This window comes from Rhinolophus sinicus, linkage group LG07 (assembly GCF_036562045.2).
Source record: "Rhinolophus sinicus isolate RSC01 linkage group LG07, ASM3656204v1, whole genome shotgun sequence".
In the NCBI taxonomy this organism is placed as follows: Eukaryota; Metazoa; Chordata; class Mammalia; order Chiroptera; family Rhinolophidae; genus Rhinolophus; species Rhinolophus sinicus.
This window is the reverse complement of record NC_133757.1, coordinates 66274450-66398772: the sequence shown is the minus strand read 5'-3', so window position 1 is coordinate 66398772 and position 124323 is coordinate 66274450. Positions and strand designations below refer to the sequence as shown.

The 124323-nt window shown below is 41.6% G+C and overlaps 1 protein-coding gene across 7 annotated transcripts; it reads right to left on the bottom strand.

Annotated features, from left to right (window-relative positions):
* Positions 1 to 41988: 41988 nt before the first annotated feature.
* Positions 41989 to 104566, bottom strand: ZNF32 (zinc finger protein 32). Of its 7 annotated transcripts, none has more exons than XM_074337302.1 (3): positions 72684 to 72732; positions 71762 to 71800; positions 41989 to 49042 (listed from the first exon to the last, which is right to left on the bottom strand). In XM_074337302.1, exon 3 carries the CDS (start codon positions 48945 to 48947, stop codon positions 47562 to 47564), a length of 1386 nt encoding a protein of 461 aa, XP_074193403.1. In that variant the 5' UTR covers positions 48948 to 49042; positions 71762 to 71800; positions 72684 to 72732; the 3' UTR covers positions 41989 to 47561. The 7 variants fall into 7 exon arrangements, with proteins under 7 accessions (XP_074193403.1, XP_019573991.2, XP_019569814.2 ...); XM_019714255.2 differs by lacking the exons at positions 41989 to 49042; positions 71762 to 71800; positions 72684 to 72732 and adding exons at positions 99874 to 100787; positions 102007 to 102146; positions 104266 to 104566; XM_019714254.2 differs by lacking the exons at positions 41989 to 49042; positions 71762 to 71800; positions 72684 to 72732 and adding exons at positions 99874 to 100787; positions 102007 to 102146; positions 104212 to 104547.
* Positions 104567 to 124323: the final 19757 nt, after the last annotated feature.

Below are 124323 nucleotides of genomic sequence, written 5' to 3'. Positions count from 1 at the left end.
TACCCTGAAGGGAAATTCCCAACAAAATGAAAAGACAACCTAGACTTGTAGGTCTATTCATGTTGTTACAAATGGTAAGATTTCATTTTTTATGGCTGAGTAATATTCCTTTGTGTATATGTAACTACATCTTTGTTATTCACTCATCTGTCAATGGACACTTAGGTTGCTTCCATATCTTGGCTATTGTAACTAATACTGCAATGAACAGAGGGGTGCATATATCTTTTCTTTTTTTTAAATTTATTGGGGTGACAATTGTTAGTAAAATTACATAGATTTCAGGTGTACAATTCTGTATTACATCATCTATAAATCCCATTGTGTGTTCATCACCCAGAGTCAGTTCTCCTTCCATCACCATATATTCGATCTCCCTTACCCTCATCTCCCACCCCCACCCCCCACCCCCCTTACCCTCTGGCAACCACTAAACTATTATCTGTGTCTATAAGTTTCTGTTTCTCATTTGTTTGTCTTGTTCTTTTGTTGTTTTTGGTTTATATACCACATATCAGTGAAATCACATGGTTCTCTGCTTTTTCTGTCTGACTTGTTTCGCTCAGCATTACTCTCAAGATCCATCCATGTTGTCACAAATGTTCCTATATCATCTTTTCTTACTGCTGAATAGTATTCCATTGTGTATATATACCACAACTTCTTTATCCATTCATCTATCGAAGGACATTTTGGTTGTTTCCATGTCTTGGCCACCGTAAACAAAGCTGCAATGAACATTGGAGCACACGTGTCTTTATCTCTAAATGTTTTCAGATTTTTTGGGTAGATACCCAGGAGAGGGATTGCTGGGTCATATGGCAATTCTATTCGTAATTTTTTGAGGAACCTCCACACTGCCTTCCATAACGGCTGCACCAGTCTGCATTCCCACCAACAGTGTATGAGGGTTCCTTTTTCTCCACAGCCTCTCCAACATTTGTTACTATTTGTCTTGTTGATGATAGCCATTCTGACTGGGGTGAGGTGATATCTCATTGTGGTTTTGATTTGCATTTCTCTGATGATTAGTGATGTTGAGCATTTTTTCATATGTCTATTTGCCATTTGTATGTCCTCTTTGGAGAAATGTCTCTTCAAGTCCTCTGCCCATTTTTCAATTGGGTTGTTTGTTTTTTTGTTGTTGAGTTGCATGAGTTCCTTGTATATTCTGGATACTAGCCCCTTATCGGAGGCACTGTTTGCAAAAATCTTCTCCCATTCAGTTGGTGGCCTCTTTATTTTGTCAATGGTTTCTTTTGCTGTGCAGAAGCTTTTAAGTTTCATATAGTCCCATTCGTTTATTTTAGCTTTTACTTCCATTGCCTTTGGAGTCAAGTTCATAAAATGCTCTTTGAACCCAAGGTCCATAAGTTTAGTACCTATGTTTTCTTCTATGCAGTTTATTGTGTCAGGTCTTATGCTTAAGTCTTTGATCCATTTTGAATTAACTTTGGTACATGGTGACAAATAGCAGTCCAGTTTCATTCTTTTGCACGTGGCTATCCAATTCTCCCAGCACCATTTATTGAAGAGGCTGTCTTTGCTCCATTGTATGTTTTAGCTTCTTTGTCAAAAATTATCTGTCCATATTTATGTGGTTTTATTTCTGGGTTCTCAATTCTATTCCATTGGTCTATGTGTCTGTTTTTCTGCCAATACCATGCTGTTTTGATTATTGTAGCCCTGTAGTACAAGCCAAAGTCAGGAAGTGTGATACCTCCATTATTGTTCTTTTTCTTAAGATTGCTTTGGCTATTCGGGGTCTTTTGTGGTTCCAAACAAATCTGATGATTTTTGTTCTATTTCTTTAAAATATGCCATTGGGATTTTGATGGGGATTGCATTGAATCTGTATATTGCTTTGGGTAATATGGCCATTTTAACTATGTTGATTCTTCCAATCCATGAGCACGGAATGTCTTTCCATTTCTTTGTGTCTTCTTCAATTTCTTTCAAAAATGTCTTATAGTTTTCAGCATATAGGTCTTTCACATCCTTGGTTAAGTTTATTCCTAGGTATTTTATTCTGTTTGCTGCAATTGCAAAAGGAATTGTTTTTTGTATTTCTTTTTCTGAGATTTCATTGTTAGTATATAGGAAGGCAATGGACTTTTGTGCGTTGATTTTGTAGCCAGCAACTTTACTGTATTCGTTGATTGTTTCTAATAGCTTTTTGGTGGAGTCTTTAGGGTTTTCTATATATAGCATCATGTCATCTGCAAAGAGTGATAATTTAACTTCTTCATTCCCAATTTGGATGCCTTTTATTTCTTTCTCTTGCCTGATTGCTCTGGCAAGGACTTCCAACACTATGTTGAAAAGCAGAGGTGATAGGGGACATCCTGTCGTGTTCCTGAACGTAGAGCAAAGGGCTTCAGTTTTCTCCATTAATTATGAGATTAGCAGAGGGCTTGTCATATATGGCCTTTATTATGTTAAGGTATTTTCCTTCTATACCCATTTTATTAAGTGTTTTAATCATAAATGGATGTTGTATCTTGTCAAATGCTTTTCTGCATCAATTGATATAATCATATGATTTTTGTCCTTTATTTTGTTTATGTGATGTATCACATTGATGGATTTGATGTTGAACCATCCTTGTGCCCCGGGATGAACCCCACTTGGTCGTGATGAATAATCTTTTTAATGCATTGTTGTATTCGATTTGCTAGAATTTTATTTAGGATTTTTGCATCGGTATTCATCAGAGATATTGGTCTGTAGTTTTCTTTTTTGTGCTGTCCTTACCAGGTTTTGGTATCAGGGTAATGTTGGCCTCATAAAATGAGTTAGGGAGTACTGTCTCTTCTTCAATTTATTGGAAGAGTTTGTGCAGAATTGGTATTAGATCCTCTTTGAAGGTTTGGTAGAATTCACTAGTGAAGCCATCTGGTCCCGGACTTTTGCTTTTGGGAAGGTTTTGGATGACTGATTCAATTTCGTTACTGGTGATCGGTCTGTTTAGATTTTCCAGTTCTTCATGGTTCAGCCTTGGAAGGCTATATGTTTCTAAGAACTTGTCCATTTCTTCTAGGTTGTTGAATTTGGTGGCATATAGTCCTTCATAGTATTCTTGGATGATCCTTTGTATTTCTGTGGTGTCCGTGATAACTTCCCCTTTTACGTTTCTGATTTTGTTAATCAGTGTCTTCTCTTTTTATCTTAGTAAGTCTAGCCAAGGGTTTGTCAATTTTGTTAATCTTTTCAAAGAACCAGCTCTTTGTCACATTAATTTTTTTCTATTGTCTTTTTGTTCTCTATTTCATTTAGTTCTGCTCTAATTTTTGTTATTTCCTTTCTTCTGCTGACCTTGGGTTTTACTTGTTCTTCTTTTTCTAGTTCTTTAAGGTGTAACATGAGGTTATTTATTTGGGAGTTTTCTTGTTTCTTGAGATAGGCCTGTAATGAGATAAACTTCCCTCTTAAAACTGCTTTCGCTGCATCCAAAAAATTTTGGTAGGATGTATTTTCATTCTTCTTTGTTTCTATGTATCTTTTGATCTCTCCTCTAACTTTTTCTTTGACCCAGTTCTTCTTTAAAAGTATGTTGTTTAATGTCCATGTATTTGTGTTTTTTTCCGCTTTCTTTTTACAGTTGATATCCAATTTCAAAGTCTTGTGATCACAGAATATGCATGGTATGATTTCAATCTTCTTAAATTTGTTGAGACTGATTTTATGTCCCAATATATGGTCTATCCTTGAGAATGTTCCGTGTACACTAGAAAAGAATGTATAGTCTGATGTTTTAGGATGAAGTGCTCTATAAATGTCAATTATGTCCATTTCATCTAATGTGTCATTTAGGGCTACTATTTCGTTATTTATTTTCTGTTTGGATGATCTATCCATAGCTGTCAATGATGTATTTAAGTCCCCTAGTATAATTGTGTTTTGGTCAATTTCTCCCTTTAGTTCTGTTAGTAGTTGCTTGGTGTATTTGTGCTCCCTGATTGGGGGCATAAATATTGATGACTGTTATGTCTTCTTGTTGTACAGTCCCCTTCACCATTATGAAATGTCCATCTTTGTCTCTAGTTATCTTTTTCACCTTGAAGTCTGTTTCATCTGATATCATTATGGCTACACCTGATTTTCTCTGGGTACCATTTGCTTGGAGTGTCAATTTCCACCCTTTCACTTTGAGTCTATGCTTGTCCTTGTAGCTGAGATGTGTCTCTTGGAGACAGCATATGGTTGGGTTTAGTTTTTTGATCCAATCTGCTACTCTGTGCCTTTTTATTGGTGAGTTCAGTCCATTTACATTTAGGGTGATTATTGATATGTGAGGATTTCCTGTCATTCTATCTTTAGTTTTCTGGTAAGGCTGTGTCTCCATTGTTTCTTTGCCTTTTGTTGTTGTCTATTATTTCTGTGTGGTGGTATTCTATGATGTTTCCCTCTGTTTCTTCTTTTATTTCAGTATATATTTCAATTCTGGATTTATTTTGAGTGGTTACCCTTAAGTTTATGTAAAAGAAAGTTTGATATTTAGAGTATTCCATTTTCTTCAGCACACTTACTTTCTCCATTCCCATATTCTGGTTCAGGCCTTTACTCTCCCCATTTTTTGAGTTTTGGTTGCCACAAATTGTCCCTGTTGATGGTGGTCGAATAGCCTCCTTTAGTATTTCTTGTAGTGCAGGTCGTGTATTAGAAAATTCCCTCAGCTTCTGTATGTCTGGAAAGGTCTTTATTCCTCCTTCATATCTAAAGGATATCTTTGCTGGATATATTATTCTTGGCTCATGATTTCTCTCTTTCAATAGTTTGAATATTTGGTTCCACTCCCTCCTGGCTTGTAGAGTTTCTGCTGAAAAATCTGATGATAATCTAATGGGCTTTCCTTTGTAAGTTACCGTCTTCTTTTCCCTGGCTGCCTTGAGGATTCTTTCTTTGTCGTTGATTTTAGACAGCTTCAATACAATGTGCCTTGGAGAAGGCCTGTTGGGATTGAGGTAACTAGGTGTTCTATTTGCTTCTTGGATTCGAGGGTCCAGTTCTGTCCACAAATTTGGGAAGTTCTCATCGACAATTTGTTTGAATATATTCTCTGTTCCTTCTCTCTTTCTTCTCCTTCTGGTATGCCCATTATTCTTATATTGCTCTTTCTGATGGAGTCAGAAAGTTCTTGTAGAGTTCTTTCATTTCTTTTAAGTCTCAAGTCTCTTTCTTCTTCTATCTGTGTCATTTCCAGGTTTCTATCTTCGATGTCACTGATTCTTTCCTCCATCTGGTCAACTCTACTACCTAAGCTGGTTATTTCATTCTTAATTTCTTCTATTGAGTTCTTAATCTCCAGAAATTCTATTTGGTTCTTTTTTAAAATTTCAATCTCTTTCGTAAAATGCGCATGCTGTTCTTTGATTGAGTTTCTGAGTTCATTTAACTGCCTATCTGTGTTTTCTTGTATCTCGTTGAGTTTTTTCAGAACTGCAATCTTGAATTCTCTGTCACTTAAGTCACATATTTCTGTATCTTTAAGTGCCTTTTCTGGAGATTTTTCACTTTCTTTCTGAGCTATCTTGTTGCCTTGGTTATTCATGGCGATTACTGGTTTACTGTTTCTCTTCCTAGACATCTACAGGAGTGACTTCTGCAACAAGTTGATAGGAAGAGGTCTTTCTTTTGTTTTCCAGTACTTGTTGGTAGAATGTCTTATTATTTCTCCAACTGCAATTTGTTTTTCTTCTCCCACACGGTAGTGCTGTTTTCTCTGCACTATTCTTGCTTCTCATACAATGGGGGGATTCCCTGGGAGACGGGCTTCTCCTCTGTTAATAGTTCGTCTAGGTCACAGGGCGCAGTGTCCCGGTGGGTATGCGGAGAGCTTTTGATGTTCCAAAGCTCTTCCAGCTCCTGATTCAGGGCCCGTATGTTTCAGCAGTTCTGTTTACTCCTGCAGGGATCCGCCCAGATAGGTGGGGTCAGGGGCGGGGTAGGTTGTGAGAGGTGGCCCAGAGCAATGGCGGCGACCACCACCACAGCCGGTCCTGCTTCCACCGCTCCCTCCCCTCTGCCGGAACTAGTTGGGCTGTGAATCTGTGTCCGCGGCCCACAGTTCTCAAAACAGCAAATTTTCTGTTGTTTTGATCTGACACTGCTACTGTTTCGCTTCTAGCACCGGGCAGGTGGGGGCGGGGCGAGCTCTGGGAGGGATGGGAGGGGGCGGCTAGTCTCAGTGCCTAAGGCTCCGTTCTCTGCTCGGCAGTGCGGGCTTAAACCACCGTTTTCAGCCTTTTTCCCTCAGTCTTTTCTCCGAGGTCTCTGCCGTGAGCGTTGGGTTCAGCCATGTTATATGCTGTCCCCTCAGCCCTGTGGGCCACAAGCGGAGCCCTAGCAGTCCGAGTTCTTCCCTCTCCCGCAGCTGCGGTAGTTCCGGGAAGCAGCGAGCTCGGCGCACTGAGCTAGGTCTGCGTCCCGCGCCCGCGAGGCTCCGTCTCCGCGCACTTCTCCCTTTCCTCCTCCCTCCACTCGCGCGAGTCTCCCATCTGTAGGTGATTTCAGTCCGTAGTGGGCCTCTTCGTCTTGCCTGTCTGCTGTGCAGGGAGTCCTTTGTGGAGTTTTTGTTGTTTGATTCGTTGTAAATTCCAGGGGAGCTTTACAGAGGCTCACCTCATGCCGCCATTTTTCTGGAAGTTCTGCATATATCTTTTCGAATTAGTGTTTTGGATTTCATTGGATAAATACCCAGAGGTGGGATTGCTGGGTCATATGATAGATGTATATTTAATATTTTGAGGAGTCTCCATACTGTTTTCCATAGTGGCTGCACCAATTTGCAGTCCCACCAACAGTGCACGAAGGTTCCCTTTTCTCTACAACCTTGCCAACACTTTTGTTCATTGATTTATTGATGATAGTTACTCTGACAGGAGTGAGGTGTTATCTCATTGTGGTTTTTATTTGTATTTCTCTGATGATTGGTGATGTCAAGCATTTTTTTCTGTGTCTATTGGCCCTCTGTATGTTCTCTTTGGAGAACATTCAGGTCCTCTGCCCACTTTTTAATGAGATTGTTTGTCTTTTTGGTGTTAAGTTGTGTGAGTTTTTAATATATATTAGGTATTAACCCCTTACCGGATGTGTCATTGGCAAATATCTTCTCCCATTCGTAGGTTGTCTTCATTTTGTTGGGGATTTCCCTTGCTGTGCAAACACTTTTTAGTTTGATGTAGTCCCGTTTGTTTGTTTTTTCTTTTGTTTCCCTTGCCCAACGAGACATTTCCAAAAAAATATTACTAAGAGCTGCTGTTTTCTTCTACGAGTTTAATGATTTAGGGTTTTACATTTAAGTCTTTAATTCATTTTGAGTTTATTCTTATGTATGGTGTAAGGTTTTCCAGTTTCATTTTTTTCCATGTATTTGTCCAGTTTTCCCAACATCATTTATTGAAGAAACCTATCTTTACCCAATTGTATAGTCTTGCCTCCTCTGTCATAGATTAATTGATCATAGGGGTAAGTTTATATTTGGGCTCTTTGTTCTTTCCCGTTGATCTGTGTGTCTGTTTTTATGCCAGTACCATTCTATTTTGATTACTCTAGGCTTGTAGTATAGTTTGAGATCAGATAGTGTGATCTGATCTCGAACTTTGTTTTCCAACTTTGTTCTTCTTTCTCAAGATTGTTTTGGCTATTTGGAGTCTTTTGTGGTTTCATGTAAATGTTAAGATTATTTGTTCAAGTTCTGTGAAAAATGTCATTGGTGTTTTGATAGGGATTGCATTGAATCTATAGATTGCTTTGGGTAGTATGGACGTTTTAACCATGTTAATTCTTCCTATACATGAGCATGGTATTTGCTTCCATTTATTTGTACTTCTTCAATATCTTATAATTTTCTGAGTACAGGTGTTTTACATCCTTGGTTAAATTTATTCCTAGGTATTTTATATTTGTGATGCAATTGAAAATGGGATTGTTTTCTTAATTTCTATTTCTGATAATTTGTTAATGCAACTGATTTCTGAATATTAATTTTATATCCTGCTACTTTCCTAAATTCATATACTTGTTCTAATAGGTTTTTTTTTTTACGGTTCTCTCTATATAGAATCATGTCACCTGCAAATAATGACAGTTTTACTTCTTTTCCAGTTTGGATGACTTTTATATTTCTTTCTTGTCTGATTGCTGTGGCTAGGATTTCCAATACTACGTTGAACAGAGGCAGTGAAAGTGGACATCCGTATCTTGTTTCTGATCTTAAGGAAAATGCTTTCAGTTTTTCACCATTTAGTCTGATGTGAACTGTGGGTTTGATATACATGGCCTTTATTATGTTCAGCTTCAAGTTGTTGATAAGTGTTCCCTCTATTTCCACTATATAAATTGATTCTGGATTTTGTCAAATGCTGTTTCTGCATCTATTGACGTGATCATATGATTTTTCCCCTTCATTTTGTTTATCACATTAATTGGTTTGTGGATATTGAACCAAGCTTGCATGTTGTAGAAATATCAATTGAATACATCTGGTCTTGTTTCATGGAAGCCTTCTGTTTCTTTGTTGATTTTGTGTTTGGATGTCACTGGGGTGTTAAAGACCCCTACTATGACTGTATTATTATTGTTGATTTCTCCCTTTATATCCATCAATATTTGCTGTATATATTTGGGTGCTCCTAGGTTGGGTGTGTAAATGTTTACAAGGATTATATTTTCTTGTTGCATTAATCACTTTATTATGCAAAGACCTTCTTTATCTTTTGTTGTAGCCTTTGTTTTAAAACCTTTTATACTGGATATAAGTATTGCTACTGTAGATTTTTTTGTTCATTTGTTTCCATTTGCATAAAATATCTTTTTCCATTCCTTAATTTCTGTCTGTGCATGTCTTTTGATCTGAAGAGGGTCTGTTGTAGGCAGCATATGTATGGACCTTGTTTTGTTATCCATTCAGCCACCCTATTTCTTTAGATTGGAACATTTAATCCATTTCATTTAAAGTAATTATTGATTCAGTTCCTCCCTGTAAGTCCCTAGTGCCTGTTGAGCTGCTGCCCCAGAACTGGAACTCAGAGTGAGTGATTCTCTCAGTAAGTAAGTCCATGTGTGGGCTCTTTAAGAGGAATGCTTGGGACTCCAGCAACCCTCTGTCTCATCCGGACAGAATACATGCTGATTTCATAGCCAGATATTGTGGGGACTCCTCTTCCCGTCACTGGTGATCCAAACTGGGGAGCCTAGTGTGGGGCTGGGGACCCTGCTTCCAGATGGTGTGACCTCTGCAACCCTGCTATCCCTCTCTATTAACCAACAAACTTGGGTGTGGGACCAGCCCTTTTGTGTCTCCTTCCCTCTTACCAGTTTTGATGTGCCTTCTTTATATCTTTAGTTATAGGATTCCATTCAGCTAGCCTTCAGGTTTTCAAAGGTGGTGTGTCTATAATTTAGATGTAATTTTGATGTGTCATGGAGGATGGAGCATAGCGTTTACCCACTCTGCCATCTTGACCGGAATTCCCCATCATTGGTATTTCTTTCTGTCTTCTCCATGGAGTGTTTTTCCTCTTCTTGCCTCTTATTTTTGCTTCTCTCAAAGTGTCCATTTTTGATCTCCTATTGTCTTCACTCTCCTGGTCTTGCTTACTGATCTCTCCGGGAATCTGCCATTTAGTAGGATGCTTGAATCTGGCTCTCAAGCTCAGACTTCTCCTCTTCCTTAGACTTTGTGGCCACCTCTCTGCTGTACATGTCTGTACAGGTCTTCTACAGGCCCTTCAAACTCTGAAGACCCAAAAGGAAAAGCTGTTATTAACAGCCCACACCCTTCTTTATTTCCCATCAAATGTCATCACCAGGAGTCCATCATCCAGGTGACAAACATGGCATTTATTCCTTTTTTAAAAAAATCTGTAAATACTGTACACATTTTAATAGCTTGTATATACACCTATGGGGGCTAAAAATTAATACTTTTCCTCCCACCTTCAAAGTTCTTCTAGCTGGGCTAATCAAGTTAACAGAGACAGACTAACAGGAAAAAATCAAATTTTAATACATGTGCATGTGGAATTCACATATGCATGAAAATTCCTAAGACAATGAGGCAACATTGGATATGTATGACATTTGGCCAAGGAGAAAAGGTGGGCATGGGGTCTTAGATTTCAGAAGTAAGGATGGGTGATTTACAAGTAGTTGAGGAACACACATGGCAGGAAAATTCTTTCTGGGCAACCCAGAAACAATGGGACACAATGGATGTCTAGCTAATAGCCTGAAGTCCTCCTATTTACCATACTTAATTCAAATTAGAGTAAGGTGAATATCCTAAGATTTCCTTCTTAAAGCTGGTTTTTCTGTCTGACCCTCTTGGGCAGGAAAAGAGGGAGGCTCAAAGGTTCTTTCTGAGTCTTTTGTTTCTTAACAAACCACTTAAAATCAATATCCCAAAAAGGCAGTTTCAGGTGGCAAAACTTTGGTTCCCTCCACAGCCAAATAAAAACTTACATTAACAATTGATGGAGCTGCTGTCATAGTGTGCCAGGCTCCTTTTTCTTGCTCAGGCTCTAGTAGACGTGAGACTGGCCTGGAACCTCCTGGAGTAAGGATTTATTTATAGAAGCCAGTACTGTCCTTGGGCACATTGTTGATTATTAAACTATTAGGAAGATGTACCCATATTACATATGAAGAAACTGAGCCCCTAAAATGTTAAGTACCATCCCTCTGACCCCTTTTAGGTCAGAGAGTAGGGGAGTCAGGCTCTGAACTCTTCTCTTAGCCAGTCCGATGCTGAGATGGTGGTGAGAACTCAGGCCTTTGGCCCTTGTGACAAATGGGGCAAGTGTGAAAGTTCAGTGGCTGTGGGTGGGATGGGATGGCAGGGGCAAAAAGGCCAGCATCTTCCTGCCTGCAAAGCAGGCGGCATTGATAACAGGTCAGCAAGCTGGGAAGGACGGCCCTATGCTGGGCTACCAGGAGCGCCCAAGCAGTCCCTTGTGGGCAGACCAGCTAAAGCTCATCACTTGGCTTCCCGGAGCTGGAAACCCATTCAGGCCCAACTCTGGTCTGGAATGGAACAGAGGGGACTGGGCCTTCTACCTCTCCATCGGTAGAAAGAAAGCCCAGGGGCTGACACGGTACTCTGTGCCCCTGTGCCCGGCACTTCACTTGGAACTGAAGACTTCCAGGACCCGTGTCTGAATCGTCCGTTCTCTGGTCTCCATAGCCTCCAAGCAGGTCTGGCTTAAAGCAAGGGCTTGGGAATGTCTGCAGCAGTGAGGGTCTGAGGGCCAAGGAAGGAATGTGCCCAAGGGGTTTGTTCTGTGCTCCCCTCCCCTAAACTGGGTTGGGCTATTGCTTGCTCCAGAGGGATAGTTAACAACCTCCAGAATTTGAATAGCTGATCCCAGGAAGGGAAAGCAGGAACAGGCCAAAGTCTGGGGCAGAAGGGGACAGCAACTAATGCTCCCTACTAGCTTTGCTGTTTCTGGTGGGTCTCTAAAGTTAGACAGCCCTCCTCCAGTGCTGTCACCTATGCAGAGGGTCCCATTTTCCCCTTTATGCAAACGAGGCCTGCCCCAAAGACATTTAGCCCTCACTAGATCCTGCATAAGCCCTTAGCTCTGGTCTAGTTGCCCCAACGCCCACCTCCCTCCTCCTGGGACACCCTGGACTCCCGTCTGTGGGGGACACCGTCACGCAGGCTGCTCACCTGCGCCTCAGATGCCCTTTTCTAGGAGCCAGGCTTTGAGATGCTGGTCAGAGTAGCCCTTGACCTACAGGGTACCTTTCCCCTTACTGACCTGAGTGACAGGTGGCTTCCCAGCTGTGCGCTCAGAAAATCTTCCACGTCCTGCAGGGCCCAGATGTCCCGCTCCGCATCGTGACCAGTGATCTGGTGGGTGCCATGTGTGATGTCCTTGTAGACAGGGATGACATGTACATCCGAGAGTGCCACACAGAGTGGGCAGGAGGGTGGCGCATCTCTGGGGGGGCTCCAGCCCCTAGGAATGGAATAATGGTCATGTTTTGGGGGCTTTGGGGTGCTGGTGGGGGGTGACAGGCACTCCAGAAACTGGTATTCATCCACAGATTCCACAAAGCTGGGGACATCAGGAGGCCCTTGGGTGTGGCTCAGCCATCATTACCCGCAGCTTGGCTGTTGTTGGTTTCCCAGCTCCTCAGCTCCGCCTGGAACAGGGTCATTGCCGTCTTGAACTCCCTCGTACACAGCCTTCTGCCACGGCATTTATTCCAAGTGCTGTCCTTTGCTGCCCAGACATTCAGTCAGTGATCAAATCTTCCAAGTTGTTAATATTTCCTTTGTTTTTTGCAATTGGAGTAAAGTGCACTAATCCTAAGGTTACAATTTGATGAATTTTCCATGTGCTCTGCATCTGGATAGCTTCACTGAACAAAATAAGGTGAAGGCCCTTATCCTGCCCCGTAGAAGGCTTCTTTGTGTTCTTTCCAAAATTGTACTTGCCCACTCTCACTCAAAGGTAACTATTATTTTGACTTCTATTATCATATATTAGTTTTGTCTCATTTTAAACTTCATATGAAAAGAATTTTGCAATATACATTCTTTTGTATCTGAGTTCTTTTACTCAATGTCGTGTCTGTGAGCTCATCCGTGGGATGATCTCAATAGCTTGCCTTTTCCCATTGTAAGAATGAGTACACCACAGTCATCCATTCTGCTCTGGACAGAGATATGGGCTGTTGCTAATTCTGGCTGTTGTGCATGTCTTTTGGTGTACATGTGCACTTGACTGTGAGGATGCAATCCTGGGAGTGGAACTGATGCATCATAACACCTACATGTTTGCTTGGATAGACTCTTTTAAATGTTTTGACAAAGTAGCTGCATACTTGATACTCCCAGTAGCTTTATGTGAGAGGTCCTGCTGCTCTTCTCAGCATTTGCTATTGTTTGTGAGGTTTTCCTTTATTTTATTTTTTAGTATTTTGTGGGTGAATGTACTGACATCTCATTGTGGTTTTAATTTGCACTTCTCTGATGACTGATGATGTCTTGAGCTTCTTTTCATGTTTCTTAACTATTTTTATATCTTTTTTAAAGTGTGTGTTTCGGTCTTTTTATATGATTTGCCTATAATGGACATTTCATACAAATATATAAATATTTTACGTACAATATGTGCCTTTTGTGTCTGGCTTCTTTCACTTAGCATAGTGTTTTCAAAATTCACCCATGCTGTGGCTTACTTGTATGTCAGTACATCATTTTTTTGTGTGTGGTCAAATATTTCATCATATGGATATGTCACATTTTATTTATCCAATCATCAGTTGATGGACATTTGGCTTTTCTGCTTTTTTTGGCTATTAGCAATAATGCTGCTATGTACAAGATTTTGTGTAGACATGTATTTTCAGTTCTGATGTATACCTACACCTGCAATTGCGGGGTCTTACCGTAAATCTATCCTTAGCATTTTGGAGAATGGTGGAACAGTTTCCCACAGTGACTGCACTTTTACATTCCTGTCAGCAGAGGGCTCCAATTTCTCTATATCCTGGTAACCATTTACTATCTCTACTTTATTTATTTATTTATTTTTTTGTTTCAGGTGTACAAAACAATGTAATAGTAAGATATTTACACCCTTCACAACCCCCCACCCCCAACCTACGACCCCTACTGCATCGCACGTAGCCGCCATAGTTCCACTGACCCCATACCCTGTGCTGCACTCCACATCCCGTGTCTCTCTCTCTATATATACATATATATATACACATATATACACACACATATATACATATTAACATATATACATATATACATATACACATACACACACACACACACACACACACACACACACACACACATATATTAAACCATAGTCGCCACCCATCACTATTGAGCTTCAGGTGCACACGCCACAGCTGTCGGGCACCTACACCATCCATGAAGTGGTCTCCCCAGTAAGACTACTATCCATTAGATACCCTATAAAATCTTTACAACATTACTCATTCACCAAACTGTCCTTCGTATCCCCATGGAAATTTTGTGTTTACCGATTGTGCTTTCTAATCCCCTCACCCTCTCCCCCATCCCCACACCTCTTCCATCTAGCAACGCTCAGCTTTTTTTCTCTATAGCTCTGAGACTGTTTCTGATTAGTTTGTTCATTTATTCTATTCTTCAGATTCCACATATAAGTGAGCTCATATTGTATTTGTCTTTCTCCGTCTGACTTATTGCACTTAGCATAATGTTCTCTAGGTCCATCCATATCATTGCAAATGGTAAGATTTCATTCTTCTTTATGGCCAAGTAATACTCCATTGTATAAATGTACCACAGTTTCTTGACCAGTCCTCTACTGATGGGCATTTCTTTTGTTTCATGTGTTGGCTATTGTGAATAGCTGCATTAAACATAGGGGTGCATAAATTTTTTTGAATTAGTGTTTTGGATTTCTCCAGAAAGATACCTAGGAGTGAAATTGCTGGATCATAAGGCAATTCCATTTCCAGTTTTTTGAGATACCTCCATACTGATTTCCATAGTGACTGTACCAATCTGCAATCCCAACAGCAGTGCACCAGGGTTCCCTTTCTCCACATCCTCACCAGCACTTGTTTGTTGATTTATTGATGATACCCATTTTGACTGGGGTGAGGTGGTATCTCATTGTAGTTTTTATTTGCATTTCTCTAATGATTAGTGAGGTTGATCATTTTTTCATATGTCTGTTTGCCATCTGTATGTCCTCTTCAGAAAAATGTCTCTTCATGTCCTCTGCGCATTTTTTAATTGGGTTGTTTGTTTTTTTGGTGTTGAGTTGAATGATTTTTTAAAAAAAATAAATTTTGGGTATTAACCCCTTATCAGATGTATCATTGACAAATATCTTCTCCCATTCAGTAGGATGCCTTTTTGTTTTATTGATGGTTTCCTTTGCTGTGAAAAAACTTTTTAGTTTGATGTAATCCCATATGTTTATTTTTGCTCTTATTTCCCTTGCCTGAGGAGATACATCAGTAAAAATATTACTAAGGGTAATGTCTGAAAATTTTCTTCCTATATTTTCTTCTAGGAGTTTTATGGTTTCAGATCTTATATTTAAGGCTTCAATCCATTTTGAATTTATTCTTCTATAGGAGGTGGTCCAGCTTCATTTTTTTGCATGTGTTTGTCCAGGTTTCCCAGCACCATTTATTGAATAGACTGTCTTTACCCCACTGTAAATTCTTGCTTCCATTGTTGTAGCTTAAATGACCATATAGGCATGGATTTATTTCTGGGCTCTCTATTCTGTTCTATTGATCTATGTGTCTGTTTTTATGCTAGTACCATGCTGTTTAGATTACTATAGCTTTGTAGTATAATTTGCTGTTAGGCATTGTGATAGACCACTAATGTGGTCTATCATGTTAATTGATTTGTGGATGTTGAGCAATGTTCTTATTGCTCAAGATTACCATGGTACCCGGGGTCTTTTATGGTTCCATATAAATTTCAGGATTATATGTTCTATTTCTGTGAAAAATGTCCTTGGTAGTTTGATAGGAATTGCATTGAATCTGTCAATTGCCTTAGGCACTATGGACATTTTAATTCTTCCTATCCATGAGCATGGTCTGTGTTTTCATCTATTTGTATCTTCTTTACTTTCTCTCTTCAGTGTTTTATAATTTTCTGAGTACAGGTCTTTTATTTCTTTGGTTAAAGTTATTCCTAAATATTTTATAGTCTTTGAAGCAACTGCAAATAAGACTGTTTTCTTAATTTCTCCTTCTGATAGTTTATTATTGGTATATAAAAATGCAACTGATTTCTGAATATTAATTTGTATCCTGCTACTTTACTGAATTCATTTATCAGTTCTAATAGTTTTTAGGTGGCATCTTTGGGATTCTCTCTATATAGTGTCATGTAATCTGCATTAAATGACAATTTTACTTCTTACCAATTTGGATGCCTTTTATTTCTTTTTCTTGTCTGATTGCTGTGGCTAGAACTTCCAGTACTATGTTGAATAAAAGTGGAGAAAGTGGGCAACATTACTTTGTTCCTATCTTAAGGGAAATGGTTATAGCTTTTCCCCATTGAGTGTGATGTTAGCTGTGAGTTTATCATAAATGGCCTTTATTATGTTGAGATATGGTTCCTATATTCCCACTTTCTAAAGAGTTTTTATCATAAATGGCTGCTGGATTTTGTCAAATGCTTTTTCTGCACCTATTGATATGATCATATGAGTTTTTCATTTTGTGATCTATCACGTTAATTGATTTGTGGATATTGAACCACCCTGGCATACCAGGAATGAATCCTATCTGATTGTGGTATATGATATTTTAAATGTATTGCTGAGTTCTGTTTGCTAATATTTTGTTGAAGATTTTTGCATCTATGTTCATTAGGGATATTGGCCTGTAGTTTTCTTTTTTTGTAATGTCTTTGTCTGATTTTGGGATCAGGGTGATAATGGCCTCATAAAAAGAGTTTGGGAGCCTTCCCTCTTTCTGGATTTTTGGAATAGTTTGAGAAGAATAGATGATAATTCTTTTTTGAATGTTTTGTAAAATTCACCTGTAAAACCATCTGGCCCAGGGCTTTTGTTTGTTGGGAGCCTAGTGATTAGTGAATCAATTTCCTTGGTAGTAATCAGTCTATTCAGATTTTCCATTTCTTCTTGAGTTAGTGTTGGAAGATTGTATGCTCCTAGAAAATTATCCATTTCTTCCAGATCGTCTAATTTGTTGGCATATATTTGCTCATAGTAATTTCTTAAAATTGTTTGTATTTCTTTGGTGTCTCTTGTCACTTCTCCTCTTTCATTTCTGATTTTATTAATTTGGGTCCTCTCTCTTTTTTTTGATGAGTCTAGCTAATGGTTTGTCGATTTTGTTTATCTTCTCAAAAAACCAGCTCTTGGTTTCATTGATCTTTTGTATTTTTTTTGTATTGTCTATTTCATTTATTTCTGCTCTGGTCTTTATTATCTCCTTCCTTGTACTCTCTTTGGGCTTATTTTGCTGTTCTTTTTCCAGATCCCTTAAGTGTAAGGATAAACTGTTGATTTGAGATTTTCTTGTTTCTTTAGGTAGGCATGCATTGCTATGAATTTCCCTCTTAGGACTGCTTTCACTACATCCCATAGATTTTTGGATCATTGTGTTTTCATTTTTGTTTGTCTCGAGATATCTTTTGATTTCTTCCTCGATGTCATTGTTGACCCATTCATTTAGTATCATGTTATTCAGCCTCCATGTATTTGTATGTCTTCCAGTTTTTTCTTGTAATTGATTTCTAATTTCATAGCACTGTGGTTGGAGAAGACACTTGATATGATTTCAGTTTTCTTAAATTTATTGAGACTTGTTTTGTGGCCTAACATGTCATCTGTCTTGGAAAATGTTCCATGTGTGCTCGAGAAGAATGTATATTCTGCATCTTTGGGGTGAAATGCTCTAAAAGTATTGATTAAATCCAACTGGTCCAATATGTCATTTAAGGCTGCTGTTTCCATATTGATTTTCTGTCTGGAGGATCTGTCCTTGTTGTCAGTGGTTTGTTGAAGTCCCCTACTATGATAGTGTTACTGTTGATCTCTGTCTTTATGTCAGTCAATATCTGTTTTATATATTTAGGTGCTCCTATGTTGGGTGCATAGATGTTTACTAGGGTTATGTCCTCTTGTCAGATCGATCCCTTTATTATTATGTAGTGCCCTTCTTTGTCTTTTAAAATATTCTTCATTTTAAAATCTCTTTTGTCAGATATAAGTGTTGCTATTGCAGGTTTTTTCTCATTTCCATTTGCATGAAACATCTTACTTCATCCCTTCTCTTTCAGCCTGTGTGTGTCTTTTGATCTGAGGTTAGTCTCTTGTATACAGCATATGCAAGGGTCTTGTTTCTTATCTACTCAACCACCCTATGTCTTTTGATTGGAGCATTTAATCCATTTGCATTTAAAGTGATTATTGATAGGTACACAGTTATTGCCATTTAGTTATTTGTATTTCTGGTCTTCATATTTCTGTTTTCATCGTCTGCTTACAGAAGCCCTTTTAACATTTCTTGCAATGCTGGTAATGAATTCTTTTAGCTTATTCTTTTCTGGGAAGCTCTTTATCTCTCCTTCAATTTTAAATGACAGCCTTGCTAGATAAAGCAGTGTAGGTTATAGGCCTTTGTTTTTCATCACTTTGAATACCTTCTGCCACTCCCTTCTGGCCTGCAAAGTTTCTGTAGAAAAGCCAGCTGATTGTCTTATAGGAAGCTCATAGTCTTATGGGAGCACCCTTGTAAATAACTCGCTGTCTGTCTCTTGCTGCTTTTAGGATTCTGTCTTTGTCTTTAACCTTACCATTTGAACATATCTGTCTTGGTGTGGGCCTGTTTGGGTTCATCTTGGTTGGAACTCTCTGCACTTCCTGGACTTGTATGTCAATCTCCTTCACCATGTTATGGAAGCTTTTTCATTATTATTTCAAATATGTTCTCGATCCCTTGCTCCCTCTCTTCTCCTTCTGGTATTCCTATGATGCGCATGTTGTTGCGCTTCATGTTATCCCATAGGTCTCTTAAATCATCTTCACTGTTTTTTATTCTTTTTTCTTTTTGTTGTTCTGTTTGGGTGATCTCTGCTGTCTTGTCTTCTAAATCACTGATTCGATCTTTTCCTTCATCTAACCTCCTGGTAAGTCCTTAGAGTGTGTTCTGTATTTCAGTTATTGTATTCTTTGGTTCTAACTGGTTGTTTCTTATGATTTCTCTATCCTTCTTTATGTCATCACTAAGTTCCTTAAACATTCTTATCATCAGTTTTCTAAACTCTGTGTCTGATAGGTTGGTTACCTCCATTTTATTTAGTTCCAATTCTGGACGTTTCTTCTGTTCTTTTATTTGGGACATGTTTCTTTGTTTCCTCATTCTAGCTGATTCTCTGTGTTTGCTTTGATGTATTAGGTAGATCCCTCAGCTCTCTCAGTCTTTGCAGGGTGGACTTGTGTAGTATGTGTCCTTTATATTTGAATTGCACAGTCTCTCTATTCTCTTGAAGGAGAGATAAAGAGCTTCCCAGAAAGAATAAGCTAAAAGAATTAATTACCAGCATTGCAGGAAATGTTAAAAGGGCTTCTGTAAGTAGAAGATTATGCCCACAGCGTGTGTTCCAGGAGTGTTACTTTTGTTGTGTGTATTCTCCTGTGGAAGTTGAGCTTTAATTGCTTTTGGCTTGTCAGTATGTGGGATTGACTCCTAGGCTGACTAGATGTGAGAATTGATTATGCCCACAGTGTATGAGCTGCTGTGTGAGGATTGACCACTCAGATGAGGCTTGGCCCCGATGGACTCTTGTGCCTGTTGAGAATTCCCTTTGGGTGTGTCACTTGTAGGTCAAACCCAGTAATGCTCTGGTTTGATCTGGAGTTAGCCTCTGGGTATGTTGATTCTTGTGCCTCTTGGGCTGGGCCCTGGTGCAGGGCAATTTTAGAACAAAACAAATCAACAAGCACAACAACAACAACAACAAAAAACAAATACCCTCACATGTAAATACAACCTACAACTAACACTCAACACAAACAAAAATATCAAAAATACAAAAAAACAAAAGAAACAAAACAAAAAATAGAACCCCCCCCCCACAAAAAATCAATACAGAAAAATGGAAAGAAGGAGGAAAAATAGAACAAGGAAAACAAAAAAGAAAAGAAGGGAGAGAAATGAGAATATATGCTAAAATTGATAATAATAGTAAAATAAAAAACACAAACAAAAACCAAAAAAGCAGTGCCAGTCTTGGCTTAAGCCCACCAAGCTATCCCCTGGTTGTCCGCTGCTGTACAAAGACTCTTCTGCATCTTGTGGAGGTAGAGCCGGCCACCTGCTGTCCAGAATGACACTGGCAATGCAGTTCTAGGTTAGTGGGGCTATGGGGTGTGGTTGGTAGTTTTTACAAAGTCAGTGCAATTTCTGCTCTCGCCTGCATAAATGGACACTGAGAGCACCACAGCCAGCCACTGGTAGGTGGGCTTCTTCCCTATGTATAGGTCTCCTGGGTCTTAGGGCACTTCTTCCATCAGGTGTCTGGAGGGCATGAGATTTCTGAGCAACTGAAAGCCCAGAGCTGCCTCTGTTACCTGCTGTAATTGCCCTGCGGGGATTGCCCAGAAAAGGTGGGAACTGGAAAGGCAGGTGTCTTCATCTCCCTGCCCAGTCTCTTTCCTAGGACACAGCTGTAAACTGGCTTTTTCCAGTTCCTGAGTGCTGCAGCTCCTCCGTAATCTGACACTACTCCTCAGTTCAGGGACCAGCTTAAGACTGTGGAAGGGCTGGGGTAGGATTGCTGTGGGAGAGTTGGGGGAGCAGCCTAGGTATGGAGTTTACTTTCTGTCTGACCAAGAGAGCCCAGCCACAGTTCTCAGCTGAGGTTTCTGCCTCGAGCGCTGGACACTGCAGTCCTCTATGTTGATCTCTAGGGAGGACTGTGGAGCACAGGGAGAGAGCCCATCATTTGGCTGTTGTGATCTCTGGTCTGTGTCCTGGGGCTCCCACGCCACCGTAGCCACAGATGTGGGCCGGGTCTCCACACTGCTCCCTTCCCTCTTCCCCTGCTCACCCGGTTTGCCCACCTTCATGTAATCCTCATGCGAGTCTCTTAGCTGTTCTGTGTGATGAGCAGAGAGTCCTTTGATGGGTTATAGATATTCAATTTGTGGTAAGTTCCAGAGGAGAGCTCAAGAATCCCACCTCACTGCTGCCATTTCTATGATGTCCTACTATCTGTCCTTTTGATGATAGTTATTGTAGTAGGTGTGAAATGATATCTCACTGTGGTTTTGATTTGCATCTCCCTAATGACTAATGATGTCGAACGTTTCATATGCCTGTTGGCCATTTGTGTATCTTCTTTGGAGAATTGTTTATTAAAATCCTTTGCCCATTTTTAAATTGGGTTATTTGTCTTTTTATTACTAGAGCTTGGCTTAGGGATGCGCAGCCAGAGATACGGGACATGTGAAGCCAGATGCTGCTTGTTTAGGTTTTGTGAACCTTTGAGAGATTTTCAGAAAGTCCACAGCATGAGCCAAGGCAGGCCTTTTATATGAAAGGCTACTAGAAGTGGCTTGGGTGTGCCCAAAAGTTGGGTGGGGCAGAGTCTCAGGGAATAACTAGGGAAGGACAGACAAAAGGTGATAGACAGTTTGATGGAGACTCAGGGTGTCTGCCTGTGTCTGCATGCAGGGAGGGGAAGGGCTCAATAAAGAAACAGTGGCTCCCGCCAGCTCCTCCTCCTGGGAGAAAGCTGCCCTTACTCTGAAGCTAGATAATTCAGTTCCTTGCCATATGTCCCTAGTGCCTTTCGAGCTGCTGCCCTGTGCTGGAGCTCAGAGTGAGTGAGTCTATCAGTGAGTAAGTCATTCATGCTCCCTTTAAGAGGAGTATCTGGGAGTTTAGCCACCCTCTGTCTCACTCAGCCACTATCTCCACTGGTTTTCACAACCAGAAATTATGGGGACTTCTCTTCCCAGAACTGGGCTGGAGAAGGGCTGGGACCCCTGGCTCCCCAGTGGGGAGCTTTGCAGCTGAGACATTCCTTCCAATTTGTAATGGTCACACGTGGGTGTGGGACCTGCCCGTTCCATGTCTCTGTCCCTCCTACCAGTCTTTTTTTTTTCTTTAAGGGGAACAGGACTTTATTGGAGAACATTGTGTACTTCCGGGACTTTTCCAAGTCAAGTTGTTGTCCTTTCAATCTTAGTTGTGGAGGGAGCAGCTCAGCTCCAGGTTCAGTTGCCATTGTTAGTTGCAGGGGGTGCAGCCCACCATCCCTTGGGGGGAGTTGAACCAGCAACCTTGTGGTTGAGAGGACATGCTCCAACCAACTAAGCCATCTGCCACCTGGGAGCTGAGCGGCAGCTCATTGACTTAATTCTAGTTGCGGAGGGCACAGCTCGCTGGCCCATGTGGGAATCGAACCAGTAGCCCTGTTGCCCAGAGCTTGCGCTCTAACCAACTGAGCCACCCATCCACCCCCCTCCTGCCAGTGTTAAGGTGGCTTCTTCTGTATGTCCATATTTGTAGGGCTTTGGTTCAGATGATTTCTCAATAATGATTGTTCTGTGGTTTAGTTGTAATTAATGTGGTCCTTAGAGGAGGTGAGCACAGCAAATACCTACTCTGCCATTTTGACAAGAAATCCTGATAATTTTATTTTTGACCTTTGGAGGAGCCTCCATGCTGTTTTCCGTAGCGGCTACACCAATTAACATTTCCACCAACATTGTACAGGGATTCTTTTTTCTCTGTATCCTTGCCAACACTCAATTGTCTCTGAAACCTCTGTCATTGTCCAAACTGCCTTCTTTGTTATTCGTGGCTCCCAGTAGTGGAGGGTGCACTAAGACCTGTCAGTGTACCGAAGGGCAGGTACCTATATGTAGGCTTATTAGAAGCTGAACCCTCAGGCAGCAGGTGGAAAAGTATGTAGTTAGGGTTGTTCCAGGGAGCAACTAGAGATGGGAGGAGAGGTGGGGTGGGGGTTAGGGGAGTGTGCTCCTGTACCCGTTTAGGACTGTTTTTTTGTTTGCTGTAGTCCTCTCGGTCTCATGAATGGAATCCCTGGTGGCCATCAGAGCCAGGCAATCCAGGGGCCAGTCTCTTGGGAAGCAGCTGCAAAAGCTGGGGCACCAGTCCTGTGTCCAAGCTCCTTCCGTGGAGATACTGGTGATTTGGAGTAGGCTTCAGGGAGAAGTTGGCATGGTGGTGTCTTATGTCTTCCCTGGTTTCCTGGGAGGACCGCAGTTAGCCTCTGGGTGGGTGCTGATTAGATGCCTGGCCCTCAGGCAGTGGCTTTTAAAGTATGCAAGGGGGCCTCTTTAAGGGAAACACTGGGAGATGGGCATTTTGTGTGCTCTCTCTGCACTGCCCTTGGGGAGAACCACTGAAAGTCTCTCATGGGAGCCTGTGGACTCAAACCTGTTGGCTTTCAGAACTTGGTGTTTTGGGGGCCTGTCCTTCAGATAGGAGTCTTAAAAGTTGGGGCAATTGGATGTGGAGTCCAAACCTTTTGCTCCTCGGAGAAGCTTGGAGTTGGGAGTTCGCTCTTGATGAATGGTGCTGTATGGGGTAGGTTAGGGGGTGGGTAGTGGGTGGGGTTTAGGGGGAGGTTGTGTCTCAGTGTTTCCTACCGATTTTAATGTGGGTATTTTATCATCCTCCCGTTGTGTAGGAGTTGCTCAATTAGCTCTGGATTTCTTTCAGAAGGAATTGCTCTGTGTATCGCTGTAGATTCAGTGTGTCCATTGGAAGAGGTAAGTTTAGGAGCCTTCCCTGGTGCTGTCTTGGACTGTACTGTTACTATTTTAAATGTTCAGGAAACAAGGCTCCATCTTCTTGGGACCTCCTGTGTATACTCAGCAGCCTCTATCCTTTGTCATTTGTTCTAGTGTTACCTTAGACAGAGAGAAGAGGGCAGTGGGGAGAGAAGTGGAGGAAGGCAAGGAGGAGCTGTGGGAAGACAAAGGAGATTAGGACATCCTTAAGAAAAGTGCAGCTACCAGACGAGTTGGAACTAGATTTCACCTGCAGAGAGCATGCTCAGGATGCCATCTTGTCACTTTATGTGAACTTTAGCTAATTAAAATGGAGTCTAATATTATTTGCATGGCAGCCACGAAAAATCTCCACTCCCTGTGTCACCATGACAGTTCCGACAAGAGCCAAATGAGGACAAAAAAATTCCTCCTTCTGACAGGATTGAGTGGTCAGCAAGGGCCCGCCTAGGAACACTTATAACCTCACCCCTAAAACTTGAATATTTCACGCGCTCATTTGAAGAGTAATAAATTCCTAAGGCTCTTTGTTCTTTGGGGCAACTACTCTTCTCTCGGCCTGCCCACTCTCACCTTCTTGAGAGTGTACTGTCCTTCTTTAATAAATTCACCACTTGCTTGGCTTACTCCATACATCTTTGAATTCTTTCCTGTGGTGCCACCAAGAATCCATTTTTTGACAACTGTAGGAGATTTGCACAATTTTTCATATATGTCCATTTTATCTCAGGCCTTCAGTTGAGAGTTGATTTTTACATTCACCAGTCAATTTTTAATCTTTGAGAATTCTTTCTTGTTTGATGACTCTTAGTAATTGAAGTCAGTTTTACTTTAATTTTTTTGCTCCCTCCCACCCCCATATATATATATATATATATATATATATATATATATATATATATACACACACACACACACACACACACACACACACAAACACACACACAAACACACACACAAACACACACACGCACACCCTGTTGGAATAAAAAACAGATTTCCTTCCATTTCTTGCTGTGATTTTGTTTTTTCTGTGTTCAGTTTTGATTATTTTAGTTCTTACCATTATGCCTTGGTTTTTCTAAAATAACTAATATTTGATTAATTAGTTCTTACCATTATGCCTTGGTTTTTCTAAAATATTTCTGCGTCTTCATTTTCTATTCTTTTTTCATAAGTGGAGAACTATATTTGTTTAATGTAGGTTACTGAGTTTATTTTCACCTTTCAGATACCTTTTTTCTCAGTTTTTTTTTTTTTTTTTAAAGATTTTATTGGGGAAGGGGAACAGAACTTTATTGGGGAACAGTGTGTACTTCCAGGACTTTTTTCCAAGTCAAGTTGTTGTCCTTTCAGTCTTAGTTGTGGAGGGCGCAGCTCAGCTCCAGGTCCAGTTGCTGTTGCTAGTTGCAGGGGGCACAGCTCACCATCCCTTGTGGGAGTTGTACTGGCAACCTTGTGGTTGAGAGGACGTGCTCCAACCAACTGAGCCATTTGGGAGGCAGCTCAGCTCAAGGTGCCGTGTTCAATCTTAGTTGCAGGGGGCGGAGCCCACCATCCCTTGCGGGAGTCGAGGAATCGAACCAGCAACCTTGTGGTTGAGAGCCCACTGGCCCATGTGGGACTCGAACCGGCAGCCTTGGGAGTTAGGAGCACGGAGCTCTAACTGCCTGAGCCACCGGGCCGGGCCCCTTTTCTCAGTTTTCATGGCCTGTTCTTCTTCCAGGCTCCTGTATAGAGTTTCCTCAGACCCTGTGCTTTTATTTTGACCATCTCAGTCTCTTTCCTCAGCTGTCAGAATCACTGCTGGTTTCAGTTACCACCAAAATGCAGTGACTCCTCAGTGCTCACTTTCATCTTGGGTTTCCCTCCCGAGCTTCAGAAGCAGTTTTGTAGCTGCGTCCTGGAGATCTCTGTCTGCCTGTCCCACAAACACTTCAGGCACAGCACATCCAAGACATCGCTAATTCTTATTTCTGCCTGTCTTTCTCTCTGCTTCCCAGTTTTTGCAAATGGCACCTGGATTTACCTGAATGCTCATAAAGATGCCCTGGGAGGTCATTTCCCTGTCTTTCCCTCTGTACCTTGAGTCAGAGATCTGATTTTCTCTGAGTTATTTTTGTTGTAGCAAGTCTCTGTTCTACCTCTCTGTTATGAGACCCTGGTCAGCTCTCACCCCAGTCTTCACCATCTACTTTTCATTAAGCCATTCTCCACCATTCTTCTAGATAAGTGCTGACTAATAGAAATATAATGCAAGCCACATGTTCATTTAAATTGTTCTAGTAGCCACATTAAAAAAATAGAAAAGAAACAAGACAAATTAATTTTAATAATATATTTAACTCAGCACTTTCCAGCTATCATTTCAACATGTAATCAGTATTAGAAAAACACTTAATAAAGTCTTACATTTCTTTGTGCTGCCTTTGAAATCCGGTCTGTATCTCATACTTACAGCACATCTCCCCTCAATGGAGCCACATTTCCGTTGCTCAGGACTATGTGTGGCACGCGCGGCTCTACTGGGTAGCACGCCTGCATCATTGCTTTTGAAATTCACATTTGGACACGTACTTATTCCTGAGTTTATCTCTTCATTGACTCTAGTATTTGTATCCATGTTTTCAAAAGGGGGCAGTATCCCCTCACTTGGTCTAAAGGCATAGATTCTGGATAAGTAGCAGCATGAGCATCACTGCGGAACTTGTTAAAATGCCCATTAAATCATTCACGAGGCAGCCCCTCTTGTATTTAAGGTGTATTTTATGAGATTAGTTTTGGTATTAACATATTTTACTTTTCTTGCTTATTTTCTAGATCAGGGTTTAGCAAACTACAGCTCATAGACCAAATCTGACCTGCCACTTTTCTTTTTCTTTTTTTTTTTTTTTAAATAAAATTTTATTGGTAGCCAGACAAACCCGTGTGTTTACAAATTGTCTATGGTTGCTCATGTTACACTGGCAGAGTTGAGTAGTGGTGATGGGAACTGTATGGCTTTCAAAGCATAAAGTATTTACTATTTGGCTCTTTAAAGAGAAGTTTTCCAACTCCTGTTCTAGATTACATGCACTGGTGTCTATCCAACTACCTAACACTGTTTGTTTGCTAAGTTTTACGTCAGAGTATTTGTTCATGTAGATGAATTAGTTATCTAATGCTGTGTAAGAAGTTACCCAAAACTTATCAACTTAAGACAACAGCAAACATTTTTATGTCATGTAGTTTTTCTGGGTTACATATTTACAAGTGTACGGCACCGTGATTCTGGTTGGGGCTTCATGAGGCTGCAGCCATCTGAAGGCTTCCCTGGGGCTATAGGATTTACTTCTGTGATGGCTCACTCACATGTTGGCAAAGGAGTGCTGACGGTTGGCAGGAGACGTCATTTCCTCCCATGGAGATGTCCCCATCTCATGATACAATAGGGCAGTTGTATCCTTATAACATGATAGCTGGCTTTCCCAAGAGAAAGTGATCCCAGAAAGAACACCGGGAAGCAATAATGTTCTGTGACCCAGCCTCATTAGTCACACTCTGTCATTTCTGCAACACCTTATTTGTTACAAAGGTCAGCCCTAGTTAATGTGGGAGAGGATTGCACAAGGGCACGAATAGTAGGAGGTGAGACTCATCAGTGTCCATCTTAGAAGCTGGCTACCATAGCAGGTCTGGGGTGGGGCCTGAGAATTTGAATTTCTAGTAAGTTTCCAGGTGATGCTGCTGTTGTTGACCTAAGGATGACACTTTGAGAACAATGTCCCAGGGAGTGCCCACGAAAGGCTACTGGAATGTGGGAAGGAATTAGTAGCATATCTATATACAAATATTTGTATTAAAAATAATGAGATTTAATATACATATAAATGTACAAATAGCTATTCTGGGTGAGTGATCAAATGTTAACTAAGAGGTAAATGATCCAATATTTTAGAACCCCCAGGTTATAGGAACATAACCCCAATTACCTAAAGCGTCGCTCCTGATTATGTCTGTGAGGCTTTATCTTAATACATCTCAAACCCTATTCTCCTACCATATAGTTCCATTGACTTACCAAGTATTTTATTTACTTATTTTTCTTATAAAGTATTTTTTAATGCTTCCATGCCTTGTTTATGTAGTTAGCCTATATTTATAAAGAATACATGATTTATGTATTGGGACTTAAAGTTTTACTCCTCAGTAAACCTCAGCCTAATAATACAAAATAGACCTTTTCTTCTCCCTTTACAACTGTCCATTTACCTTACAGGGACTTGTAGCTGTTTATTATAGATATTTATGTTTATGGATGTTTTCTGACCTGATTATAAACTCCTTGAGAGCAGGATTATTCTTTTCTTTAAAGGTTTTTATTAAAATGTAGCTAACATACAGTATTATATTAGTTTCAGGTGTATACCATAGTTATTTAACATTTATATGCCCGAGGAAGTGATCGCTATGATGAGCCCAGCAACCATCTGACGCGGTCCCAGCTATCACAATATTATTGACTATATTTCCTACGCTGCACATTGCATCCCCATGACTTGTGTTATACCTTGAAACTTGGACCTCTTATTCCTCTTCACCTTCCCTCCTTTATAATTTTTCAATTACAGTTGACATTCAATATTATTTTATATTAATTTCATATAATATAAAAGGTGTACAGCATAGTGGTTAGACATTTATATAGTTTAAGAAGTGATCCCATTACTCTAGTACCCACCTGACACTGTACATAGTTGTTACCATATTATTGACTATATTCCCTATGCTGTACTTTAATCCCCATGACTATTTTGTAACTACCAATTTGTACTTCTTAATCCCTTCACCTTTATCTCACACTCCAGACCCCCCTCCCACCTGGAAACCATCAGTTTGTTTTCTGTATCTATAAGTTTGTTTGTTTTGTTCTTTAGATTCCATATATAAGTGAAATCACATTGCATCTGTCTTCCTCTGACACTCGACTTAGCACAGTACCCTCCATGTCCATCCAGGCTGCCACAGATGGCAAGAACCTATTCATTTCCCTGGCCAAGCACTATTCCATTGCATATATGTACCACCTCCTCTTTATCCATTCTTCATTTATGGACACCCAGGCTGCCTCCACATCTTGGCCACTGTAAACAACGCTGCAAAGAACATATAGGTAGATGCACATGTGCCCTTGAAGTAGCATTTTGGGTTTCTTTGGATAAATACCCAGAAACAGGATTGCGGGGACCTTCTTTGTCTTTTGTTACAGCCTTTGTTTTAAACTGTTTTGTCTGATATAAGTATTGCTACCAGTTAATTTTTTTTTTCATTTCCATTTTCATGAAATGTCTTTTTTCATCACTTTATTTTCATTCTGTGTGTGTCTTTCGATCTGAAGTGAGTCTCTTATAGGAAGCATATATAAGGATTTTGTTTTCTTTTCCATTCAGCCACACTATGTCTTTTGATTGGAGCACATTGAAAGTAATTGTTGATAGATATGTAGTTATTGCCATTTTATTATTCATATTTTGATTTTTTTGTTTTTAATTGTCTTAAAGTAGTCCTTTTAATGTTCCTTGTAATACTGGTTTGGTGGTGATGAACTCTTGTAGCTTTTTCTTGTCTGGGAAGCTCTTTATCTGTCCTTCAATTCTAAATGATAGCTTTGCTGAGTCGAGTAATTTTGGTTGTAGGGCTCTACTTTTCATCACTGAATATTTCATGCCAATATCTCTGGCCTGCAAAGTTCTGTTGAGAAATCAGCTGACAATTTTAAAGAAGCTCCCTCATAAGTTACTAGTAGCCTTTCTCTTGCTGCTTTTAGGATTCTCTCTTTGTCTTTAACCTTTGCCATTTTAATTATAATGTGTCTTGGTGTGGGCCTGTTTGGGTTCACCTTGTTTGAGACGCTGTACACTTCCTGGACAAGTATGTCTATTTCCTTCACCAGGTTAGGGAAGTTTTCAGTCATTATTTCTTCAAATAGGTTCTTAGTCACTTGCTTTTCTCTTTTCCTTCAGGTATGCCTATGATGCGAGTTTTGTTAGACTTGATGTCGTTCCAGAGGTCTCCTAAACTATCCTCATTTAAAAAAATTCTTTCTTCATTTTGCTGTTCCAATTGGGTGTTTTCTGCTACCTTGTCTTCCAAATCGCTGATTTGATTCTCTGCTTCATCTAGTCTGCTGTGATTCCTTCTAGTGCATTCTTCATTTCAGTTATTGTATTCTTCACTTCCGATCAGTTCTTTTTCATGGCCTGTTTGTCCGTTTTTTATGCTTGCTATCTCTGTGAAAGTTACCACTAAGTTCCTTAAGCATCCTTATAACCATTGTTTTGAACTTTGTATCTGGTAGGATGCTTGCCTCAATTTTGTTTCTTTTTCTGGAGTTTTCTCCTGTTCTTTCATTTAGGACATATTTGTTTCTTCATTTTGGCTGTCTCTGTGTGTTTGTTTGTATGTATTAGGTAGATCTGCTCCATCTCCCAGTCTTGGCCAGGTATCCTCATGGAATAGGTGTCACTTGGCGCCTAGTGCACAGTCACCCTGGTCACCTGAGCCGGGTGCTCCAGGAGTTTTCCTTGTGTAGGCTGTGTGCCCTCCTGTTATATTTGAGCCTTGATGCTATTGGCACGTCAATGAGTGGGATTGACCCTTAGGCTGACTGGTTGTGGGGTTTGGCTTTTTCCACAACTTATGGGCTGCTGTGTAGGGGGCTACCCAACTGAGTGGGATTCACCCCAATGGGCTCTGGTGTGTGTTGAGACTGCCCTTTGTGTATGCTGTTTGTGGGACTAAGTGGGTGGTGCTCTGCTGTGGTCTGAAGCCAGCCTCCAAGTGTGTTGGTTCTGGGGCCTCTTGCGAGGGGCTCCAGAGCAGACCCAGGTCATCCAGTGCCTCTGATCAGCTGGGGACTACCTGGTAGGAGCTACAGAGTGATCTGTGGTTGGTCGCTGCCTATGCGAAACCTGGAGGCACATGGGAGAGGCCATGCTGCAAACCAAGGATGGCTGCCACCAGTACTGGGCCTGGAGTAGCTCTGCAAAAAGCCATAACACTCTGAGGACTGGTACCACCTGCTGACTCCTGTACAGTTTAGTCACTGATTAAGCATCATGCAGTACATGAGTTGGGTGAGGCAGTCTCTTGTGGTCACCAGGATGAGATGAGTTATAGTCACCAGGTTAATACAGGTCCCGGTTTAGTGTCAGTACTGAGCCTGGAACTACTCAGCAAATGTCTCAGAGCACACTGAGGCCAGCTGCTACCAGCCGAGGACCTGCAGACCCCTGATAGTTGTCCAAGAACAAGTGCAACGTGAGCAGGACTGGCTGCTCACTGAGAAAGTGCCTCCAGATTTGGGCAAATTGGTGGGGGCATGGTCCCAGGGAGTCACCAGGGTGGAGGGAGTGGAGCTCATCAGTCCAATTCAGATTCAGATTTGGCCACGGGTATGGGGGGAGGGCTCAACACAGGAAAGATGGCACCCACCTGCTGGCTGCATGAGAGAGGACCCTACACAAGGAAAATGGTGACTGTCCCTGCAGTCCTCACCTCAAAGCCACACAACTCAGTCTCTCCCTGTATGTCTCTGATGCTTCCTGAGTCACTTTCTCCACCAGAGCCTAGGGTGAGTGCCTGTGAGCAAGTTAGTCTGTGCATGGGCCCTTTAAGGGGATGTCTGTGTTTCCTGCAGCCTCCGTCCCACCCAGATGGTCAGAATCCTCACTGTTTTTCACAGCCAGATATTGTGGGGGCTTCTCTTCCTGGTACTAGTACTCGGCTGGGGAGCCCAGTGTGGGGCTGGGAACTCTCACTCCTCTGAGAGGAACCAAGATATTCCTTCCCATTCTCCACTGCCACATGGAGGTTTGCGGCTGTCTCATTCTGCATCTCCAGCCCTCCTAGCAGTCTCAACATGGCTTCTTCTTTATGTCCTTAGGTATAAAACTTCTGTTCAGCTAGACTATAGATGGTTTTCCAGGTTGATTATTCTATAATTTTAGTGTGTTCATGGGAGGAGGCAAGCACAGCATTTATCTACTCTGTCATCGTGGATCCTATCATCATTGTTTTTGAATTTTGTGTATGTGTGTTCAGATTGTGTGTTTTCTGCTACCTTGTCTTCCAGAATGCTATTTGGTACTCTGCTTCATCTAATGTGCTGTTGATTCCCTTTAATGTGTTCTTAATTTCATTTATTGTGTTCTTCATTTCTGACTGGTTCATTTTTATGGTTTCTAGCTCTTCTTTTGTATTTTCTGTCACTTCATTTAAGTTCTCACCAAGTTCATCTACTCTTCCCCTAAGTTCATTGAGTATCCTTATAACCAGTGTTTTGAACTCTGTATTGGTATATTGCTTGTCCACATTTTGTTTAGTTTTTTTCCCCCCTGTAGTTTTGTCCTATTCTTTCATTTAGGACATATTCCTTCATCTCCTTATTTGGGCTGATTCCCTGTGTTTCTTTGTATTAGTTAGATCTGACGTGTCCCAGTCTTGACAGAGTAGCCTTATTTAGAAGGTGTCCTGTGGGGCCCAGTGGCATGCTTTTGCTCTTCCTGGTCACTTGAGCCAGGTCCTCCAGAGGTGTCCTCTGGTCTGTGGTGCCCTCCTATTATAGTTGACCCTCATAACTAGCTGACTGGTCATTAGGCAGCTGGTTTTGATGGCTGTTCATGTCTATAGTGAATGTTGTGCAGGGACTGACCCCAAAAGCAGGAGTCACTATAGTGGGGCTTTGGTACCAGCCAAGTCTGTCCTTTAAGTGTGTCATTTGTGGAGCTGGTTGGATGGTGCTCCAGTGTGGTCTATAGTGTTCATTGGGTGCATTGGGTTTGGGGCCTCTTGGGAAGGGCTCCATTACAGGCCAAGTTCAACCACCACTTGTGCCTCGCTTGGGACCTTTTGGTTGGAAGTATAAAGTGATCTGTATTTGGTTGCCACTTGTGCTGGCCTTGCAGGTGCTTGGGAGAGGCTATGCTGTGAACTGAGGCCAGCTGCCACTTGTGCCAAGCTTGTGGCTGCTTATTTGAAGCTACAGTCCAAGATGGCTACCACTTTTGCCAGGCTTGGGGTCACCTGATGGGAGTTACAATGCAAATTGAGACCATTTGCTACTTGTGTTTGACTTGGGGCCTCTTAGCAAGAGATACAGGCATGCTCACAGCCACTGTTTGTTTTGGGTTTGTGGACCTTTGAAAGGTTTTTGGAAAGTCCATAATGTGAGTTGAGTCAGGCTATTGAGTCAGGAGAAGCTGCTGGAAGAGTCTCGGGCAGGGTGGCAATTTTAGATCAGGTGGGGTCTCAGGGAATCCACCAGGTGTGCTGAATGGTGTTATCTAGGTTAATGTAGAATTCAGATCTGGTGCCCATCTGTGCCAGGCTGTCTGGGGGGAAGGGGAGTTCTAGAAAGGAACAGTGGTACCTGCCAGTGCTTCTGTCCCTAGAGAGAGCTGCCTCAGGCCCTGCCCCTCCAGCCATTGCCCTGACTCTGAAGTTAGTCAAGTTAGTTTCTCTTTGTATGTCTCTCGTGGTTTTTGAGCTGATGCCCCTATGCTGGGACTTAGAGTGAGTGAGTTTGTGAGTGAATGAGTCTTTGTGTGGGACCTTTAATAGGAGCACCTCAATCTCTAGCAGTTTTTTGTTTTTCTCGGACATGAACCCTTCCTGGTTTTCACAACCTGATGTTTGGGGGACTCCTCTTCCCAGCACTGGTGTCCTGTGCTAGGGAACCTGGTGAGGGGCTGGGACGCCTCTCTCCTTGGAGGAACTTCTGCAGCCAAGATATCCCTTCCAATTCTTAATCGTCACACCTTGGTTGTAGGACCTGCCCATTCTGTGTCTCCATCCCTCCTGTCAGTCTTGGCATGGCTTCCTTATATCCTTAGTTACAGGAATTCTGTTCAGCTATTATTCAGGTGGTTCTCAATGATGGTTGTTCTATAAATTAGTTGTAATTTTGAGCTGGTTGTGGGTGGAGACGAATACAGGGTTGACCTACTTTGCCACCTGGAGTGGAAGTCGTTCTTTGTTTCCTCTTCTTTTATGTTTGATGTCTTAGCCCTGGATTTTGTGATTGCCATTCAGTGTGTGTAAAATGCCTCATATATACAATAGTCCTTTTTCTTCGATGGCCGCTTTATCTTCATTCACCTGTACATGCTCAGTCCTTTTTTCTTCCTCTTTTATGATTTTGTTGTCACAAGTTATAATTTTATTTTGTGCATTTGTTACCAAATTGCAGTAGTTATAATGATTTTTAATGTCCCTTTTCCCCCTTTAACTTTTATGTTGTAATTAAGTGGTAAATATCTTATTGTGAAGTAGAGTTGCATTTTCATGCTTCTTTTTGTCTGTTAGTCATCTTACTCAGAGTTTTGTGTACTTTTACCTTTTAGCTTCTGATAGAAGAACTCCTTCCAGCATTTCTTGTATTGCAGGTCTTATCATGGTAAATCCTCCCCGCTTTTGTTTGTCTGTGAAAGCCTTTATTCCTCCTTCATGTCTAAAGGATAACTTTGCTCTGTATATTATCCTTGGCTGATGGTTCCGCTCTTTAAATAATTTGACTATTTCCTTCCATTCTCTTGGCTTGTAATGTTCCTACTGAAAAATTGGTGATAATCTTATGGGCTTTTCTTTGTAGGTTACAGTCTTTTTCTCCCCTGGCTGCCTTGAGGATTGTTACTTTGTCGTTAATTTTTGATAGTTTGAACAAAATGCATTTTGGAGAAGGTCTTTTTGCATTGGTATACTTAGTGTTCTGTTAGCTTTTTCTGTTCTAATGTTCAGTTCTTTCCATAGGCTTGGAAAGTTCTTGTCAGTTATTTCTTTGAGTAGGCTCTGTATTCCCTTCTCTTTCTTTTCTCCTTCTGGTCTGTTCCCATTATCCTTATGTTTGTTGTCTTCCTAATGAAGTCAGGTAGTTCTTATAGAATTTTTAAAATATTAAAAAAACACTCTTAGTTCTCTCTTCTTCCTCCTGGGTTATTTCTAGGTTTTTGTCTTTGACCTTGCTAATTCTCTCTTCCATCTGGTCTGCTCTATTTCCAGTGCTCTCTAATGCATTGCTCATCTCATATATTGAGTTCTTCAGCTCCAGAATTTTTTTAAATCAATCTCTTTGATAAATTACTCCTTTGGTTCATTAATTTTTGTCCTGAGCTCATTGAACTACCTTTCTGAGTTCTCTTGTATCTTAATTGAGTTTTTTCATAACTGCAACCTTAACATCTCTGTCATTTAAATCAGTTAACCATGACTTTGAGTTTTGTTTCTGGAGACTTTTCATTTTCTTTCTGCGCTTCCATGTTACCTTGATTGTTCGTAGTATTTGATAGATTGTTTTTCTGCATGTGCAGAAAATTTGCGGGAGTGATGACTTTTCTTGTTTAGTGTTTTTTCTCAACATCTCCGTGGGTTGATAGCCATCATATTTTTTTGTTTTGTTTTCCAGTAGATAGTGATATAGTGTTGTTTCTTGCCTGCAGTATTTGTGCCTCTGGGATCGCAATGGAGCTGTGTTGCTGTGTTTTGGAAAATGCTGCATATCCTCTGAGATGGTTGTTGTCACGTCTGTGACTGGTTCACCTTACGGGGCACACCACTGTTGTGGGAGAATGTGGTAGGTGGTGGAGAACATGTTTTGTGAGCTCCTAGCACTGCCTCCATTTTAATAATGGTCTCTAGCACTTCTGTGTTTTTGGAGGCACCTCCACTACCTCTGCCTGGCTCTGACTTGATGGGTGAGGCAGGCAGCCAAGGCCACAGTTTCATGGCTTCACCTCCCTGCCAGCAATGGCTATTGGCACTGCTGTGCTGTTTGGGGCTTCTCAACTTCCTTTACTGGGCTTTGTCAGGACAGGTGAGGCAAGGGAGACAAGTTTGTAATCTCATAGGTGAACTTCTTTATGTAGACTTCTTTAGATGAATGTTCCATAACCATTTCATACTCAATATGTCCAAACAAAACTCATTTACTCACCCACCCCCTCATGATGCTTCTTTACCTGTATTCTCAGTCTTAGTGAATTTCATCACCAACACTCACATGGCAAAATAAGAAAGAACACCATAATCAATCACCCAAGTTGCTTCACTCAGCATCTCTGTAGGGAGTTTATTTCTTTCTATCTCCATTGCCATTGTCTAACTATAGATCCACATCATTCTCATCTGGGATGCTATGTCATCCTCACCTATTGTCGCCTTCTCTGGGCCTTGACCCACAGTGCTTCCAGAATGAACTATCTAAATGAGGTCTGCTGTTAATATCCTTAGGTGACCCTGCATTGTTTATAGGAAAAAACCTCTACTCCTTTGTGTGACATACAAAGTCATGTGTAAACATGACCTACTCCAGAGATATCACTCACTGCTCCCCTACTTTCATTCCATGCTCCACCCATTCTGAAGACCCTCGTGTATTCCCTGAACTTGACTTGTTCTGCTTTGCACCTCTCCATGTGCTACTCTGTCTATGTGGATGGTCCTCTTCACCCCATTCTGATTTATTCAAAACTCACTGAAAACATTGTCTCTCTTGAGAAACCCTCTCTGAGCCCCTAATTATGATAAATGTGCTCCTATTCTTCCTCAGCTATTTATTTGAGTTTCCTCACATCCCTCCTCCCAATAAATGGTGGACGTCATCAAAGTTTATTGACTGATGTGTCCTCAACTTTTAAGCCTAATATAGTGAGTGAATGGGTGATTTAATGAAGTAATGAAGTTAAATGTATTAAAAATTGGGACAGAAATAAGGTGGTCAGGAGAGAACATGCCCAAGGAGGTGTCATTTGAGCAAAGGCCTGAATAAAATGGGGTACTGAACTATGAACCAGTCTTGGGGAAAGCTGTCATAAAGGCCTATAATAGGAATGAGCCCGTTTGTCCCTGGAACAGCAAGAAAGCTTGTGCAGTCAGTGAATGAGCAATAGTGTCCTAAGATGAGGTTAGAAGGGAGTATGACTCAGAGGACAGGTTGAAGAATTTGGATTTTATTCTGAGTGTAATGAAAAGCCATTGAAGGTCTTTTGAGCAGGGGAAAGATATGATCAGATTATGTGTTTTAAAAGATAAATCTGGGGTGGTGGGATGGCTCAGTTGGTTAGAGCGTGAGCTCTTAACGGGATTGCAGGTTCGATTTCCACGTGGGTCAGTGAACTGCGCCCTCCACAACCAGATTGAAGACACCGACTTGAGCTACGCTGCCGCTGAGCTGCCGGTGGGCAGGCAGTGGCTCAGGTGGTTAGAGTGTGAGCTCCCAACAACAGGGTTGCCGGTTCGACTCCCACATGGGATGGTGGGCTGCGCCCCCTGCAACTAAAGGTTGAAAAACGGCAACTGGACTTGGAGCTGAGCTGCGCCCTTCACAACTAGATTGAAGGACAACAACTTGGAGCTGATGGGCCCTGGAGAAACACACTGTTCCCCAATTAAAAAAAAAAAAAGATAACTCTGGCTGCTGTGTGGGGGCTAGTTGTAGGGGCCAACAGTGGAGTTAAGAGATGATTGCAGTAAAGCCAGGTAAGAAATTATGGTGGCCTGATGCTGATGGGGTGGTCAGAAGGGGTGAGATTTAGCACATATTGTAAAGATAAAATGGTAGGACTTGCTGATGATCTGAATATGTGGTGTGGGGAAAAGATCAATTAAAGATGACTCCTTGATTTTAGACCCGAAACACTGAATGAACAGTGGTGTCACTGCCCAGATGAGGAAGAAAGGGAAAGGAGCAGGTTTGGGTCTGAGAGATAGTAAGTCTGGAGCTCACTCAGGAGGACAGGGCAGGAAATATAAGCTCAAAACTTTATTCACAATACATGTAGGAGCCCAGAAAATAAGGACCCAATATGTGCTGTGTCCTTTTTTCATACATGCACAATCACAGGTATGAAGTGGCAGAGACCTAAACCTAGTTCAGGAAACATTTTGTTCTGAGGGAAAGAGTGTGAGCTGTATATTTTTTCCAAAATTTTAAGCCACACACACACACACACACACACACACACACACACACGCATGCACGCATGCGTACACATACATATGTATGTGGGTCTGTATACAGTAGTCCCCCCTTATCCGTGGTTTCGCTTTCCATGGTTTCAGTTACCCAAGATAAACCAAAGTCTGAAAATATTAAATGGAGAATTCCAGAATTAAGTTTTAAATTGCATGCCATTCTGAGTAGTGTGATGAAATTTCACTCCATCCTGTCCTGGAGGTCAGTCATCCCTTTGTCTAGCGTATCCATGACGTATATGCTACCCACCCATTAGTCACTCAGTCCTCTCATCAGGTCAGTAGTAGCCTAATACTGTGTCACAATCCCACGTCATTCACCACACTTCATCTCATCACGTAGGTACTGTATCATCTCACACCATCACAAGAAGGGTGAGTACAGGACAGTAATATATTTTGAGAGAGAGACCACATTGGCATTTTTATTACAGTGTAGTTGTTCTATTTTATTATCAGTTATTGTTGTTAATCTCTTACTGTGCCTAGTTTATAAATTAAACTTTACAATAGGTATGTATGCATAGGAAAACAGTATAATATAGGGTTGGTTACTATTCATGGTTTCAGGCATCAACTGGGGGACTTGGAACATATGCCCTGTGAATAAGGGCTGGGGCATGCGCGCGCGCGCACACACACACGCACACGCACACACACGCGCACACAGACACACACGCGCGCACACACGCACACGCACACGCACATGCACACTTTTGATCATGCAGCAGTCTACTACTTGAGAAGAAGTTTGCCAGACCCATAGAACTGCTTGAATGTGCAGCATCCACTTTGTTCCCTGACATACAGGCATTGTTTGCCTGTTAACTGGGTATATATATATATATATATATATATATATATATATATATATAATCCCTTTGCTAACTGCTGATGAGCATCTAGTTTTAAAATGTATTTGTGACAGCCACTGATTCATCGTAAACATTTATGCTGCTTGCTATATCACTGAAATATGATTGAAAATAAATTTACTTTGGGGATTTTTTATTGCTATTTTAATCCAAACATGACTCATGAGCTCCTGTTGATATTAACAGTGTCCTGTGAACAAACAACTTTAATTTAAATACAGTTAATTGGTGAGTGTAATAACTATTAATTATCTTGATTCTTAAAAGAGATGGGGATAAAAACTGCATAGGACAAGGAGTTGGTAACACTTGAAACTGAGTGATGTAGTTCATGGAGCCACCTTTTATTATTGGGTCTCATTTCTGCTGTTTGAAATTTTCCATAATAAAAAGACGAAAAGAAAATGACGAAGAAAGAGAAATGAGCCTTTATTGAGGGAAAGGAGGAGTGTTTCCTCAGGTTCCCCGAATGAGGACCCAGTGATGGACGATCAAGAAGAGGAAGCATCACAGGACTTTGTAAATCAAAATTTAACTTTTGCAACGTCCTGAGACTCAGGCAGACTCTGAACTTGGGGAAAAAAACTCATGCGTCCACGTGTTCACAGGAAAATAGGGGTGAGTTGGTGGCCCAGGAAAACTCGGAGCAAAACATTGTAGGGAGAATTTCTGTGAGCTCAGTGAAACCCAGGGTTAACACCTATCTGATAGCAGAGTGCACAACAGTAAGGAATCTGCCAACACTGCCAATCGAGGGATCTTGTAAACAACAAAGCAGTTGTATCATCCCAGATGATGTGGACAGGCCCCTCATTCATAGTCTAACTCACAGAGACAGAGAGTAGAATGGTGGTTGCTGGAAGTGGGGGAGGGGGAATAGAGAACTGCTGTTCACAGATAGAAAACTTCAGTTACGCAAAATGAGTAACGTGCAGGAGACCTGCTCTACAGCACTTGCCTGCGGTTAACAAAACTGTATTGTGCACCTTCAGATTTGTTAAGAGGGTAGAGATCATGTTAAGTGTTCTCACCACAGTAAAAAGTGATGTGCACTGCTGTGTGTGTGGATGCGCATTGTATGTTTCTATTAGTTCTACTGATTTATATTTATATATAACATACAATTTATATACAATAAAATCTACCCAGTTTATGGTAATTGTTAAATGAATGCAGTCATGTAACGGCCACAACTGAGAGAACACTTCCATCCTTCATGCCACTTTGCAGTCACCTCCCTCCTACCCTTAACAACCTCTTCAGTGCTTTCGCAGACAGGTTTTCCTTTCCTAGGATTTCCCATGCGCTATAGAGCATTGAGTCTGACTTCTTTCACTTAGCATGATGCTTTTGAGATTCATCCTTGTTGTTGTTTTGGGAGTTTGTTTCTTTTTATTGCTGAAAAAACATTCTATTGTAAGGGTATTCCACAATTTATGTACTCATTCGCGTGTGTGAGTGGACACCTAGGTTGTTTCCACTCTGAATATTGTGCCTCTTATAAATAAACCTGCTGTGAACGTTCACACGAAGGCTTTGGATGAACATGTTTTCACTACTCTTTGGTAAACACCTCGGAGTGGGATTGCCAGGCTGTGTGATAAGTGTGTATCTCCTTTTATAGAAGAACGGTCACATTGTTTACCAAATGGCCATTTTACATCCCTGCCAGCAACTTGTGGTAGAATGTGGTAACTTTTCAGTTTGTGTTTTAGAGTTTTTGTTACACATGTATCCACAAATATAATATGTAGTATAGCTTTTTCTTATACACAATTGTGCTATCCTGTAACTTGCATTTTTTACTCAACATTTTGAGATCTGTCCATGTTGATATATAGAACTGATTTAATTTTGTATAATGTTCCATTGTCTAAATACATTACAATTTTAATCCATTCTTTTATCCATTGACCATTTATTTTCAATTCTATTAATTGCCTGTTCGCATCCTTTGCCTATATATTTTTGGATCACTTCTTGTTTCCTTTCAAGGATTTCTTTATATAATTTGTATATTTATTTGTTGACTGCATTAGGCTACAAATAATTTCTCCTAATCTGTGGCTTACCTTTTATTTTTATTTATGCTGTCTTACATTGTACAGAAGTTTTCAGTTTTGATGCAAATATATCAATCTTTTCTTAGTCCTTTTTGCTTTTCTACATCGAGGTTACAAAGAGATTCTACGTGTTCTTCCAAAAAACTGATATTTCACTTTTTATGTTTATAGTTTTAATTTACCTGGAATGTAGTTTTTTAATGGTATAAAGTACTGATCTACCTTAATGTTTTTTTCCAAATGGAAAAGTCAGTTGTCCATGACCACTTTTGAAGGTCTGTGTACTAGTTTCCTAGGGCTGCTGTAACAAAGTACCACAAACTGGGTGGTATAAAACAATAGAAAGCTATTCTTTCACAGTTCTGGTGGCTAGAAATCTGAAATCCAGGTGTCATAAGGATCATGCTATCTCCAAAGGCTCCAGGGCAAATCTGTTCCAAGGCTTTCTCTCAGCTTCTGGTCGTGACTGTTGATCATTGGTGTTCCTCGGCTTGCAGCTACGTATTTCCAATCTCAATCCATTGTCACCTGGCATTCTCCCTTTGTGTGTCTGGCTCTCTGTGTTTCTTCTTCTCTTTAGAGCTGGCTCATCCATAGTCCTTCCTTGCCCTGCTCTGCCTGACCCTTTAGGCCCTGCCTGATCACCCTAAATCCAGTGCACACTGAGCATAGTAACATACTGGGACTCCCAACAGGGACCCCATCCTATTGTTTTTATTGCCTTCTTCACTGGCTAGAACATCTGGGATAATGTTGACAAGAATTGGTGAGTAGACATCTTTGTCTTCCCAATCTTAAAAGAAAGGTGCTCTTTACTTCACCACGAAGTCTGATGTCAGATGTAGTTCTTCCATCGATGCCCTTTATTAGATTGAGGACGGTCCCTTTAATTCCAAGTCAATTGAGAGTTTTTAATCATGAATGAGTGTTGAATTTTTTCATGTCCCCCCCCCTTTTTCTTCCACCTCCCCCCAACTCCAGTTCAAGTCGTTGGTTCTCAATCTAGTTGTGTAGGACATGGCTCCCTGGCCCATGCTGGTATTATGAGCCTTGCGCTCCCCACGGCTGAGGCAGTCGGTTGCCCGTTGTTGGTCGACGGTTCACAGCATCACATGGCAGCCCGCAGCAGAACTCAGCAGCCCGTGGCAGCACTCAGCAGCCTCAGGCAGCTCACACCAACCTCTGGCTATTCACTGCAGCCCAGATCCAGGGAGAGCTGTTCACGATCTTAGATGTAGAGGGCGCAGCTCACTGGCCCATGTGGGAATTGAACCGGGGACCTTGGCATTAGGAGCACGGCGCTCCAATCATCTGAGCCACTGGGCTGGCCCTTATAACATATTTTTTAACGTAGGAAAAACATTTGAGGCTGGCCCAGTGGCTCAGGTGGTTGGAGCGCTGTGCTCCTAACACCCGAGGTTGCCGGTTCGATTCCCACATGGGCCAGTGAGCTGCGCCCTCTACAGCTAAGATTGTGAACAACGGCTCTCCCTGAAGCTGGGCTGCCGTGAGCGGCCAGAGGTTGGCGAGAGCTGCCGTGGGCTGCTGAGTGCTGCCACAGGCTGGTGCAGGCTGCTGTGTGATGCCGTGTGCTGCTGTGAGTGCCTGGCGAGAGCTGCTGTGAGCTGCTGTGAGCGGTCGACTGGTGAACCACTGCCTTAGCGGGGGGGAGTGCAAGGCTCATAATACCAGGGCCAGGGAGCTGTGTCCTACACAACTAGACTGAGAAACAATGGCTTGAACCGGAGTTGGGAGGGGTTGAGGCAGAAGAAGGGGAGGAAAAGTGTTATAAAATGAGAAAAAAGTAGAAAGACAAGTATTATATGGTTTTTCTTTTATATAGCATGTTAATATGATGAAATACATTGATTTTGAATGCTAAAGCAACCTTGCATTTCTAAGATAAACCCTACTTGATCATGATGCGTTACCATCTTTTTATAGATTTTTTAATTTGCTATTTTTAAAAAGAATTTTTCCATTTATATTTAATAGAATTTTTTTTTTTTTTTTTAAAGATTTTTATTGGGGAAGAGGAACAGGACTTTATTGGGGAACAGTGTGTACTTCGAGGCCTTTTTTCCCCCAAGTCAAGTTGTTGTCCTTTCAATCTTAGTTGCGGAGAGTGCCGTTCAGCTTCAAGTTGTTGTCTTTTCAGTCTTAGTTGTGGAGGGCACAGCTCAGCTCCAGGTCCAGTTGCTGTTTTCTAGTTGCAGGGGGCACAGCCCACCATCCCTTGCGGGAGTCGAACTGGCAACCTTGTGGTTGAGAGGACGTGCTCCAACCAACTGAGCCATCTGGGAGCTCAGTGGCAGCTCAGCTCAAGGTGCCGTGTTCAATCTTAGTTGCAGGGGGCGGAGCCCACCATCCCTTGTGGGACTCGAGGAATTGAACTGGCAACCTTGTGGTTGAGAGCCCACTGGCCCATGTGGGAATCGAACCGGCAGCCTTTGGAGTTAGGAGCATGGAGCTCTAACTGCCTGAGCCACCGGCCCGGCCCTTCATGAGAGATCTTGATCTATACTTTTCCTTTCTTGAGATGTCTCTGTCTGGCTTTGGTATGTAGGTAATTCTGGCTCACAAAATGAGTTGGAAAGTGCTTCTTCCTGGAAGAGTTTGTATAGAATTATTATTAAATCTTTCTTATATTAGTTGGTAGAATTCACTTGTACCATCTGGGTCTGTACTTTTTTTTGTGGGAAGTTTGTCAGCGACAGATTCAATTTTATTTAATAGGGCTATTTAAGTTTTCTCTTCTTGAGTGAGCTTTGGTAGTTTGTGCCTTTTCAAGGACTTTTTCAGTTTCATCATATTGAACTTATTGGCATAAAGTTGTTAATAAAATTCCATACTGCTTTATTTGCCTCCCACAAAATTTGATATATTCATTTAGTTCAAAATATTTTCAAATTTTCCTCATTACTTCCTCTTTAACCCATGGCTCATTTAGGAGTATATTATTTAATTTCCAAATATTTGGGGATTGTTCAGATATGTTAGTGATTTCTAATATGTTCTGGTGATAGAACATATCTTGTATGATTTCCATTCTTTTAAATCTTTTGAAACTTATTCTATAGCCCAAAATATGTGAACTTGAAAAGAATGTGTGTTATGCTGTTGGTGGGTGTTCTATAAACATCACTCAATTGAAAATCTTATATATCCATGTCTTGGCCACCATAAATAAAGCCGCAGTGAACATCGGAGTACATGTATCTTTATGGATGTTTTCAGATTTTTGGGGTATATACCAAGGACAGGGATTGCTGGGTCATTGATAGATGATTGGATAAAGAAGATGTGGTATATATACACCATGGAATACTACGTTGCCATAAGAAAAGGTGAAATAATGCCATTTGTGACAAAATGGATGGATCATGAGATTATTATGCCAAGCAAAATAAGTCACACAGAAAGTCAGGAACACTGATATGTGTGATATAAAACTGAAAGCAACAAAGGAATAAGACAAACAAGTAAAACAACAAAAATTTGGGGTGGCCGGATGGCTCAGTTGGTTAGAGCACGAGCTCTTAACAAAGTTGCCAGTAGATTCCTGCATGGGATGGTGGGCTGTGCCCCCCCCCCCCCCAACTAGATTGAAAATGGCAACTGGACTTGGAGCTGAGCTGCACCCTCCATGACTAGATTGAAGGATGACTTAACTTGGAGCTGGTGGGTCCTGGAAAAAACACACTGTTCCCCAGTAAAAAAGAAAAAGAAAAAATGAGGGTCAGGGGGTAGGGGAGTGGTAGATGAGGGTAAATGGGGTCAAATATATGGTGATGGAAGAACTGACTCTGGGTGGTAAACACACGTGATACATAGATGATGTATTAGAGAATTGTACACTTGAAAATTTTAATTAAAAAAGAAAATCGTATGTATCCTTACTGATTTTCTTTTTTTTATTTTTTAAATTTTATTTTATTAAATTTATTGGGGTGACAATTGTTAGTTCACTGATTTGTGGTATATAAACCAAAAACAACAAAAGAACAAGACAAACAAATGAGAAACAGAAACTCTTACTGATTTTCTATCCACTTGTGCTGTGGATTACTTAAGTGTTGAAATATCTCATTGAAAATTTGCCTATATATCTATTTCAATTTTACCTGTTTTTATTTCATGAGTTTTGAACCTCCATTCTAAGTGTACTGATCTAGAAGACATTTGCTTTACTGTTGGATTCCCAGGTACCAGGATAGAGGTCTCTCACTTGGGGCCAGTTTCTGCAGAGAAGAAACTTCCCATCTCTTGCTGGAGGGTACATCCCTGGTTGACAATGCACAGGGGTCGGGGAAGAGTATGTGTGTGTGGGATGAGGCGAACGTTCCATCTACAACCAGTCATGTCACTGCTTTCCCTCCATGTCTCACTCTTGTCCTTATTAGGCATTTCTGAGACAGTAGCCTAACTGGTTCCTTCTTATCCTTATCTTCATATGTAAGCAGTATAAATGGTGCCTGTATCTGCTCCGATACAACAGCTATCCTCCTTCCATGTTTCAAATTTTTGTTGAGATCTCCTTTGCTAACCATCTTTCTCCTGTTCTCTTTATTGCTGTTTTTTATAAATTCAACATTTCTCAGCATTTTAATTGCTGTCCAGGGAGATCAGACATATTTAACAAAAACACATTTCCCAGTCCTTTCTCTGCCAGCCATTTTGCTTAGTTGACCAAACCCTGGCATTTCTGTAGTACCAGCTGATCAGTTGCCACGTGTTCCCTACACATTAGCTTGTCCCAGCTCTACCTCTTGTACCTACTTGTTGGTATCATCTGCTCTCAGGTACCAACCTAATGCCAGTTTTATTCTGGCGACTACCTTGAGCATGATTCTTTGGACTTTCCCTTGCTTTCATTACTGAGGATTCAGCCTTGCACTCAATGCTCAGTTATGACCCTCTCTCACCAATGAAAGTAAGATGAGGAAGGCTGAAAAAGTGAACTAATAGGTTTTGTCCCCTAATTCTGACTGTCAGGGTAGGGGATGGGGAAGGATGCATTTAAAAGATTCTACTTTGGAACTGTACAGTACTGATCACCAGTATTTTGATTTAAAAATATTAAACAATTGATATAGAAAACAAACACCACCAATGAATAGGTAAGAATTCTAAGAATTGTAAAACTTGTCTCAAGTACTCAACAAATAATAATCTGTACATTAGATCCTTTGCTAAGTTAGTGATAGAATTATCAATTGAATATAATGATTACTGAGACTAGCCAAAGGTCCTTGTTCAACTCAACAAATACTGGTAAAACATCAAGCCTAGGGCAGCACTTGGAATTTTGAAAAGGATTGAGGTTTTAGCAATTTGAATACACTTTTTTTTTTTTCATTTTCACATTTCAGAAATTGGGGTATGTCTGAAAATCAACCAGGAGCATTCTTTTTCACAATCCATGGTATGTGAAGATCTGATAAAATGTGACATACCCTGTTCTTCCTGCATCTTCATGCAGAAGCCCTTCTTTTCCTAATTTATTGGTTTCTCCAAACTTCCTTCCCATAATCAATGAAATGCTCCCCAAGGACTCTGATCACATTTCAGTGGTATTAAGGAAGGTAATGCTTAAAGAAGAGTAAAAACTGTTAAATATTGTTAACATTGATAACTTATGTATAAAAGGAAATCTGGAAAAACAGGCTATTTTATACCCATTTGAGACTTTCTGGGTATAACAGCTCAGTCACTACCCTAATATTTCCATATAGACTGCTCCATTTTGGAGTCAAATATTCTGAACTATCTCTTGAAGGAGGGCAAATGTCTTAAATCTGTCACCCTCCTTCACTCCTTATTAGAAATACCTTTGTTTCCCTTAAATTAATATATACCTTCCCTGTTACCTATGTCCAGTTAATTGCATCAGGTTACCTTTGGTCTGGATATGTCAGTTACAACCCCACCATCTCAAGCTAATAAATAAAGCATCCATATTTTCCCTATCTGGTATTTTTCATATGGATTCTAGTCATTGGAGAAAAATGAATATGGAACACTGGGCAGCCTCCTGAGCACTGCTTGAATTACCATTAACCATCATTTAGAAATTCAGGGCTACATTTAAGAGCTCATTGTATCATAACTTCTGATTTAATTATGTATTTGCAATTACTTTTCTACTCTTAACTGTTGCACAAGCTTCTTGTAGTAACTCCTGCAGGATGAATGCCTAACTCTTTCAGGTGTCCTAGCTCCACACCCAATCCCACCCATACCCCAAGAGAATTACATATGATGCAATGCATATTTTAGGCCTTATCTTCCCAAATATACTGTCCAAATATGGTTTAAATATTTTTATATAGCTATTTTTATATGAAGTACTTTTAGAGTTGGATGTCTATAGTGAGGTCTAAAGAGGCTGGGGATGCTGCAAAAACAAATTAATTTTTTGGGGGTACTTCAAATATTAACCCAGACATAAGCCTGAAGAGACAAATATCACAAACTTTCTCTCCTGAAACTTTAGTTTAGAACAGGGGTGGTGAAGGAAATTAAGGAAATGAGAGGGAAGTGTTGAGAGAGGAACTGAATTCATTTAAGTGTTTCAACTTCATTTGACATGTTTCAATAGCATGTAGGTAACCGACTTGGCTTTAGTTTGGGAGAGTCATATGAGATGGTGGTATCTGGAAGAACCCCAAAAGACTAGCTGCATCTAGGAAGAAGAACTATAGTACTTATGTTCCTGAGCAGTTGCTTTGGGAGGAGGAGGGCGTTCAACATCCTGTAAAATGATGTGTGAGGTGTACCACACGAGTAGCTGTTCTCCACCTTCTTGTTGTGTGGTCACAGACTGTTGTACATTTTTGCAATAAAAACAACAAATTTCCATGTGTACTATATCTCCAACCACCCCTTGGCTTAAAACAACAATCATAGTTTAGACAGGGCTACTCAGGGCTGGAAGGAAATATGAAAAACAAGGCACATGATTTGAAGAGAAACCAGAGTTCACATTTCTCAGAGATTGTGAAAAAGGGAAACATGTTCTGCTTGGATAAATATAAAGTTCTTGCCATTACAAATGCTGGATAGGATATGTAGTTCTAGTAACACTGGCTGAACTACAGAGTACAGATGTTTTCACTCTACCCAACTAAGGAACTAAAACAATCAATTCATTGTATACTCTAACAAAGTTCTTGTTACTTCAAATACTTCGAGTGAACAAATGATTTTCAGTGAGGGAACATATCTTAATAACTCTTCTCTCTTCCCTGCACTGAATATAAAGATAAGAGTAATGTTAAACATATTTAAGTCTTTAGGGGAAAAGCATGTGACTGAAGACCTCACTAATGGGGATCTTTCCTGTGCACTCGTTGGTGAATGTGGAGGTTGGAGCTCTGGCTGAAGCCTTTCCCACACTTGCTGCACTCATAGGGCTTCTCTCCCGTGTGCACTCTCTGGTGGATGAGGAGTTTTGAGCTCTGGCTGAAGCCCTTCCCGCACTTGCCACAGTGATAGGGCTTCTCTCCAGTGTGGACTCTGAGATGGATGCGGAGATCCGAGCTCTGGCTGAAGCCCTTCCCACACTCATAGCATTGGTAAGGTTTTTCCCCCGTGTGTATGCATCGGTGAATATGAAGATTTGAACTCTGACTGAAGCCCTTCCCGCACTCTCCACACTTGTAAGGCCTCTCTCCTGTGTGGACTCGCTGGTGGATGTGCAGGTTAGAGCGCTGACTGAAGCTCATTCCACACTCCCCGCACTCATAAGGCTTCTCACCAGTGTGCACTCGCTGGTGGATATGCAGCTTGGAGCTCTGACTAAAGCCCTTCCCACACTTGTCACATTTATAAGGTTTCTCGCCTGTATGGACTGCATGATGAATGAGCAGACTTGAACTCCTCGTGAAGCCCTTCCCACACTTGTCACACTTATAAGGTTTCTCATCTGTGTGGACTGCTCGATGGATGAGGAGACTTGAGCTTCTCGTGAAGCCCTTCCCACACTGTTCACATTTGTAGGGCTTTTCTTCTGTGTGGACTCTCTGATGAAGCAGTAGTTCTGAGCTCTCACTGAAGTCCTTACCACACTGACTACATCGATGTTGTTTCTCTACAGTGTGGATTTTCTCATGTGGATGACTCTCTGAGCTGGTGTTAGGTGTTTTCCCACAGTCATAATGGTTACAGGGATGCTCCTCCACATGAGCTCTCTGATGGCTGACCGCCCGTGATTTCCAACCATAATAGTCTTTGCAGTTACAGTTAAAGGGATCTAAGGGTTCTTTCGATTGGCCATTCTGGCAAATTGCCTCACCACTGAACAATGGTGAGATCAGTTCTCTTACATCAGACATAAGTTTAATGTGATGGTTCTCTGAACAATGGTCTATGGGAGGACTTTGCCCCCCTATCAATTTTCTTTCAGTGGTTGCTTCAGTTACAAACAGACTTTTGCTTTCCTGAGGATCCTGGTGTTCATTCTTACAGAATGTCACTGAGGAGTCCTGTGTGGCCCTATGGCTCTGAACTTTCAAAGACAAATAATCTTCATTTTCCATGTTTTTGAAATCATCACTTTGAAGGGTCACCACATTGCTCTTGTTTCTGGAAATGTGGGAAGATGCTTCTTCCCACTTTTGACAAGGGGAAAGATCTAGTGCAGGGTTCCTGTACACTTCCCCTTGAAGGTTCACAATATAATCCTGACTCCCGGTTGTTGTGCTGGCCATCTCTTCCCAAGTTAGCCAGCAGGAAAGCTCTTCATGTAACAGATCCCTAAGTCCTTTCTCCTGATGGTTCTCCACAGAATTTTCATTCAAGTCTCCTAGGGAACAAAGACAATTCAGTGATAAGAACAAACAAAGGGTAGATTTCAAGATTTCAGAACTGGAGTGCCTAAGTCCTGAAGACTCAGTAAGTAGGAAAAAGTTCAGTCTTGTCCTTATAATCATGTCCTTTAGGTTAATGTCAGAAAAACAGAAGGCTTGGGTACACACAGCGGAAATCTTGTCTCTGCTTTTAAGCATAAACAATAAAAGTACTCCTCCCCTAACTCTGCAGAAGACTATGAATCCCAAATCCTTGCCACAAATTACACTTCATTTCACTTTACTTCATATTAATTCAATTTGCATTTAATTGGTAATCCACTCTAATAGATGCTGGGGATACAAGGAAGAAAACGAATCCTTCTGCTTAACAAGCTAGAGCCTACCTGGAAGAAAGACAAATATATCAACAATCATAACATCACATTAGTGCGACAGTAGATGCAGGCACAACCAGATATGAGAGCTCAGAGTAGGGGCATTCGACACAAACCTGGGGGCAAATGTAAGGGGGAAAAAAAAGTGAAATGTGAAGAGAAAATATAACATGTTCAGGAAAAGTATAAACACATCTTGTGAAGGATATAAGGCAGGTAACAGTGGTGAAAATTATGGCCTGCAGAGGAAGGCAGGAGCCAGAACAAAGGTCTGTGTGGTAGGGTGGGGAACATCCGTGCATTCACTAGAGGTTAGTTGTAAGTTCGACTGTTGATACTTCTCATTTTGACGCGAAGGGATTTAAAGCTATTAAAGGATTTCAACTGGAAATGAAATGACTAACTTGCTCATCAGAAATGAGCAAGACTTTAGGTAGAGAAACAACTGCTATAGCAAATCAGAAGAAAAGTATAAGGATGATGGTTATGGAGAGAATGGGAGAGAGACATTCTAAATCATGTGGCAACTAAATAAATGTAGAAAAAAAGGGAGGCACCAAGAATGATCCCCTCGTTTCTTGCTTGAGTGACCAAGGTGCTGTGTAATAATTACAGGGAATACAAAAGGAAAAGGCTGGAGTGGAGAAGGAGGACAGATGACAAACTGTAAATCTGATGTTAATGTGCTGGTGGAACCTCCTGCACTGTTCAGAAAGCAGTGAGATATATGTGTCTGGAACTCCTGAGAGAACTGTGCTAGGAATATAGACTTTAGACTTAACTAGCATATATGTTGGTCAAAACTATTAGACTGAATACCCTAATATTATACTGAAGTGACAAAAATTTATAATAGTCTTGGAAGAAAACAAAGGTTGTCAATGTTGAGGAACTCCTAGATTATAAAGAGCAGATGGATTAAGAATTATGGAGCAATTAGGAAAAAAAAAAAAAGCACAGCTCAAATCACGTACAGAGAAGGCTTCTGAAGGAGTAAGAAATCTCAAGAAGTCCTAGAAATTCAAATTCCAAACTCAGAGTCAACAATTATAAAGTGAGAGAGTTTTGTCCTGGAAATTCAGGTTTGTTAATTCGTTAGGCATTTCTGATAGCTGTACTAGTTGTTGCCATTGGCAGCACAACTCTCCCAACCACCCTCTTTCCCACAAATAATGAAATACTGGGTGGCTAACAGAAGTGGCCCCATACAAAGTCTCAGGCACAAAATAAATGACCTGCTAAAGAAAGACTCCTAATACTATTAGTTGGGCTTAAAAGAGAAGCAGAAGTTGAGGTAATGCTGAACCTGCACAATGACAGGGTTGATTAAGGTACAAAAAGAAGCAATTGACTCCACATGTGTCCAGGACGAAGCCTCAAGGGAACCCCTGAAGTGGGATTTCTGATTAGGGAGATACCGCAGAGCTGGCGATCAAGCCCCAGATAACTCCCCTGCCTGGAGGGGCACATCCATCCCACGCTCAGTCAGCAGAAAGGTCTCCTATAAGTAGAAACTGCATGCGCCAAAGAGGGTTGGGTATCAGCTGAGGATGTGCATGCCAGTATCATACTGTGATCATAACACTTTTGGGGAAAAAAAATGAGATAATAAGAAAATGTAAGCAGACAAAAAACATGTAGAAACTAATTTTAATAAAGAGTGGCACAAACTCAAGAAATAGTGAACAGAGGAAACAGAATTTAAAAGGTACATAACTAAAATCCCAGAGAAATCTGAGAGGATAGCACATCTAGAAAAACAACAAAATCTAACAATAAAATATAAACATGTTGCCATGAAAAATAATCAGAATTCTTCTAAATTAGTAAAAGGATTGAAAAAGATGATAATCATAATAATTAAGACCTACTGTGCCTCTTTGAAGCACTCAGGCACTAGTTACACAGTCTTATGTGAGAGGAGCTATTAGGACACCCATTCTACACAAGGAAAGCAAGGTTGTAATGGTTAAGTGTCAGGCAGTTTGATTCTACGCCCTGCATTCCAGATATGCTGAATAACAAAATGAACACATGGCTAAGATGGAAGATTGAGGGGTTCCCTAGGATGCAGAGTAAAAAGAGAGATGGAAAGAAAAAGTAAACACCCATCTTGTAGTTTTATGAATAAGTGGAGATAGAATGAAAGGAAAGAAATGATTAAAGAAATAAGAAGGATAAAACCAAACAAAACATTTCCTAGAACTCAACATTCAGGGCTCACTGGATGCTAAAAATGGTCTATTAAACCTCAGGACTTCAAGGGAAAAAGAAATCCCAGAAAATGCTAAAAGCATCCAGAGAGAAAAGCCAGGTTATGTGCAAATAAATGAGAATTATGCTGACATTGAACTACTAATTAGCAATACTGGACACCTGAAGATAATTGAGAAATATCTCCTAATTTTGGAGGAAAAATGATTGTGGAATTAGTATTCTATACCCAGCCAATCAACCATTTCAGTGGGAGGAATAAACAGACACTTTCTCAGATAAGAAAGGATTTAAACAATTACTGAAACAATTACTCAGGAACGTACTATAGCAAAAAGTTGTTTAAATTACTTTAAGGAAAAGATGACACTGATACAAGAAATAGCAATGAGCAAAGATGTCAATAAAACAGAAAATTACATTGAATCAATTTCTGATATATAAAGAATAACCAAATTAACCCAAACCCTATAAAACATGGAATGACCCCCCCTCCCTGCCCCAAATAACATATATTTTAAAAAGCAAGTATTAGCTTTAGGGGGAAAAAAAAAAGGAACTGTAATCATAGTATACTACTTGACTCTGCAGGAAATAAGAATTACAAAGTCAAAGCAATGTAAGCATTAATCACTGATGTGACTGACAAATTCTTGGGAGGATGGGCATAATGGGGGAAGTAATGTAAAAGAGCAAAATCCTCATCTATGATATAAGGAAGTCAATAGAAAATATCAAATATTGATAAATTGAAAAACAGAAGTATAATAAATTCAAATTAAAACCATACTGAGGTACCAATTTCTGGCTGTTACAAAACCCCAAAACCTGAATACACAAACTGCCTGTGAGTGTAAACTGGTATCCCCCTCCAAGGACATTTTGATAATTATTGATCAGAAACACAAACGTATGCACTCAGCATTCCTGCTTGGGAGTTTCACGCTTCAGATTTCCAGACACAGCTGTGAAATGATATTTGCACAAGATTTACTCGGTACAGACATTCTGTGGTAGCAAACAACTAGAAGCCGGATACAATGGAGTTGGGGACATGACAAAAAGTTTTCCTGTGCATCTTTTTATTTTTGCAGTATAACTTTAATCATTTAAAAATATTTAGTACACTTGGGGATTTTACTTTTCTTTGCTACTCATGCATAATTTATTTTCTACCTTTGTCCAGCATGTCCAAAATTCTCATTGTATTTTTTTGTTCAGCTTTATTTAGGTATAACTGACAAATAACATTGTACACCTTTTTATGCTCTTTTCTTTTTTTTTTAAAAGTAATAGCTGCATAATCATGTTATTTAGAAATATGAAGTCAAGCACAATAAGGAATAGTGGAAAGGATTAAAACTGAGTGCCTCTGAGAAGCCACACAAGGAGTAGCTGAGAAGGGGGACTAGTTTTTATTATGAGCTTTTCCATATAATTTGCTTTATCTAGGTGAATATATTACTTTGTTTGCAAAGTTTAAAAGTAATGGCAAAAAGAAAAATGAAAAAAATGATAAAACAGTGCAGTATGGAGCAGTGAGGTTATGAGGTGGGCCAAAATTATTAAATGGTCAAAGGACACGGCTTCAACATCCTAGCTATCCAATACTGGGGATGGCTGCAGAAATGACAGGTCTATGGAAATCAGCGGGCAAAAATTATATTAATGGTAGGTTTTATAAGTAGTAATAAAACCTTGTGATATTAGTTTTTTAAATATTTAAAATATTAAGAATGAGTATGTAATATCAGAAGAAAATGCTGACATGAGGAAAGAGGTCCTTTTACAGGGAGTTAATATGACAACATAGATATACAGTACATATAGAATACATAGAAAAAACAAGATAAACAATTATTGGTGATTTCATTTCACATTATACTTCTGTGTTCTTAGAATTTTTGAGATTTTTTTTATCTTGCATAAAAAATGTTGGACAACTATGTTCAATTTTATATCAATTAAAAAGGAAAACTTAGAGCAGAGCTCAAAACTAGAAGCACATATCCTACTTCACTTTTGGCAAACCACTCACTACAAAGTAGGCTGTGATACTGGGTAAATCAGATCACACCACTCCATTGTTCTACTGGCTTACCACTGAACTTGGCACAAACCCATACTTTTTACCAGTGCTTTCAATGCCACAGTGGAGCCAGGCCCTGTCTGCCACCTCTTCCCGCTGGATTCTTCCCAAATGCTCCCTGTATCCTAGCTACACTGTTTCTTCCAGGTCTTCAGGTCTTCCCTTGCACATCTCTCTGAATATTCTTCCCCTAACCAGTAACCTCTTTAATGCCTAGTAATACAGTGGTACCTCAGTTTTTGAATGTAATCCATTCCGGAAGACCGTTCGAGTTCTGAAATGTTCGAAAACCGAGGCACTGTTTCCCCACAGAAAGTAATGCAAAATGGATTAATCTGTTCCAGACCTTTAAAATCAACCCTTAAAGCTGCAAATTGAGCATGAATTTTACTATCTAATGATACCATAGATCCATAAAATCTACGGCATTCGTAAACGAAAATGTTCATCAATGGAGACGTTCGAAAACTGAGGTACCACTGTACTTTGAATCTCAGTTTAAATGTCACTTCAAGATTTTCCCTGAAACTGAATAATACACACATCATCCTTGTCCCATCCCATGCCTTCATTCTCAAAGTGCACTGTCTGTCCTTCACAGGGCAGGACTTAATCAATTTATAATAATATATTGTGTTTACTTACGGTCTCTTTCACAAGACTGTAAAAAATATTTCTTTCCTGATAAGCACAGCAGTCAATTTTTAAATTTCAACTATGTACATACACACAGCACAGGAAGTAATAGATATATTGCTTTCCCTCCAGAAACCTAGCTGGAAAAAAGAAAAATAAATCAGACTTGTAGATTCAATAGATAAAATGACAGCATACAAAAGAATGTGTAATCAAGTTGAGACTGTGAGATATAAATGTAAAGTTCTGAGATGAAGAGGGTCAAGCGGAAGGGGCAATCAAAGGTTTTACAAAGGCAATGGACTTGGAATAAAATCTTAAAGGACAAAATCAATCAGGAACCAGAGCATGATGTAATCAAAGGTTCCAGAGTAAGGATGCATGGAGGACCTCAGGAAAACAGGTTTAGAGGGAAGTAGCCTAAACTTGGGACATCAGGGAACAATCCGTCTATAGGTAAGAGCAGGGCACAAAGGGCCTCGAAAGCCAGGTGGGGAGTTTAGAGCCATTATACAAGCACTAAAGGTAATTCTAGCTTTTTATCCAAAGAGTGACATGATAAATGATATGCTTAGGGGGGACAAGTCTACTTGGAACATCTAACTTGAAAGTGAAGAATGATATCAATAATCTGGCTAATACCATAATTCAAGCATGAAGTGGACCCATTTTAGGGTGACATCTATGGGACTTGAGGTGTTAATAAGTTTAAAGGAATTTAAAGTAAAAAATAATTGGTAACAGAGTTGCAGATACTGAGGACAGGGAGGGAGAAACTTAAGGGCCCATTTCTACACTAGGGGACTGGAAGAATGTTAATATTGACAAAAATGAAAATATTAGAAGGGAGGGTTCCGGAAAAATGGCGGAGTGAGGTGAGCCTCTGTAAAGCTCCCCTGGAATTTACAAAGAATCGAACAAAAAAAACTCCACAAAGGATTCCCTGCGCAGCAGACAGGCAAGACGAAGAGGCCCACTACCGACTGAAATCACCTACAGGTGGGAGATTCGTGTGAGCGGGGGGAGGAGAAAAGTGAGAAGTGCGCGGAGACGGAGCCGCCCGGGCGCAGGACTCAGACCCAGCTCAGTGCGCAGAGCTCGCTGCTTCCCGGAACTACCACAGCTGCGCGAGATCGGACTGCTAGGGCTCCGCCAGGGCTCCACAGGGCTGAGGGGACAGCATATAACACGGCTGAACCCAACGCTCACGGCAGAGACCTCAGAGAAAAGACTGAGGGAAAAAGGCTGAAAACGGTGGTATAAACCCGTACTGCCGAGCAGAGAACAGAGCCTTAGGCACTGAGACTAGCCGCCCCCTCCCTCCCCTCCCAGAGCTCGGCCCGCCGCACCAACTGGTGCTAGAAGCGAAACAGTAGCAGTGTCAGATCAAAACAACAGAAAATTTGCTATATTTGAGAACTGTGGCCCACAAACACAAATCCACAGCCCAACTAGTTCCAGCAAAGGGGAGAGAGCTGTGGAAGCAGGACCGACTGTGGTGGTGGTCGCCGCCATTGCTCTGGGCCACCTCTCACAGCTCACCCCGCCCCTGGCCCCACCTATCTGGGCGGATCCCTGCAGGAGTAAACAGAACTGCTGAAACATACGGGGTCTGAATCAGGAGCTGGAAGAGCTTTGGAACATCAAAAGCTCTCCGCATACCCACTGGGGCACTGCGCCCTGTGACCTAGACGAACTATTAACAGAGGAGAAGCCCGTCTCCCAGGGAATCCCCCCATTATGTGAGAAGCAGGAATAGTGCAGAGAAAACATAGCACTACCTTGTGAGAGAGGAAAAAAAAAAGCCTGCAGTCGGAGAAAAAGTAAAACGTTCTACCAACAAGTACTGGAAAACAAAAGAAAGACCTCTTCCTATCAACTTGTTGCAGAAGTCACTCCTGTAGATGTCTAGGAAGAGAAATAGTAAACCAGTAATCGCCATGAATAACCAAGGCAACAAGATAGCTCAGAAAGAAAGTGAAAAATCTCCAGAGAAGGCACTTAAAGATACAGAAATATGTGACTTAAATGACAGAGAATTCAAGATTGCAGTTCTGAAAAAACTCAACGAGATACAAGAAAACACAGATAGGCAGTTAAATGAACTCAGAAACTCAATCAAAGAACAGCATGAGCATTTTACGAAAGAGATTGAAATTTTAAATAGAACCAAATAGAATTTCTGGAGATTAAGAACTCAATAGAAGAAATTAAGAATGAAATAACCAGCTTAGGTAGTAGAGTTGACCAGATGGAGGAAAGAATCAGTGACATCGAAGATAAAAACCTGGAAATGACACAGATAGAAGAAGAAAGAGACTTGAGACTTAAAAGAAATGAAAGAACTCTACAAGAACTTTCTGACTCCATCAGAAAGAGCAATATAAGAATAATGGGCATACCAGAAGGAGAAGAAAGAGAGAAGGAACAGAGAATATATTCAAACAAATTGTCGATGAGAACTTCCCAAATTTGTGGACAGAACTGGACCCTCGAATCCAAGAAGCAAATAGAACACCTAGTTACCTCAATCCCAACAGGCCTTCTCCAAGGCACATTGTATTGAAGCTGTCTAAAATCAACGACAAAGAAAGAATCCTCAAGGCAGCCAGGGAAAAGAAGGCGGTAACTTACAAAGGAAAGCCCATTAGATTATCATCAGATTTTTCAGCAGAAACTCTACAAGCCAGGAGGAGTGGAACCAAATATTCAAACTATTGAAAGAGAGAAATCATGAGCCAAGAATAATATATCCAGCAAAGATATCCTTTAGATATGAAGGAGGAATAAAGACCTTTCCAGACATACAGAAGCTGAGGGAATTTTCTAATACACGACCTGCACTACAAGAAATACTAAAGGAGGCTATTCGACCACCATCAACAGGGACAATTTGTGGCAACCACAACTCAAAAAGGGGAGAGTAAAGGCCTGAACGGAATATGGGAATGGAGAAAGTAAGCGTGCTGAAGAAAATGGAATACTCTAAATATCAAACTTTCTTTTACATAAACTTAAGGGTAACCACTCAAAATAAATCCAGAATTGAAATATATACTGAAATAAAAGAAGAAACAGAGGAAACATCATAGAATACCACCACACAGAAATAATAGACAACAACAAAAGGCAAAGAAACAATGGAGACACAGCCTTACCAGAAAACTAAAGATAGAATGACAGGAAATCCTCACATATCAATAATCACCCTAAATGTAAATGGACTGAACTCACCAATAAAAAGGCACAGAGTAGCAGATTGGATCAAAAAACTAAACCCAACCATATGCTGTCTCCAAGAGACACATCTCAGCTACAAGGACAAGCATAGACTCAAAGTGAAAGGGTGGAAATTGACACTCCAAGCAAATGGTACCCAGAGAAAATCAGGTGTAGCCATAATGATATCAGATGAAACAGACTTCAAGGTGAAAAAGATAACAAGAGACAAAGATGGACATTTCATAATGGTGAAGGGGACTGTACAACAAGAAGACATAACAGTCATCAATATTTATGCCCCCAATCAGGGAGCACCGAAATACACCAAGCAACTACTAACAGAACTAAAGGGAGAAATTGACCAAAACACAATTATACTAGGGGACTTAAATACATCATTGACAGCTATGGATAGATCATCCAAACAGAAAATAAATAACGAAATAGTAGCCCTAAATGACACATTAGATGAAATGGACATAATTGACATTTATAGAGCACTTCATCCTAAAACATCAGACTATACATTCTTTTCTAGTGTACATGGAACATTCTCAAGGATAGACCATATATTGGGACATAAAATCAGTCTCAACAAATTTAAGAAGATTGAAATCATACCATGCATATTCTCTGATCACAAGGCTTTGAAATTGGATATCAACTGTAAAAAGAAAGCGGGGAAAAACACAAATACATGGAGACTAAACAACATACTTTTAAAGAAGGACTGGGTCAAAGAAGAAATTAGAGGAGAGATCAAAAGATACATAGAAACAAATGACAATGAAAATACATCCTACCAAAATTTTTGGGATGCAGCGAAAGCAGTTTTAAGAGGAAATTTATCTCATTACAGGCCTATCTCAAGAAACAAGAAAACTCCCAAATAAATAACCTCATGTTACACCTTAAAGAACTAGAAAAAGAAGAACAAGTAAAACCCAAGGTCAGCAGAAGAAAGGAAATAACAAAAATTAGAGCAGAACTAAATGAAATAGAGAACAAAAAGACAATAGAAAAAATTAATGTGACAAAGAGCTGGTTCTTTGAAAAGATTAACAAAATTGACAAACCCTTGGCTAGACTTACTAAGATAAAAGAGAAGACACTGATTAACAAAATCAGAAACGTAAAAGGGAAGTTATCACGGACACCACAGAAATACAAAGGATCATCCAAGAATACTATGAAGGACTATATGCCACCAAATTCAACAACCTAGAAGAAATGGACAAGTTCTTAGAAACATATAGCCTTCAAGGCTGAACCATGAAGAACTGGAAAATCTAAACAGACCGATCACCAGTAACGAAATTGAATCAGTCATCCAAAACCTTCCCAAAAGCAAAAGTCCGGGACCAGATGGCTTCACTAGTGAATTCTACCAAACCTTCAAAGAGGATCTAATACCAATTCTGCACAAACTCTTCCAAAAATTGAAGAAGAGACAGTACTCCCTAACTCATTTTATGAGGCCAACATTACCCTGATACCAAAACCTGGTAAGGACAGCACAAAAAAAGAAAACTACAGACCAATATCTCTGATGAATACCGATGCAAAAATCCTAAATAAAATTCTAGCAAATCGAATACAACAATGCATTAAAAAGATTATTCATCACGACCAAGTGGGGTTCATCCCCGGGGCACAAGGATGGTTCAACATATGCAAATCCATCAATGTGATACATCACATAAACAAAATAAAGGACAAAAATCATATGATTATATCAATTGATGCAGAAAAAGCATTTGACAAGATACAACATCCATTTATGATTAAAACACTTAATAAAATGGGTATAGAAGGAAAATACCTTAACATAATAAAGGCCATATATGACAAGCCCTCTGCTAATCTCATAATTAATGGAGAAAAACTGAAGCCCTTTGCTCTACGTTCAGGAACACGACAGGGATGTCCCCTATCACCTCTGCTTTTCAACATAGTGTTGGAAGTCCTTGCCAGAGCAATCAGGCAAGAGAAAGAAATAAAAGGCATCCAAATTGGGAATGAAGAAGTTAAATTATCACTCTTTGCAGATGACATGATGCTATATATAGAAAACCCTAAAGACTCCACCAAAAAGCTATTAGAAACAATCAACGAATACAGTAAAGTTGCTGGCTACAAAATCAACGCACAAAAGTCCATTGCCTTCCTATATACTAACAATGAAATCTCAGAAAAAGAAATACAAAAAACAATTCCTTTTGCAATTGCAGCAAAAGAATAAAATACCTAGGAATAAACTTAACCAAGGATGTGAAAGACCTATATGCTGAAAACTATAAGACATTTTTGAAAGAAATTGAAGAAGACACAAAGAAATGGAAAGACATTCCGTGCTCATGGATTGGAAGAATCAACATAGTTAAAATGGCCATATTACCCAAAGCAATATACAGATTCAATGCAATCCCCATCAAAATCCCAATGGCATATTTTAAAGAAATAGAACAAAAAAATCATCAGATTTGTTTGGAACCACAAAAGACCCCGAATAGCCAAAGCAATCTTAAGAAAAAGAACAATAATGGAGGTATCACACTTCCTGACTTTGGCTTGTACTACAGGGCTACAATAATCAAAACAGCATGGTATTGGCAGAAAAACAGACACATAGACCAATGGAATAGAATTGAGAACCCAGAAATAAAACCACATAAATATGGACAGATAATTTTTGACAAAGAAGCTAAAAACATACAATGGAGCAAAGACAGCCTCTTCAATAAATGGTGCTGGGAGAATTGGATAGCCACGTGCAAAAGAATGAAACTGGACTGCTATTTGTCACCATGTACCAAAGTTAATTCAAAATGGATCAAAGACTTAAGCATAAGACCTGACACAATAAACTGCATAGAAGAAAACATAGGTACTAAACTTATGGACCTTGGGTTCAAAGAGCATTTTATGAATTTGACTCCAAAGGCAATTGGAGTAAAAGCTAAAATAAACGAATGGGACTATATGAAACTTAAAAGCTTCTGCACAGCAAAAGAAACCATTGACAAAATAAAGAGGCCACCAACTGAATGGGAGAAGATTTTTGCAAACAGTGCCTCCGATAAGGGGCTAGTATCCAGAATATACAAGGAACTCATGCAACTCAACAACGAAAAAACAAACAACCCAATTGAAAAATGGGCAGAGGACTTGAAGAGACATTTCTCCAAAGAGGACATACAAATGGCAAATAGACATATGAAAAATGCTCAACATCACTAATCATCAGAGAAATGCAAATCAAAACCACAATGAGATATCACCTCACCCCAGTCAGAATGGCTATCATCAACAAGACAAATAGTAACAAATGTTGGAGGCTGTGGAGAAAAGGAACCCTCATACACTGTTGGTGGGAATGCAGACTGGTGCAGCCGTTATGGAAGGCAGTGTGGAGGTTCCTCAAAAATTACAAATAGAATTGCCATATGACCCAGCAATCCCTCTCCTGGGTATCTACCCAAAAAATCTGAAAACATTTAGAGATAAAGACACGTGTGCTCCAATGTTCATTGCAGCTTTGTTTACAGTGGCCAAGACATGGAAACAACCAAAATGTCCTTCGATAGATGAATGGATAAAGAAGTTGTGGTATATATACACAATGGAATACTATTCCGCAGTAAGAAAAGATGATATAGGAACATTTGTGACAACATGGATGGATCTTGAGAGTGTAATGCTGAGCGAAATAAGTCAGACAGAAAAAGCAGAGAACCATGTGATTTCACTGATATGTGGTATATAAACCAAAAGCAACAAAAGAACAAGACAAACAAATGAGAAACAGAAACTCATAGACACAGACAATGGTTTGGTGGTTGCCAGAGGGTAAGGGGGGTGGGGGGTGGGGGGTGGGAGATAAGGGTAAGGGGGATCGAATATATGGTGATGGTTGGAGAACTGACTCTGGGTGATGAACACACAATGGGATTTATAGATGATGTAATACAGAATTGTACACCTGAAATCTATGTAATTTTACTAACAATTGTCGTCTCAATAAATTTAATAATAAAAAAAATTAGAAGGGAAGTTAAAAAGAAAAATAAATATGAAAATTCTCAATACACTGAATTTGAAGTGACATTGTATATTCGAGCGTAGGTATCCCATAGCCAAAAGAATACCTGGGAATAGAGTTTAATATGAGGACAGGAAATAAAGACAGTAGAGTTATCAACGTAGGAAGGATACCTGAAGCTGTTTAAATATATGAGAGCTCTTTGAGGGACAGACCAGTGTACACACACACTGTGCACTCACAACAGGCACTATTGCTCCCAAGGGGTGAGAATCGGTTCTTGGAGAGGGTGCAGTGACAATAACAACAACAAAAAAATGGTTGAGAAACACTGATATACAGAAATCAAAAAAGCAAAGAGCTTTGTGGGATTTCCAATGTTAGAGGAAAGACAGAGAAGCCAGTGAATATGCAGAATAAAAGGGATGAAGAAGAGAGAGGCTGGGGAAAACAGAAAAACTGTAATTTCATAGAATTTCATAGAAGTCAAACAATTTTAAGATTAAGGTGAACACTATCAAAACCATGAGAAAAACTAGTACTAGTAAATATTCCAAAAGAAAAATTTAAAAACGAAAAGTTCTGAAAGGGACACAAGTTTAACAATATAAGACAGCAAGCACTAGGCGTATATAAAGAAAAAGGTCTCTGCCAACTGCAGAGACCACTTCACCCTGGTGCTGGCCTCACCCCCAGGTTTAGTTGAAAGTAATGGTCAAGAGCCACAGTTACTGATGGAAGAGAACCCTGTGGACTAAAGTGGAAAAAACCTTAAAAGCCACCATTACAGGATATTTTTTCAGTTGTTTTTGTAGAAGGTCTGTTTTTACTACAAAGTGGCAATTTCACATGGTTCAACCTAGTAGGTAGACATGTATCTTCCTAGCTAATTAAAAAGTCTTGATCAGTATATTTTTTATCGGCCATATATTTTTCTCCACTATAATTTGTATAACCAATCCCTCTGATATATTTGGTGAACAATTTTTTCAGTATTTTAAATAATTCTATAATGACTTATCTTTGTTCACAATTTTCAGTTGGGGTTACTGATTAATTCCTTAAGGATAGATACCTAAAAATGAATTATTACCTCAAAAATGTTTAAGGTTCTTTGCTTCAAGCAATCAAAATGTTTTTGAAGAGAAGAACTATCAATTATACCCCTATCTATTGCTAGGTTTGGGGTTTTGTCTCACCACATATTGTCCAATACTCAGAAAGGGAGATGGAGGAATCTCTGAAAGTGTGAGAAAAGAAGCAATGGAAACTAGCTATTGCAGGGCAGGTGACTTAATGAAAATAAAGTCCAAGGAATGATGGCACAAGACCATGTGGGGAGAACGTGGGGAAAAGATAGAGTGCAGATAAGAAGGTCAGTGTGAATGAGAAAGACTACAACCTCCTGAAAAGGTAGAAGGAAGGTAAGTAAATAGCTCAAGGGAGATCGGTTTGTGGAAAGCATCCTTGAAGCCTCAGCTTTCTCCACAGACCAGAGAACTTCAAAGAGAACTCCTGGAACATCTAAATAAGAGACTCACTCCTCTTTCATGGATCAGCCTGGGTTTATAACTTTCCTAGCTGATTCCTTTGAAGTTTGTTCTCCATTATCTAATTACCTTCAACTTGTTCTACTAAGAGATCACATCTGGGAAACACACGGGGACTGCATAACTGTGTAGAAAGCAAAATCAGTGTCAAACTCTGGCTTGTCAGAGATGGACCAGGTATGGCTTTTCAGACAATTCAGTAAAGCTACCATTCTCCAATTCTTACCAAGTAAAGTCTTTTAGCTGCTTAGAATAATCAGAAACATCCTTTAGTGCCAAAAGGAAATTAAGAAACTGATTCTTGAACCCTAACTCCTGGGGCCCATCACTATTTAAAATTGAAGAGACAAAGACTCCAACAGGTGGGTGTCCAGCTCAGGTTCTTACCCACAGAGACCAAGTGGCTGTATCACAGCTCTGCGCAGCTTCCTCTAAGTGTGGGGGACCCCACTCCTAGTGACGTCCGCAGAGAAATCCTTGAATGTTACTGCTTCCTAAAACATTAAGCACATTCCTGCTTAACCGACAACCATCTGCACAAATGTCCTGGAAGGAAGGTGAGGATGGTAGCACTGGAAAAGGCGAGAAGGGAATAGAAGTGTACAGTTCAGGGGTCTGAGGGATCTAAATCAAGTTTTGTTGGAAACTTCTTTCTCATCTACTTTTCTACTTCCTCCCAAATCCTTCCCCTCCTGCCCACAACTCACTCAAGCTCATGCCATCCAGCTGCTGAATCTTCTTTGTCACTGTCATCTCACAGTCATTGTTGTCTTTTCCACCCCATTCTTTTTTTTTTTAAATTTATTGGGGTGACAATTGTTAGTAAAATTACATAGATTTCAGGTGTACAATTCTTTTTTTTTAAATAATTTATTTTTTAAATTTATTGGGGTGACAATTGTTAGTAAAATTACATAGATTTCAGGTGTACAATTCTGTATTACATCATCTATAAATCCCTTTGTGTGTTCACCACCCAGAGTCAGTTCTCCTTCCATCACCATATATTTGATCCCCCTTACCCTCGTCTCCCACCCCCCACCCCCCTTACCCTCTAGTAACCACTAAACTATTATCTGTGTCTATGAGTTTCTGTTTCTCATTTGTTTGTCTTGTTCTTTTGTTGTTTTTGGTTTATATACCACATATCAGTGAAATCACATGGTTCTCTGCTTTTTCTGTCTGACTTATTTCACTCAGCATTACACTCTCAAGATCCATCCATGTTGTCACAAATGTTCCTATATCATCTTTTCTTACCGCCGAATAGTATTCCATTATGTATATATACCACAACTTCTTTATCCATTCATCTATGGAAGGACATTTTGGTTGTTTCCATGTCTTGGCCACTGTAAACAAAGCTGCAATGAACATTGGAGCACACGTGTCTTTATGTATAAATGTTGTCAGATTTTTTTGGTAGATACCCAGGGAGAGGGATTGCTGGGTCAAATGGTAATTCTATTCGTAATTTTTTAAGGAACCTCCACACTGCCTTCCATAGCGGCTGCACCAGTCTGCATTCCCACCAACAGTGTTTGAGTGTTCCTTTTTTTCCACAGCCTCTCCAACACTTGTTACTATTTGTCTTGTTGATGATAGCCATTCTGACTGGGCCTACCCCATTCTTACTATTATCCTGACAACCTCAACACTCAACGAGAACAATTTACCCAACACTCTTACCATCACATTTTTTAATCTCTATAGTGCCAATAATCTATCTCATTTCACTCAATAATCATTTCACTATTAGACTACCCTGCTTTTGAAATATTACTATCTTAATATCCAATTCTTAAAACATCTTCCAATTCTTTCTGTTCTTCCTTTTCTATCACATCTGCTTTATCAAGATCACCATCCTTTAAATCTTCCTCTTTTTCCTTTCACCCAAAGTATACTTTAGATCTCAATTTTTTTCCCTAGTCATATCAATCATATGTCTTTTTCTAAATAGTTGAACATTACTGAAAAAAATAAAATAGCACATATACACAAAACCATAACACACTCTCCTTGGGTATTTTTAAATACTGATCTCCAGCTCCAACCTTTCCCCTTAACTCCAGGCTCCAACTTTCTACCTAACATCTATCTATATACTTCGATGTCTAAAAGGCACTTAAACCTTCATAGGCCCCAATGAAATTCTTCCTCCTGACAATCTCCATCAATATCTACTCTTCCCTAGTTGTCCCCTTTTTAGTAAACAGTCACATGACCCACCCAACTGTTCAAGTCATTTTGATTCTTTTCCCTCTTCCTCACATTATCCATCACCAAGTGCTATGAACTCTACCTCTAAAATGTATCTGAATCTACCCATTCTGTCTTGCGCTATTATCATTATGAGTCTCAGCTGTCGTTAACTCTCCACCTCCTAATCTGTCTCTCTTGCTCCCCCACACAATAAATTTTCCACATAGTAGCCAGAGTGATCTTTTAAAACACACACCCTGTCAGGCATGAAACCCTCCAAAAATTTTTCCGTGGATATTGAGTAAAATTCAGACTCTTCATCCTGGCCTGCAAGGCTTTACACAATGGGGTCCTGTCAATTCTCCAATTTCGAGTCACTCCTCGCTTGTGTTACACTGCAGACCCTTGATCACATTAAGCGCCCCAACTGGCATTGACACTAGTTGTCCTCTCTGCCCAGAATGTTCTTTTTTCACATCTTCATATACCTTCACATACATGGTTCCTTATTCAGGTCTCAGCAAAACTGCTACCTCCTCGGAGAATTGTTTCCTTGGCCATCTAATCCACAGGAGCACCGAAAAAAACGGTTCTAGGTACTTTTGCTGTAGCATCTTTACCACAGCATTTTTGCCTGTAAGGCAATTTTGCCATAAAAAAAGATAAAATAACTGGTTGACTGTTTTTAATTTGGTTGGTTTCATTTCTCCATTGGCAAATCAACCACATTCAGCAGACTAATGTATTTAAGCTAGTTGTCAGTTTGGTTTCATTTCTCCATTGATGAAATTCTCAGTTATTTTCATTTTTATATTATATATAAATCTCAGCTAGTTCTTAATGGTCTACAGAGTGACAAGTAGATGTGGTGGTGGTAATCTTAAAATAGTGAGCATTTCTTCCAGATGATAATGATTTGCCCTAAGAGCTGGTTTCTTATTTTTGAACACACTATATGGGGAGGAGAAAGAGAGGCAAAGGGCCCTCACTGAGGATGCAGAGTTGAACCCACTTTTCCCATAGAACAAAGACAAGTGCTTTGGTACAATCCACAAAATAAAATCAGTTATTTGAGCAGTACTGCCATGAATCTAAACACATTTTAAATGTATTCAAATATTTTGTATTTCGCAATAAAGTAGTCTTTTAAATTTTATGTTCTTTTTAATATCCCTTTAAATTTTTGTGATTTTATATCTTTTTTTTTTTTTAACGGCAAAATTGCCTTATGGCCAATTAGTTATGTGTGGAAATATCTGTAGCAAAAATGCTTATGGCAAAGATGTCTATGGTGAAAATACCAGACACACCCCCAAACATCATTTCTCCGTTTTAATTTCTTTGTATACTTATACCTTATCTCATTTTCTTATTTATTTATTTGCTTTCTTACTGTCTGTCTCTTCCCACTAAGATATACAAGGTATGATCAAACAATACAGTGAATGTTTAACTAAAAAACAATTTCTTAGAGTAAAAGACACATTGCCATTAATACCCCTCAAAATATTCCGCCTCACTTCAAACACACTTATCCCATTGTTCTTGTCACTTTCTGAAGCAGTTCTGGAAATCCTCTTTTGTGAGTGTCTTTAGTTGCATTGTCATTGCTGCCTTGATGTCCTGAATCATTTTGACTTTGGGGAAGAGCCAGAAGTTGCACGGGCCAGATCCGGTGAATAAGGTGGATGAGGACACACTGTAATGTTTTTATTTGACAGAAATTGCTGTATATCAGAAGCAAGTGTGACATGGAGCATTGTCATGATGGAAGATGATTTATGGCACGCTTTAAAACACACCTCTCAACTGTAGCTCACATCCAACTGACTGTCCTGAACAAGTTGAAACTTGTCACGCACTGTTACTAAGGTTCAACACACGGCCTCCTGTATTGAAGATCCCTGCCTTTCCGTTAGATGGCACTCGGCAAGCAGCATTCACCGTATTTTGTGAACACAATGGAAAGGCTCCATGTCACACATCGCTTTTGGTACGGCAGTTTCTGTCAAATAAAACATTACGGTGTCTCCTCATCCACCTTATTCACTGGATCTGGCTCTTCCCGAAAGTCAAAATGATCATGAAAGGTAAATGTTTTGAATCAATTCAGGACATTCAGGCAGCCACGACAGTGCAACAAGACACTCACCAAAGAGGACTTCCAGAACTGCTTCAGAAAGTGGCAAGAACGATGGGATAAGTGTGTTTGAAGTGAAGGGGAGTATTTTGAGGAGGATTAATGGCAATGTGTCTTTTACTGTAATAATTTTTTTTATTTAAACATTCACCATCATGTTTTGATCATACCTCCTAAGTTCCCTAAGAAGAGAGGCTGTCTGATTTGTTCATGGCTGCATCTGCAAGGCCTCACACAGGGCCTGGCACCCAAGACGAGTCTACATATTTAGTTAACTTCACAGTGAATCTGGTTCCCCCAGGGTTCTGTTGATAGAGCAACATTTTTCCAACTGCCTCTGGTAAAGGACCACTTTCTTTTTAAAAATTCCTACTATGTCACAAACCAATAGTTTTGTGAAATACAATAAAAAGACATATAAAATACCAACACCAATTTTTAAAACTATTAGATTTAACAGATATAAAAATTTTAAACTCTCAATTTCTGTCCTTTCTTTTCAGACTGATAACAAACTGTTTGTGGGCTGGCACCAGGCTACAGGCTACATGCTGAAAAGCAGAGGACAGAATATACACAAAACAACTGAGAGCCAAGTGAAGCCCAAAGGAGCAATTCATGCTGAGCCAGGGAAGTGCCCAGTAACCTGCAGAAGAGCTCACACCTTAAGCCTGAAGCTGAAGGCACTACTCACTCCCTCCTCAGGAAACTGAGGACAACTAGCCCTCCCCTACCCCACTCCTCCTACAGGAATGACTTGACTCTCCTGGTCACCAGTGGAGAAGGTGATAATGAGGCAAGTGGCAATTTCCCCTCAAGGTCACAGGTCTCCACTGTGTCTGAGGAAGAGGGATGAGATTGGGCTATAGAAGTCTGCAAGACCCTGCACAAAGGTGGGACAAAGAAGTGGAAGTGAAGGTTGGTGACTTAGAGTGACATAAACGTATCTGTTAGTACGACAGGGCCCGGTGAATATCAAGCAGTCGGCTTAGCCACTCCTCTCAACCAGATCTTTTCTTTTCAACCTCAGAGAAAAAAGGTTTCTGTCCAAGGCTAACCTCTCCCTATGTATTCTAGATCGAATCCTTTTCTCCCTTCTGAGATTCGAGTCCACGAATTATCTTTTTTTCCCTTTTATTTTTTTATCCATCTCCCTGAATTGTCTGGATTTTCTAAGACTCCTTCCCTTCCTCAACAATATCAGGTCATTTCAAATCTTGTCAATGCTGTCTCCTAAATATCCCTTCAACGTGTTACCTCTTCTTTATTCCCACTGCCAGTGTCCTAGGTAAAGGCCTTCATTTCTTACCTAGACCACAATAACTCCTTACCAGGTCTTCAAAATACAGGTTTTGTCATCTTTCAATCCATAGACCGGATAGTCCGAGTTAGTAATTTTTTAAGATTCCACAGATAAAGTGGTGGGAAAATTCTGTGCTGAGAATGGAAAGGTTATGCTGACAGACCACAAACTTTGTAGTAGGTTGAAAATTCCAAAATGAGAAATGCTATGACAGTGGACCAAATGAAAGGAATCAGTGTGACAGAGGAAAGGAAAAAGAGAAAGAAAATAGTGGTCGTACTAAAACAAAACAAAGTTGTGACTAAAACACTGAATAATGAATTGTCTTCCTGGTATTAGTGGAGCAGATGAGTCACCCCCGGGTGGAACTCAAGCTCACTTGAGAAAGTGGACTCAGAATTCTGAAGGCAAACCAAAGTGGAAGGTCATGAGACCAGTAATTTCCTGTCCCCACCGGCCCCCAACAAATGTCAAGCTCCTCCAAACAACATACATCATGTGCTAATCCACTTCCCTTCCACAGCCTATCCCTGCTGGATGCAACAATTTACTTAGGACAGGAAATAATGCAGAAGGCAGGAGGTGGTGGGCAGGAGCTGTCGTCATACTGGATTACCGGTAGTTATTCAGATGTCCTGCTCTAGTCTAAAATAGCCCTTACACGCTGCTTCTGCCCTGACTTATATTTCTCTCACCCATTTTGGAACTCTTTTAGTTTTAGGACAATCAACAACCTCCTTTCTGAAGCACGAGGATGAGTCAGATGCTTCCTCCTCCTCCATTTCATAGTATCTTTCATATACCTCTACTATAGCTATTAAATCTGTCTCCCAGATTGGCTATATGATTCCAAAGGATAGGGGCCATGCTCAACTAATCTTTAAATCCTCAGTAACTGCCCAACTGACTTAGAATCTAAATGCTAAGTATTTATAAATTCACATTTAATTTACAAGAATAATCAAATGCTACAAGTAAAAGAGAACCCTGAGGTCATAAAACTCAACACTCTCACTTTTTGATGAGAAAACAAGGGTTCATAATGGTGAAATGACCCCAGTCATAGAGGAATGGAGGGGTTAAATTAGGACTTGTGCCTTTCAGTAGACTCAAGAAAAATGTCTGATACACAGAAAACACTCAGCAAGTATTGGTCGGATGAAGTCCTTTCTTTAAATTTAAAAAGTTATTAACATATACCAGAATCTCAAAATTTATCATACTAGCAATCCCCAACTTAATCAGCAGTGAATAAATAATCTTAGTAAACAGGTAGAAGGAAAACAGAGAGAGCACAGGGTCTCATATTATTCTCCATTGAGGTCCTCAATTACTTTTCAAGACAGAGATGGCATGCTCTTAGTTCCTTGAGGCAATTTACTATCCTCTGTATAAACCAATTTTTATAGGAGTTTTCACAGTCTCTTCCTATATGTGTGAGGACTTTATTCGCCAAGCAGAAAGATGGTCTTGGTGATGGTGTTAAGAACCAATTATATTTTCCTTAAAATCCAGCCTGTTATTTTCTTCATATTGTTTCTGATGTGATGACCTGCTTAGTTATGGAGAAGGAACAGCCTGGAGTTAGAAAACATGGGGTTTACTTCTGGCTCTGCTGCTCTCTGCAACAAAGGACATGGTGCTTCCTTTCAGCTCCCTCAGAATTAGAGCTCTCGTCTGTAAAGTGATGGCACCAAGGCAGAGAGAGGGCTGGCTGACCTCTTAATTTCAAACATTCGATGATTCTAAGTGCCAATCTCTCTCTCTCTCTCTTTTTTTTTTGGCTCTAAGTTCAGTTGCCATTCTCAATCTTTAGTTGCAGGGGGCACAGCCCACCATCCCATGTGGGAATTGAACCCGCAACCTTGTTGTTAAGAGCTCGGGCTCCAACCAACTGAGCCATCCGGCTGCCCCCTAAGTGCCAATCTTGAGGTAACTTTCTAGAAATGGTTTTATGGAGACAAATGAGAAATCGGTTTTTAAAAAAGTGCTAGCTGGTAATTTAACGATTTATTGTACCAATTAAACATGTAGATATGTTGGTAAAGGGAACATATCAACCAGAGTATACAAGATGAACAAACATCTACCTTAGAGATGCGCACATTAAACATGTAGAGAAATATTGGACAATAAGTGCAGCAAATCTACGGATGTACAAAGATCATGGAATAAAAAAGGAGTAAAATTCTCTTTTTTGTAGTAGGTCTGGAAGGTAGTGGTGCCTAGGAACCTTAATTCTTAAAAACCACCACAGACAATTCTGATGCACAGCCTGGTTGAAGATCATTTTTGAGTGATTTGGTAAGTTCTGTGCTGCTATTTAACACATTTTCTCATGTTTTTAATGCTTTCATGTTTAGTAAATGATTATCATTAATGCGCATACTTGTTTTTCGTACACGTAATCTGCTCATGAAGAAAAGCGCTTTATAGTTTATAATGCTGTTTGTTTCCCTGAGGCCACTTAGCACTGGACTGAGCATGTCATAGCTCTGAATGACGTTCAATGTGAGTGAAATGTCTGGCAGGAAAGGCAGGCTTTGAGAGAGAGGAGGCAACCATGCTGTGTGGAGTCTTTCAACAGAAGAGCATAGCCCAGTGCTCTGGGGAGTGGACCAAGTTCATAGAGGTAGGGTGGTTCAGTGAAAACTGATGTGGAATTTAAAGCTAGCAGAGACCTCTGCAGACCATGGCAACATCATTTGATAGCTATATGCCCTCAGTATATTAATGTTCCTACACCCATATTTATAAAATACTGTATGCCTCAGGCTGCAGTGTGACAATAAAGAGAAAAAGAACACACAGAACCAAGACAGGACCTTACATAGAGAAGCACTCAGTTAAGCTTATGTCCTTCCTTCTGTCCCAAGAAAGAAAGGTTACAGCCATTCTCAGGAAGAGGGCATTTTGCAAGAAGAAACACCAACTCACCTGGAACTTGGTAATTTCCTCCTCTCAGGACAGAGAGTCCTGGAAAGGCAGAGTTAGGGAAAGAGGAAAAGCCATGAAAAGCAGTCCACCTTGCAGGCCGGTCCAGTTAGTCCAGCAAGACTGTAGAAAGGCTCAGCTCCTGTTAACTAAGTAAGCTCTTCCAGCCAACACTTCATACACCGTCTCCTGAGGCGACTTTCCTGTCTCCCTCACACTGCGCCTCCCTCGTCTCTGTCCACTGGACTTTGGATCAAACAGGCCAGGCCCACCCACCCTCCAACCCATGAGGGTCCATGGCGCTCCGCTCTCCTAGCAGCTCTAAGATGTGTCCATTCTCAGGCTTTCCGATCTCTGCTCTCCAGTTCTGCTCAGCACAGTAAGAGGTCTCAGGTCGGATGTGTCGCCTCGTGAGATGGATTTTGGACGCCCGCGAGGCCTTCCCCGCCCTGATTCGTTTCTAGAGTGTAGGGGCTCAGATGCAACCTTTTAGTGAGGACTGTGCTGTGGGGACAGAAACCTCGGTCCCTCACAGGAGCCTCTCTCGGCCACCTGACGCCTCCTCAAAACCTCCTTGGAACAAGGCCAGTCACCGGTGCGGAAAAGGCCAACTACGAAGCCCCTAGGCTGGCCAAGGCCGGAGCTCTGCCAGGCAAGCCGAGGGCCCCTCGGAGCCCGCCGACTCAGCGCTGGGGGCCGCCTAGTCTCAGGTGCCCGCAGCCGGGTCTAGAGAACGCAGCGGCGGCCGCTGCGTCCGGACACACGTGCGGCCCTGGACCGCATCTCTACCAGGTCGCGCGCCCTCCCACCACCGCCTCGCCAGGCTTTCGGGTCTCGGCGATCAGGCGCCGGGCCCGCGGCCCTACCACATCCCCACCGCCAGACGCCTCTCTGCGGGCGGCGCCAGCAGCGGGGCGCCTCTCACCTCCCCAGCGAATCCGACACCTGGAAACGCAGGATTCCGGATTGTGACCCTCGCCCGTGCGGAGGGCCCAGAACTACAAGTCCCAGAAAGCTACGGATGGGTCACGCCCACTTCTGGGTCCCACTTCCGGTGGCAGTCGAGGGCTTCGAGCGAAGCTCGGCGCAAGGCGGGTTTTCAGATGCAGGGGCTGCTGCTTTTCACTGTTTGAGGTCAATGACTAGTTCATTTCACGAGATCTTCCCTGGGTTGTTTTGGTTATTACAAACGTGTAAGAATTATTTTAGGAGTACCCATTAAAGTGTTTTTCATCTTGCTAAAGTGCTACTAGGAGAAAAGAAGGTAAACGTCACCCGTAATTTCGTCTTTACCTTTAAAAATAGTATTCTGAACCGAATACATGCCACTGGGCATCTTCATCTCGCCTCTGAAGTTCATTCGTTTAGCAAACGTTTGAGGGCCTACTGTATTCCAGGAACTGTTAAAAGACGCTTAATCAAAAATCACTTTGGATGTTAAATTCTAGTGGGGGAAACAAGCAATAAATGTGTGTTACAAGCTGTTATGTGTTATGGAAAAAGTAGAGCTGAGTCAGGAGATTAAGGGATGCTTGAATGGGGGTGTGTGGGTTGGGATGTGCTTTTCAATTTTAAATAGGAAATATAGGAACAAAGACTTGGAGGAGATGAGGGAATCAGCCATGTGCCACTCAGCAGTCAGAACTCTTTCCAGAATTTTTCAGTTATAGGAGGGAGGACTTGGGAGAAATGGGGCTATTCCATTTTGGCTGAAACCAGAAGTCCCTGTTTTAATTTTTCACCTATTCATATTCTTTTCCTTATGAATTTATTTTATTAGAGGAAGAATGCAATTCCAGGCCCATTGATGCTGGGCTTGGCAATGTCACTTGCTTTGGTTAATAGAACGTTGGTAGATGTAATGCAAACAGATACTTTAAAAATGCTTGTGGCCTTGTTCTGTTGCACTTCTGCTATTGCCATGCGAAGAACATGTCCTGGGCAGTCCACTCACTCAGAAAAATAAGAGACATGTGGAGCAGACCCAACTGTGGCCTGAGGCCAAGCTTAACTATGCTCAGCCTAGATCATCCAGACCCCAGCTGGCTTGTGGATTCATGAGCATGAAACAAATGATTTTTGTTGTAAGTCACCACATTTTGGGATATTTCGTTACACAACAAACACTATTGTGAAAAGAGCTGACTGGTACAATGTTGCACCCTATGTAACAAACTTACCTTGACACATTTAGTCACACATCATACTGTCCCTATATGCATGCATCCTCCACACATACACACTTTCTTATACCTCATATTCGTCTTCTTGCTCATATACTATCCCCACAGTACTCTCTGGTCTCAGCTTCTGTTTCTCACACTCATGTCTCACTCACATAGACCTGCACACAATTGTTTCTCACACACACATCCTATAGTGACACATACCTGTCTTAACTATAATCAGTTATACACAGATGTGGATTCCTCTATATTGGCGTGTTTATTATATGCTGTACCTACTCCATGAGGGGATCACACTGGAGTTGTGCAAACTGGAGTGGTACAAACCTAGATTCCGTAAGGAAGCCTCATCATTATTAAGCCCAGGAAGTCTGCAAGGAGAGGGGCAGTACAGAGAATTAGAAACAACTGCTATGAAAATTGCTATGAGGGTCCTGGGACCATGGTAAAGAAAGCAAGAAGCTGGCCTGAATAATATTGGGCCAGGGGACAAGTGGGAGGTTTGATAGAGGAAACGAGCAGAAGAGGCCACGATTTCAGTAGTCCTTGGCTATGGCAGGCAGGTGAATGTCAGAGGAACATGGAGCTGCTCTGTGCTGCCTGAAGACTCTCATGTATGACCTCAGAACTCAGCCCAGAGACACTGGCTGGGCAAGAGGTCAGGGTGAGAGGTGGGGCACTTCACTGCTCACAGTGCACTAATTACCCTTGCTGTTGGGTAGGCCCTCTTGGGTTCTGTCTGAGGGGGTTCACAATATGGCAAAGATCCTTTAACTAAAACAGTGGGACTGAGCTTCACAGGAGAGGTTGATATCTGCTTTCCAAAGCACTGGTTTGCTGTGTGGATCTAACAGTGTTTTCTCTTTTCCCATCCAGCACTCATTTGCCATCATTCCTGTGGGGACAGAGCCAGGAGTGCAGTTTCTTGGCTTCACATGGAAGGGTGCTGGTTCAGGTAGTAAATGGCCATCAACTGTGATTGCATGGCCATCAGCCCTGGCTAGTTGGCCGTCAGCTGTAACCTGTGAGCCATTGGCCACTAATATAACTGCTGTGGCTATGCTAGCAGCAAATGGGGGCTAGCAAGAAGATGGTGGCTGAGCCTGCAAGCGGCCCAGTGAGGGTTGCGAACAGTGTGGCTCCTGCTTCCTGTGTCTCCAACCCAGTCGCCAGTGAGAGTATAGCGGTATGACTCCCCTACCTATGGCTCTGTGGGTATTCCTTTTTGGCTTCATACTGTCCTGTGTTCTTATGTGGGGAGAGGGACTAGAGACCCCAGAAAAGACCCCGCCGGTCACTCTGCATGACACTCCTCAGCTGATTCCAACCATGAGCCCAGAAAAGGGCAGTAGTGGTGTGGCCTTCTGAGGCTGTGGAGATCTGGCCAAGCCCTCCCTATTTGGGAAGCTCTCCATGTTGCCAGTGCTGGTGCTCTGAGAGGAAGCTTGGGAGGCCTCACTTAGGGTCTACATCTTCTGCCTGTTGAGGTCTTGGGGCCTGAAGGAACACTGGTCAGGGAGCACCTAGGTCTTCAGGCCTCAGCTGGGGAGACCTTGGGAGACAGATAAAGGGACTTCCATTTAATGATTTCCACCTGGGTTCCCGGCACTGGGCTCAGGGCCCAGCGTTCATCCTTGTCTGTTAACAGTGCTGTGGAGTAAGGGTTATTCCTCACGATTCTTAAAGTGAAGACACAGAAGATGAGAGGGAGACAGAGGCCGTGATTTGCCAAGATCCTGCTGCTGGTAAATATCAGCAGCTTGGATATGGAATTGGAAGCACCTTCCCTCTTGCACATTCATCTGGCACTTCATCTTCTGAGGGGATCACAAATGGAACAGGCCATGAGGAAAGGAGCTTCTGCTGGACCCCTACGCCCCCCTCCCAGGCCAGCCTGCTGGGGGATCTCTCCAACATAAAACACACCAGGCCAAGCAGGGTGGTGGCAGATTCAGGTCCAGCCTAGCTGGACTCCTAGGAATGCTGAAGAGATCACAGTAGGAGCTGGAAAAGGGAGGTTAGGGCCCCATATGGATTTGAGCCTTTTCGCCTCTTCCCTATCCCTGAGAGTTCTAAGAATGGCTCCAGCTCTATTTCCCAACTGTTCCCAGGATATCCTCAAATGCCATGAAGCCATGGGAGTGGAGAGGGTGATAGAGAGAGTCTCATCCAGCCTTCCTCACTTTTCAGAGAATTGAGGCCCAGAGGGAAGACGAGAATTGTTCAGATGCGCCCAGGCAAGCAGGGAGGAGTGAAGAGGGAAGAAAATGTTGTCCAGCAATGCAAGGCTCTTGGTACTACTGTCGTGCAGGGCAGCCTGCGGGGTCTCTGCTCCCGCTCCCCACACAAGAATGCAGGACATGGTGAGGCCAAAAAGGAACACCCACGGAGCCATAGGTAGGGGAGTCATACCACTATGGTCTCACTGGAGGCTGGGTTCACCAGACGTGCGACCTGCTGTCTGTTTTTCTGCCAACCAACCGACGACTCTCCTCCACTCTCCTCGGCTCTGTTCCTGTACTCTCCTCGGCTCTCCTCGGCTCTACTCCGTAGCCGCAGCAATTATATTAGCGGCTAATTGGCTAACTGGCTACAGCTGACAGCCAATCAGCCACAGCTGAGGGCCGTCTACTAGCCGAGCCAGCACCTTTCCACGTGAGGCTGAGAGCCTGTAAACTACTTTCTGGGGCTCTGTCCCCACACTGCACCCCTACAGGGTCTCACCTCACAATCTACGCGACAAGTGTCTTCCGCGAGGGTCCCTGTGTCATATTAGCCTACTGACACCTACGGACGAAAAGAAACGGTAGTCTTAGGAACCAACACTGGCAAATCCCTTCCATCTGGGAGGATACATGCTAGCTTTTTGTCCTGGGAAAGGAGGGTCGCTGCCACTGGCACCTTTCCCGGTTTGTGGTACCAGACCTTTATGGCAGTGCTTGAGGTCCCTTGCATAGTTTCAACATGTAACAGAATAGGGGACCCCATAATAGGCCATAGTGAGAGCACATAGTTTCCTCACAAAATCATCCTGGTATCAGGACCTCTGTATACTACAGTCACTTGCAGTGGCCACTCAGCCACCACCCCTGGCGTCACTTGCAAATCATGAGTCAAACTGGCCCCCCATGGGGCTATCAGGCCCAACCATTGACAGTGGGGGCTTTTGACCTGCCAGGGCCAAGTCCATTGCTGCCGTTCCCCTGCTTTCAAGCATGTGGGTGCTGGCAGCAAAATGTTCCCATTTCTGCCGTAGCCTGGCTTTAACAGAGTCTCACTGGTGGTAACTTGTAATTGAATGGGAGCGGCCGTTCGATGTAGCAGAGCTTCTACTGGTGCGGGCCCTCCCTTCCGTGGTCTCTCATTCAGGACTCTCAGGACGTCCCATAGACGCGAGGCCCAGTCACGCATCGTGGGAGGGTGTTTTGACACCCGGAGACCTTGCTTCAAAAGGCCATTATAGCGTTCAATCATGCCAGCTGCTTGTGGATTGTACGGGGTGTGAAAAAACCATTGCACGTCCATCCTGGCAGCCCAGCGCTGCACTTCTTGCCCCGTAAAGTGGGTACCCATGTCACTTTTAATGACTTGGGGGCACCCATAGAGGGCGCACAGCCGCATAAGGGCGACCACTGTATGCCGCTGATCCACAGCCAGACAGGGTCAAGCAAACATCAACCCCGTAGCAGTGTCCACTGCTGTAAATGCATATATCGCATTGCGGGCCTTAGGCAGGGGTCCAATGTAATCCACTTGCCAGCGAGTGAGGGGCACCCTCCCTCGCGTAATCTGCTGTGTCTCCCAGGGGAGCCTCTGCCTTTGGGGGCTGTCCTGGGCACAGACGGCACAGTCATAGCAGGCATCTGCTATCTCCTGCCATTTCAAAGGCAGGCCCTAGCATCTGCTCACCTGCCACATGGTTCGGCTTCCAGCGTGCTGCAATTTCCTATGCAGCCAATGGGCCACATCAGTGGCAGGAGCCCGCTCTAACCATCGTACCCGTGCTAGGGCGTCTGCTTCATCATTACCTGGGGACACTAAGGGGGAGCGACCTGTGACATGCATTAAGGTCACCTCCTTTCTCTGCCCTAGGTCCCAGAGGTCCTGCCACATGGCTTGACCCCACAGTGGACGGTGTCCCACCAACCAGTTTTGGAGTTTCCATGTAGGGAGCCACAACGTTAGGCCCCGGAACACCGCCCAGCTGTCAGTGCAAATAACTAGGGGCCCAGGCTCGTGGCTGATTACCATCCACACAGCCCGTAATTCAGCCGACTGGCTACTCTGGCCCGTCCCAGTATCAAACCAAATGGTGTCTGTTTTGGGCTGCACACCAATAGCCGTCCAAACAGCTGCAGCCCCTCGGCTAGAACCATCGGTAAACCAGACACCCTCAGGTACTGGGGACTGTCCTTCTTTGTAGGGCGAGGGCTCCAAGTCCTCCCCTCTAGGCAGAGCACTTGGCTCAGCCTGGGCTACAAGCTCCACAGGCCCCAGGACCTGTTGTAGCTCTGTGCTCAAAGGGCTTGAACTAAGGGTGCTATGTTGCTCCAAGTAGGCACCCCACTTGGCGAGGGTGGTGGTCTGTGCCACCCCTGTTTTGGGTCCCTGGGTCCAAGTACGGACCCACCCCTGGACAGGATAGGTTGTTAGAACCAACACGCGTGCCGTTCCTGTGATGGCTTCTGTGGCCACTAGGGCTGCATACACAGCAGCCAGCTGTTTTTCTATTAGAGAGTAGTGAACCTCCGCTCCTTTCCATAATTGGGACCAAAATCCCACTGGCAACCGGAGACGCTCCTGCTGTTGCCAGAGGCCCCATCCGTACCCCTCTTGGGTTACGTGAACATCAAGTTCAAATGGGCGGCCGGGGTCCACTACTTGCAGAGCCTGTGCCTGCTGCACTGACCATTTCGTGGTAACGAAGTCTTGCTCTATAGCCTCTGTCCAACCCCATAAGGCCCCCTTTTTTTTTTTAATCATATTATACAATGGCCTTGCCATTTGTGCTAAATGGGGTACAAACGCCCACCAATATCCTAGCAGACCCAAATATGTGTGCAGTTGAGAGACCTTGGTCGGCCGGGGAAAGGCTTGTATCTTATCAATGATTGCCTCAGGTATAACCTTTTTCTTACCGGACCACACAACACCCAAAAACTTGACAGATAAACCAGGGCCTTGGATCTTTTTCTCATTCACCGCCCAGCCACGTGACTTCAGGTGGCGGAGAAGAGAGGGAGCTGCTTACTCTACATCAGAAAGAGAATCTGAGGTTAACAGAATGTCATCAACATAATGAAACAAGGCCACAGAGGGTGGGCGATCCCACCGTGCCAAATCCTGGGCCACGAGCCCATGGCAGATAGTGGGGCTGTGCAAGTATCCTTGCGGAAGGACTTGAAAAGTCCACTGCTGCCCATCCCAAGTAAAAGCAAACTGCTCTTGACACTCGGGTGCAATGTCAATGGAGAAAAAAGCATTGGCCAAGTCCACTACATAGTGATATGTCCCCAGGCGGACAGTCAGACGATCCATTAAATCATGAATTGAAGGCACTGAAGCGTGCAAGGGTGGCGTCACCTTATTTAACTCCCAATAGTCCACAGTCATTCGCCAGGTCCCATCTGGCTTCTTGACAGGCCATACTGGGGAGTTAAAGGGACTGTGCGTTGGCCTCACAATATGTGCCTTCTCCAGTTCCAGTATTCTACAACCCATCTCGTCTTGTCCTCCTGGCAGGTGGTACTGTCGCACTGTAACCACGCGCCAAGGCTGCGGCAACACTTGAGGAGGGTGGTGAGCATGCCCGCGTGTCACCGCTTTCACCACCCGGATCCAGAGACGGAACTCTCCTACCGACGACTTCGGTAAGCTGAGGCCATGTAGCACGTCCACCCCTAGAATATACTCCGGAACGGGAGAGACATAAACGTTGTAGGTATGAGGAGGAAGCCTTCCTATACCTAGTGGTAAGAAAACGGCTTTCACAGTCACAGTTTTTCCCCCGTAGCCATCAATGCAGATTGCTGGTCCAGGGAACAGCTCCGGGTTCCCATAAACGAGACTGCAGTCGGCGCCAGTGTCAATTAGAGCCAAAACCCTCTGCACATTAGAAGGGGACCAATGTATGGAGAGTTCCACGTGGGGCCTCTGGTCCCTGCTAGTCCCCTCTGACCGGGTACCTTAGCCCCACCCCTAATCAAGCTGAAAGGAGTCAGCCTCAAGCGGCTGCATGAAGTCCTGGAGGGACACGGGTCGCGCTTTCCCAGACTCCTCCTTTATGCTTCTCTGGAATTGTTGTTCCGGACGCAACTGTTTCCAAAGTTCCAGCAGGAGTGCATTGGGTTGTCGTTCTATTTTCTTCCTATCGACCCCTGCTGCCACGAGATCACGCCACATCTGTGCGCGTGTTACTCTCTGAGGCCCGCGACCTCGCCCCTTTACCTTTGGTTTGGGCTTCCAGGTCTCAACTGCACGGACCTCCTGTCTTAACTTCCTTTGCCTCCGGCTTTCTACATCCCCTAGGGTGGCCATGGCAGTTGTAACTTCTTGGATCCGTCGCCCTACATACGGTGTAAGAATAGCAACCAAGGATCCAAAAGCATTCGCAGGTGCAGTATCCAAAACGAGATCTCTCATGCTGGCAGTAAAAAGCTCCTCATCTGGGCCCTGCATGTTGAGGTTGAAAATAGCATGTCTCATACCCATTTCACGGATTATTTGCGTAAGTTCTGTATATGCCTGCCATTGACTCACAGTGTCTGGCAGCTCACCAGCCTGTCCCCATACTGTGCATACCACAGCAGTGAGCCACTGCATTAGAGAATGGTTGCCCTGGTTGTTGGCCAACCTATGGCAGTTTTGTAACCTTTGTCGCAGGGACGGATGCACTGTCACGAAGGCTAGCTTTTCCATCTCGCCTGGGGAGCAGAGAATGCTGTCTGCTCCCTCATCCCATAAACGTAATAGCCAAGCCGAGACTGGCTCTCCAGGGCGCTGTCTGTACCGCCTCCCCAGCTCCTGCAACTCAGTGGGAGTGTAAGGGGTGTAGATCATGAACTCAGTCACAGCTGGGTTGCCGGCAGCAACGCCCCCGGGGCCCAAAGGTTGCTCATGTTTTACCCTTTGCTTCAAGATTGGCCGGGCTTGGGGGTTGGGAGCTACATTGTCTCCACTCGCTTCCTCCTCCTCTGCCTCAGAGTCTCCACCTTGGGGCCCCTGTTGTAACAGGCGGACCTGGGCTTCCAGCACTTCCAACCAGGACACCTGGTTCGACACCTGGGCCATTTCATTAAGCCCATTTTCCAAGTTGAGACTTAAGGCCGTGAGGAACATCCAGCCCACTCGGCCGGCTGTAGCCTTCTCCTCCTCCGGCAACCGCTCAGCCAAAGCCTGCAGGTCCCTCTCCACACTGGCTGGAGAGCCATCCATGTCCTCCCACCTTTCCTTGGGGGTCCAACTCCTGAGAACAGTGGCCACCGGACACCATACACTGTGTGGGAGCCACACATCCTCCTGCCCAGAGTCAGATGCCATTCCTACCTGGTCGGAATCTTGCTCACCGTGCCAGGTGTCTGAGTGGGTGGAGGCTTCCTTGTAAGATGTCCACCACCCTCGGATCCTAAGGCCGCAGGAGATCAACAAAAGGAGGACAACGCCTTCTATGGCCAAGAAGGTGGTGTGTCAGCTGGAGACTTGAGTCTCCCAGGCAGACCACGCCTCCCGTTCCCGGTGTCGCTCCTCATGGGCCTCCCAAAGCTGGGCTCTCACATGCGCAAACCGCTCCACCGTGCTTCGGTAGGTTTTGGCCGGCACCGTATCCTGCTCGCTGCGCCATTTGTTGTGCGGGAGACCCTGCTCGCTGCACCATTTGTCGTGCGGGGCGGCCTGCGGGGTCCCTGGTCCCGCTCCCCACATAAGAACGCAGGACATGGTAAGGCCAAAAAGGAACACCCACAGAGCCATAGGTAGGGGAGTCATACCACTATGGTCTCACTGGAGGCTGGGCCCACCGGACGCGTGACCTGCCGTCCACCTTTCCGCCAACCGACCAACAACTCTCCTCCACTCTCCTCGACTCTGTTCCTCTGCTCTCTTCCGCTCTCCTCGGCTCTCCTCGGCTCTCCTCGGCTCCTCAGCAATCCTCGACTCTCCTCAGTAGCCACAGCAGTTGTACTAGCGGCCAATCAGCTAACCGGCCACAGCTGATGGCCATCCACTACCCGAGCCAGCACCCCTCCACGTGAGGCCGAGAGCCTGTAAACTACTTTCTGGGGCTCTGTCCCCACACATGGTTCTCATTATTGACCTTTGGGTGGCAGTCGCCAGCTCCAAGGGCGTCTGTCCTGGCGCCTGTTGTCTGTGGTGTCTCGCTCCCTGAATCTGACTTTTCATTTATTTTATCTCAGTTAATTCTCACAACAGACCTGGGAGGTAGGCAAGCAGAAATTGTTGACTGTTTTGCAGATGAGCAGACTGAGGATATGTTATTTAACCTCTCTAAATTGTCCTCACTTGTTAAAAAAAATGGGAAGACGACAGCTGTTTTTGAAGCTCCTCAAATCACTCATAAAAATAGACCAAGTTACTAGGATAGCTGGAGAAACATCCTGTTTGACAACATCTTCAACACCAGGGTCAGGATATCCCGCAAATCCCAGAATGGGTGGGGTCAAACCACCCCCAGGCTTCAGCAGCTGTGCCTGGGTCCTGGAATCCAGAACACAGAAACTGCCAACTAACAACCTGTGGGGACAGAGCCAGGAGTGCAGTTTCTAGGCTCTCTTCCTCACGTGGAAAGGTGCTGGCTCAGGTAGTTGATGAACTGTGATTGGATGGCCGTCAGCTGTGGCTAGTTGGCCGTCAGCTGTAACCAGTGAGCCATTGGCCACTAATATAACTGTTGTGGCTACGCTAGCAGCAAATGGGGGTGGGGGGGCTAGCAAGAAGATGGTTGCTGGCAAGCGCGGATTACAGTTAGCACAGCGGAGTGCGGGTTGCGGATAGCAGAGAAAGTGGACGGCAGGTTGTGGATAGTGTGGCTCCTGCTTCCTGTGTCTCCAACCCAGCCGCCAGTGAGAATATAGTGGTATGACTCCCCTACCTATGACTCCGTGGGTGTTCCTTTTTGGCCTAACCATATCCTGCATTCTTGTGTGGGGAGCAGGAGCTGAGACCCTGCATGCCACCCTGCATGACAGAACCCCTAAAGAAGAGAGCCCCACTCTGAGTGGATTTATCAGCAAGAAACTTGTAATACCATTGAACCTGGGTTAAGTTTCCACAGGCTGTTGCATAAGCTCCAGTTTATAGACAAAGCCACAAGACAGCAGGAAACTGAAGAAACCAGGGCTCTTTGGAGAAACTGTTGGTCCCTGGTAGCATAGTGTGAGCCTGAGATAACTTGTCTGCCAGAGAGCAAGGAAGCATCAAAGACAGATACTATTATGTCTTAAGGACCCAGGGCCAACTTGAAGGGCTCTCCTATTGGATTCAAACAAACCAAGTATAAAAGAAATCTCTGAAGCACTTAGGGAGATTTGAATATAGACTGGATGTTAGATATTAATGAATTGACAAATCAAATGGGAATAAGCAAAGGATACTTACTCAGAGCTTGTAATGGCAAGAGAGTCAGCTGTCATCACTTGCATTTTGGTAGAGACTCCAAAGCAGACAGAGGAGTGGGAAAGCTTGATAGTAGAAAAAAAGGAAGGCTTCAGGTGTGCCCTGAGTGGAGGCTGTTGGCAGGGAAAGTGATGCCACTAAATAGAAGAGAGCATCCTAAGTGATTGTGAGGGAATTATATTCAGCTTCCTCTGGTGGGTCCTAAATTGGAAGTGAGGACAAAAGTAGGGGTGCTGTTAGTTATTAAGCAAGACCTGACTGGGGGCGATGGGTACAGGAGTTACTGTTTGGTGTCCTGGGATGGTTGCTAGAGATGCTGGTCTGAATTCCCACAAGTCTGACTTATAGCAGGCTGGCTTCCTGGACTGGTTACTGTAGATTATGGGTTGGTTTCATGGGCTGATAGTTTTATTTTCTTTATATAAAATTAGTTTCAGGTACACAAAACAATGTAATAGTTAGACATTTATCATTTATATCCCTCACATTGTGTCAACCCCCCTCACCCCATCAACCATTCCTCTGACATCGCACACAGCCATTGCATTTCCACTGTCTCTATTCCTAATGCTGTACTCCGCTTCTTATAACTGTATACATATGTAGTATACATAAACTTCTAGTTGACATTCATTATTCAGCTTCAGCTTCAGGTGTACAGTTCAGTGATCAGGCATCTACATCTTCCCTGAGGTGGTCTCCCTAACGAGACAAGTGTCCATCGGATACCCTACAAAATCTTTACAACATTATTGATTACATTCCCCAAATTAACTTTTGTAACCCTGCAGCAATCTTGTGGTTACTGACTGTGCTTTCTAATCCCCTCACCTTCCCCCTTATCCCCACTCCCCCTCCCATCTAACAACCCTTAGTTTTTCCTCTATGTCTCTGAAACTGTTTCTGATTAGTTCATTTATTTTATTCTTTTCTTTAGATTCCACACATAAGTGACATCATATGATATTTGTCTTTCTCTGTCTGACTTATTTTTCTTAACATAATTCTCTAGGTCCATCTATATTGTTGCAAATGGTAAGATGTCTTTCTTCTTTATGGCTGCGTAATACTCCATGGTATAAATGTACCACAGTTTCTTAATCCAGTCGTCTACTGATGGATATTTCGGTTGTTTCCATGTCTTGGCTATTGTGTATAGTTCTGCAATAAACATAGGGGTGCATACATTTTTTTGAATTAGACTTTTGGATTTCTCCAGATAGATACCTAGGAGTGGAACTGCTGGATCATAAGGTAGTTCCATTTTTAGATTTTTGAGATACCTCCATACTGTTTTCCATAGTGGCTGCACCAATCTGCAATCCCACCAACAGTGCACAAGGGTTCCCTGTTCTCCACATCCCTGCCAACACTTGTTGTTTGTTGATTTATTGATGATAGCCATTTTGACTGGGGTGAGGTGGTATCTCATGGTTTTTATTTGCATTTCTCTGATGGTTAGTGAGGTTGAGCATTTTTTCATATGTATGTTTGCCATCTGTATGTCCTTTTTAGAAAAATGTCTCTTCATGTCCTCTGCCCATTTTTTAATTGGGTTGTTTGTTTTTTGGAGTTGAGTGAGTTTTTTATAAATTTGGGATATTAACCCCTTATCAGATATCATTGGCAACTATCTTTTCCCATTCAGTAGGATCCCTTTTTGTTTTATTGACGGTTTCCTTTGCTGTGAAAATACTTTATAGTTTGATGTAATCCCACATGTGTATTTTTTCTCTTACTTCCCTTGCCCGAGGGGATATATCAGTAAAAATCTTACTCTGGGTAATGTTTGTAAAGTTTCTTCCTATGTTTTCTTCTAGGAATTTTATGGTTACAGATCTTACATTTTAGTCTTTAAGCCATTTTTGAATTTATTTTTGTATATGGTGTAAGGAGATGGTCCAGCTTCATTTTTTTTACATGTGTCTGTCCAGGTTTCCCAGCACCATTTATTGAATAGATTGTCTTTACCCCACTATAAATTCTTCCATTGTTGTAGATTAAATGACCATATAGGCATGGACTTATTTCTGGCCTCTCTATTCTGTTCCATTGATCTATGTGTCTGTTTTTATGCCAGTACCATACTGTTTTGATTTCTGTAGACTTGTAGTATAATTTGATGTCAGGTATCGTTATACCTCCCACTTTGTCCTTATTTCTCAAGATTGCCGAGACTATCTGGGGTCTTTTATGGTTCCATATAAATTTTAGGATTATATGTTCTATTTCTGTGAAAAATGTCCTTGGTAGTTTGATAGGAATTGCATTGAGTATGTATATTGCCTTAGGCAGTATGGAGATTTTACCTGTATTAATTCTTCCTATCCATGAACATGGTATGTGTTTCCATCTATTTGTAGTTTCTTTAATTTCTCTCTTCAGTGTCTTATAATTTTCTGAGTACAGATCTTTTACTTCTTTGGTTAAATTTATTCCCAGGTATTTTATAGTCTTTGAAGCAATTGTAAATGGGATTGTTTTCTTAATTTCTCCTTCTGATATTTTATTATTGGTATATACAAATGCAAATGATTTCTGAATATTAATTTTGTATCCTGCTACTTTACTAAATTCATCTATCAGCTCTAATAGTTTCTTGGTGGAGTCTTTAGGGTTCTCTATATATAGTATCATGTCATCTGCATATAATGACAATTTTACTTCCTCCTTACCGATTTGGATGCCTTTTATTTCTTTTTCTTGTCTGATTGCTGTGGCTAGAACTTCCAGCACTATGTTGAATAGAAGTGGAAAAAGTGGGCAACCTTGCCTTGTTCCTGATCTTTAGGGGAATGGTTTTAGCTTTTGCCCATTGAGTATAATGTTAGCTGTGGGTTTATCATCTATGGCCTTTATTATGTTGAGATATGATCCCTCTATTCCCACTTTCTAAAGGGTTTTTTATCATAAATGCTGCTAGATTTTGTCAAATGCCTTTTGTGCATCTATTGATATGATCATATATTTTTTAGTTTTCATTTTGTGAATGTGGTGTATCACATTAATTGATTTGCAGATGTTGAACCACCCTTGCATACCAGGAATGAATCCCACTTGGTCATGGTGTATGATCTTTCTAATGTATTGCTGAATTCTGTTCGCTAATGTTTTGTTGAGGATATTTGCATCTATGTTCATTAGAGATATCGGCCTGTTTTTTTTGTTTGTTTTTTTTGTGTGTGTGGCATCTTTGTCTGATTTTGGGATCAGGGTGATAGTGGCCTCGTAAAAAGTGTTTGGGAGCCTTCCCTCCTTCTGGATTTTTTTGGAAGAGTTTGAGGAGAATAGGTGATAATTCTTTTTTGAACGTTTTGTAAAATTCACCTGTAAAGCCATCTGGTCCAGGGCTTTTGTTTGTTGGGAGATTGTTGATTATTGATTCAATTTCCCTGGTGGTAATCAGTCTATTCAGGTTTTCCGTTTCTTCTTGAGTTAGCCTTGGAAAGTTGTATGCTTCTAGAAAATTGTCTATTTCTTCCAGATTGTCAAATTTGTTGGCATATAGTTGCTCATAGTAATTTCTAAAAATTTTTTTTGATTTCCGTGGTGCTTGTTGTCACTTCTCCTCTTTCGTTTCTGATTTTATTAATTTGGGTCCTCTCTCTCTTTCTTTTTGATGAGTCTGGCTAAAGGTTTCTCAATTTTGTTTATCTTCTCTAAAAACCAACTCTTGGATTCATTGATCTTTTGTATTGTTTTTCTGGTCTCTATTTCATTTATTTGTGCTCTGATCTTTATTATCTCCTTCCTTGTACTCTCTTTGGGCTTATTTTGCTGTTCTTCTTCCAGATCCATTAAGTGTGAAGGTAAACTGTTGATTAGTGATGTTTCTTGTTTCTTTAGGTAGGCCTGCAATGCTATGAATTTGCCTCTTACGACTGCTTTCGCTGTATCCCATAGATTTTGGGTTGTCATGTTTTTATTTTCGTTTGTCTCGAGATATCTTTTGATTTCTTCCTTGATCTCCTGCTTGACCCATTCATTATTTAGTAACATGTTATTCAGCCTCCATGAATTTGTGTGTCTTCCAGTTTTTTTCCTGTAGTTCATTTCTAATTTCATAGCACTGTGGTCAGAGAAGACAACTGGTATGGTTTCAATTTTCTTAAATATATCAAGACTTGTTTTGTGGCCTAACATATGCTCTATCTTGGAAAATGTTCCATGTGTGCTTGAGAAGAATGTGTATTCTGCAGCTTTGGGGTGAAATGCTCTGAAAATATCGATTAAATCCAAGTGGTCCAATGTGTCATTTAAGGCTGTTGTTTCCACATTGATTTCCTGTCTGGAGGATCTGTCCCTTGTTGTCAGTGATGTATTGAAGTCCCCTACTATGATAGTGTTACTGTTGATCTCTGTCTTTATGTCAGTCAATATCTGTTTGATATATTTAGGTGCTCCTATCTTGGGTGCATAGATGTTCACTAGGGTTATGTCCTCTTGTCGGATCGATCCCTTTATTATTATATAGTGCCCATCTTTGTCTTTTAATGTATTCTTCATTTTAAAGTCTATTTTGTCCGATATAAGTATTGCAACTCCAGCTTTTTTCTCATTTCCATTTGCATGAAATATCTTACTCCAACCCTTCACTTTCTTTTGGTCTGAGGTGAGTCTCTGTATACAGCATATGCAAGGGTCTTGCTTTCTTATCCACCCTATGTCTCAGCCGCCCTATGTCTTTTGATGGAGCATTTAATCCATTTACATTTAAAGTGATTATTGATAGGTACATAGTTATTGCCATTTTTAAATTTGTAGTTAGATTGTTTTCATCTTTCTTCTGTCTACAGAAGCCCTTTTAATATTTCCTGCAATGCTGGCTTTGTGGTAATAAATTCCTTTAGCTTATTCTTTTCTGAGAAACTCTTTATCTCTCCTTCAATTTTAAATGATAACCTTGCTGGATAAAGCAATCTAGGTTGTAGGCCGTTGTTTTCCATCACTTTGAGTATCTCCTGCCACTCCCTCCTGGCCTTCAATGTTTCTGTAGAAAAGTCATTTGATAGTCTTATAGAAGTTTCCTTGTATGTAACCTGCTGTCTTTCTCTTGCTGCTTTTAGGATTCTCTCTTTGTCTTTAACCTTTGCCATTTTAACTATAATGTGTCTTTGTGTGGGCCTGTTTGGGTTTATCCTGGTTGGAACTCTCTGCACTTTCCGGGCTTGTATGTCGGTTTCCTTCACCAGGTTAGGGAAGTTTTTGGACATTATTACTTCAAATATGTTCTCAATCCCTTGCTCCCTCTCTTCACCTTCTGGTATTCCTATGATGTGCTTGTTGTTGCGCTTGATGTTATCTCAGAAGTCTCTTAAACCATCTTCAAATACATTCACATGTAAAAACACTCCACCACCCCCACTCAACACAGGCAAAGATATCAAAGATATAAAGACAAAACAAAACAAAACAAAACAAAACAAAAAGCAGCGCCAGTCTTGGCTTAAGCCCACCATGTAATCTCCAAGTTGTCCTCTGCTGTACCAAAGAGTCCTCTGTGTATTGTGCAGGCAGAGCCGGTCACCTGGTGCCCAGTGTGACGTTGGGACTGCAGATTTAGATGCGTGGGGCTGAGGGGTCTGGATGGTAGTTTTTACAAAGTTAGTGCAGTTTCTGCCCTTGCCTGCACATATGCGCACTGAGAGTAGCACTACCAGCCCTGTGTCCAGTTCTCCTGAGTCTTAGGGCACTTCTGTGTGTGTGTGTGTGTGTGTGTGTGTGTAGGCAGGCCAGAAAGGGTGGGGGCTGGGGATGGAGGGGTCTTCTCTCTCTCAGCCCAGTCATGTCACACTCTTCCCGCAGGCCAGAAAAGGTGGTGGCTGGGGGCGGAGGAGTCTCTTCTCTCCTAGCCTGGCAAAAATCACACTTTCCAGCCTCTTCCCTGGGTCAAAGCCGCCCGGCAGTCTTCCCAGAACCTGAGCACTAAGGCTCCTCTGCAATCTGACACTACTCCTCAGTTCAGGGGCCAGTTTAAGTCTCTGGAAGGGCGGAGGTATGCTTGGAAGAGTGGGGCGAGGGGCCCAGGTATGGAGTTTGTGTCCTTTGTCCAGCCTAGGCCCCAACTGGAGGTATCAGCTGAGTTTATTGCCTCAAATGTTGGATATGCTGCCCACTTGGTGAGAGAGATCAGCTGTGGAACGCAGGGAAAGAGCCCACCTCCTGGCTTTTGTGTTCTCTGTTCCATCCTGGGATCCCCTGCGTCTCTGCAGCTGTGGATGCTGGCTGCGTTTCCACCTCCGCAGACATGGGCCGCGTCTCCACAGCCGAAGGTGTGGGCCGGGTCCCCACAGCCACAGGTGCAGACCTCGTTTCCACCGCCACAGGTGCAGACCACGTTTCCATCGCCGCTGATGCGGGCTGCCTTTCCACAGCTGCAGATGCAGGCCGCGTCTCCACTCCGCTCCTTTCCCTCTTCCCCTGCTCGCCCAATTTCCCCACCTTCAAGTAATCCTTGCACGAGTCTCTTAGCTGTTCTGCGTGATGAGCAGAGAGTCCTTTGATGGGTTATATGTCCCGTTTGTGATAAGATCTGGAGGAGAACTCAAAAGTGTGCCCCGTTGCCACCATTCCTATCTTAAATTGACTTTTAAAATGACTAGAAAATTTAGTTGCATATGTGACCCACATTTGTATTCATCTTATATTTTATTGGTCAATACTTATCTGAAGGCTCTCTCACAAATTTCATGGTTGATGCTATTGACTGGAACCTCAGCTAGGGCTGCTGACAGAAATACCTACACATAGGCTTTTCATATGGCTGCTGGGCTTCCTCACAGCAAGACTCCAGCCTTCCAAGAGTGAGTGTCCCAAGAGAATCAGGCAAAGAATCAATATTGCCTGTTGTGACCTAATCTCAGAAATAACAGCATCACTTCCTCCATAGTGAAACCTACTAAAATTCAAGGGCAAGGGAACATAAACCACACTTCATGGTAGGAGCATCAGAATCGCATTGCAAGTAAACCACATTGGAAGAAAGATATTGTGACCATTTTGGAAAATACAATCTACCATTGGAATATACAGCCAATAAAAAGGATGGTGTAGATAGGCAGAGAGAAAAAAAGTAGGGTACAGTATAGTAGCTAAAAGCTGTATGGCATAGCAATTAAGAACGTAAACTTTGAAGTTAGGGCACAAGATGTAGCTCCCCTGTTTATATACTTTGTAAGACCACTGGTGAGTTATGTAGCCTATAATAGCATCTACCATGTATAGATAAAAAAAAACAAAAAACTTATTAGCTTGGTTTAAAGGAGATAATGTAAAATGCTTAGCCGAATGCCAGATCCATAATAAACACAGGTAAATGTTAGCTGGTATTGTGTTAGTGATAATCATTCCCCTGTTTTGTTTTGTTAGTATATATAAATAACATATGTGTGTGTGTATGTATATTAATATACGAGGTCTGACAAGTTTGTGAACTCATCCTAGAAGAAGTGCTACATACCTCACTGTTGAATATCACTATGGTCACCTTTGAAGTACTCCCCTTGGGAACCCATGCACTGACACCAGTGCCTAGGCCACCCTTCAAAGCAATTTTGGAACTCTGTTTTCTGGAATGGCCACAGGAGCTGTTGTCATATTACACTTGATGTCGTGAATGTCATCCAATGTCTTCCTTTCAATATCTCCTTTATCTTTGGATAAAGAAAGAAGTCATTGGCCAGATCAGGTGAGTAGGGAGGGTGGTTCAATACAGTTATTTGTTCACTGGCTAAAAACTCCCTCACAGACAGTGCTGTGTGAGCTGGTGCGTTGTCGTGATGCAAGAGCCATGAATTGTTGGTGAAAAGTTCAGGACATCTAACTTTTTCATGCAGCCTTTTCAGCACTTCCAAATAGTAAACTTGGTTAACTGTTTGTCCAGTTGGTACAAATTTATAATGAATAATACCTCTGATATCAAGAAAGATTAGCAACATTGTTGCAACAAGTTCTCGAACTTAATTGTCAGACCTTGTATAAGATGTCTCTGAATTGACTAAAGGTCTCAACATGCTCCACCATCACATACATCATGTACATAGTTCGAAAGGGTCAGTGGTTTTGCCCATTCAAGCACTATGCACATAGCCTGGGTACTGTCTAGTCTTCCTGAGGTAGCTTACTTTAACATATGAAAAATAATAAAATCAAAATGATAATGGTAATTTTTAGATTTTTGATAATCATGTATTTTAAAATAAAAGACTTTCCATTTTAAAAGGGGATTTATCCAAAATAAGACAAGACAGGACAATAATAGGAAGCTGACCAATATTTCTCATGAGCATAGGAGCAAAAATCCATAACAGAATATTAGCAAATAAAATCCAGAAATATATAAAAAGAATAATACACCATAACTAAGTGAGGTTTATCCCAAGAATTTAAGGCTGGTTCAATGTTTGGAAATAAGTCAATGTAATCTATGTTAAAGAAGATTAAAGGCAAAGAAAGAAAAACCATATGTTAATACCAATTGATGCAGAAAAAGCATTTGACAAAATACAACATCCATTCATAATAAAAGCTTTCAGCAAACTAAGAAGAGAAGGGAACTTCCTCAGCCTCTTAAAGGGCAACTACAAAAACCTAGAGCTAACATCATACTTAATGGTGAAAGAATTAATGTTTTCCTTCTGAAGATTGAAATAAAGTAAGGATGGCTATTCTCAATACTCTTATTCAACATAGTACTGGCAATTCTGGGCATTGCAACAAGGCAAGAAAAAGAAATAAGAGGCATACAGTTTGGAAAAGAAAGAATGTAGCTGTTCCCATTTGCAGATGATATAATTGAATATGTAGAAAATCCTAGGAATCTACAAAAACAAACAAACAAACACACCCAAAATAACAGAAAAAACAGAAAACCAAATGCTAGAACTGAGTTTAGCAAGACTGTAGGTTACAAAGTCAACACACAAAAAATCAATTATATTTCTGTACACTAGCAGTATACAATTAAAAGCTGAACTTAAAAACAAAACAATTTATAATAGCTCAAAAAATAAAATTCTTAAATATAAATCTAAAAACATGGACAGGACCTGTACACTGAAAGCCACAAAATGCTGATGAAAGAAATCAAAGATTTACCAGAGGGTAAGGGGGGAGGGGAGAGTGGGACTCTAGAAGAGTAAATGGGGTCTAATATATGGTGATGGAAAGAGAACTGACTCTGGGTGGTGAACACACAATGTGAGATATAGATATTGTATTACAGAATTGTACACCTGAAATCTATGTAATTTTACTAACAATTGTCGCCCCAATAAACTAAAGAAAAAAAAAGAAATCAAGGTTGCCCTAAGTAAATGGAGAGACATACTATGTACATGGATGGGAAGATTCAACATAGTCAAGATGTCAATTCTTCACAAATTGATCTATAGATTTAACAAAATACAATAAAAATCACAGCAGGATTATTTTGTAGATGTAGATAAACTGATTCTAAAATTTATATGAAAGGGCAAAGGAACTAGGCTAGCTAAAACAGTTTTCAAAAACCAGAAGAAACTTGGAGTACTCACATTATACAACCTAAGACTTACTCTACAGATACAGTAATCAAGACTGTGTGGTGAAGGCATAGCAACACAGATCAGTGGAACAGAGTAGAGAATTTAGAAATAGACCTGCACAAGTATGGCCAGTTAATTTTCTTTTTACCAAAGTACAAGAGCAATTTAATAGAGAAAGCATAGCCTTCTCAACAAATGGTATTGGAGCAGTTGGACATTCATAAAAAATGATCATTGACCTCAACCTCTCACCTTTTGCATAAATTAATTCAAAAAGGATTATAAATCTGAATGTAAAGCACAAAACTATAAAACTTTTAGAAGTAAACATAGGAGAAAACCTTTATAATCCAGGGTTAGGTAAAGAGTTTTGTACATGACATCAAAAGCACAATCCCTGCAAGAAAAAAATTATAAATTGGACTTCATCCAAATTAACAACCTTTGCTATGTACTAGATACTGTTAAGAAAATGAAAAGACAAGCTACAGAATAGGAGAAAATCACATATCTGACAAAGGGCTTGTATCCAGAATATAAAAAGAATTATAAAACTGAAAAACAAAACAAAACCAAATTAAAAAAATTTGACAGTCCAATTAAAAAAAATAGGCAAAATACATGGATACTTTACCAAAGAGGTTATGAAGATGGCAAATAGGTACATGAAGTGTTCAATGTTATTATCCATTAGGGAAATGAAAATTAAAATAATAAGATAGCACCACAAACTTAAAAAAATATACTAACAATTCCGAGTGCTGATGAGGATGCAGAGCAACTGGAACTCTTACAGTGATAGTAGGAATGCAAAAGGATATAGTCACTTTGAAAAATGGTTTGGCAATTTCTCTTTTGTATTTTTAAAAATTTGTGCATTTAATTTGTTTGTTATTGCTGGTGTTTTATAAAGTTCTTTTACATGTCTTAAAAATTTTTTAAATTCACATTGCATAGGTTAAGAGCTGAAACTTAAAGAAGTTAAGTAATTTTTCCTAGGACTTAGGACTGATAACAAGCATATGGTAGAGCTAGAAACTAAAGCCATGTGTTGTGTGTGTTCTGAGTTTCAATCAACTTTCTAGTACACCGTAGATACTGATATTGATAAAAGAACACTTCTATGGAGACAACTATTTCTTGATTTTTAAAATACATTGTAACAGGGGACGGCCCAGTGGCTCAGGTGGTTAGAGCTCTGTGCTCCTAACTCTGAAGGCTGCCAGTTCGATTCCCACATGGGCCAGTGGGCTCTCAACCACAAGGTTGCCAGTTCAATTCCTCGAGTCCCGCAAGGGATGGTGGGCTCTGCCCCCTGCAACTGAAATTGAACATGGCACCTTAAGCTGAGCTGCATCCCGGATGGCTCAGTTGTTGGTTGGAGTGTGGGCTCTCAACCATAAGATTGCCAGTTCGATTCCTCGAGTCCCACAAGGGATGGTGGGCAGCGCCCCCTGCAACTAAGATTGAACAGGGCACTTGAGCTGAGCTGCCGCTGAGCTCCCGGATGGCTCAGTTGGTTGGAGCGTGTCCTCTCAACCACAAGGTTGCCAGTTCGACTCCTGCAAGGGATGGTGGGCTGCGCCCCCTGCAACTAGCAACGGCAAATGGACCTGGAGCTGAACTGCGCCCTCCACAACTAAGATTGAAAGGACAACAACTTGACTTGGAAAAAAGAAGTCCTGGAAGTACACATTATTCACCAATAAAATCTTTTTAAAAAATACATTGTAACAATCCAAACACAATACAATAAGCACTGGACTTACTCTTTAATCATTTTACACAATTTAAGTTTCCTTCTCCTAAAAGTGTTATTTTTTTAGTTTCTACCAGAAAATGTAATTTAAAAGATTGAGGCTTAGGAAATGAAACATCTATTTCCAGTCTTTGAACCTATGTTCTGAATGGCCTCAAGCAGTCACTTTGACTCTTTCAGCTTTTCCTGTATTATGTAAAATAAAGAGGTTGGACTAGAATTAGAGTTTCCCAATGCAGGCTATGTATTGAAGTTTGCAGAGGAAGGCACTTTAAAGGTACCTATGTAATAATGGCATGGTGGTTATTTAAAAAAGTCTTATCGATTAGAAATGCATGTAATTATTTTTTTTAATATTTTTATTAAAACATAGTCAACATACAATATTATATTAATTTCGGGGGTACACTATAGTAATTCAACATTTATATACCTACAGAAGTGATCACCATGATAAGTCCAGCAACCATCAGACACAGTATTATGCTATCACAATATTATTGACTGTATTCCCTATGCTGTGCATTTCATCTCATGACTTATTTTTTTATACCTGGAAATTTGAACCTCTTATTCCCCTTCACCTTCCCCCGCCTTCAAAAAATTTTCAATTACAGTTGACATTCAATATTATTTTATATTAGTTTCAGGTGTACAAAATAGTGATTAAACATTTATATAGTTTGAGAAGTGATCCCCCGATAAGTCTAGTACCCACCTGTCACCATACATAGTTATTACCATATTATTGAATATATTCCCTGTGCTTTGCTTTATATTCCCATGAGTCTTTTGTAACTGCCAATTTGTACTTCTTAATTCCTTTGATTAGTGTTTTGGATTTCTACAGATAAATACCCAGAAGTGGAATTGCTGGGTCCTAAGGTAGTTCTATTTTTAATTTTTTGAGGAACCTGCATACTGTTTTCCATAGTAGCTGCACAATTGTTTTCTAGTTTCATAGCATTGTGATTGAAGAAGATGCTTGATATGATTTGAGTTTTCTTAAATTTATCGAGACTTGTTTTGTGGCCTAAAATGTGGTCTATTCTGGAAAATGTTTCATGTGTGCTTGAAAGGAATGTATATTCTGCTGCTTTGGGGTGAATATTCTAAATACATCAATTGAACCCATTTGCTCTAATGTGTCATTTAAGGCTGCTGTTTCCTTTGGTTTTCCACGATTTTTCCTTTGGATGATTTATCCATTGATGCCAATGGGTGTTAACATCCCCTACTATTACTGTCTTACTTTCTGTCTCTCCCTTTATGTCCATCAATATTTGCTTTATATATTTAAATGCTCCTACATTGGGTGTGTGAATGTTTACAAGGGAGATATCCTCTTGTACTGATGCCTGTATCATTATGAAATGACATTCTTTGTCTCTTGTTATAGCCTTTGTTTCAAAGACCCTTTTGTCTGATATAAGTATTGCTAGCCCAGATTTTATTTCCATTTGCACTTACTTGAAATATATTTTTCCATCCTGTTACTTCAGTCTGTGTGTATTTTTCAATCAGAAGTGAGTCTCTTGTAGGTAGTATATATGTAGGTCTTATTTTCTTGTCCACTCAGCCACATTTGTCATTTGATTGGAGTATTTAACCCACTTACATGTAAAGTAATTATCAATAGGTATGTAGTTATTGGCATTTTATTCATATTTTTTATTATTTCCCCTTCCGTTTCTTTTAAAAAGTCCCTTTAAGATCAAATATATGATGATGGAAGGAGAACTGACTCTGGGTGGTGAACACAATGGGATTTATAGATGATGTAATACAGAATTGTACACATGAAATCTATGTAAATTTACTAACAATTGTCACCCCAATAAATTAAAAAAACTAAATTAAAAAAAAAAGTCCCTTTAACATTTCTTGAAATACTGGTTTTGTGGTAATGAACTTATTTAGCTTTTTTGTCTGGGAAGCTCTATATGTCTCCTTTGATTCAAAATGACAGCCTTGCTGGGTAGAGTAATCTTGGTTGTAGGTCCTTGCTTTTCATCACTTTGAATATTTTATGGCAGTCCCTTCTGGTCTACAAAGTTTCTGTTGAGAAATCAACTGACAGTCTTATGGGAGCTCCCTTGTAGGTAACTAACTGCTTTTCTCTTGCTGCTTTTAAGGTTCTCTCTTTGTCTTTAACCTTTGGCATTTTAATTATGATGTGTCTTGGTATGGGCCTCTTTGGGTTCATCTTGTTTGGGACTCTCTGCACTTTCTGGGTTTGTAGGTCTATTTCCTTCACCAGGTTAGGGAAGTTTTTGCCCATTGTTTCGTCAAATGGGTTTTTAATTCCTTGCTTTCTTGCTTCACTTTCTGGTACCTCTTTGGTGAGAATGTTGATATGCTTGATGTTGTCCCAGAGGTGTCTTCAATTATCCTCATTTAAAAAAATCCCTTTTTCTATTTGCTGTTGCAATTGGGTGTTTTTATCTATCTTGTCATCCAAATCGCAGATTTGATCCTCCTCTGCTTCATCTAATCTGCTGTTGATTCTATCAAATGTATTCATTTCAGTTATCTTATTCTTCATTTCTGTTTCTTTTTCATGTTTTCTATCTTTTTGTTGAAGTTCTCACTATTTTATCCCTAAGTTCATTAAACATTCTTATAACCAGTTTTTTGAACTCTATATCTAGTAGATTGCTTGCCTCCATTTTGTTTAGTTCTTCTGGAATTTTGTCCTGTTCTTTCATTTGGGACATGTTTCTTTGTCTCCTCATTTTAGCTGACTCTCTGTTCATCTTCCCATGTGTTAAGTCGACCTGCTACATCTCCCCATGTTGGTAGAATGGCCTTATATATTAGCTGTCCTGTGGGGCATGGTGGCATGGTCTTCCTGGTCACATGAGCCGAGTGCCACAGGGGTTGTCCCTTGTGTAGGTTTTGTGTGCCCTCCTGTTGTAGTTGAGCCTTGATTGTTGTTAGCATCTCAGTGGGTGGGATTGACCCTCTGACTGCCTGGCTGTGAGGACTGACCTTGACTACCACAAATGTGCTATTGTGTCAGGCTGATTCCATGGAGTGTGAGTTGCTTTAGCTGGGCTCTGGTGCCTGCTGAGTCCAACCTTTGGGTTTATCATTTGTGGAGCTAATTGGATGGTGCTCTGGTGTGGTCTGAAGCCAGACACCAGGTGTGTTTGTTCTGGGGCTGGGCTTATCCTGGGAGGGCTTTTTATAGGCTGGGAGGGACTTTTTATAGGCCAAATTTAGCTGCTTGTGCCCTGTCCAGGGCCTCCTGGTAGGGGCTACAAAGTGATCTGCAGCTGGTAGTTGCCTCTTTTGGGCTTGGAAGCACCTGGGAGAGGCTATGCTGCAAACTGAGGCTGCTTGCCACAAGTGCTGGGTTTGGGGCCACTTAGCAAGAGGTATAGGGTATGCTGAGCCCAGCTGCTGCTTGTATGGGGTTTGTGGACCTTTGAGAGATTTTAGGAAAGTTTGCAACATGGGCCTACTCCAGCAACTTGTGTGGAAAAGCTGCTTAAATAGGTTCAACCGCGTGCATGAGTTGGGTGGGAGAAGGTCTCAGCAAATCAAGGGGGGTGGTGCAAGTGGTGTTAGCAAGGGTAATGAAACTTTTTGCCTGCCTGCACTTGCAGGTGGGTGGGGTTTGGTCTCAACAAAGGAACAATGGCACCTGCCAGCCCTTCCACCTGTGGTTGCTGGCTGTGTGTGTAGCAGACTCAACAATGGAACAATGATGCTTGTAAGAATTCTGTCCCAGAGAAAGCTGCCCCATCCAGCCCTTGCCCTGCAGCCAGACAAGTCACTTCCTCCCCATATGTCCCTGGCACTTTGCTGTGCCTTTGCTGGAGCTTAGGGCTAGTGTTTATGAGCAATTGAATCTGTTCTTTAGCCCTTTAGGAGGATATTTGCATCTATAGCAGTCCTCTTATCTCACCCAGATGGAATCTCTGTTGATTTTTCACAGCCAGATTTTGTGGGGGACTCTATTACTGGCACTGGTGCTCTGGGCTGGGGATCCCAGTCTGGGGCTGGGTCCCCTCACTCCTTATGGAGGACCTCTGCAGCTGCGATATCCTTCTCAGTCCTTAACCACCACACATGGGGGTAGGATAGGACTTATTTGCATCTCTGCCCCTCCTACCAGTCTCGAAGTGGCTTCTTTATGTTCTTAGTTCTGTTCAGCTAGTCTCCAGGTGGTTCTCAAGAGTAGTTTTTCTGTAATTTTGATGTGGTCATGTGAGGAGGTGAGCACAACTTCTCTCCAATAGTCTATAAGTCTCATCCACTATAGGTGAAAAAAAAAAAAAAAAAAGAGTGGGTTTGCTTTATAAATGTGTGTGTGTGTGTGTGTGTTTAGGAGGAAGAGATAGTGTTGTTGGACTGGAACTTCATTACTGACTACAAATCTGGACTTTTTAATAAGGACACTTATGTCCTTTCTAGGTGATTTCAACCTTGAGATATTGCTACTGTTGTCAAAAAAGGGACTGAATGTTGTGTCTACCAGGGAGATGTCAGTTTAATAGAGGGAATGATAATAGGCTTAGGATTTTCAAAAATTGCAGTTTCTTTTCGTTAGCTATAGGCAAATTATCTCTACCCCAGTTAGCAGTGGAGGATTGAAGTAAATCACAGTGCATAGACTCCAAAGCTTTGCAGGCTTAAAATCTTCTTTTGTAAGGAAAGGCTAATAGGGCCTCTGCTATGGACATGGGCGATTTGTTAGGATAGGTTATTGGGCAGGGGATGTATTACCCAGGTAATACAATGTTCAATAAGAGGATTATTAAAGTAGTTAGGTTTTCCTTATGGAGTCTGCCTGGTCATCTTGAATGCAAAACAAAATTAATTTGAATATGTAGAGAAGCTTGGGATTGATAAAGGGCTGCTTATTTTTTTAAAGGCTGATGGTTTCAACTAAAAATTTTAAATCTGTATCTGCTATAAACAAAACAATCTCCATGTGTGCACTAGATTAATGGAAGTACCTTTGGGAAGTGAGATCAAAATAAACTGAAAGAAATTATGAAACATATATGATAATGATAATAAAGAAGACATTTATTTTTCTTTGGGGGGAAGGAGAAAAGTCAGTTTGCTCTACCCAATGATGGTTTTTCTGAGTCTCCATTCATTCCATAGAATTGGATAGGCTGCTTGATCTCAGAGGATTTTGTACTCTTAATTCACAAAGAGAGGTCAAAGGGTGAGCCTTTGTGGGCAGCTTCGCTGGTGCACACCCAGACTTCCTCTCTGAGTGAAGCTTTTACCACATTGACCACACAGATATGGTGTCTCTCCTGTATGGATTTTGCCATGCAGGATACAATTTCCCCTGGTATGGAAACTCTTCCTGCATTGTGCACAGGCATAGGGTTTCAGACCTGTGTGGACTCTGATGTGAACAATTAAGCTTCCTTTCTGACTGAAGGCTTTTCCACACTGATCACATCTATAGGGCTTCTCACCACTGTGAACTCTTCTATGAACAGCAAGGTTACTCTGATTCCTGAAGCTTCTCTGACAAATAGCACACTCATAGGGTTTCTGTCCAGTGTGGAGTCTTTCATGAACGGCCAGACTACCTCGTTGACTAAAGCTTTTACCACACTCCTTGCACTGATAGGGCTTCTCGCCTGTGTGTATTCGCTGATGTGTAACAAGATTGCCTTTGGCCCTGAAGCTTTTTCCACAATGGGTACACTCAAAGGGTTTTTGACCAGTGTGGATTCTCTCATGTAACGTTAGACTACCCTTTTGCCTGAAGGATTTTCCACATTCCTGGCACTCATAGACCCTCTGTCTCACTTCAGGTGTATCTTCCTGTAGTGTCTTAGAATCTGGCGATTTTTGTTCCAGCTTCTCTCTTCTGAATGAATTCTGGAAATCCCAGCTTGAGGATCCTGTGGCCTCAGAGTGATCATATTTGTGGTGTGCTTCTGTCATCACATCTGATAAAATGAGAGGGAAGTCATGTAAGATGCAGCAATAGGCCAAGTGAAAAGAACAGGGAAAAAGAAACCATGCTTTGAGTTCTTACTATGTGCCAGACATTATACTGTGAACATTGAGTAAATAATTTAATCCTGAAAACAATTCCATGAGATTGCTACAGATAAGGAAATGAGAGCATACGGAGGTTGTCAAAGGTCATGCAGGTAGGTAAGTGTAGAGATGGAATTCAAACACAGGCATGCTCCACAGTAGTATACTGCCTCTGCATTTTGTTTAGTATAGGCTCCCAAATACTTTTATGAAGTAGACATGAATACCTCCATTTTACAGATAAGAAAACATACTCAGAAGAGTTAAGAAAACTACAGGATTACATAGGACCCCAAACCCAAGTTTTATCTGACTCCGAACAGGCATGGATTCAGGTTGTATAGGGCTTAAAGCTTTAAAATGTTAGAGGCACTCCATTAAGAAAAAAGTATAAAAGTAGGGACAGGGCTTTGAAGAGACCAATACAAAGGAGGGGTCCTGAAACTTAGATTTCATTAGCTTCATGAGAAATCCACTTCAGACGTCTAATTCCTTCAACACTGCAGTGCAGGTTATTGTCCCATTTTACAGATGAAGACCCTGGAGTTCAAGGAAGTTAAAAAAACTTGTCTGATACCACAGATAGAGCCAGAAAAATTACAGAATTTGATCCAAGGAATTTTTCCTTTAAAATTCATGCTATTTCAGTCTACTATGCTATGGTGAAACCAATTTTGGTTTTGAAGTTATTCTCAAACACTTCCTATGCAAATATTGACATTGCATCTGAATTTTTCAATATTGTCTTACATCTGAACCTCCTAGTGCCCTTTAAATATGGGTCCATTTTCTCCCTATTAACAGTTTTCTTGGAGTCATCCTAGGGAGATTCACTCTTTGTTCCTCTCCCTTACCCTTCCTTACTCAGTGATTGAACTGAGATTTAAAGCTGCTCATCCATTCTCTGAGATACTACTACAAGTTTACCTCGACATCAGGCTTGTTCTGCAGTTTCTACTGTTATTTCTGACTCCAGCTTGCAGGCTTTCTCTGTAACCCCCAGGAATGGTGAACTCCACCAAAGGAATGTCTCCTCTGCTTCCTCAGCCTGCTGACCAGTGCTGAGGACATGGGCACTGCATACAGTGAGCTGAGGGCACCCAAGTGATCGACTGACTCACTCACTGAAAAACGCTACATTCTGGGTATATCTTCCATGACAGTCCAGCAGGGTAGCTGTTGGAAATCCAAACATGTCCACTCCTGCTGTATGACCTTAATCACCACCTCTTCATAGGATGCTTCCATGGGCTGTTCTTGAACACCTGAGGAGGAAAAAAACCAACCAAACAAACAAAAACAAACAGGAAAGAACAGGAGAATTGATGAGTGAAAAGGATAAAATCAGTAGGAACTCCTGTTTGGTGTATGAGTAAATGGAGGAACTCTGGATTGCCTGATGTAATATTAATCACCAATACTATAACTGCAAAATGGGCTGAAAGGTACCATGACCATACACAAATGAGCCCAGGAGGAAGCAGGAGGTGGAAAAGTTGAGAGCACATAAGCACACATCCTTCCTGCCAATCCCAAGATAATGGTCACTCCTGGTGTTCCTTAGCCTTGGCGTGTGATTGGGATCTTCCACTTCCTTCCCCCATCTAACCATCTGCTATTTTGTATAGCCTCCAAAGGAATTCAGAATCTAAAAAAACTCAACATTTCAGCCTTCATGATTGGTTCTGTGATGGAAATGTCTCTAGCTCTCCTCTTCAGTTCCCCCTAGGTTATAAGGACAGAACAAGAGATTTCATGTTACCTTTAAGCAATTCTTAGGAGGCTCCAGACCCAGACCCTCCCCTCCCCTACTCTTCGAGATATGAGAATACCAGTTCTGAGGGAACTGTACCAGTAAATGCTTGTCAATATACTTGGAAGAGGAAGACCTACTTTGGACTCTAAAACACAGCCTAAAACACTCCAATTAGGATAAATAACTTGCCCAAATTCTCAGAGCCAGTAAGGAATCAAGGTGGAACAAAGATTTAGATCCAGGATTTTCTGAATCCACAGCCTATGACTTTACACTAGACAGTTCTCTAGTTCCTCATCGCTAAAGAGCTGGTGGAAATTCGTATAAAATAGAACGGAATGGAACAGGGCTTGACCAGATTTTACTACTATTCTAGGTCCTAGGAATCCTCTCACCCCACATTATCTTTTTTTTTCCTTTTTCTTTCTTTTCTTCTTCTTTTTTTAAATATTCTCTTCTTACTTCAGGACCCTAAGTACTAAATTCTTACACTTTATACAGTGGTTCAATATATAATCTTTGTTTTCCTTTAATATGTTCCATCAAATACTGGCTGCCTGATTTAATGAAATAGCAGTGTGATACACAGTTCTTTGTTTTGTTAACTGAAGACCTGGTCTTCTTGTTAACTGCACATTCTGCTTCCCGTTGAGATGACTGAACAGGCATTTTAAACTCTGATTTGGAGGACACCTCCAATTTGGAGTACGGGCTACAAAGGAATCCCCTATCAGAGTGCCAGGATACTACAGGACTTTCATTTGGAAGTTCTAGGTGTTACTACTCAACAACTGCACACCCACCAAGAGTCAGTGGAAAGTACCTGGCACCTTTTGTCTGAGGTTGGACTCTGTCCCTGAGGAATCCAGCAAATAGAGTTTGGTCAGAACAAGTGGGTAGAATTTATAGCTGTGCCTCTCCACGTACTGTGACATTTTCAACAAGTAACAATTCAGCTGTATCTCAGGAACCTCCTCAATTAATAAAGGGAAATTGTCTTATTTTTCTCCCTAGATCACGTCTGAGGAATCAGTTTCCTGAAGATTTTGGAGAAAGTGGTTTTATAATAGAAAATATTGCTTTTCCTACCAGAAAGTCTATTTATCCTTTGGAAAAGCTCAGATTTAGGCCACGAGAGGCTTGGATTCTTTGCACTGGCTACCCACTGCCCCACGTGACCTTGGACAAATAACCAAAGAGCCCTGACTCCATTTCCACACCTACTAAACAGGTTAATAACAGAGTCATATTAAGTAGCTCCCAGGAGAATAAAAGAACCAAACGTGAATGGTCTCTGACATGACCTACAGATTTAAGGCTTAAAGTTGAAAGCCCTCAAAAGGAAAGGACGAGAAGAGGAGGTTCGACTTTGCTGTCTCGGAACCTCCTGGGGCATAGTTTCCGGATTAGGCGATTCTGGGTAGGGGTGATGATCTCCTCCACAAGCCTGAATTCACCTTGTGCTTTCTCCCATTCTCCACCCGGAGGAGTTTGTCCTTTCTCCATTTACCCTCCCTAGAGACTGCACGTCCCCTGTCTTCTGAACCCTCACCGCAGGCCCGGGGTACACCTGCCTGTGGCCTCCCCTCCCGCGTCTCCAGGGTGCCGGGCCTTCCACACGCCCTGACCTGCGGAGCGGCGGTCGGAGGGGCCTCTGCTCCTCGGAGCAGACTCTCCCTCCCGCCTCAGGCCCCCAGGCCTGCCCTGCGTGCTGGACCTCAGCACCCTGCTCTCAGGGCCAGCTGGACCCTTCTCTGCCGGCCGCAGACCGCTCCCCTCGCTGCTGGCTTCCCTCGGGGCCCGGGCCGGCGCGGCCTGCTCAGGGTCGGGGGTGCCGCGGCAGGCCCGGGAGCCGCAGCATGCTGGCATGGCCCGACTCGCCTGGGTGCTCTGACCCGGCCGGCGGCCTCACTCACCACAGCGGCGCGTGCCCGCAGATAGACAAAGGCCGGCGCCGAACCCACAGCAGCGCCGGCGCGAGCGGACCAAACTACAACTCCCAGGAGGCTCCGCGCGGGCCCGCCCGCCAGTCCTCGGGCCTTGGCGGCCCCGGCTTCCCGGAGCACTGTGGGAAACGTAGTTCGGCAGCGCCCAGCCGCTCTCAGGCTTTCTCACTGCGGCCCCCAGCCTGTCGCGCGGACTTGTCTGCAGACGCAGAGCCGAGGCGGTTGGGGCATCCTGGTGAAGCTGTCCGCTGAGCCAGGAACTCGGGAGTCTAGGGTTTTTGGAGGCACTGCGGAAGGAAACAAAATCTTGGGGAGAAGTCGGCTGATAAAGAAGTCAGTTAATAACGTCGGGTACTTAGGATTTATGGGTTGAGCGGCTGCACGAGCAAAGACTACGTGTTCTGTAATTAGGTCTCTGAAGCATGGAGCACATATTTCAAGCAGAGACTGGGGGAAAAGATAATTTAGAACACCACAGGAGAATTTCGAGGGACTGGGAGGAGGATGCTTCAGAATGTTGGAGAGCTCTTGCCTTCAGTTCCCTTTAGTAAGAATTCGCACCCGATAAGGGTAGGAGAGCAGGCTTTGCAATTGTCTTGAATTTGCATGTTGGCTCCACCACTGGCTACCTGCGGGACTCAGGACGGGCTTCTTACGTGGTAGGGAGCCCAGGATAGGGTCAGGTGACAGTGACGGGGACCAGATGAAGGTTTCTTGGAAGGGCCAGGGTACAGGGTACAGGCCAGGCGATCCCCTATCCTGTTTCCTCAGAGAAAAGGCAGGTATGTGAGTGAACCCAGAAAAAGTCGTTCTGCATATACCCAATGAATTATGGAGAGAACACAGGATTTTCTAGGATAACAAATTAGATTTTTCTTAACTGAAGATGTGACTGAAACATTGAGAAATTGTAAGCCCTGAAAATCACTCAGCACATGGGGCAAGAGCTTTACTTCAAGAGGGTTCTTTGAAGAGTCACAGAAACACAGGCAGTAAAGTCCCTGGCCTTGTAAGTGATACTGGGAAAGGGCAAGTTTGCTTTTTAGCGTTAATGAGATAGATAAAGGCTCTCTAAAATGCCCTAAGCCTCCTTCACATGCACTCTTCTATCATCCTGGCCTTCCCAAGAGGGAATTGGGATGGGAGAGTGGCGTTACAGTTCCTCATGGCAGAAGCTACTGTTTTCTGGGACTTTCTCCCCTTTCCCATGGCCTTTCCCCTCATCCTGGAGCTCTTCTGCTCAGTGTCCTCTCTGGGATCCCTTCCTGCAGAGCTCCCATTTGGAGACTGGTGTATCTTTTTGAAAGAAGAATATTGATGTGTTCAGAAGGAATACTTCCTCTTTCTTGTCCTAGTCCTCTAGCCAAAAGCCACTCATCTGTTAAACAAAACAAAACAATTTAATTTCACACAGTATACAAAAACATAAGTAATAAGTTGATTCCTAAATGTTAGTTGTTGCAATTACTAATAACACATCGTTACTTAAGCTCATTCAACATGTATGTGCTAAACCCATTTTAAGTGCCAGGTACTGTGCTGGGTACTGGGGACACAAATGTGAACAAGATACACTCCCTTGTCCTAGGGAGGGAGCTAGTTGAGAAGACAAACACACCACCTTCCTCAAACTCTGGGCCAGCAGCCATCTCACAAAGTACCTGAGTATGTAGTGGAAAGTGCCCTGAAGTCGCCCCTTCCTGACAAGTCCTTCAGCATGACTGCAGAACTTTCTTTGGTGCCTCCCGTCATTTGTTCTTGTCAGACAGAGAAAGGGGTAGGGTACCAGGGGACAGGGTGCAATCACCATTCGCTCTCTCTTTCCTTCTAGATCAGCTACAGACACTTTTAGTTTCCAAAGCCTAGGGGAATACAGCAAAGGCCAGTCCTCTTGCCTGTTTGGGCAGTGCTGTATGGGTGTCTCTGCTCCCTTCTCTTCCAAGGCTGTGTCATAAGGATGCGTGACATCCCCAAAGCTCCAGGGCCCACAGTCAGTTCTTCTGCTGATAAACAGTACCATGTGCATAGAAGTCACTCTTGGGCATATGGGCTCTGCTGAGGTCAGGATCAGCTGTGGACGTTAAGAAAACTTTTAGATCCTATTGTGAAAGTAGATGACAAAGCTTTGGTGGGAAAAGGTGCCTCTAAAGGGGGGCTGAAGTCACTTTTCTCACTTAAGTCTCCATAATTCTCTTACAGAGTCTCAGGAAAGTAGACACATTGAATGCAAAGTGGGTGAGAAAGTGGTTAGGATTGGAGGTGATGAAACCCAATGCTCCCTAGGCACACTTAGCAGCCTTTACCCAAATCCTACCTCAGGCCCACTCCTCAACCACTACCTGCCTTTAAAGCACACCCTCAACAGGAGGCAGGGGAGCAGGGTGAGGGTGGCAGCAGTGTGAATTCGAAAAATTGCCAAAGAACTATTCCCCCACTTCACATGTATTTCAAAACTTTTCAGAATGACAGATAATTCAATAAATGGTGTTATGACAGAAGGCTAACCATTTGGGAAAGAAACACGAGGTGTGATCAACAAATACGGTGAATGTTTAAATAAAAAAATTTTATTACAGTAAGAGACATATTGCCATTAATTCCCCTCAAAATACTTCCCCTCAATTAGAACACACTTATTCCATCATTCTTGCCACTTTCTGAAGCAGTTCTAGAAGTCCTCTTTCATGTCTTTAGTTGTGTTGTCATGGCTGCCTCAATGTCCTGAATAGATTCAAAACATTTACCTTTCATGGTCATTTTGACTTTGGGGAAGAGCCAGAAGTCACACAACGCCAGATCCGGTGAATAAGGTGGATGAGGACACACCGTAATGTTTTTATTTCACAGAAATTGCTGTACCAGAAGCGATGTGTTGTCATCATGGAGGATGAAACCGTTTGCCCACTTTAAAGGCCATTTTCTATGCACATTGCTTCTTAAACACTCTAATAAGCCCTTATAATATTCAGAGTTCACTGTAGTGTTCCTGGGTACAAACTCAGCTCACACAATTCCATCGAGGTAAAAAAAACCACACACAATTAACATTGCCTTGGTGTTACTCGTAGAATGAAACGAAAGAGGACTTACACTCATGAAAGAGGACTTCCAGAACTGCTTCAGAAAGTGACAAGAAAAATGAGATGAGTGTGTTCAAACTGAGAGGGAGTATTTTGAGGAGGTTAATGACAATGTGTCTTTTATTGTAATTTTTGTTATTTAAACATTCACCCTGTATTTTGATCTGACCTCATACATCCCCCCATCCCAGTATTCTGTGTATTCACTGAACTAACCAGTCTTCCCTTCCCTCTGAAAACGTCTCACCATGTCCATCATTGAGGCCAGTGCTTGATAGAAAGCTTGCCTCTCAGGCCCTCCTGCTTAGTGGCCAGGCTCAAGTAGCGGGGCCACCAGAAATAATGGAGTCTGTGCTTTGGTGCAATTGTCTTGAACCCTGGGTTAGAGCCATCCGAGTGTGTCTTGACTTGCCAGCTATTTCTCAGAGCTGCAAATCATCCTGGCCTCTCCTTGGACAAGCCATTCCTGTGCTTTGCAGTTGCTTTTGTCCCCTCGAGCAAACAAGTCTTGTGTTTGATCTCAATATTCTCACCTGATGTGTAAATTCAGGATACTGATAATTTGGCCTTAATAATATCTAGAGTGCATCTTTACTTTTGTAACCTCATAACTCCCTCAACTATTCAAATCTAAATCGTTTATTCTCATGAAAGCTATTTAAGGCACATGAAAGCTATTCTCATGAAAGCTATTTGTGCAGGCTCAGATAGATTTTTATTCTCACTGTTTATCTCTACCATGTAACTACTAGCTGTGCCTTTCTTCATTCAGCCTCCCACCTGTTGAATAGGGCCTGCCCTTACCCATTAGGCGATCATCCAGGGACCTGTGGCATTGCCGCAGTGTGTGGTGATGATGTTAAAATGCACGATAAATGTAGGAACATACAAATAATCTGCCTTCCCATTTTCATTTTTTCCTTCTTATTCATTTTATTTTCCAATCAAAACTTAAAAATTAGCTTTGTTTTTAATTATTATAAATGAAGTAGAAAATAATGATTTTTATTTTAAAATAAGTGGAAAATGCTGTTGCTAGTTTAAAAGCTTCAACCATATTCCAGAACAATACAGTTAATTTTTATGATTGTGTAGTAAAGAATTTAACTTTGGCCTACCCCCACCCACCAAAAAAAAAGGTCTGATCCCCATCTTTGGTTGCTGGGAGGTGATCTCTTAGCCCTTGTGATGCCATGCTTGATAGGGATTGTCTTCGTTTGCCTGGGGGCTTTGGGTCACATTGGATAATTGAAAAATGTAATTTAGGGTGCAGGCTTCCACAGTAGATAGTCTTAGGATGGGATCTGGGCACTCCTGGTAGTAACAATGTGATGTAGGGTGGGGGCTTTGGGTCACAGGTTATCTATCAGTTGTCCTAGAGAAGGGATGGAGACTGGAAACTGAGATCAGTCAGGTAGACGATTAATGATGTTAGTATGATGGAGCCCAAATAAACACTCTGGACACCAAAACTCGAGTGAGCTTCTCTGGTTGGCAATATTATATGTGTATTGTCACACATTAATGCTGGGAAAACAATGCTGTCCTGAGTCCATGGGGAGAGGACACTGGAAGTTCCATGTCTGGTACTTTTCCTGTACTCTGCCCCATGTGCTTCTTCCCTTGGCTGATTTTAATCTCTATTCTTTCCCTGTAATAAACCATAACCATGAATACAGCATATTTCAGTGAGTTCTGTGAGTCTTTGTGGAAAATTATAAAAAATTAGGGTAGTTTTGGGAATCTCCCATACTTGAAATTGATATCAGAGTGAAGGTGGTCTTGGGACTGTTCCCCCAGTTTTGCAGTTGTCCTAAACTTCTGCAATGATTTTAAAAGTTGAATCTGAAACCCATGAGTCTTTGCACTTGAAGATAAAAATTATTCCCCCAAGACAAACAAGGGAATGTTACTAGTAAAGTGTCATTTGATGGTTAGCAGATTAATTTCAATTAGTTTCCTTTTTTAGATTTCAACACACTTATTTATAAAACTACAGTAGAACAGAAGTGGTCATTTTCAGACCTGGAGTTATCTCACTTACACTGAGAGTTTACAACAAACATTAGAGTTCTTCCAAATTACTGGAAATCAAACCCAACACAGAACTGTCTTGAAAGACACTGATTATGACCTGTGGCAGATTAATTGGTAGTTCACACATGTATTTCTCTAGATTCCCAAGAGCTTTGAAAAATGTCTTGAAAATCTTGCAAGATCTAAGTTCTTCAGGACCAAAGAACAACTTTATTGACTTGTTTTATTTTAGAAACTTTCATCTTACTGCTAACTATATTTATATAATTCCAGTGGAGGAGGTGGTGGCACATATTTGGGCAACAGAAGTATCTTTCCAAATATTCAAATCTGACAGGATTACTATGACTTGAGTGCATCTTTTTTTATGGGTTATGAAGTTTCTGAAAACAGAAGTTCCAGTGTGTACTTGAAAGGAGAAAAGATAAATTACAGGATGAATGTGAAATTGATGTAAAGACATTGTCAAAGTCTGCTGTTCTCAGAGCAGTATGAAAATGGGTTTTAAGTTTCAGTCAAGATGTTCGAGTAGGTAAATGCTGTGCTCACCGGTTCTGATGACCACATTAAAATTACAACTAAGCTACAGAACACCCATCATTGAGAATCACCTGAAGACTAGTTGAACAGAAGTCCTATACTAAGGATATACAGAAGAGGGCAGGTTGAGACTTGTAGGAAGGGCAGAGATGTGTAATGGGCAAGCCCCATGCCCACATGTGGCAGTTAAAAATCAGAAGGGATATCTCAGCTGCAGAGGTCCCCCTGTGTGGAATGAGGGGTCCCAGCCCCACACCAGGCTCTCCAGACCAGGGTTTCAGTGCTGGAAAGAGAAGTCCCCACAACTTCTGGCTGTGAAAACCAGCAGAGATTGTGGTTGAATGAGATGAAGGGTGGCTGGAATCCTAGGTGTTCCTTTTAAAGGGCCTGTGCATGGACTTATTCACCAATTGACTCACTTGCTCTGAGCTCCAGTGCTGGGGCAGCAGCTCAAGAGTTGCCAGGGACATACAGGGAGGAACTAAATTGTCTGGCCTTAGGGCGAGGGCTGGAGAGGCAGCTTTCTCCCAGATAGAAGTGCTGGCAGAAGTGATTGTTCCTTTGTTGAGCCCTAACCCCAGTCAGTGTGCAGACCCAGGAGGATGCCACATCTGAGTCTCCATCAACCTGGCTAACATGTTTCATCTTGCCCTGGTGATTCCCTGAGACTCCACTTCACTCAACTTGTGGGTCCACCCAAGCCGCTCCCAGTGGGTTTCCATCCAAATGGCCTGTCTTGGCTCATGCTGAAGACTTTCCTAATATCCTAATGTCTCTTAGTCCTCTGAAAGGGTCACAAACCCCAAACAAGCAGCATCTGGCATTGGCATGCCAGGTACCTCTTGGTGAGCAACCCCAAGCCTGAAATTAGCAGTAACTAGCCTCAGTTAACAGATTAGCCTCTCCTAGACACCTCCAAGCACAGCACAAGTGGCAACCCATCTGGACACTACTCTGTAGTGCATACCAAGTGGCCCTGGTCAGGGCACAGGCAGTGGCTGACCTTGGCCTGCAACAAAGCCCCTCCCAAGAAGCCCTAGAATGAACACACCCACTGGCCAGCTTCAGTCCACACCAGAGCACCACCCAATCACCTCAACAAATAACAAACACACAAAGGGTAGACTGGGCAGGCACCAGAGCCCTGCTAAAGCAAATCCTACTCTGTAGGGTCAGCCCCTGCACAACAGCTCCTCCACTGTAGTCATGACCAGTCCTTACAACCAATCAGCCCAAGGGTCAGTCCCTCCTATTGATGTGCAAACAACAACCAAAAATAGCAGGAGGACACACACAACACACACAGGAACACACTTGGTGCACCCAGTTCAGGTGACCAGGGAGACTGCACCACTCGGCCCCACAGGACACCTACTACACAAGGTCACGTTATTATGACCAGGAGACATAGCAGCCCTACTTAATACATGGAAAGAAAAAACAGGGAGGCAGCCAAAATGGGGAGACAGAGAAACATGTCCCAAATGAGAGAACAGAACAAAGCTCCAGAAAAAGAACTAAACAAAATGGAGACAAGCAATACACCAGACACAAAGTTCAAAACACTTGTTGTAAGGATGTTCAACAGTCTCAGGGAGAACTTCAACAAAAAGATAGGGAACATAAAAATGGAGCTAAAAAACATAAAAATGAACCATTCAGAAATGAATACAGTAACTGAAATGAAGAATACATTAGAGGGAATCAACAGTAGATTAGGTGAAGCAGAGGATCGAATCAGCGATTTGGAATATAAGGTAGCAGGAAAAACCCAATAAGAACAGCAAAAAGAAAAAAGAATTAAAAAAAATTGAGGCAAGTTTAAGGGGCCTCTGGCACAACATTAAGCGTACCAACATTCATGTCATGGGGTACCAGAAGTACAAGAGAGAGCAAGGAATTGAAAACCTATTTGAAGGAATAATGACATAAAATGTTCTTAACCTGGTGAAGGAAATAGACATACAAGCCCAGGAAGCACAGTAGTCCCAAGCAAGATGAACCCAAAGAGTCCCACACCAAGACACATCATAATTAAAATGCTAAAGGTTACAGACAAAGAGACAATCTTCAAAGCAGCAAGGGAAAAGCAGTTAGTTACCTACAAGGGAGCTCCCATAAGACTATCAGTTGATGTCTTAACAGAAACTTTGCAGGCCAGAAGGGATTGGCACAAAATATTCAAAGTGATGAAAAGCAAGGACCTACAACCAAGATTACTCAACCCAACAAGGCTATGATTCAGAGTTGAAGAACAGATAAAGAGCTTTCCAAATAAGAAAAAGCTAAAGGAGTTCATGACCATCAAATCAATGTTACAAGGAATGTTAGAGGGACTGCTTTAAGATGATTAAAATAAAAAATAAAAATATGAATAAAATGGCAATAACTACATGTCTATTAACATTACTTTCTATGTAAATGAATTAAATTCTCCAATCAAAAGGCATAGCGTGGCTGAATGAAGAAGAAAACAAAACCCTTACATATGCTGCCTACAAGAGACTCACTTCAGATTGAATAACACAGAATGAAAGTAAAGGGATGGAAAAAGATACTTCATGTAAATAGAAATGGAAAAAAAAGTCTGGGGTAGCAATACTTATACCAGATAAAATAGACTTTAAAACAAAGGCTATAACAAGAGACTAAGAAACCCAGTAATTCCACTTCTCGGTATTTATATGAAGAAACCCAAAACACTACTTCAAAGGGACATATGCGTCCATATGTTCATTGCCACATTGTTTACAATAGCCAAGATATGGAGGCAACCTGGGTGTCCATCAATGGATGAATGGAAAAACAAGAGGTGGTACATATATACAGTGGAATGTTACTCAGCCACAAAAAGATTAAAATCTTGCCATCTGCAAAAACATGAGGGCATTGTGCTGACTGGAGTAAGTCAGACAGAGAAAAATAAATGCCATATGATTTCACTTATATGTGGAATCTCAAGAAAAGAATAAATGAACAAACAAAAAAACAGAAACAAAGTCATAGATACAGAGAACATTTTAATGGTTATCAGATAGGAGGCCTATTGGGGGGATGGGTGAAAAAGGAGAAGGGATTAAGAAATACAAATTGGTTGTTACAAAATAGTCATGGGGATGTAGGGTATAACATAAGGAATATAGTCAATAATATTGTAACAACTATGTATGGTGTCAGGTAGGTACTAGATTTATCAGGGTGATCACTTTGTAAGTTATATAAATGTCTAATCACTGTGTTGTGATTAGACATCTGAAACTTATATAATATTGTATGTCAATTGCAATTGAAAAATTAAGAATTATTAAAAAATGGGTTTTCATGGAGAAACTGCTTTATGCTATGGCATTTTGAAATACATTTTTTATTCAAAAAGTTTGGATATATGGCAAATATATGTCAATGTGTTCATCTGAGCATATAATTTTTTGTGTTGTTTTTTCCTTTTTTATATTTGGAATCCTGCAACTATTTAAAAATTCCAACTATTAAAAATTCTGTAGTCTGTTAGCATTTCAGATGTTAGTAAACTTTTATCTATGACTTTTCCAGTGTTTGATTCTGAACTTGCAGGTTTATTTAAAATGCTTTTAAAATAAAATTTACTGCACAAGAAATTGGAATGAATTGTTTTTAATTCATAAAATGAGCTGCTGAAAAGCATATTCTTACATTTTTTCTGAATAACATTTTCAGAATGCCTTCAGTGATAAAACTTTAAAATATTTAATTGGAAAATATTTTATATTTAAAAGTACTGACCGATAAAATTAGAGAAATTTTTCTGTAATTTTTGTACAACTGAAGGAGGAACTGCTATAATTTTGGAATTACAAAATTGTACCATTTAAAACTTGCTTTATTTTCTCTCAAAAATAATTCGCTAAAATGGGACATTAAAGAATACAGCAACACAATCCTAAGAAAAAAGAACAAGGCTGGATGTATCAAACTCCTTGATTTCAATTTTACTATAAAGCAACAATAATCAAAACAGCACGGTATTGGCAGAAAAACAGACACACAGACCAATGGAATAGAATTGAAAACCCAGAAATAAACCCACATAAATATGGGCAGATAACTTTTGATAAAGAAGCCAAAAACATACAATGGAGATAAGAAAGCCACGTGGAAAAGAATGAAGCTAGACTTTTATCTTGTGACCATATACCAACATTAATTCAAAATGGATCAAAGACCTAAACATAAGACATGAAACAATAAACTGCATAGAAGAAAGCATAGGTACTAAACTTATAGACCTTGGGTTTGAGAGGATTTTATGAATTTGACCTCAAAGACAAGGGAAGTAAAAGCAAAAATAAATGAATGGGACTATATCAAATGAAAAAGCTTTTGCACAGCAAAAGAAACCATCAGCAACACAAAGATACAACAAACTGAATGGGAGAAGATATTTGCAAACAATGTCTCTGATAAAGGGTTAATATGCAAACTATATAAAGAGCTCACACAACTCAAAAAAAAAAAAAAATCAAACAATCTAATTTAAAAAATGGGCAGAGGACCTGAACAAACACTGTCCCAACAAGACATATAAATGGCCAACAGATATATGAAAAAAGGCTCAACTTCACTAGCTATTACGGAAATGCATATCAAAACCACAATGAGATACTACTTCACACTGTTAGAATGGCTATCATCAACAAGACAAATAATAACAAGTGTTGGAGAGACTGTGGAGAAAAAGAAACCCTCATACACTGTTGGTGGGAATGCAGACTGGTGCAGCCGTTATGGAAGGCAGTGTGGAGGTTCCTCAAAAATTAAGAATAGAATTACCATACTACCCAGCAATCCTTCTTCTGGGTATCTACACAAAAAATCTGAAAACATTTATCCATAATGATATATGTACCCCCATGTTCATTGCAGCTTTATTCATGGTGGCCAAGACATGGAAACAACCAAAGTGTCCTTTGATAGATGATTGGATAAAGACGATGTGGTACACATATACAATGGAATATTACTTGGCTATGAGAAAAGGTGAAATAGTACCATTTGCAACAACATGGATGGATTTTGAGAGTATCATACTAAGCAAAGTAAATCAGACAGGAAAAGTCAAGAACTGTATGACTTCACTCATATGTGTCATATAAAACTGAAAGCAAGAAAAGAACAAGACAAACTAAAAAAAGAAACAAAAACTTATAGACACAGACAACAGTTTAGTGTACCAGACTGCAAGATGAAAAGGAGGGGGGTGGTAGAAGAGGAAAAAAGGGGTTAAATATATGGTGATGGAAGGAGAACTGACTCTGGGTGGTGAACACACAATATGATATATAAATAATGTATTATGGAAATGTACACTTGAAAGTTATATAATTTTAATAACCAATGTCACCCCAATTAATTTAATAAATAAAAAAGAATATAGCAACATAATGTTTATTCAATAATACTACATATAAAATTCTGTAATATTTACGAAAACAATACTTAAATGAAAATTTACATAAAGTGTTTTGTCATCAATAAACACTTTAAAGAAAGCAAAAGAAAACACTCAATTTACATTTCTTGGAAAGGGGGATTCAAAGAAATATAAGACTAAAATAAAATATTTTTTAAGGTTTTTATTAAAATATAGCTGACATACAACATATTAGTTTCAGGTGTACACCATAGTTATTCAACATTTATATGCCTAAAAAAGTGATCACCATGATAAGTCCAGTAACCATCTGGCACCACCACATTATCACAATATTATTGGCTGTACATTACATCCCCATGACGTGTTTTATACCTGGATATTTGAACATCTTATTCCCCTTCATCTTTCCTCCTTTTTAATTTTTCAATTACAGTTGACATTCAATATTATTTTATATTAATTTCAGGTGCACAGCATATTGGTTAGATATTTGTATAATTTAAGAAATGATCCCCTGACTAGTCTAGTACTCACCTGGCACTATACATAGTTATTGCCATATTATTGACTATATTCCCTGTGCTTTACTTTACATCCCCATGACTATTTTGTAACTTTCAGTTTGTACTTTTTACTTCCTTCACCTTTTACACCCGGTTCCCCAACCCCTCCCATCTATCACCCCAACAAATCTAGTACCCATCTGACACCACACATAGTTATTACAATATTTTTGACTATGTTCCTTATGAAATAGCCTACATCCCCATGACTACTGTGTAACAACCAATTTGTACTTATTAATCACTTTCCCTTTTTCATTCATCCCCAAATCCCCTCCCATCTGGCAACCATCAACATGTTCTTTGTATCTATGAGTTAGTTTCTTTGTTTGTTTGTTTTGTTCTTTAGATTCCCCATATAAGTGAAATCATATTTGTGGGGAGCCATGGTTGCAGTTAACTTTAAAGCAGTTAACTTTAAAGCCTTAACAGAATGGCTCGGTTTATGCTTAACCTGTTTCCTCCCCCTGAGGCAATTATCTCTGCCTGCATCTGAAGAGAGCTTGCATGCTGCTCAGGAATGTGGTGGGAGTGGCCAGTTCCCAGAACAGAAGGCTGATGCCTATCAGGGCTATTGATAAGATAATTACATTTGGGAGTTTCAGTAAATTTTGTGTCTCCTGTGTTAAAGTTAAAGATTCACTGTTAACTAGGTAATGCATTTTTGTACTTGTTAAACTGCACGTCCACAGAAGGTATAAATTCTGGGGACAGAATAAACTCAGCGTCTCCAGGAACACTGGGGTCCGCGATCGCCATCATCAAAGTGTGAGTGCCTTTTTTCATTCCCACTCCCCTTGTCAGGAACCGTTCGACTCGTGGCGGCTGGCCCGCTACAAGTGGCGCCCGAACAGGGACTGAATATAGGGGTAATAGTGAGGAACACCGTGTGGCAAGGGCCCAGCTCATTGGAGCTAATCAGTGGATGCACGGTGAGCAAGGCACTGTCCCCTCGGTCGAATGAGTGTGTGAGTGAGTGATAGCTCCACGACTTCGTGTTACGGAGCTTGATTGGGTCCTAACCTGCGGTTCCGGTTCTGTCATATGGCATAACGGCGACTGGGCTTTACAACCCACCAGGCCGGGGGATTATACCGGCGCGCCTCTAGCTAAGACGGATTTGGCCCCGCAAGGGACACGGCCAGAAGGACACCTGAGTGTTTTTTCTTTGTTTGAAAGAAGGGCCGAGTTAGGGAAAAAGGATGGGTCACGCCAGCAGCAAGGACCTGTATGTTAGAGGACTTAAGAAACTGCTTGCTGCTCGCGGCAGTCGTATGAGCCGAGAGCAGTTAGATAAATTCTTAGACTTTATAAAGGAAGTCTGCCCGTGGTTTCCTGAAGAAGGAACGGTCAGCCTGGAAACCTGGCAGAAAGTGGGAGAACAATTAAAGGATTTTTACACCGTCCACGGGCCTCAGCAGGTTCCGATTGAAACATTTGGACTGTGGACTTTAATCCGGGACTGTTTGAACCTTAAACATGAGGAATGCAAATTAGAGAAAGTAAAACAAGCCGGCAATGAGGAGGGAGGGGGCGCAAAGTTGTTAGAGGGAGTTCTTAAAGTTAACAAAGAGCCGGTTGCTCAAGAGTTTCCAGACGACATATGGGAAAATTTGAGCCCTAGAGACCAGGAAGAATTAGAGGATGAGGCTGCTAAAGATGATAGGGATAAATATCCTCCTGTCGTAGCTATGGCCCAAGAAAAGGGACCGACATCTGATGCTCTTCTTACTTTGTCGGAACAGATAAAAAAGATTCAGGGACAATTAATAGAGCTTAAGGTTTCAAATAGTGAAGGAAATGATCCTCGAGGCTCACGAGTCTCTTGCAAGGATCCTTGGAATCCGGGGAGAGAGGATCCCCCTTTCGATCCTTCTGCCCCGCCTCCTGAGAACCCCGGTATGTGGGATCCTCCGTTACAGCCCCCTGTCTGGGAGAAGCCCACACAGCCTCCACCGGGTTATATCAAACCGGAATCCGATTCTTTTGTTGTGCGATCGCCACTTCAAATGGCTTGTGAACAAGCACATAGGCAAGGGGAATCTACGGAGCAGTTCGGGGTCTATCCTATTTTTGATAGAATTGACAGGAGAACGGGAGTCAGAGTTCGGCATTGGGAGCCATTTCGATGGAAGGAAATAAAAGAGTTAACAGAGGCTTGTGTGCAGTATGGACCCATAGCTCCTTTCACCATGGCAATTTTAGACGCTTTATCAGGAGAGGCAACTCCCCCTGAGGATTGGAAACCTATTGCCCATGCCTGCCTTTCTGGGGGCGATTACCTTTTGTGGAAATCAGAATTTTATGAAAATTGCAAGAAAAAGGCTAATCAGAATGCCTTGCGGCGAGTCCCCATTACTTTTGAAATGTTAGCGGGCGAAGGGATATACGCTAATATAGAAAACCACATGGGTTTTGCCCCGGGCGCCTATGCACAAACTTCTGTAGCGGCTAAAGATGCATGGCGAATACTGCCTGATACCTCCCGTAAAGAGGAGCATGTATCTCAAATAAGACAGAGACCTGACGAGCCCTTCCAAGATTTTGTGTCTCGCCTTACCACCGCAGCCGGAAGGATTTTTGGGACGTCAATTGCTACCCAGTCCTTTATAACGCAGCTTGCCTATGAAAATGCCAACTCGGCATGTCAAGCTGTTATTAGGCCAATTAGGAAGAAAGGAACCTTATCTGATTACATTCGCCTGTGCACTGATGTGGGCTCCTCTTTTACCCAGGGCATAGCGATAGCGGCTGCTCTTCAGGGGAAACCTATGAAGGAAGTGCTATGGCAACAGGCACGACTCAATGCAGGGAGTCGCTCTGGAGCTTGTTTTACTTGTGGAAAGAAGGGACATCGAGCGGCTCAATGCCCCGATAAGGGAGAAACAGGGATTGTAGCTGCTCCTGTTAAGAAACCTCCAGATGTTTGTCCTAAATGCAGGAGAGGGAAACATTGGGCTAATGAATGTAAATCTAAGACAGATAAAGATGGGAACCCGATTCAGGGAAACTGGGTGAGGGGCCAGCCCCAGGCCCCGAATCAGCAATGTTATGGGGCACCGCAGATCCCCGAACTGAAAGGGAGCGAACCTCAGAGAGGAAATCCATCACAGATTCATTCCGGGCAACCCCAGGCAGCGCAGGCTTGGACTCGTGTTCCACCGCCGACATCGTATTAACTCCTGAAATGGGAATGCAAGCCCTACCCACAGGGGTTTTTGGGCCGCTGCCGCCAAAAACCGTTGGGCTTTTATTAGGGAGAAGTGGTACGACCATGAAGGGAATTCAAGTTTCCCCGCGAGTTATTGATGAGGATTTTACTGGAGAGATTAAGATCATGGTTCATTCACCATTAACTGTTTCCAATATACCTGCTGGAATGCGAATTGCCCCGTTAATAATTCTCCCTAGAATGAAAATAGGAAAGAACCAACAAAATCAGGAACGGGGGAATCGAGGCTTTGGTTCCTCGGATGTATATTGGGTTCAAGAAATAAAGAAAGATCGACCTGTTTTACAGCTTAAGATTGATGGGAAAGATTTTCAGGGACTTTTAGATACTGGAGCTGATGTATCTTGCATATCTGCGCAACATTGGCCATCTAATTGGCCGATGCAAAGTACGAGTACAAGCCTGCAAGGTATCGGTCAGTCTCACGCCCCACAGCAAAGTAGTAATTTGTTATCATGGCAGGATGATGATGGTCCTCAAGGAACATTTCAGCCTTGTATTATCCCCGGTCTGCCGGTGAATTTGTGGGGACGTGATATTATGAGCAATATGGGAGTTTATCTTTATAGCCCGAGTGTTCAAGTAACTCAGCAAATGTTTGATCAAGGACTCCTCCCAGGAAAAGGCTTAGGAAGTGCAGGACAAGGACGTCAGGAACCTATTTCACCCAATCCTAATTTACAGAGAACAGGTTTAGGGTCTTTTTCCCAGGGGTCATAGACTTACTTGTACTCCACCAGAAAACAGCAGAAGCAATTACTTGGAAATCTGATACGCCTGTGTGGATAGATCAATGGCCCCTTACTAAAGAAAAAATCTTGGCCGCTCAAGCGCTAGTACAGGAGCAGCTTGAACAAGGCAACATAACTGAATCAACCTCTCCTTGGAACTCACCCATTTTTGTAATTAAGAAAAAATCAGGGAAATGGAGATTATTGCAGGATTTAAGAAAAGTAAATGAAACTATGGAAGTTATGGGGGCTTTGCAACCAGGATTACCTCATCCCTCTGCTATACCAAAGGACACTTATAAAATAGTGCTGGATTTGAAGGATTGTTTTTACACTATACCTCTTCATCCCCAAGATTGTAAGAGATTTGCTTTTAGTATTCCTAGCCAGAACTTTCAGGAACCCATGAGGAGATATCAGTGGCGGGTTCTTCCCCAGGGCATGGCAAATAGCCCCACCTTGTGCCAAAAGTTTGTTAGTGAAGCAATTGATAACACCAGAAAACAATTTCCTTCTGTGTATATCATTCATTATATGGATGACATCTTGTTGGCTTGTAAGAAAGAAGGAATGTTGTTAGCTTGCTTTGTAGATATGAAGAAGAACCTTCTGGCCTCAGGTCTTATTATTGCACCAGAGAAAGTACAGAGAAGTGAGCCTTATGCTTATCTGGGATTTCAATTGTTTGCTCAACATTTTTCCCCTCAAAAGATAGAACTCAGAAAAGATCATCTTAAGTCTCTTAATGATTTTCAAAAGCTGTTGGGAGATATTAATTGGCTGCGTCCTTCTTTGGGACTAACTACTGGAGATCTTAAACCATTGTTTGAAATTTTGAAAGGGGATTCTGATCCAACCTCTCCCAGGTCTCTTACTGAGCCTGCACGAGAAGCGCTCCTTAAAGTAGAGAAGGCTATCCAGGAACAACATGTTTCCTTCTTTGATTATGATAAATCTTTGGATGTGTATGTATTAAGTACTAAGCATACACCCACTGCAGTTTTGTGGCAAGAAGGGCCACTTAGATGGATACATCTTCCTGTGACTGCTCAGAAAAATCTCACTCCTTATTATGAATTTGTGGCTAGTTTAATTCAAGAAAGCCGCTTAGAAGCTAGAAAATATTATGGAAAAGAGCCAGATTCTATTGTTGTTCCTTTTACAAAAATCCAAATTCAAGGCTTGATGCAGTTTACTGATAGCTTTCCTGTTGCATTGGCTGGTTTTGCAGGAGCATTGGATAATCATTATCCCAAGCATAAATTGCTTCAATTTTTTCAGCATCATGCTCCTATTTTTCCTTCAGTTGTGTCACATGCTCCTCTTCCTGCTGTACCTAATATTTTTACTGATGGATCTAGTAATGGTGTAGCTGTCTATGCACTCAATGAAAAGGTCATCAATAGAGTGCAGACACCTCCAGCCTCAGCTCAAATAGTTGAGCTTCGAGCAGTTCATATGGTATTGCTTGATTTTGCTTCTCAGTCTTTTAATTTATTTTCTGATAGCCATTATGTGGTCCGTGCTATCCAAAATTTAGAAACAGTACCTTTTATTAGTACCAGTAATCCTGTTATCCAGGATTTGTTTTTTCAGATACAACAGGCCATTCAGCTGCGCTGTAAAAAATTTTTTATTGGCCATATTAGAGCTCATTCTAATCTTCCAGGCCCTTTGGCCTCAGGAAATCAAATTGCAGACACTGCTACTCAGCTCGTTGCCTTAACTCGAGTAGAGAAAGCACAAAAGGCTCATAGCCTCCACCATCAAAATAGTCAGAGCTTGAGATTGCAGTATAAAATTACCAGAGAAGCAGCACGTCAAATAGTAAAACAGTGTCCAGATTGTTCACATCTTCTGCCTGTGCCTCATTATGGAATCAACCCCCGAGGCTTACGTCCTAATGACTTATGGCAAATGGATGTGACTCATATACCTGAATTTGGAAAATTAAAATATGTTCATGTCTCCATCGATACGTTCTCCGGATTAGTTGTGGCTTCTGTTCAGACAGGAGAAGCAACGTCACACGTAATTAGACATTGTCTTGCTGCATTTGCCATGATTGGAACTCCTAAAAAACTTAAAACAGACAATGGCTCATGTTATACCAGCAAAAAATTTGCTCTATTTTGCCAGCAATTTTCGATCAATCATGTTACTGGCATTCCTTACAATCCCCAAGGACAAGGGATTGTTGAGCGTACTCATGGTACATTAAAAGTTAATTTACAAAAAATAAAAAAGGGGGAGTTATATCCCCTGACACCTCATAATTATTTGTCTCATTCTCTCTTTATTCAAAATTTTTTGACCTTGGATGCCCATGGTAAAAGTGCTGCGGAGCGCTTTTGGCATCCTTCTGCAGCCCCTCAGGCTTTGGTCAAATGGAAAGACCCACTTACGGGCTCTTGGCATGGCCCAGATCCAGTCCTCATATGGGGACGAGGACATGTATGTGTTTTTCCACAGGATGCAGAAGGCCCTCGGTGGCTGCCAGAAAGATTGGTGCGACATGTGGACCCTCAGCCCATTGATGATGCTACTGATGCTTTGCCAAGCGGAACCTGACCAGACGTATTGGGCCTATGTACCTGATCCACCAATCCTCCACCCCGCTGTGTGGGATGGTCCTGAGATTCCAGTTTATGTTAATGATACTAAGGCCTTAGGATTGCCTTCTGATGGACATATGAAACAGCATTTGGAAAATAATTTCACTTACAATGGCATAGGTTTGGGATTGCCTATTTGTATTGCAAAAAATAGCTCCATGATTGGGTGTTTGCGTAGTTCCCCTGTCATTATGCATATTCATGATTCTTTAATTGGATGGACTGTTCGTCTTAACATGCTAGGCGATTGGTCCGGAGGGCGCAAGATAAAGCTGCCCATCCCTTCATCACATCCATCTTGCAATAAAAGATTGAAACTGGATACTGAGACTGTTCCATGGAGAGCTTGTCCTGGTAATGATCCTGTTCGTTATGACATCCCTGGAACAGGCAGATATATTATTGATTGGTCAAGAAATAACCGGTCCGGATGGGCCCGTGAACTGATTTCTGGACTGTGGAATTCTGATACGCAGTATCCGCAAAATTCACTATGGAGGCTTATGGGAGCAATGGATAAGGTTGAAACCAGGCTCTCTCTGCCCATGAGGATTTTGGAAGACGGAACTAAGGAGTGGACTATTGTTACTGAGACTGTTAATGTATCTGCTTGTGTTCCTTCCCCTTATGCACTCTTGATTGGAAATATTAATGTATATTTTGTGGGAGATCAATTTAATGTGTCTTGTAATAATTGTATTTTGACTAATTGTATTTCTTGGGTACCTTTGGGGACCCAGGTTATGATACTTAAACAACCATCTTTTATTATGCTTCCTGTTAATATTTCTGGACCTTGGTATGCTGAAAGAAGTTTGCAGGTTTTAAAAGAAATTGAATATGCTTTGAGTAGACAAAAACGATTTGTTGGACTTCTAATTGCTGGAATTATGGCTTTGGTTACTATAATTGCAACTGCTGCTACAGCAGCTGTGGCTCTCTCTCAGACTATTCAAAATGCTCATTATGTTAATACTCTTTCAAAGAATGTTACCTTAGCCTTGGGAACCCAAGAGGCTATTGATGAGAAATTAGAACAGAAGGTGAATGCTCTTTATGATGCGGTTCAGTATATGGGAGAGGTCATTCAGGGTATGAAAGTTAAATTTCATTTAGAATGTCATCCGGAGTATCATTGGATTTGTGTTACTCCTAAAAAATATAATAATAGTCAGTATGATTGGAGTCGAGTTCGTTCACATCTTCAAGGAATTTGGCATGATGCTAACCTATCTTTAGACATGTTTCAGCTTCACGATGAAATTCAAAGTATGAGAGAAGCTGAACCTTTGAAATTTGATGCAGCTCAGGCTGCTTCTGAGTTTGTTAATGTTCTTAGGAATGCTTTGCCCTCTATGCCTTATATTACCCATTCTGTTATAATATTTCTTACATTGGGCATCTGTGTCTGTTTGGTTCTGTGCCTACTCCCCATCCTCATTAGATGTTTTATCAGCAAAATGTTAGACTTACGAGCTGACATCCATCAGCTTGAGCTAAAGGCAAGCAATAAGACTCTCACCCCTGTG

Bases quoted from the DNA above. Each gene is read 5' to 3' on its own strand.
- ZNF32 (XM_019718432.2), bottom strand. From the start codon at position 48,947: ATGGCCAGCACAACAACCGGGAGTCAGGATTATATTGTGAACCTTCAA.